We start from the raw sequence: 144,179 nt of genomic DNA on the forward strand, positions 1-144,179 counted from the left end.
ATCTACTGAAATCATCTATATGAGGCTGTTAAGTGTTTCAGACTATATAATCATGTCTTCTTGGAATTTACAACCTATGTCAAGGAGCAGAAAAATATCTCTTCTTCATGATGAGTCTTAACAACAGTATGTGTGTCCCTTAATTACTGTTATTTTTTTTTTTTGCTTTTTTTTTCCTCAAAAGGCTACCAAAATAAGTTACACAAAATACAGAATTCAGTGGACTGTCTTTTAATCTGTTTAATTTAGAAAGTTTCAAACATCTCTAGTTGTTCATCAATAGAGACAAGATTACTCTAAAAAGCTCAACATCTTTCTATAGTGCCCTGTATAAAATAGAAATGTGAATCATTTTTACAGTAACTAACACAAATTAACTTTGATGAAACTGTTATCAACTCTCATTTTTTTAATAGGGTCATTAGGTAGACTTGGAAAACCCCCAAATATTCTCCTGGTGCTTAAAAATGTCTAGATCTCTATATATTTTAGCCTTCTTATGAAGACAACTTGCTTAGGTGGGGACTTAGGAAATTCAAGATGGTAAATATATGGTTTCTTCCATGACCAGAAGAGAGAAGAGCATATCAGAAGACTGTTTTTCCTAAGAAGAACTTCCTCCTGCCTCACCTTTTGGGACAATGGGGAGAAGTACTTTCACCTCCCGTTCTCCATGAGCAAAGATTCGGTCTTCTTTCCTAACTCCCATCCCCAGTGTAAGCCTTGCCTCTTTTATCAGTATAGACAGTCCTGAGGGCCCCCAAGCTCTCTGAATGATGAGGTTAGGAATAAAGTCACAGGAGGCTGGTTCACTGAAGGGCACTTTGAATTGATTGTTAACATGCATTGGGTATGCAGGTCAGTGAATACTGGGAGTGGGCTCAGGTGGCTCACTGAAGAAGGTTACTTCCTTGGGCTACCTTTGACCTCAATTTAAGCAATTTATTTATAGTTGGGATAATGTAGTGATAACATGACCTTAAAGTAAATTGAACAAGCCCATTAACAATGCAATGATCTCCCATTATGAAGCCCATCTTTTACAGGAAATATACATTTAGGTCTTGGGTAGAACTTGATAGGGACCAAGATGGTAGAGGCAGGGGAAGAAATTGCAGAAACAAGGTTTGTTTTCTGAGGAATAAATGAGTCAGTGTTCCCAACACTCCATTTCATTAATCAAGTTGGCAGGAGCACCAACAAGCTTAATCACGAACAAACAATTAAAATGGAAAAAATAATATATCCAAATTGGTGGGAAGTATGGTCTAAATTTTGTAAGATTTTAACATATTCTTAATGGATTCTTTTCTGACTGTGCCAATAATATGTTAGGTAACACTTCTTTGGACAGAAAAAAAAAAGTCTCAAGGATTTACTTCTTCATTACAGACTGTATAGCCCTTATTCTTCTTGAGAATCTTACTCCACTTCTCAGGTTTCCTGAACTACACTGATGCACTTATGAAACTAAGCTCATTTCAATTATTCTTGTTCATGATGCTAAAAATGAATTCCTTAAGGTCATATTGTGTTCTATTGTCTACACGTTTTGTTGTGCCATTCCCAAAAATCTCTAGGTAACTAAAAATGATAAGGGTAAACAATGAAATCACTAAATGAAAATCATATGTAATATATCAAAAATTCAGAGAATCAAGGAGTGTTCTTTTTATTTTACCCATAGAATATGAAAATGATAAAGAAAGTCAATGACTAATCCCAAACTCTTGCTCCAATAACAGGCAAGCTATATTTTAGATGGGTACAGATGGGTATCTAGAACATTTAATCTCTAATCCCTAAGCCTTCAACACCTCTGTCTCCTACATTGGATGACTCAGTGCTACAGTCTGGTTTACCTAGTCTCCACTTACCTGGAACTCTTGCTTAATTAATCTATTATGTATGTCTAACAAGAGGACTTTCCCAGAAATGCTACAGCCATCTCCTTCTTGTGAAATACTTTACAAGAAAGCTCTCCCTCTGACACCTTATTCAGCATAATAGTGTATCCTGTGTAGACTAATATTACATTTTTCTGAGGATTGGTTATCTGGAAAACTCGACTATCCGGAACACAACCATGAGTAAACAGGAAGCTAAAAGGTCAGGTGAGCCACAAAAAGAATCTAACAGAATATGCTCACAAAATCTTATGTCTTTTACCCACAGAAAAATTTCTCTGGCCGTCACTCAGGGCTTATTTAGTTTGATTTTAGATGGAATTCTTCCATGTTAATCACCCGGCTTCTTATTCACATCAGAAGGAAAACAACAGATATACCAAGGGAAAAGAGAGCCGCCTGGGTGGTTCAGTGGGTTAAAGCCTCTGCTTTTGGCTCAGGTCATGATCTCAGGGTCCTGGGATCGAGTCCCGCATCCGGCTCTCTGCTCGGCAGGGAGCCGGCTTCCTCCTCTCTCTCTCTCTCTCTCTCTCTCTCTCTCTCTCTCTCTCTGCCTGCCTCTCTGCCTATTTGTGATATCTGTCTGTCAAATAAATAAATAAAATCTTTGAAAAAAAAAAAAAAGGAGAGAAGGCTAAGAGAAACAGATGTAGTGGCAATAACCAAAAATAAACCCAATAACTGCTTTGGATGCAGAAGTGAGAACTTCAAAACATCTGTCAGAGTAAAAGCCATGCCATTGTGAAGCAGATTACAGAGGGAGGGCACAGGCAGGCTTCTGCCTCTCAACCTCTCCTGAGGCCTTCGGGGATGTTCATGACAGTGGAACAGAATCATCGAGAATAGGTGATATTATATTTTGAATTCACCAAATAAGAAGGCAAAAATGTGTACTGCCCATTCCGTCATGTTTTCCAATAAAAATAGCTTCAATAGAGAATTTCATTCATTCATTTCTTAAATAGATTGAGAGTGTTTATCATGTGCCAAGCTCCCCTCCCACCACCCCCTCTGCCTTTTGGTTTTAATTTTAGATAACTGAGCGCTGGAAGATCAGCTATCATCCTAAGGATATTCTCCAAGTTAATCCTACACTAAGCCAGGCCATAAAATAGTAGGTCACTGAGCCAACCCACAGCGTTCTCCTTTCTGCAAGTCTGCAGCAGCCCCAGGCTACTCTCAATGGACTGTTAATGATGTGACAGAAAAGGATGATGAGACACAACCCAATAAAACCTATTGCTTCAGCTACTGTGAGAAATGACAGATATTAGGACCTGGGGATGTACTTCTCTCTGTTCTTAACATAAGGAACAATACTCTCTCTCGTTTTTAAGTTATGGGCTCTACAAATCTCATAACTGATTGCCTTTCTTATTTTGTCTTGGTACCACAAAGCTCAAAACTAAAACTAGTGATTCCACTTCTTTTTTTTTTTTTAGAAATTTATTTATTTAAGTAATCTCTATACCAGTGTGGGGCTTGAACTTATGACCCCAAGATCAAGAGTCGCACGCTCCTCCAACTGAGCCAGCCAGGTGCCCTTCCACTTCTTAGTAATCTAGGGGATTTCATGGGCATGTTTTTGTGGACTGCATTTTGTTTCCAAATCTCTTTTTGCTATGTTGTTTATTTTTAAAAACTTTTATAGAATGTAGCGTGTGCTAGACATCGTTCTAAGCACTTTACAAATATTAACTCAATTATTTCTCATAATTATGCTACTCAGTAGATACTATTATATCCACTTAGAGGTGATTAAAAACTCTGGCACTGAAAGATTAGTTATCACATAGGTTTTTAATCTACATAAAATATTTTTGGAAAATAAGAAAATACATAGTAATCCATAAATAATAAAATTAACGGGAAAATACACTTATAGATACATATCTTTATTTCCCATCAAGGTCAAATATACTAGAGATATAAATGCAATGCTTAAATTCAAGTGATTTTAAAGTGCTTATTGGATTCTTGAGGCCCTTAAAATACACATTGATCTAATCGAAGACCCTGGGGTGGGAAATCAGTGATCTGATGCTTCAGAGCATACTTCGTCCTGGCCTTCTGAGGGATGTGCTTCCCACTTCTTTATGAGGAATCTACAGTGCCTAGACCCCTGGGTGGCTCAGTTGGTTAAGGTTAAGCATCCACCTTGGGCTCAAGTCATGATCCCAGAATCTCAAGATAGTGTCCTGCTTTGGGGTCCCCACTGAGCAAGGCATCTGCTTCTCCCTTTGACCCTTCCCCCTCTGGTGTGCTCTTTCTCAAATAAATAAAATTTAAAAAGAAATCCATGGTTCCTGTACATGCCCTGGTGAATGGCCTCAGTCACTCATTGCTTAATAGTGCTATTTGTGCCTGAGATTAAGTATTCTAAGTTTTCAAAAATCCTGAGAACTCCAGAACAGAATTTTCCTGAGTATTCTAAGGATTCTTTTTGAGGTTTTTAAGTGCAGCATACTGTGAATACTTCCTTGAATTATTAAAAATCATGGGACATCTGGGTTAATTAGCAAAGAAATCTGAATGAATCTTTTACTCCCCAAACACTTTTTCTCCTGGGTTGATATTATGCCCTTGAGTTTAACTCTGGACAATTCAGCAGAGGCATTATGGGCTCAGATAAGACTAATCCCACTACAAGAACAAACTGGTAAAAAAGATACCTTTTGACTCTTTATTCCCTTTGAAATCAACCCAGGAATGAATACAAAACAGTCAATTTTTGATGACACTAAAATAAATTCACATTCCCTAAACCATATTTAAATGAGAAGTGAATAGTGAAATGGTCATGCATTTACAGATAAAGAAAAATCCAACGTAGATACAGTGGAAAGCAAGTCAACTTGCCTTGAAGCATTTCTGAAAGCCTCAGGAATGGGAGTAACAAGGTATCAAGAAAAGCCTGGGTGATTCTGGCAACTAAGAACCCAAGTCTCCAGTCAAAAACTGGCCTAGAGAAACAACCTATAGATAAATACTTCTGGAGAAAACCAAGAAAGAGTGACAACTGGGCACCCTACTGACCTACAGTGAAGCTTGTCCACTGGGTCAATAAGACCTACCAAGCATGTCAAGTTTTCAGTGAGTCTGAGTCTTCATGCCTAAACATGAATGAGAGACCTAGGGTCACCAACAGGTCAAGGGACAACCCTTCATGAATGAGACCAACCCCCCACTTCCATCTTACCCTCCCCCCAATCCTACCCTGAGCTTAAAAGGTGCTGGGGAAGGGGAGGGGAGGATGGAAAAGCAAAATACAGGGAAAATATTTTCATAATCACAGCCAAAGAACTGAGATCCATTTTTTTGTAGATCCTGAGAACAAATGAGGAACTCTGGAAAACTAAAAATCTAAGAGCAGGATTAAAGATACTAATAGGAGAACTGGAAAGTAAATCTAGGAAATCACCAAGAAGACCGAACAGAAAAACTAAGTAATGAAAATAGGAGAGAAAAGGTTTATTTTATTTGGTTTGATTTTATTTAGAGTCTCAAACCTGGATGTGAACACTGACTCTCAGCAGTTGCAGAAAGACTAAACAAAAAATAATTTGGAAAAGTCAAAGAGGATTGCAGAATGACAAGCAAATGAAAACATGAAACCACTCCTGGTGGGGAAGTTGGGCAAAGTCATACAAAAAATGTCACAGTGCACTACTTGTCCATTTAAGAGAAATATTTGAGAATACTAACGGAAACTCTCCCTGAATTTAACTAAAACTTGTGCTTGCACCATATTGGAAAGAAGAGGTGGATGAAAGAAAAAAGAGGGCAAAATTATAATCTGCTATAAAAATAGAAAATGCTTAAAATTGATGAATTACGAGAAAGCAATAAATATATAAAAATATACTGGTAAGGGGCGCCTGGGTGGCTCAGTAGGTTAAAGCCTCTGCCTTTGGCTCAGGTCATGATCTCAGGGTTGGGATCGAGCCCCACATCTGGCTCTCTGCTCAGCAGCAAGCCTGCTTCCCTCTCTCTCTCTACCTGCTTCTCTGCTTATTTGTGATCTCTGTCAAAAAAATAAATAAAATTTAAAAAAAAAAAAAAAATATATATATATATATATATATATATACACTGGTAAATGCCAGGACAAAATCTTACCATTTAAGGTGGTTGCTTTTGAAGAGTGGGATCTGAGTGTGAGGGTCATAGGAACTGTGTGGAGTTTTTTGAAGACTTTCCTAATAAAATTTTTAAAACAGGAACATGATTATGATAAAAACTGAAAAATTCAATTACTACATCTACATAAATTTCTTAGATCACAAAAATGACTATCCTTTGATAAATGGCTACCCTTCACAGAACACATATGGATAGTATGATGATACATCATAGGGTAGTATCAAAGTGAAATTTAAGGTAGTACTGGTCAAAACCTAGATCTGGCTACATTTGAGGCTGTTGGCACACTTCTTCTGTCAACTTACATGTCTTTGGATTGTTTGAGTTCTACTTTTCTGAAACACAATACGGAACTTTTAATCTCTGAAGTAAATGCTTTAGGACAGTGTGTTTCAAAGTTTTTCCTCAGACCCTGGACGGTTTCTCAGTCCACGAAGTATCCTCAGTCTGATTGGCAATTAAGATATTTTTTAATGCTTACAGTTGTTTGCATGTATTTCACGAATTTGAAATTTATGGTGAATTTTAATTTTTGCTCAAACTTCTTTATGTTCTAACAGTTTCTAAACTTTTAAAGTTGCACAAGCACTATTTGGACTGATCCCAAAATCTTGCTTAACATTCAACTACATTGAAATATTGTCTGTTCAAGGTGTTTTCAAGTCCACTGAGTATTGTCATTTAAATTTGTTAAATTTGAATATTTCATAATTACCATCCTAATTCAAAGAAAATATATCCATAGCATGAAGTAGTTCATTAAAGATTAAAAGGAGGGATGAAAGTAGTTAAGTACTGGGACTCATAAAAAAGGTAGAAATATAAAAAGGAATATAATATAAATATAAATCAGAAAATTGATCCACGGCACCAGTCCCAATGCATTCTCTGTTAAAACACTTGTCTATGGGGGCATATAGCCCTAGAGGGTTTCATGCATAGTGACTGTTCTTGTAAACTTCACCACAGGTTTGTAAAACTATGCAAAATGATGCTATCTAATACACAGTTCCTTAAATTTTTTTTTTTCCTGAGGGCAGATGAATGACCAAACTACATACTGGTATTTTATACCTGCCACCTTTTACAGCTGTGAAGCCTTTAAAAACAGAAAAGAGGGGCGCCTGGGTGGCCTAGTGGGTTAAAGCCTCTACCTTTGGCTTTGTGACCCCGGGGTCCTGGGATGGAGCCCCGCATTGGGCTCTCTGCTCAGTGGGGAGCCTGCTTCCTCCTCTCTCTCTGCCTGCCTGCCTACTTGTGATCTCTCTCTCTCTCTGCAAAATAAATAAAATCTTTATTAAAAAATAAATAAATAAATAAAACCAGAGAAGATCAATGTCATATGTTATATTGGAAAGAATTATTTAAAAAAAAAGTTCAAACATGTCTTACCAGGTATCAATAACTTATATAACATTATGAAAATAAAAACAATGTGATACTGCCTCAGAATGAGATATATAAGCTAGTGAACAGAATAAAGCAAGAAACTGACCCAAGTATATGTAGGAACTTGGGGATCTGTTGAAAAACTTTCTAAGGATGAAAGCACTAGTAGTCCTGGCTCTTATGGAGATGTTTCAGACACTATCTATTTACTTGCCCCACAATTCCCATGGACTCACTGGCCCATCCCACCCATCCCAAACAGCTAACCACACTGCCACACCTGACAGGCACCCATAGCCATTGCCAGAGCCCTTTTAAAGTGCCTTATCTTCCTACATCTCCCAGAAGGTGGCCTCAGCCAGCCCCAGAACACTTCCTAAACATCCCTGTCACTGGGGTCTAGCCCAGCACATTAAAACACCTACACAAGTTGTAGGCAGACCTCATAGCAAGCCCCACTGGAGGCCTGTCTTGCTCAGCAGTATGCTATAGCAGTCACAGCCAGGCCTGTAGTGAGCTATCCCAAGGGTTAACACCACACCCAAGTGGGTCCACAACAGTTGCAGCCAGGCCTCTCAGAGGGAGAAGCCAGGGTCCAGCCCCAATTACTAGTGCCCAATAGCTGTCACAGCCAAACAGAGAGCTGCACCAGAGAACAGTCCTACGCAGTAGTGAGTCTGCAGCAATCACAGCCCAGCCACAGCAGGAAGGTGCATTCAGCCCACAGAGGGGGTCCTGGGGCAGCTGGCTCAGGCTACAAGAAGGGTTTGTGTTACTGAACCCCAGGTGGGTTACTGAACCCCTTCATGTTTCTGCACAAGGCCACTCCTTTAAGATAGAGAGATATAACTGATCTATCAAATACATAGAAACAAAAAGTTGGGCAAAGTGAGAGGACAGAGGGATATGTTCCAAATAAAAGAACAGGAAAAAAAAAAAAAACTTCAGAAAAAGAATTAAAACCAAGATAAGTTACTGATCACATAAAGAGTTCAAAGTAATGGTCATAAGGATACTCACTGACCTCAACAAAAGAATTAAGGAACACAGTGAGAACAGTGATAGGAACTATAAAAAAGAACCAATCAGAGTTGAAGAATATGAAAACTACACTAGAGGCGATCAACGCAGATTAGATGACACAGAAGGACCAGTCAGTGAACTGAAAGACAGTGTGATGGAAATCACCCAATCAAAACAGACAAAGAAAAATAGGAGAGAAAAAAAAAAAAAAAAAAAAGGAAGATAGCTTAAGGGAACTCTGGAAGATCATCCAATGTACTAACATTCACAAAATAAGGGTCCCAGAAGAAGAGAGAAAAAGGGTGAGGAAAAACTATATGAAGAAATATTGGATGAAAGTTTCCATAATCTGGTGAAAGAAACAGACATCCAGGGGTGCCTGGGTAGGTCAGTCAGTGGAACATGCAACTCTTGATCTTAGGATTCTAAGTTCAAGTCCCACATTGGATGTAGGGATTACTTTAAAAATCCAAAAAAAGAAAAAAGAAATAAACATCTGAATCCAGAAAGCAGTAAGAACCCCAAATAAGTTAAACTCAAAGAGACCCACATTAAAACACATTATAATCAAAGAATCAACAGTTAAAGAGAGAATCTTAAAAGCACCAAGAGAAAAACAACTGCTTACATACAAAGGAACTTAAAGAATATTGGCTGATTTTTCAGCAGAAAATTCATAGACCAGGAGTGCAATATATAAAAAGTACTGAAAAAAAAAATTATCACCAAGAATACTCTACCTGGCAAGATTATGACACAGAATTCAAAGAGAGAGAAGGAGTTTCCCAGACAAGCAAAAGCTAAAGAAGTTCATCAACACCAAGAAATTTTCCTTACAAGGAACATCTTGTAAGACCTTACAAGAGATGTTCAAGAGACCTCTTAAAATGAAAAAAGAAAAGGTCCTAACTAGAAAGTAGAAATTTATGAAAGAAAAAAATTTCACTTGTAAAGCTAAACATACAGTAAGGGTAATGGATCAACCAGCTATATAACTACTATGGAGATTAAAACAATAAAGTAACAAAATAATCTAGACCTATAATAATTAGCCAAGGGATACACAAAATAGTGAGATGCAAAATAGGACATCAAAAACTTAAAATGTGTTGAGGGAGAGTAAAAATGTAGTGCTTTTAGAATGCACTTGAACTTAAGCGACCATCAAAATAGACTGCCCCACATATAGGACATTATATATGAACCTGATGCTAACCACACATCAAATACCTATTACAGAAACACAAAAAATAAAGAGAAAAGAATCCAGGATGGCTCAGTCAGTTAAGCCTTCTGCCTTTGGCTCGGGTCATGATCCCAGCGTCCTGGAATTGAGCCCCAAATGGGACTCGGCTCACAGGAAAGTCTGCTTCTCCTTCTCCCTCTGCCTGACACTCTGCCTACTTGTGCACACACTCTCTCTCTCTCTCTCCCTCTCTCTCAAATAAATAAAGTCTTTAAAAAAGAGAGGGAGAGAGAGAAAGGAATCCAAGCATAACACTAAAGAAACTCACCAAATCACAAGGGAAGAGAAGGACAAAAAAAAAAAAAAAAGAAGAAGAAAACAATCAACAAAATGGCAATAAGTACATATCTATCAATAATTACTTTAATTTTAAGTGGACCAAATGTTCCAATCAAAATACATAGGGTGGCTGAATGGATTAAAAAACAAAACAAAACAGACCCACATATGTGTTTCTACAAGAGATTCACTTTAGATCTAAAGACACACACAAACTAAAAGTGAAGGGACAGCAGTTTTCCCATTCAAATATAATAAAAAAACAAAGCTGGGATACTAATACTTACATCAGGTGAAATAAATTTTTTAAAATAAAGACTGTAACAAAAGACAGAAAGAGGATGTACCACTTGTGAATATCCATGCACCCAACACAGGGACAACTAATTGTATACATTTGATCTTAGCCAAAAAGCAGAGAAGCAATGGGGGGCAACTAAATGTATAAAGCAAGTACTGACAGACATAAGAGAAAAACGGACAGTAATACAAGAGTAGAGGACTTTAGTACCCTACTTGTATCAATGGATCATACAGATAGAATGTCAATAAGAAAACATTGGTCTTCTATGACATTAGGCCAGATATCTGGCCCAATGTAATATTATATAATGTTATATATTATATATAAATATAATATGTAATATTTATATAATAAAAATAATACATATTATATACTATAAATAAAATTTATTAATACATTTATCAAGATGAACTTAATAGATGTATATAAAACATTCATCTAAAACCAGAAGAATTTACATTCTTTTAGATGCACAGAGGGCATTCTCTAGGACAGAGCAGATGTAAGGCCACGAAACAAGTCTCAATAAATTTAATAAGGATGAAATCTGAGGGGCGTCTGGGTGGTTCAGTGGGTTAAAGCCTCTGCCTTCAGCTCAGGTCATGATCCCAGGGTCCTGGCATCGAGCCCTGCATCAGGATCGGGCTCTCTGCTCAGTGGGGAGCCTACTTTCCCCTCTCTTGCTGCCTGCCTCTCTGCCTACTTGTGATCTCTGTCAAATAAATAAATAAAATCTTTAAAAAAAAAATGAAATCTGATTAAGCATCTTTTCAACCACAGTGGTATGAAACTAGAAATCTATTCTAAGAAAACTAGAAAAACACAAACATTCAGAGGCTAAATAACATGCTACTAACTAAATAACCAATAAGTCAATGAAGAAATCAAAGAGGAAATAAGAAACCACCTTGAGGCAAATGAAAATGGAAACACAACTTTCCAAAATCTATGGAACTTAGCAAAAGTAGTTATAAGAGGCAAGTTTATAGCAATATAAACTCAAGAAACGAAAAAAATCTCAATCTTAACCTTGCACCTAAAGGAACTAGAAAAAGAACACAGGTTGGTAGAAGGAGTGACATAATAAGGATCATAGCAAAAATTATGAAATAGAGACTAAAAACAACAGAAAAGATCAGTGAAACTAAGATGGCTCTTTGAGAGGATAAGCAAAATTGGAAAAACCTTCAGTCCGACTCATCAAGAAAAAGGAGAAAGGGCCCAGAAATACAAAAGATCATACGAGAATACTATAAACAAACCTATGCCAAAAATGGGACAGCCTAGAAGAAATGGATAAATTACTAAAACACAATATTCCAACACTGAGTCAGAAAAAAATGCAAAATCTAAACAGATTATTAATAATGAATAGAATCAGTAATCAAAACACTCTCAACAAAAGCCAATGACCAGACAGATTCTAAAGTGAAATCAACCAAACATTTAAAGATGAGTTACTACCTCTTCTTCTCCAACTTTTTCAAAAAAAAAATAGAAAATGAGGGGCTGCCTGGGTGGCTCAGTTGGTTGAGAGACTTCCTTCGGCTCAGGTCATGATCCTGGAGTCCCCGGATCGAGTCCTGCACCAGGCTCCCTGCTTGATAAGGAGTCTGCTTCACCCGCTGACCTCTCTCCTCTCATGCTCTCTCTCTCTCTCTCAAACAAATAAAATCTTTTTTAAAAAATAGAAAAGGAAGAAAACTTTCCAAGTTCATTCTATGAAACCAGCATTACTTTGACACCAAAACCAGAAAAAGATACTGAATAGAAAATTACAAGCCAATATCCTTGATGAACACCACTGTAAATATCCTTAACAATTAGTAAACTGAACTTAATAATACATTAAAAGGCTCAAACACCATGATTAAGTGGTATTTATTCTAGGGAGTGCAAGGATGCTTCAATAATCAAGTCCCATTAACAACAAGAAGGATTAAAATTTTATGGGGGTGGTCTCCGACCCAGGAAGCAAGTCAACAGAACCCCAAAATGAGGTGAAGGAAGATCCCAGGTCCATACCTGTGCAGCAAGCTAGTGGCACCCCCACCCCAAACCATCTGTAGGCTTGGAAGAGACCCTTTAAAGAAGGTGAAATTGGAACCTAATGGGTTTGTACCTAATGTGTTTGAACATATTAATTGAAGAGTCACACAATTCAGGAAGAGTTTGGGACTGAAGTGAGTATATAAAACCATGTAAATGATAAACAAGACACTTAAAAACTCCGAGGAAGAGAAGACGTGTCGATGAGACAGAATAACCACGATGTCCCGCATGATGGAACACGGTTTCTGTTAAAGTGATATCTGTAGAGGAAAGACCAGCATAGGAACTCAAGGTGGGGCTTAGATGGAGGGGAAATTGAACTAAATCCTCTTCTTTCCAAAGGAAAAGTTCATAATTAATGCCTGAAACTTTAAGATTGAGAAGAAGCCATACACACATTGTAGAGGTAAGTGTGGACTACAGACATAAAATCAGGTAGGAGAATTTAAAAAAAAAAAAAAAAAAAAAAAAAAAGAGGCCAGTAACCAATGTGAGGGGTGAATGAGTCAGACAGAGGACTACTCTTTTTCATAATAGATTTGTGGAGGTATTTAGGTCTTTATAGTATGTGTACTTTTCATTTCAATTGAAATTAAGAAGCATATTTCAAACAGTTGAAATGCAGACTACAAAATCGTATCTATTGTAATATAACAAAAAATTTTAAAAAGGTATGAATTAAAGACATTGATTTGGAGCAAGGAATTTCTTCCTTGAGCCTTAAACAATGAGTTTATTTAGATAGAAATGAAATTTGGGCCTTGCATACTTTTCAGTGTTCATCACATATGCTTAACTCGATTGATTTCAAAGTCCAGAGGGGAGAAAAGCCCTGTGTTTTAAAGTAGTTTGGACAACAATCTTCCAACTAGCTTACGTTAAGACTTTTCACAGTGCACGTGATTTCCAGATTGTCTTATTTCATATGTAGTATTTCCTCAAATAGTTCTACCTGAACACATCCTCGGAGCTGAAGACAATGCTCGTTTTCCTTGCCCACTCCCTGTACATAACCACCTTTTGCCCAATTTATAAATGAAATGTGTGTCCCTCACTCAGCCCTACTCTTACCATGGGACAATGCCATGATTTGAAAAAACCTCTGGAGCATCAAGCCACGGGACAAGTCAAAATACTGCTTAAGCAAGTGAACAACTCTAATGAATGGGTAACACTCAACTTTACAAATCAAGTAGCTTTCAATTCTTTCTTACCGCCATATAGGAGTATGTAAACCAGTGGTCAACTACCAGACCATTAAAACATTTCTGATGATCATCATTGTGACTGTCTGCATATGACAGGGGACGAGTTTAGGGAGTTCTGTTACTGCCTCAACAAAACACCTTCCATTTCTATCTACATATTTATGTGACTGTGTGTCAGAGTAGAAGAAATAAAATTGATGCTGAATCCTGTATCATTCTACAATAAATATATCCTCATCTATCTCATCAATATCTACATTTTGAGTACAATTTACTTCTTAGGTTTAATCATAATCAACACTTATATTTATGCTATCACACTTAATTATGTATTAATAATAACTAATAATTATGCTTACTTGAAATTTTTCTAGACTCTTCCAATTTATATTTGTTGCAGGAAAAGTTTGAGAAGTCAATCCAGAAAACCCTACAGATACATACGTTGTGATGGGAGTGGAATTTACATAGAAGAAAGTAGAAAAAAATTTTCTAATTGCTAAAGAAAGTTTTTCCTTATAATCTTTTTAAGGATTACAAAGGTGCTTTGTTTTTTAATTAGTTAAATTAACTGGGTGGCTCAGTCTGTTAAGCATCTGTCTTCGGCTCTGTTCATGATCTCAGGGTCCTGGGATGGAGCCCTGCCTCAGGTTCTCCACTCAGCGGGGAATCTGTTTCTCCGTCTCCCTCTACCCTCACTTGTTCTCCCTCTCTCTTTCTCTCTCTCTCTCAAGTAAATAAATCTTAAAAAAAATAAATAAATAAATACAAGGATGAGGCCAGGCAGGGCAGGAGTACCATCCATAGAAAGCACAAGTTCCTTGGGTCTGCCCTCCTTTGCTCACCACCATCTAACTTTTAAATGGATGGTGATGGCTACCAAATTGCCATGTATTTAGATTTCTTTGCTATATGGAAAAAGTTATACACATTTTATTTTAAAAGGTCAGTATATAAAATAGAAATGATCTTTTGTTACATAAAAATTATGTCCATATCTGGAAAATTTTAGATACTAACTTAAATAAAGATATTTAATTTTAAAGACCTTTTTTAAAAAAATATTTTATTTATTCACTTGTCAGAGAGAGAGAGAGAGAGAGAGAGAGAGAGAGTGAGCACAGGCAGACAGAGTGGCAGGCAGAGGGAGAAGCAGGCTCCCTGCTGAGCAAGGAGCCTCTATGCAGGACTCTATCCCAGGACACTGAGATCATGACCTGAGCCGAAGGCAGCCACTTAACCGACTGAGAGACCCAGGCATCCCAATTTTAAGGATCTTAAATTTAATTACCAATTCTCTGAGGGGATTCACAATTTTTGAAATTATTTTTACAGGTCTGAGAGCATAAATTTTGCAGAACACCTGCTAAGGTTAATGGGTAGAGTCACACCGCCCTCTTGTGGTTATGATGATGGAACACATAATTTGGACATGAGGTGTTTTGGAAACAGAGGAATTCCATTTCCTTCTTGTTGCATTGAATAAATAGCAACTTGTAGAGATAACTACATCTCACATATTCTTACTAGTTTTATGAAATGTGAATACACTGAAAGGATTTTGAAAGTTAGGATATGACAACCCAAATGGATCCAAAAAATCAGCTTACTTGCCTTCAATAATTGTCATTCGGTATTGACTAAGTAACAAGATTTCTCCTTTCCACAGACATCCAGACCATACATAAGAGTCCAGAGACACAACACGGACAGTCCATCAACTGAATGCAACATCAGCCTATAGTTTCAGGTTGTTGTCAGGGCAAATGTGGAGCTTTACCTTCATTCAAGCCTCTGCTCAGCTCCTTCCCTTCTCATCCCCTTCCTCCTACCTCTTCCCCAAGAGAACCAATGCGCTGGTGCTGTCAGCAACTAGGATATCCATTATAGAGAACGTGTGGCATAGTAGATGGGGATAATGAAACTTCCAACAACAGTACCTGAATTTTTATCCCACCCATCACTATCTGTGATCTTGGTAAAATTCATAGGATTCTCCTGGTCCATTTCTCCAATAGTAAAATACCAGCCTCACAGAAGCCATGTAAAACAGTTTACAACCGTAAAAACACATAGGTAACGTGCTCAATAATAACAATAAACTATAATTATTGCTCTTTTACACCTGAGGAAGATTAGGCGGTCTGCCCATAAGGAGGATACAGATTATAGTCCCAGGGGGGTCACCTAGGGTATCTTACTCATTTTTATTTAGTCACAGCAATGCCATCACATGTATCTTCCTAAGTGTTTTCTCTCCTACTCTGAAATATTTCACCCTTGTTTATCTTTATTAAACTTGCTCCTCTTCTCCCTTCCTCAGGTGATTGATCCTGGTTTATGATGAAGAAACAAATGCCGCCTCCACGAATACTGACCTGTCAGCAGTCACAGCCTGGCGGCAACGCCACACTCACTTCTTTTGCTACGGAGAGGACCAGTTTCTCCCCCATGTGCTCTCAGACTCTAGCACTCTCATGTTCATGGAGGCTTGATCAGCGCAATTACCCCTCTCCTCAGCAGCCTGTTGTCTCCCTTTCTAATGAGATATATCCTCAGGTATTTGCTTCTTTTTCAATCAAACAACCTCCACCCACAAAATAAAAACTGCCTTTGTATTCCACATAACCCTGTAGATAATGATTTCTTTCTCTGTTCCCCTTCATCATTAAACATCTTGGAAGAGTTGTTCATAGTCATAGTTTCTATTTCCTCACCTCACATGCTTTCTTCAGTCTACTCCTTATGGAATAATGTCCTTCCCCTTGACTGAAATTTTCCAAGGTCAGAAATTCAATTCTGATACCAATTCCAGTACAACTTTCTCTGTTCTTAACAGATTCCTTAGCAGCTTCTGACAGTTGACAATGCAAAATGAGAAAAAAAAAAAAAAGTAGGGTATGTGTAAATGGTATCTTAGGGATGACTTGGTGGTAAAGAATAAGAATTCACTCAAAGTAACTCAAATAGGCAAAGATTCATTCTTTTAAAAAAAAGAAAAAACTATTATCTCACAAACTTTTGGTACATGAAATACAGCCAAGCCCTATAATGTAATTCATTAGGCCACTCTGGGGATGCATAGTCTCTTGTTCCTCCTGCTCTCCCCATGTCTTCATTCTTATGTTCCTTTGAAGATTTCTGATACAGAACTTTCTAGGTCAAGAGTCTCTAAGTCTCTCACAGTAAATTTCCATGAGAAAAACCTGATTAGTGCAAGTTTGAAGTGTACATCTTTTCTCAATTAGCACCAGCCAAGAAGTGGCAGGCTCACCATGATGGTTAATTTTTACATCAACCTGCCGAGGCTATGGTGCCCAGTTGTTTGATCAAATAATAGTACAGATGCTGATATGAAGGCATTTTTAGATGTGATTAATATTTAAATGAGTAGACTTTGAATAATGCAGATTAACTCCCTCCCCCAAAATTTGAGTGAGCTTCATTCAGTCAGTTATAAGCCTTGAGAGCAAAGATGCGTTTCTCAAAGAAGAAGAAATTTCTCAAGTCTGCAACCCTAACTTTCCAGCCTTCTGACTTGTCATAAGGATTTTGGAATCACCAGCCCCCATAATCATGTGACCCAAGACCTTAAATTAATCTCTTCCTCTCTCCCCTCCTTTTCTGTATTCTTCCTTCTCTTTGTATAAATACAGGTAAGGTGACAGGTAGGAAAGGAAGTAGGTATGGATAGAGATAGACATTGATTCTCTGGAAAACACTGACTAATACAGTCACAAACAGCAAGCTTTACCACAGCAGTCTCTGTTGTTGGAGATGAGCAGAGTGGCCCCAACTGTATTACGCATATGATTACCAGAGAATCTCAAACTTATTTATATTTATAGCCCATTGTGCATGCTCAAGTAGAAATTTGCCTATGTATTAACATCTGTTCATTACTGCTTAATATAACATCACCAATTCAAATATTATTACCTAATAAATATTTTAATCTCTTCTTTAAAGAACTGCCTATATGTTGATATTTTATAGCTTCAAAGACTAGAATTAAAATTAAAATTAAACTAGAATTCTTTGGAACCCTCTGCATTCTTGGAGGGAGAGAGAGGTGAAGGTTTAAAATATCCTATACATTGGAAGATAAGATGGCGGAGGAGTAGGAAACTGAAATAACATTAGGTCCCAGGAGTTCAGCTAGATAGTTATCAAACCTTTCCAAAAACCTACAAATTCAACACAAGATCAAAGAGAAGAGGAGCAGCAATTCCAGGAACAGAAAATCAACCACTTTTGGGAAGGCAGGACATGTGGAGAAGTGAATCCAAAGCAATGGGAAGATAAACCGGGGCGGGGGGGTGGGGTGGCTGGCTCCCGGCAAGCAGTAGAGCAGTGGAGCACAAAGTCAGAACTTTTAGAAGTCTGCTCCACTGAGGGATGTCACTCCAGAGGCTAAGCAGGGGTGGAGCCCTCATGGGGACCATGTGGTCTCAGGACCTGTGGGGTCACAGAAAGACCAGGGGGGTCTGAGTATGACCAAGCTGCCAGGTATCAGAGAGGGGAAGCTGGGTACAGAGACAGAGCTGAGGAGTGAGCTTTCAGCTCAGGGTTACCTTAAACCATGATCCAAGGCATAGTTGGGCCACTGTTCTTTGATGAGGGACCCTACAAATAGCAGATCCAGGGAGACTTTCTCCTTTCTCCTCGGGGAGGAGCAGTGAGGGAGCACTTGACAGGAATCTGTTGGGTTTGGGGACTCCAAATGGGACCGTGTGTCAGTGATGGAAACTCGGTCACAGGCTGGGTGAGCACAGAGCATGGCCAGAGACCAGGGAGATGGGAGGGATTGAGCACTCTTCTCTGAAGGCGCACTGAAGAGTGTGGCCCCGAGCTCTCGGATCCTCTGGGTGGGAGATTGGGAGGCTGCCATTTTCATTCCCATCCTCCAGAGCTCTACAGAAAGCACTCAGGGAACAAAAGCTCCCTAGAGCGAACATGAGTAATTTACTTAGGCCGGCCCCTGGCTGGGGTGGTGTAATTCAGCCTCCAGCAAAGACATTTGAGAGTCACTACAACAGACCCCTCCCTCAGAAGATCAGCAAGAACATCCAGCCAAGACCATGCTCACTGATCAAGGAGAACAACAGAATTCCAGAGGAGGGGAAAGCAAAGCATGGAATTCTTGGCTTTCTCCCCATGATTCTTTAGTCTTGTAAATTTTTTTTTAATTTTTTTTTAAAGATTTTATTTATTTATTTGACAGACAGAGGTTACAAGTAGGCAAGAGAGACAGGCAGGGAGAGAGAGGAGGAAGCAGGCTCTCTGCAGAGCAGAGAGTCCAATGTGGGGCTCAATCCCAGGACCCTGGGATCATGACCTGAACCAAAAGCAGAGGCTTTAACCAATTGAGCCACCCAGGTGCCCCTATCTTTTTTCTTATTCTATTTTTTAACCTTTCCTCTTTCCTCTTTTAATGTTTTATCTTATCAATATCTTTTCAAAAAATCTTAAATTTTCATTGTTGTAGTCATATTTTATCCCTTCATTGTATTTAACCTTATTTTTTAAATAAATACAGGTTTTTTTTAAAACTTTGGGATACAATTTCTTCTAATAGATCAAAATATACCCTAAATCTAGCACGACTGTTCTAGTCTCCAGTATGATCACTTTCTCTTTTTTTTTTCTAACCAACTTATCAATTCCTTTTTTAGAATCCTTTTTATTGTCATCTTTATAACCATATTCCATCCCTTCATCATATTTACCCTTATTTTTGTATATACATAAGTTTTCTTTCTTTAAAATTTTGGGAGGTAGTTTCTTCTAAAAGACCACAATACACCCAAAATCAAGTGGGTGGCTCTGTTTTATTCACCAATCTAATATATATATTTGTTTGTTTGTTTGTTTCCCCCCCTTTTCTTCTCCCCTGTTTTGGGTCTCTTCTGATTTGGTTAGCATATATTTTTCTGGAGTCTTTGCCACCCTTTTAGTATTTTGTTCTCTCATTCATCTATTCTTATCTGGATAAAATGACAAGACAGAAAAACTCACCACAAAAAAACAAAAGAACAAGAGGCATCACCAACAGCTAGGGACCTAATCAATATGGATATTGGTAGTATGTCAGAACTAGAGTTCAGAATGGTGATTATCAAGGTGCTAGCTGGGCTCAAAAAAAGCATGGATGATACTAAAGAATCCCTTTCTGGAGAAATAAAATCTCTTTCTGGAGAAATAAAAGAACTAAAATCTAACCAAGTTGAAATTAAAAAAGCTATTAATGAGGTGTAATAAAAAATGGAGGCTCTTACTGCTAGAATAAATGAGGCAGAAGAGAGAATTAGTGATATAGAAGACCAAATGGTGGAGAATAAAGAAGCTGAGCAAAAGAGAGACAAAAAACTACTGGACAATGAGGGGAGAATTCTAGAGATAAGTGATACCATAAGACAAAACAATATTAGAATAATTAAGATCCCAGAAGAAGAGAGGGCAGATGGTATATGGAGCAAATTATAATAGAGAATTTCCCTATATGGCAAAAGGAATAAGCATCAAAATCCAGGGGGCACAGAGAACCCCCCTAAAAATCATTAAGAATAGGTCCACATGCCCATCATCTAATAGTAAAAACTACAAATCTCAGTGACAAAGAGAAAATCCTGAAAGTAGCTGGGACTAGAGGTCTGTAACATACAATGGTAAAAATATTAGATTGGCAGCAGACCTATCCACAGAGACTGGCAGGCCAGAAAGGACTGGCACCATACATTCAGAGCACTAAATGAGGAAAAAATATGCAACCAAGAATACTACATCCAGCTAGGCTGTCACTGAAAATAGAAGGAGAAATAAAAATCTTCCAGGACAAATAAAAATTAAAAGAATTTGCAAGCACCAACCAGCCCTATAGGAAATATTGAAAGCGGTCCTCTAAGCAAAGAGAGAGCATAAAAGTAATAAACCAGAAAGGAACAGAGACAATATACAGTAACAGTCACCTTAGAGGCAATACAATGGTACTAAACTCATATCTTTCAATAGTTACCCTGAATGGAAATGGGCTAAATGCCCCAATCAAAGACGCAGGGTATCAGAATGGATAAATAAACAAGATCCATTGATATGCTATTTACAAGAAACTCACTTTAGACCCAAAGACACCTCCAGATTTAAAGTGAAGGGGTAGAAAAAATTTACCATGCTAATGGACATCAAAAGAAAGTTGGGGTGACAATCCCTATATCAGATAATTAGATTTTAAGCCAAAGACTATAATCAAGAGATGAGGAAGGACACTATATCATACTTAAAGGGTCTGTCCAACAAGATCTAATAATTTTAAATATCTATGCCCCTAACATGGGAGCAGCCAATTATATAAACCAATCAATCAAAAAATTAAAGAAACACACTAACAATAATACAATAATATTAGGGGACTTTAACACCCCTCCTCACTGAAATGGATGGATCATCCAAGCAAAAGATCAACAAGGAAATAAAGGACTTAAATGACACACTGGACCAGATGGACATCACAGATATATTCAGAACATTCCACCCCAGAGCAACAGAATACACATTCTTCTTTAGTGCACATGGAACACTCTCAAGAATAGATTGCATCCTGGGTCACAAATCAGGTCTCAACTGGTACCAAAAGACTAGGATCATTTCTTGCATATTTTCAGACCACAATGCTCTGAAGCTAGAAGCCAATCACAAGAGGAAATTTGGAAAGAACTCAAATACATGGAGGCAAAAGAGGATCCTACTGAATAATGAATGGGTCACCAGGAAATTAAAGAAGAATGGAAAAATTCATAGAAACAAATGAAAATGAAAACACAATTGTTCAAAATCTTTGGGACACAGCAAAGGCGGTCCTTAGAGGAAAGTATATAGCAATATAAGCATTTCTCAAGTAACAAAAAAGGTCTCAAGTACACAACCCAACTCTCTACCTAAAGGAGTTAAAGAAAGAATAGCAAAGAAAGCCTAAGCTGGGTAAGAGAAGAGAAATCATAAAGATCAGAGCAGAAATCAATGAAATAGAAACCAAAAGAACAGTAGAACAAAGCGAAGAAACCAGGAGCTGGTTCTTTGAAAGAATTAATAAGATTGATAAACCCCAGGACAGACTTACAAAAAAAAAAAAAAAAAAGGACCCAAATTAATAAAATAATGAATGAAAGAGGAGAGATCACAATCAACACCAAAGAAATACAAATAATTATAAGAACATATTATGAGCAACTCTACACCAACAAATTTGAAAATCTGGAAGAAATGGATGCATTCCTAGAGACATATAAACTACCACAACTGAACCAGGAAGAAATAGAAAACCTGAACAGATCCATAACCAGTAAGGAGATTGAAGCAGTCATCAAAAATCTCCCAAGAAACAACCAGGGCCAGACGGCTTCCCAGCAGAATTCTACCAAACATTTAAAGAAGAATTAATACCTATTCTCCTGAAACTATTCCAAAAAATAGAAACGAAAGGAAAACTCCCAAACTAATTTTATGAGGCCAGCATTACCTTGACCCCAAAACCAGACAAAGACCCCATCAAAAAGGAGAATTACAGGGGTGCCTGGGTGGCTCAGTGGATTAAGCCTCTGCCTTCGGCTTAGGTCGTGGTCTCAGGGTCCTGGGATCGAGCCCCGCATCGGGCTCTCTGCTCAGCAGTGAGCCTGCTTCCCCCTCTCTCTGCCTGCCTCTCTGCCTACTTGTGATCTCTCTCTGTCAAATAAATAAATAAAATCTTTTTTAAAAAAAGGGAGAATTACAAACCAATATCGTTAATGAACGCAGATGCAAAAATTCTCACCAAAATACTAGCCAATAGGATCCAACAGTACATTAAAAGGATTATTCAGCATGACCAAGTGGGATTTATTCCTGGGATTCAAGGTTGGTTCAACATCTGCAAATCAATGTGATACAATACATTAATAAAAGAACTAGAACCATATGATACTCTCAACAGATGCTGAAAAAAACATTTGACAAAGTACAGCATCCTTTCTTGATCAAAACTCTTCACAGTGTAGGCATAGAAGATACATACCTCAATATCAGCAAAGCCATCTATGGAAAACCCACAGTGAATTTCATTCACAATGGGGAAAAACTGAGAGCTTTTCCCCTAAGGTCAGGAACATGGCAGGGATGTCCACTTTCACCACTGCTATTCAACATAGTACTAGAAGTCCTAGCTTCAGCAGTCAGATAACAAAAAGAAATAAAAGGCATTCAAATCGGCAAGAAGAAGTCAAACTCTCACTCTTTGCAGATGATAGAATACTTTATGTAGAAAACCCAAAAGACTCCACTCCAAAACTGCTAGAACTCATACAAGAATTCAGTAAAGTGCCAGGACATAAAATCAATGCACAGAAATCAATTGCATTCTTATACACCAACAACAAGACAAGAAAGAGAAATTAAGGAGTCAATCCCATTTACGATTGCACCCAAAACCATAAGATACCTAGGAATAAACATAACTAAAGAATCAAATAATCTGGGGTACCTGGGTGGCTCAGTGGGTTAAGCAGCTGCCTTCGGCTCAGGTCATGATCCTAGCGTCCTGGGATCGAGTCCCACATCAGGCTCCTTGCTCATCAGGGAGCCTGCTTCTCCCTCTGCCTCTGCCTGCCATTCTGTCTGCCTGTGCTTGCTCTCTCTCCCTCTCTCTCTCTCTGACAAATAAATAAAATAAAATCTTTAAAAAAAAAAAAAAAAGAAGACAACCAGATGGCCAACAGACACATGAAAAATTGCTCAACATCACTCAGCATCAAGAAAATAGAAATCAAAACCACAATGAGATACCACCTCACACTAGTCAGAATGACTAAAATTAACGAGTCAGGAAATGACAGATATTGGTGAGAATGCGGAGAAAGGGAAACCCTCTTACACTGTTGGTGGGAATGCAAGCTGGTGCAGTCACTCTGGAAAACAGCATGGAATTTCCTCAAAAAGTGGAAAATAGAGCTACCCTATGACCCAGCAATCGCACTACTGGGTATTTACCCCAAAGATACAAATGTAGTGATCCAATGGGGTATGTGTACCCGAATGTTTATAGCAGCAATGTCCACAATAGCCAAACTATGGGAAGAGCCTAGATGTCCATCAAGAGATGAATGGATAAAGAAGATGTAATACACACACACACACACACACACACACACACACACACACACAAAATGGGATACTATGCAGTCATCAAAGAAATGAAATCTTGCCATTTGCAATGACATGGGTAGAACTAGAGGGTATTATACTGAGTGAAATAAGTCAATCAGAGAAAGACAATTATTATATGATCTCTCTGATATGAGGAATTTGAGAGGCAGGATGGGTGGTTGTGGGGGGTAGGAAAAGAAAAAATGAAACCAGATGGGATCAGGAGGGAGAGAAACCAGAAGAGACTCTTAATCTCACAAAACAAACTGAGGGTTGCTGAGGGGTGGGGGAATAGGGATAGGGTGATTAGGTTATGGACATTGGGGACGGTATGTGCTATTGTAAGTGCTGTGGAATGTGTAAACCTGATGATTCACAGACCTGTACCCCTTGGGCAAATAATACGTTATATGTTAATAAAAATAATTTTTAAAAAAAGATTTAAAAATATCCTATACATAAGAAAAGTTCATTTGAAGGGGGAAAGAGGTGGGAAACCCAAGGACAAAAGTGAGAAGGATTCCAACCCCCTTTATGACATCAGGTGGTCACCACTAAACCTTTACTCTTGCCCCCTTCTTTCTAGAATAGCAAAAACAACCTTGAATTCCATCCTAAGTATTCATCTAAATGCTAAAATTACTGAAGAAATATAGATGAGGTGCTTTGTTTTGTGTCTTTTTTTTCCAAATCATTTATAATTAGAGTAAAACCATAACTAATCGGAATCCTACTGACCAGAAAATGATACAAAATATGAGGTGAGGAGAGATGATCTGAGGGGTTGATTAAAAAAAAGCAGAGATCAAGGTGCTAGCAGACAACTGGCCTCTGAAAGCAACATTTGGGAGAGGTCACCGTTCGGGGACAATGAGGTGAAAACCATCCACAGAAACAATGTACTTCAAGGGGCAAAGGTCTGTGGGATTGCTAAGGGTGAACATGTAAAGAAAACAAGTAGAGCTGGTACATTTTTACATTTACATTTCTAACGGGGAGAGAGAGAGATGTGACATGAGGGAGATAAAACATCTGCTACTGTTTGCCTGTCCATGACATTTTTCCTCTCTCATTCTTGCTGTCTAAGTCTTAGCTTAGTTTGCCTCACTTCACTGGGGAAAGGGGGAGCTACTGCTGGCTCCAGGGTATATCCCAGTTGAGCTAAACCAATGACTTGTCCTCCTTTCCTTGTGCCACAGACTGGGTTAGGCATACGCACATGCACATACAGGCATACAGTGTTGGCTGATGAATTATTAGGGGAAACCCAGTGTGGAGACTTCTGAGAAAGGTACCTGTGCAGATAATAAAAAAACACAGGAAGAGAAGCCCTGGTTTTGCTACATGATGCTTCTCTTAGAACAGCAAAAGCAGCAATGCAGTGATGAAGGACACTGTCTCAAAGAAGGCAGAGTAACAGAGGAAGTAATCTGGGTTCTCGATTATATCACTCAATTGTTGGTAATTACCCTCGACAAAGTACTTTGGAACTATGGGAGGTCAATTCCCCTCAGTGTTTAGAACAGTTGAGAAAGATTTTGTTACTTTACTTGCTGCCCCAAGTGGAAATTAATCCTAAAATACAGTCAGTCTTAAAATCAAGGCAAATGAGAATCAACAGTGTCAAACGCTCTCAATAATTCAAGAAGAAAAATCACTGGCCTAGATGCAAACTGAAAGGGAAAAAAAATTAAAATCTTAAATTTTGTTTAAGGTACATGTGCTAATTTAATGCATGCAGCTGAGAGGGGAATTCTATGCATACTAGTATTACGGTATAATCAGAGAAAAAAGAATGACAGAGTATGGGATTTGGTACAAGGATTTGAACTTATCGATTGTGGGGCATGCTTAAGGAGTCTCTGAAAGGCAGCTGACCTTGCATATGATGCTCCAGTTTGACGAGCACATGTCAGACAGAATGGGAAGGGAAGACAGACCTAAAGTGAGGAAGAGGGGAAGAATCCCAAACTCACAAGCAAGAGCTGGAGCCCACAAAACAGACTGAATAAAATGGGTCCATTTTTATTGGCCCTTACATTCATTGAGGGAGTATCCTGCAGGAAATAGGGCCTTTGATCAATCCAAGGGGTCAGAAACAGGTGCAGTGCTGGTCACTGCCCATGCTAGGAGGTGAGCCAGCAGATAAGTGACAAGCTGCATAATGCACAAAGGGTGCCTCTTCATTCTACTCTCCACATCCCCTCAAAAATTTCCCTTGTGGTCCAGCCTTACTGGCAACATGGAGAAAAGGGAATTCTCAGGAATGTAAGGTAGACTAACCAAGTTGACACATAACAGAGTTACCCACATTTGCCAGTCTCATGAAAGAAAGTAAGTCTGTATTATCGTGCTTTGCTTTTTCCTAATCTCATAGGATGGCCTTTGGAAAGACCATTTGATATTTACATGTCAGTAGCAGACTACTAGAGTCTTTTCAGACCACCTCTTTTGCAAAATACTTGCACCTGCTCGGGCCCCTTCCTATTTCAGTTAGAAGTTACAAATAAGGGACTATTTATCACCACTGGACTATACCCTGAACTTGCTGAGTACACAGCTAGTGAGAAGGTAAATTCTGAAGAGTTGCTTTTAGAGACACACATTTCTTGCTATGATGTCAAGAGACTTCTACCAAACTGGGATCCTTTACTCCCAATTTTGCTCAGATATATCAAAAATACTGTTGTCTCAAACCAGAAAATTTAACCCAATAATGAGGGTCATCTAGAAACAAAATAAGGTGAAAGAAAATGCCTAACACCTGAAAAACTTATTTTGCCAAAAATGTTTTCCCATGTTATAACTAAATGAAAGACTAAGCAGCAAATAAACCATAGATATATTCAGAACTATACAATAAAGGGCCAAGTCAAGAAATATGTATTTGCTATTGACTTCACCAGTAATTAACCTGTATCCACTATTTTCTTCTTTAACCTGTATCTATTTTCTTATTATACTAAGTGAAATAAAGGAAATGAATTTTAATTTCTGACTCTTACTATTTACAAGTCAAAACATCTAAATGTATCCATATATTTAAGTCCAAAATATTTAAGAAGTATGGAATAGAACAATTTTAAATAAAAAATATTTTCTGATTCTGACACTGGTATAAATACATACTGTAAACATATCATTATAATGGAGTCATTAACTCTTTTATAATGATATACATAGACCAAAAACCAAAACCAACCAGAGAAATTTTGCATTAAATGTATCATACCTTTCCCTTGTGCCTTAATTCATACAAATTAATTAGAAAACTTAAAGCCCATATAAATAATATACAAAGAAAAAATACATTTGCCTAAAGACACATACTTTTGAAAACAATAAAGAGAGTACCTTTGCCCTCCCATGTAGTAACGCTCTTGTAATGCAGTAATAAAGTGGTCAGACAACTGGATGACTGAAACAAAATAGCACAAAATCCCACTACATATACATAATAACTTGATATAGGTCAAAAGTTACATTAGGAATCAATGGGAATAGGAAAGACTATTATCATACAGTGTTACAGAAAATAGTTCACAATACAGAGAAAAATGAAACTATATCTTACCTAAAACCTTGAATGAAGTAGTTTCCAAAATTAATTAAAAACTTCAAAGTAAAATCTAAAATCATAAAAAAAAATGAAAAGATAATTTGAAGAGTATTTTGTGACTAATGTACAGAAAAAGGACATAGCCAAAGTTCAAAAGTACAAACCCCACAAGGCAGGGAAAAGACAATGGATTTGATTATCATTAAGAATTTTTGTCCAGGGGTGCCTGGTGGCTCAGTGGGTTAAGAATCTTCCTTCAGCTCAGGTCATGATTCTGGAGTCGAAGGATCAGATGGAGCCCCACGTCTGGCTCCCTGCTCAGCGGGGAATCTTACTTCCTCCCTCTCCTTTTGGCCCTCCCCGTGGCTCATGTTCTCTTGCTTCCTCACTCTCTAAGTAAAATCTTTAAAAAATAATTTGGGTTCAATTAAAGATACCACGTAGAAGTTAATGATAGATAATAAATTGGGAGGAGATATTTATAATATTTTAAACCAGCGAAAGACTTATTTTCCAGCATCCCAAAGGAATGATAATAATCAATAAGAAATCAACAATAAAATGAGAAAGGCAATAGGAAAATGAGCAAACTAAACAGGCAATTCACAGAAGAAACTCAAAGGAATATGAAATACAGGAAAAGATGCTCAAACTCATTAATCCAGATGTGCAAGTAAAAATGAAAAACTTAAAAGGACATATGAAAAGATGCTCAAGACCCTATATTATTAGGGATATAGTTGTCAATCAAAGTAACAAGAAGATGTCCCTACACACCTATCAGAAAGGCCAAAATCCAAAACACTGACACCACCAAATGCTGGAAAGGACGTAGAGTAACGGAAACTCTCATACACTGCTGGTGAGAATGTACAACAGGACAGTCTCTTTGAAAGACAATTTGACAGTTTCTTACAAAACCAAACATACTCTTACCATATGATCTCTTTGATATTTACCCAAATGAGTTGAAAACTTAGGTCCATACAAAAACCTGCACATAAACATGCACATGAATATTTGAAAGCTTCATTTGTAATTGCCCAAACTTCGAAGCAACCAAGACGTCCTTCATTCAGTATGTGAAGGATAACTGAACTGTTACATCTAGACAATAGACTATTCTATAGCACTAGAGAGAAATTAGCTATCAAGCCATGAAAAGATAGGAATAAACTAAGTTGCATGTTACAGAATGAAATAAGCCAATCAGAAAATGCTACATATTGTATGATTCCAGCCCTAGGACAGTCTAGAAACAGCGAAACTATGGAGACAGTAAAAGGATCAATGTTGCCAGAATCAAGGGAAAGGAGGGACAAAAAGACAGAGCATGGAGACTTTTTAGGTCAGTGAAAATTGTTGTGTATCACACTATAATGGTGGGTACACGTCATGCATCTGTCCTAACCCACAGAATATGAACCTCTAAGATTGGGAACAAGACAAGGATGTCCACTCTCATCACTTTCATTCACCACAGTACTGGAAGGCCTAGCAGCAATTAGACAAGAAATAAAAGGCATCTCAATCAGTAGAGAAGTAAAACTGTCACTATTTGTAGATGACATGACACCATATACAGAAAACACTAAGTACTCCATCCCAAAGCTATCAGAACTGATAAATGAATCCAGTACATTTGTAGGATATAAAGCTAATACATAATAATTACTTGCTTTTCTGTACACTAATAATGAGCTATCAGAGAAATTAAGAAGCCAGTCAACTGCAGAAAGAATAAATATCTGGGAATAAATTTAATCCAGGAAATGAAAGACCTGTACTCCAAAAACTGTAAGACAGTGATGAAAGAAACTGACAAAGATACAAATAAATGGAAAGATATATCGTGTTCATGCATTAGAATACTGTTAAAATGTCCACACTACTCAAAGCAATCAACAGATCCAATGTAATCACTATCAAAATAACAACAGTATCTTCCACAGAACTAAAACAACCTTAAAATTTGTATGAAATTTTAAAAGACCATGTATAGCCAAACAATACTGACAAAGATGAAGAAGCTGGAAGCATCACAATCCCAGATTTCAAACTATACAAAAAATGGTCAATTATTCTATGACAAAGCAAGCAAGAATATACAGTGAGGGAAAGGCAGTTTCTTCAAAAAATGGTGCTGGGAAAACTGTACAGCTACATACAAAGGAATTTGACTGGATCACTTTCTTGTACCATACACAGATATAAACTCAAAATATATTAAAAACCTAAATGTAAGACCTTAAAACTTAGGCAGTTAACTCTTAGACATTGGCCTTAGCAACATTTTTCTGAATCTGTCTCCCCAGGCAAAGGAAACAAAAGAAAGAAAAAAAAAAAAAAAGGAATTGGGACTATGTCAAACTAAAAAGCTTTTTAACAGTGAGGAAACCAACAAAACTGAAGGGCAACCTACTGAATGGGAGAGGGTATTTGCAAGGGATATATTTGATAAGGGATTAATATCCAAAATATACGTTGAATTCATACAACTCAACACCAAGACAACAAATCAGTCAATGAAAAAATGGGCAGAGGACCTTAAGAGACATTTTTCCAAAGAAGACATTCAGATGTCCAATAGATACATGAAAAGATCCTAAGCATCCCTAATTATCAGGGAAATGCAGATCAAATCCACAATGAGCTATCACTTCACGCTACGCAGAATGGCTAGTATCAAAAAAGACAATCCTCTTCCAGTGTTGGTGGGAATGTAAACTGATGCAGCTACTATGGAAAGAGTACATGGGTCCTCAAAAATTAAAAACAGAAATACTATATGACCTAGTAATTCCACTATTGGATATTTACCCAAAGAAAATGAAAACACTCTTTTGAAAAGATAGGTGCACGCCTATGTTAATTGTAGCCTCATTTATGATAGCCAAGATATGGAAACAATTTAAGTGTCCATCAAGGGATAAGTAGATAAAGAAGAGGTGTATGTGTATATATCTATACACACACGTGTGTATACACAAACACACACACACAATGGAATATTTCTCAGCCATAAAAAAATGAAATCTTTTTTTGTGACAACATGGATGGACTTAGAGGTTATTATGCTAACTGAAATAAGTCAGAGAAAGACCAATACCATATGATTTCACTTATATCTAGAATCTAAAAAATGACACAAATAAAAGAAAGTAATGGATTCATAAATACAGAGAAAAAACTGGTGGTTCCCAGAGGGGAGGGAGGGTGGTAGAGTAATGGGCAAAATAGGTGAAGGGGATTAAAAGGTACGAACTTCCAGTTATAAATAAATAAGTCAAAAAAGTAACAAAAAAATAACATATTAAGTCATGGGGATGAAAAATACAGTACAGAGAATATAGTTGACGAACTTATAACAGCACTGTATGGCGACAGAGGGTAACTACACTCAGGGTGGTGAGCAGTGAGCGATGCATGTACTTGTCAGATCAATGTATTGTGTTCTTGACGGGAATACAATTGTGTCAACTATACTTCAATGAAAACAAGCATAAAAAAGAGTGTAGTGAGGAAAGAAAAGGAAAGAAGGAAGGGAGGGGAGGAAGGAAAGAAAGAAGGCCTGACCCAGGGAAATAAACTGCTGAAAAAAGGGAAAAAGCCATCAGAGGCCTCTTCATTTCCTCCACCCGCACACGATTGCTCTTCCACTCTGCACATTCCCTGGTACCCTTCATGTCTTCGTTCTAGCTCTCTTGCTGAACTCTTTTTCTCAGAACCTCTCCCTGTCCTCCTCCTCAGAACTCATTAGAACCTGCCCCTTTAAACTTAGACCCTATGGGGACGCCTGGGTGGCTCAGTTGGTTAAGCAGCTGCCTTCGGCTCAGGTCATGAACCCAGTGTCCTGGGATCGAGTCCCACATCGGGCTCCTTGCTCGTCAGGGAGCCTGCTTCTCCCTCTGCCTCTGCCTGCCATTCTGTCTGCCTGTGCTTGCTCTCTCTCCCTCTCTCTCTCTGACAAATAAATAAATCTTTAAAAAAAAAAAAATTAGACCCTATGAAGACCCTAATGTTAAATCCTTAATTTCGCATATCCCCTGGACTAAAATTTTCCCAAAGTAAGCAAGGTTCCCCACAAATTTGCTGAGGAGGGGTGCCTGGGGGTGCTCAAATAGTTAAGCGTCGGTGCAGGTCATGATCCCAGGGTCCTGGAATCGAGCCCCCCGGCGTCTCCCTGCTCAGCGGGGAGTCTGCTTCTCCCTCTCCCTCTGCCGCTTTGCCTGATTGTGCTGTCTCTCTCTCTGTCAAATAAATAAATAATTTTTTTCTTTTTTTAATTGCTGAGGAACTTAACATAGTTGTTTGGACTTACCAACTTGGCTTCTCAGACTTCGCCGGCTAGTTTGCAGGCTCCTTGGCCAAGGCCAAGCCCAGCCCTGGAGGAAAACAGCTAAGCAGGACCATTCTGAAAACTCTCTAGAGCTGCAAATGAGAGACCAATCCCCTGCCTTCTTACATGGTCAGGTTTGCAATCACTAAGCGACTTCACCTGGCAATTTCTAGGGCTTTCCCGAAACCTGTTGACTGGATTAAGATTCAGGTTTGCACTCAGAAACCCAGTGAGCCTGTGCACAACTCTTACATTTGACTCCAAATTGTTTCTAAGGAAAATTCTAGCCTTCTACCAGTACTGACTCCATTTGGATCGACTTCATCTCTGTGTTCATTAACAGGCTGAACTGAGATCTTTACTTTCTAGTTAAAATGACCAGGATAAAATGGGAAACCACGTCCACTCTAGCTTCGGTTAAGTGAATACATCTGCTCACCCTCAACCTAGGCAGTTCAACTAAAAAGAAATCCACTAAAATCCTTAATTTTCAACTCCAACAAATGGAGGCCCCTAACAAAGCCAAACTTCGTCTGGTCTTTGTCTTACTGCAAAAGCTAGGACACTGGGAGAAAGATTGTTACCCATTTAAGCTCTCCAGGAGCCTTCAGCCCTCCAACCAACCTTTTCCTGATTACAAGACTCTGAGGAACTATAGGAGCATTTCTCCATCTTTCTCCAGGTTGGAAATGAATCTCTCTGTTTCCTGACCCCAGAGTTGCACTGTTGGAGTTCAACCTCACTGTTGTTATCAAACAGTCCCTGCCTCGATGGTTTCAAACAGTTCAAATACCAGGGGTTTCTAATAAACGTCAGCGCATTCCTGTCCCTAAACCTATTCCCTTTTATTTACACCCTCTGAGAGATGCTCAACCTTTTCTCCAGACTTCTCTCAGCCCTATCCCTTTATTGGGCCAAGATTTCTTAGAGAAGTAACACTCTAAAATTTCTTTCTCCCAAAAGGGGGAAATACTTCTAGAATTTGATAGTAGCAACCAAAATAAGGCAACCAGATGAATCAAATAACCCTTCAATATCTTTAAGTGCTCCATCTGAAACAACACGAGACCCAATAGTAAGGATTCTAACTGTGGCTCCCTACTGAATAGGCTGTAGGGCATCCAGCCCATAATAAAAGATTATAAGATTCAGGGCCTCCTTACTTCTGCCCTGGGGATAGGATTTGCCAATATCTCCTTACCTTTATTTAGGAAGGAAGACATTACAAATAGACTCTAGGGCCCCAAGGAATGACCAAAAGTCCTTCCTACTTCTCCCAATATTTAAAAGCAGTTTTAGATGATACAGAGTTACCTGGAGGCTCTGGTTTATGACAAAATGCTGAGGACTTGTTTTCTCTGATCTCTTCTCAGGCCTCTTCTCATGGAAGATAGCAACCACCTGTTAAACTTTTAGCCTTCATGGGACACAAAGTCTTCAAGGAGGAACTGCAGTTTTCTCAAACTAAACTTTGCTATTTGGGGTACCTAATTTCAGAACAAGGACTACATTTAGATCCAAATATACACCTTGAACTTACTCAAACCCAAAACCAAGTGCCATTTACAAGGTTTTCTTGGTTAACAGGCTACTGTATTAAAAAATGAAAACAAACAAAAAACAAACAAAAAAACAAGAACCTGATCCTATCATTTGGGAAGATCAGGATGATTTAGTCTTTAAAACCTTGAAGGAGGAATGCTTAGATGGCTCAGTTGGTTAAGCACTTGGCTTCAGTTCAGGTCATGATCCCAGGGTCCTGGGATCAAGTTCCACATCCCATTCCCTCCTCAGCAGGAAGTCTGCTTCTCCCTGACTGCAGCTCCCCCCGCTTGTGCTCTCTCTTTCGCTCTCTGACAAATAAATAAATGAATAAAATCTTTAGAAATAAAACCCTAAAGGAAAGCTTTAAAAATCCCCTGCCTTTGGACATCCGAATGACCAATTTCCTCCTTCCCTCTCCTTCCTGAACTCTCATTACACGTACCCACTCCTCACATCACTCATCTTAACCTTGCCACCCTCCTTCCCACTTCTGTGGATGGTACTCCTCAGGACTGTTTGTCTCTGACAGCTCACCTCCTGCTGCTGCCTGATGACTTAGAGGAAATTCTTTTGGTTAACACCAACTCTTTTGTACTGACATTTTGTACTGTGTTTAAAAGGACCAAAATGGTAAATACTATGCTGAGTATGCTGTTCCAACGTCTTTGGAAGTCATCAAATCTTTGGAAGTCCCTTCTGCCCTTGGTTACCTCGGCCCAACGGTCTGAACTGTCTTACGTGAGCTTGCGTTTTAGCTGACAGCAAAACTGCATATACCTGTATGACAACAGTGATGCCTCTAGAATGCCACCAAGTACACGGCTCTTAAAGGAACCCACAACCAAACTGCTGTCATGGTCCATGGAGATGTTCCTTCAAATGATAATCTAGAAAAGTTGACTAGAGATGCCCAGCAATTGGCCCTAGAAAAGGAAAAACAGTATAGGAATTCTAATAATTGTTAGTTTGGTTAAAACAAGAAAACTCTGACTTAGGCCAAATGGTAATCCAGTCCTGCCAGAGACTCCAAATTTCTCATTACTGATTACTATCCATGCATTGAATCACTGGCATTCTGAAAAAATGATAATCTTTCTGAACAGCAGCGGAGGGGATATATTAATAAGGCTGCAAGGAGTGCCTGCTCTGCTTTTTTTTTTTTTTTTTTTGCCCTCTTGCTGAAATACAATTTAAGAACACCTGTTCACACTGCTCCCAAGCACTTTAAATTCCTGAATGGAGGTTTGATATTTGGGGCACCTCATTTCAGAGCAAGAAAAGCTCTTGATCTACTAGAAAAGATCATCCCAACCTGAAGAACTCTCTCTGGAACTTCATCGTGCTGGGCCCAGGAACTCCCTACGCTGGGCAGGTTTTCAACAGGTCCGTGCTGTTTGGCTGGCCAGTTTTACAACACTTCACTGTGTTTACAGCCCTCAATCCTCCAACATGAAAAGAGTAAATAAGACCCAATTAGCAAAATTTGCAGAAACCCTTCAAATATCCTGCCAAAGTCACTGCCATTAATCCCTAATCTCTGGTCTACTCCTTTTGATGATATCGTGAACATCTGATTGTTAAACGTGCTTTAGCAGAACGATCTTTACACACCGTGCCCGAGGGGACAAAGACTTTAAACATCTCACCTTGCAGCTCAGATTTTGTCTTTTGGAAAAGATCTCTCCAGAAAGACTTCATAGTGCAACTCTGTTGGAAAGGCCCCTTTCAAGTACTGTTAACCAACCCTTATGCAGCCAAACTCCCAGGAATCGACTCTTGGGTACATGTGTTGGATCTAAAAAAAAAAAAAAAAAAGAAAAGCACCAAACCCTGACTGGTCCTGCACACCAACTGGTGGCCTGAAAAGTAGATTTCCAGTGAAGTCACTTCCAGTGAAGTGAAGGAGAGAACTTTCCCCAAAATGACAGAAGCCTGGTTCTGTTTACCTTCTCCTCGTTGTTGCTTCTTACCTTATTTTCTTCGTTCCTTTCTTGACCCAGTCTGTTGCAAAAAAGATGAAGCCTCTCTGACCCGAGGTTCTGTTACCAGAAACTCCAATCTACTCATAATGTCAGGAATCCCTTGGTTTTATCTGTAAGCAATTTCTGTTTGATCCCAAGACCTATCAGTTTAGGCAGTTAGAGCCAGACGCTCTCATCCCTGTTTTAACCTTCCTCTAACCATAACCTTGCATGCTCTTTAGCTGGTTGGCTTCAAGTCTGGCTCATGGTTTAGAACTATTATATACATACAAACTGGGGTCATTATTCTGCTATATAATCATTTTTTAAATTTTGCACCTGTTGCCTGTCAAGTCTCTACAGAAGTGATAAACCCAGTAGGGTGCTTTTAGCTCGGCATTTACAGATGTTCTCCAATGCTTCCAACTTTTTAAGGTACAGACTTCAAATGGGAAATGCCTGAGAGTTCTCCCTCATTACCTTCCTTGTTACTCAAATGTGGCCTCACAGATTTGAAACTTGTGCATTTTTCCCTCTGATGTAGAACAGGACAACCAGTAAATATCCTTCCTGGCACCAAGGGACAAAACCACTAAATATCAAAAATCTAATCTTGAGCAGCAATGTTTTGAGGAAAGATCTTAATCAGAAGTAGGAAATGTGAAAATAAATAAAAGAAACCTCATGTAAGATGGAATCGGGAAACCCTGAAGCATGAGCTTTCATGTAATGCTAGTCACCATAAAAAGCATACCTTGCATTTCCAACAAGAAACTTACTTTACATAACCCAGCCGTGGGAAAGAAGAATTTCTCCTTATTTAGCAATAGCCCAGCCAATGAGAACTCTGAAACAGCCCTCTCAGCTTTCTCCTTCCTTCTGTAAAAGCAAGCCCCTCTCCTCTGTTCTCCAGACATGCCTCTGGTCCATCATAATTTGCTTGTCCTGAAATGCAATTCCTCTGCTATTCCTGAATAAACTCATTTTGCTAATAAAATAGCTGGCTCTTTTGTTTAAGGTCAACAAATATGAACGACTTAGAGCAGCTACAATTTGGAAAATGTACAAAGTTCAAGCACCTAACTTCAAGAGTTAGAAAGAAATAGTAATCAAGACTATTTTATTTTAGCATAGGGATAGATAGTAGAATATACAAAAATAGATGCACACATGTGGTCAACCGATATATATATATACATATGGAGTCAAATAACTCAGTGAGGAAAATTGCTCCTCTTTGGAAATGATGCCAGAGAAACTGGATATCCACACAGCGGGAAAAACGAGCCCCAACTCTTAGCTCTCATCCTACAGAAAAATTAACTGGAAATGGAACAATGATCTAAATAACTCTCCAAAAAAAAAGTACAAGAAAATATTTTTGACTGTGGGGTAGACAAATGCTTATATGGATGGGATACAAAATGTATGAAATATTAAGGGAAAAAATTGGAAAATGGACTTCATTAAAATTTAAAACTTTTGTTCTTTGAAAATTACTGTTAAGAAAAAAATGGCAAGTTATAGCTTTGGAAAAAGTACTTACAATACATACATCTAATAAAAGACTGGTATTTAAAATGCTTACAGAGTATGTTGATAATGTGAGAGGCTAACGAGAGCAGCGAACATATGCAAAATCTCTAGCTTCTGCTTCATTTTGTTGTGAACTTAAAACTGCTTTAAAAAATATAACCTATCAAAAAAAATCCCATAATCTATTTAAAAATAGCACAGAAAAAATGCTTACAGCTCAGTAACAAGAAAGCAAATAATCCAACTACAAAATGGGCAAAAGATTTGCTAAGTATTTCACTTCAGACATATAAATACCCAAAGGCACATGAAGAGATCAGTATCAAATTAGTTATCAATAACATGCAAATTAAAACCATGTGACTGCATAACTATTATAATAACTTAAATAAAACCCACCATAACTAGTGCTGGCAAAGATGCAAAACAAGTGCAACTTTCATGTATTGTAAAATGGTACAGCTATGTTGGACAAGTCTGACAGCTTCTTTAAGAGTTCAGTGTTTACCATATGATTTAGCAATTATTTTCCAAGGTATTTATCCAAGAAATGAAAACATATGCACAAAACAACTTGTAAAGGAATGGTCATAGAAGTTTTATTCATATGAGCTAAAAGCTGGAAACCCATTAAGTGAGCAGTAGATCCATACAATGGAGTATTATACAGCAATAAAAAGGAAAGAACTAGGGGCGCCTGGGTGGCTCAGTGGGTTAAAGCCTCTGCCTTCGGCTCAGGTCATGATCCCAGGGTCCTGGGATCGAGCCCCGCATCGGGCTCTCTGCTTACCAGGGAGCCTGCTTCCTCCTCTCTCTCTCTCTGCCTGCCTCTCTGTCTACTTGTGATCTCTGTCTGCCAAAAAAATAAATAAAATCTTAAAAAAAAAAAAAAGGAAAGAACTACAGATACATGCAATAACAGGAACTAATCTCAAGAACACTTTGTTGAACTGAAAGAAGTCAGGCAAAAAGTGTGTGATTTCACTAATTTACTTATTAAACTACATATATATCTAATCTGTAGTCATATAAAGCCAATCAGTAAGTGGTTTCCTGGGCACAGTTTAAGTATGGAGACTGACTGGGAAGAGTGCAGTAAAAACTTCAGGGGTGTTGGAAATATTCTGTATCATGATTATGTTAATGTATATGTTTCTCAAACCTCACCAAATTGCATACATAGGGTGCATGCAATTTACTGTAGGATGTATATTATGCCCAATAAACTTGACTTTAAAAAATCCATTTTAGAGTGCCTCTTCTTAGGATACAGTTATAAACATTCCTCCTAATTCTAACAAGAAAAAATAGTTAATCTAAAAAATCATAGTTTTATTTGAACCTATTAGAGAGTAGAGACCACCAGGCAACAAAGTGAACTGAATTCTAAAAAAAAATGACAAGATTCTCCAAGGGAAGCTGATCTACATGAACCATATATTAGACAAGACAAGAAGAAAGAGTACATAAAGCAGTAAGAATGGATCAGTTAGAGGCACCTGGTTGGCTCAGTTTGAATATATGACTCTTGATCTTGGGGTCATGAGTTTGAATCCCATGTTTGGTGTAGAGATTACTTAAAAATAAACTTAAGCAAAAAAGAAAGAAAAGAGTAAGAAACCAGTTAATATTTAATGCATTTTTAAAGGATGACTGTGCACTAGACTGGTGCTGTACTTTGCAAAAGCAGCAGAAACCGAGGTGCTACAAGAAATGTTAAATTTTTGAAAGAAACACATTGATAATGTCCATCTGTCCAAAATATTAACCAGCAGCTTGAGATAGTTCAATTTCATTATTAAATCCCACTACATTAAAAAAAAATCCCACTACAAGTTGTTTTTTGATGGTTTCTCTGATTAAAAAGTACTATATGAGGAAGTAAAAGTAGAATAGGTAATGAAGGTGGCAGTCTCCAATCTGATTCCATGATTTAAGAAGTTGTACAACAGGTTCACATATCCCAAGAATAAGTACTTGTGGTTATTTTAAGAATATTTAAAAAATGTCATTTTTTTAAATACTCAGAAATCTAAGATTAGAAGGGAACTTCCTTGACAAGATAAAGGTCATATACAAAAAGCTGTGGCTACTACCATAATCAGTGTTTATAAATTTAAACAAATTTATCCCAGATGGAAATAAGGCAATAAGATGTCCATTCTTACCAACATTATAAAAAAGATCCTAGGAAGTACATTAAGGCAAGGAAAAAAAAGGCATAGAAGATTGCAAAGATACAAATAAAACTTTTTTCACAGAAGATATGATAATCTATGTAGAAAATCTCAAAAGAATCTGGAAGAAGCTGTTAGAACTAATTATTGAGTACAGCAAGGTCACAGGAAAAAAGTTAATTCCAAAAATCAATAAATACTTAAAAATTCAAATTAAACAGGCACAAGGATGGTTCATTCAACTCAGCATTGGACTCCTGGTTTCAGCTCAGGTTATGATCACAGGGTTATGGGATTGAGTCCCCCCATCAGGCTCTATGCTTGGCTAAAAGTCTGCTTGGGATTCCCTTCTTTTTCTTCCCCTTCTTCTGCCCTCCTCATGCTCTCTCTCAAATAAAATCTTTAAAAAAAATTGTAATAAAAAAAGCATTTATAAAAGGGATGGTTCTAACAATTTATGTAGCAAGATTTGTATAGTGAAAAAATCACAATGAGAGAAATTAAAGACATAAATAATGGAATACATACTGTACTCCTAAGTAAAAAACTGTCAGTATTTTCCAAATTGATTATACGCTCAATATAATCTCAATCAAAATCCTAGCAGACTTTGGTAGAACGTTACAACTGGACTCTAAAATGTATGTGGAAAAGCAAAGGAATTTAGAAGGCCCTAACAATACTGAAGAACAAAATTTAGAACTCACATCACCTGATTTCATAATTTATTGTTTATTTAAAGATTGTATTTATTACTGAGAGAGAGAACATTGAGAGCACAAGGGGGGTTGCGGGGGGGGGGGGCATTGGCAGAAGGAGAGGAAGAGAGATAATCTCAAGGAGACTCTATGCTGAGCACAGAGCCTGACATGGGACTCACTCCCACAACCCCGAAATCATGACCTGAGTGGAAACCAAGAGTTGGTTGCTTAACTGAGCCACCCCGGTGCTCCCATAATTTACTATTTAAAGTGCAGTAATCAAGACAGTGGTAAGATAGTCTTTTCAACAAATAATATCCAAAAAACAAAACCAAAAACTGAAAACAACCCCACATATACCTTTTGTTCATACCATACATTATATACAAAAATAAACTCGAGATGGATCACAGACTTAAATACAATTCCTAAAAGTATAATCCTTTTAAAAGAAAACATATGAGAAAAATCATTGTGATCTTGAGTTAGGCAAAGATTTCTAAACACAAAAAAGGAACCACAGAAGAAAAAAGGGAAAAACTGGATTTTATAAAAAAAAAATTTTGAACTCAACCTTTTAAAAGATACTGTTAAGAAAATTAAAAGACAAGCTATAGGGGCACCTGGGTGGCTCAGTGGATTGGGCCTCTGCCTCCGACTCAGGTCATGATCTCGGGGTCTTGGGATAGGACCCCGCATCAGGCTCTCTGCTCGGCGGGGAGCCTGCTTCCCCCTCTCTCTCTGCCTACCTCTCTGCCTACTTGTGATCTCTCTCTCTCTCTGTGTCAAATAAATAAATATAATCTTTAAAAAAAAGAAGACAAGCCATAGACTAGAAAAAAAATTTTGCATTTATCTGATATGTGAATTCTATAAACAATACTATTTATAAAATTGGAAAAAATTTTGAAGACTAGAAAGAAGAATGACAAACACATTAAAAGATGTTGAATACTATTAGTCACTAGAGAAATGCAAATTACTTGTTACCACTAGACACCTACCAGAATGGCTACATGAAAACAAAAACAACAAAAACAACAAACAAACCCTACAGAACAAAATGCTCACATGGTTAAAGGGTAACAAGAACTTTCATCTATAGCTGTTGGGAACACAAGATGGCATATCTGCTTTGGAAAATAGTTTGGTAGTTTTCTTATAAAATAAAACACGTACTTTACCATACAACCTAGAAGTCCTACTCCAAAGTACTTCCAAAGTTTAGAATACGTCTACCCAGAGACTTGCACGTGATAGTTTATTGCATCTTTAATCATAATGGCCAAATGACTGGAAGTCCAGTTGGTGAATGGATAAACAAACTGTAGAACATTCAATATGAAGAACAGCACTTAAAAATAAAAAGTAATGAGCTACTCTCAATGCAAAAACACAGATGAATCTCAAAAACATACTAAGTGAAAGCCTGGCTCAAAACCTATATTTTGTATGACTCCTTTAAATAACATTATGGAAAATGTAAAACTGTAGGGACAAATCAGTGGTTGCCAAGGACTAGGTATTGGGAAATTAGTATGGAATAACTTTTTTGAGGTACTGAAAATGTTTTTGTATCTTAAATATGTTGGTGGTTGAACAACTGTGTAATATGTCAAAGCTTATTACAAGTATACCTAAAAAGGATGCATTTACCTTATATAAACATGATCTAAATTTTTAATGGGAAAATATAAAAAACCAGCCAGAGAGGGAATTTTTTTGGCTATTTCACCTTAAAGACATTGCAAATGTAGCATGTTTCTCTTGCATTATGGTGTTTTTACAAGTTGTACTCTTTCCTTATGAGTAGAATAGGACAGTCTATCATGCCACCAAAAAATATATTTCCTATCAAAAGATAAAGGAACAGACAAATCAAAATGTTTTATATTTTTCTATTACATACCACATCTCTGAATATCTCTTCACAAAGTATCATTATCTTTCTAAGCAGTCATAAGTTACAAAAACAAGTTTTTCATTTATATAGAAGCAGTGTTTTAAGAGAGGAATTAACCTCTGTTATTGGTTATTATATTATTATTATACTATGTTATTATAGTCAATAAAATAAATATTAAAATCCCTAAAATCCTATTACTTGAGACCTTTAATTTCTAGATGAGACTTAGGTATTTCTCTATGTTTCAGGTGATTTTTATTAGTTGAGTTAAAAAGCAAGAGATAGTAAAAAGACTCTAGTAATAGAAATACTGATAGGCATATAAATGTTTCCAAATATACCAACAGATCAGGTAATAATGGAAAGACAAAAGTTTAATAATTCTTGCCACTTATGGGACATGGCATTTCTGGGAAAGAACCAAAATAATGAAAAAAAAAATGCAATTGATACATGAGGCATTGTTTTAGGTACTTGGGTTACCTCAGTGAATATGAAGTCATGAAGTCCTTCCCCTAAGGAACATACATGTTCACGAGGAAGCAGCCAGTGACAAATGAAAAAAAAAACAAAGTCAAGTAATGACAAGTGCTAGAAGGAAAAGAAAAGGGATTAAAAAATGATTGATAGGGGCACAGCACCAGTTTAGAGTCTTGATGTGACATGTGAGCAGACTTAACTTGAATTATTTAAGTGAGGGAACAAGTTTTGTACAAATCAGGGAGGGATAAAGGCTTTCTTGACTGAATGACCAACAATGCAAAGTCCCAGAAGTATTCTTTGGGGTTTTCTAAACAATAGGAGTAATGTGAGACAGAAAGAATAGAAATAGCTAGGGGTAAAGTGCCACATATTATAAAGTTATGATTGCCACGCCCATTCATTTATCAAAAATTATGGAAGATTGGCAGTTGTTTTGTTATTGTTTTTGTTGTTGTTGTTTTTTGATGTTACTGGTGGAGAAGGGCTGAGTCTGGTTTTACATATTTTAAGATTAGATACCTATTAGATATCTAAGTGGAGATGAGTTCAGGGGAGTAGTTGAAGCTGAAGATATTCAGAACAGAAATGGAAAGAAAAGGAAAAACAGTAAAACTGGTGAGACAGAGGACAGAAATTTAAAAAAAAATTATAATAGTAATACCACAGGTTTCCAGAAAGTAGCAAGAACTGCTTGAGGCAAGACCTGATCTAAAAAAAAAAAAATAAAACCACACCTAAACTCAGCATAGTGAAATAGAAGAACACCAGAGACAAAGCAAGTTTTGAAAGGTAAAAAGAGGAAAAAAACAATGTGTCAGGTCAATTCCACAGCTCATCGACAGACTGGAAACCTAACAGTAGTCTAAAATAATAAAACTACAATTCAATCCACATTTCTGGCAGATAATATAGATCACCAATGCAATCAATATTTTAGCTCATTTAAGAGAAGCATTATGAACTCAGGTTTTGTTTGGAGACAATTTATACCATTTCAATTTAATATTTAGATCAAGACTCAAATGCAGATTGGGACATAGAATTAAAAGCATCTTATTCATTTGGGAATTTGAACTACCAGTCTTGTTTCAAAATAAAGGTGGGTTAAGTTTGGTGGTTTTTTGTTTTATTTTGATTAAAGGACAAGGTGACTAATGGCCTTTTAGGATAGAAAATATGGCACATGAAGTCCCACTGAAGAATTTATATAGATATTTGGAAAAAACCTGGAAGTATATTTTAATCCTACTTTACCAAATAATCTTATCTTTGATTCTTTAATGTAGTTAGTATCTCCTATCCTTAGGTCTTTCTTTATAAAGAATCTAAAGATATCCTATAATAAAATCAATCTATTTGGTTCTTTAAAAAAGAAGAAAAAGTTAGCATAAAGCATCTATCAAATCAATTACTTTAGCCATTGCCAGGAGAAAATATAATTTCAATTGTTTTGTTTTAAACTTTTAACAAGAAGTTTTTTTGACATTATTTTGCCTCAGGATATTTTTGTTGTACTGTGCCTAGTTGCCTGTCCTTAAACATGTTCATCACAAATCTTGCATCAAGTGCTACAATATATGTAATAGATTTCTGTATTTTTAAATTGAGTCTTGAACTTCAGTAATGGGGTCTGATAGTTGTTTATATTAATACCCTTAAATATCAACTTAGAAACATTTAAAATATTTTTTGCATTACTTGCTAAGTAACAAACTACTTAAAATTTTAACAAGCCACATTTAGGAGTTCGTATTACAATTTCAAATGAAGCTGGGTAAGTCCAAAAGAATCCCATATTTAAAAATTAGCTGCTTTTCCCTGCCTACCCTTACTCCCAAATCACTGTACTTCTTGCAAAACAATTACAACTATAAAACTCTATTATTATTTAGTCAGAAAGAGTAATGAAGATAGGAATTATGCTAATTACCCCAGTGCGTATTCTTTAAATCCCACAGAAATGAAATCAGTGTCAATCAGTGTATCTATACAATCCTTTCATTATTTAACTAGAAAAATGGATTACAGAAATTATCATATATGTAACCTACCATATTTCATGCAACTATAAATGTGTTTTATTAAGCCACTTATTCTGAAATTAATGAATCATTCACACTCGTTTGACAGCTTTCCAGTCTAAAATTATTTTCTAAAATATCCTGAACAAAGAATATTTTCTTTATAAGCAAAGAGGCCATTGCTTTTAATAAGAATCATTTATTGTATATTATTAAAGTGGAGGTTAACTGGTACAGTACTATGCATAATCTCTCACCCTTGAAAATTTAAACACAAATGAATAAAAATAGCAAAGCAGAATGAGCATGTAAAAGACAAAATTTAAGCATATTTTATAGAGAATGTTCCCTGTTATATCTATGCACTAATGTTCTTCTCCATTGTGTCTTAATAAGTTTATGGCTTATTCCTCTTCTACAGGATTGATGATTTCTTACAAATAATGAACATATTTTCCATCAATTAATGTTACAAACAGTTTTAGATTTTTCATTCAACTCAACTAATTAAGTGACTGAAATATTCAACTAGATATGTCATTAAGAAATTAAAGCCATTCCATTGCCTCAAAATATGTTAATATTGTTCTTCTATGAAATCTGTACAATAGGATATAACACAAATATCCCAGCTACAAAATGAATTAAAAATGCCAACCCTGATCTGTGTACTGTGTTAATATTACAATTTCATTAAGTATTGTATTTCCTTGTTAAATGATATTTTATGGAATAATCATTTATACTAAATATGGAAAAAAGTGGAAAAGCTTAAAAAGTGAACTGGCACTAAACTGTTTTATCACTTTTATATTTAATTATAAATTAATGTTTAAAAATTGAGTTATTTTTGCTATGTTATCTGATATGCCAGGAAAAAATAGATTATTATTCTTCAGGGTAACTAAAAGAGGTTATCACTACTCCCAAAAAGCGGGGGCGGGGAAGCTTTGTTTTGTACACATAAAATCTTAAACAGATAAAAAAAAAATGTCTAAAAAAATACACCCATCTATGGATAAATTTCTGTAGACTGTTCCCACAGTTAATCAACAGGGACACATTTAAGAATATTATAAACATATATCAACATACTTATATTTGTCGAAGTTAAGATTCAAATTCGCTACAGCATAGCACACATCCAAGAATGTATGCCACATTGATTCAAAAATTCCCACTGAATATAACAAAATAAAAATCTGTGAATAAATATAAGGCATTCTAAAATAAAATCTGCAGGAAACCAACAAGAGTCTAACAAAGATTTCTATGATCTCAATTTTACTTCATAGATTGTTCATACAGTCTTCAAAATAGGTTTAGTTGTAGTGCCACACATTGACAATAGTTAACTGCTTACCAAAATACCTTTTTCCTGGTAGCTAAACATTATCACTTAAAAAAAAAAAAAAAAAAGTTAAGTGCTTGAGGGAATAAGAATGCAGCAGAAAATTACAGGAGCCCACATATCCTTTTTCTTAAATTTAATTTGTCATATATAAGGTTTTTATATACAATCAGTGTGCATTGTAACAGTTTATATTAAAAGTCAATCAAGTTTATCTAAAATGTTACCTGGCTGCATAGCACATTTGACATTATTGCCCACATGAAAAGGGAAAACAAATGGATTTACAATAACTTTTGGCCATTTTGGATTCTGAAAAGTGTTTATACACCTACCCTTTTAAACCAAATGCATCTGAAAAAAATGTTTCCAGAGCATGCAGTTTAGATTTTACATATTATCTCACCATTTTGTTACTACAAACACAATATTTACTAAAAAAGAAAAAAAAAAGAAATAACATGTATCTAATAAAATAGTCAATATAAAAAGAGGACTATGGAATTAAGTGGCCCCTTTCCCCATTTTTTACATTCTAAACAATGATTCCATCAGACAAATCATTAAAAAGTGTTATTACACTGATATTTTTAAATGATAAGAAGGCCTGAGTTGGTAGGGAAAGGAACAGTCAAAAAAAGCCTGAGAAGGGAAAGGAAGTAAGGAAAGCTCATTTAATCCATTTACAATAATTTACAGCCATTTGTGTGTATGTGTGTGTGTAAAAAGGCATAATAATAGATCACAAACAGGAAATTCCTGGCTATTTTACAGATATAAGTACAGAATTTAAATATTCAAGCTTGTGATGAAAAGCGGCAAGGTGGTCGCAGTGTACAATGTAAACAAGTAGCTTTGGAAAGTGAACAAAGTCCTTGAGTGTTTTTTCTTTATTAAGAAAAGAACTCTCTTTCATTCCTTCCTGAAACATGATCACAGGTCAGAGTAAAGTTCATATACAAACATAATTTAAATGGAGGTCAGTCTAAAATCACTGACTTAAAAACAGTTTTATCCAGCCTATATGGAAGGGCAGTGTTGAGGTCCCTGTAATAGTAAACATTTTCCATTTCTTTAAAAAAGAAAAAAAAAAAGTACTACAGTATTTGTAGTACAGTGCAGCATAATCCTTAAATATAAAAATATTTTCTCTTCTGTTGGGATAATAGACCTTGCATCCTGGAAAGAAGTAACAATACTGCTACTGATAGAAGATCTGTTTATATCTTTCAAGTCATGTAAGGCAATTATTGTGTTGGTTTATGATATATGGCTAAAAGAAAAGTCCGGAAAGACAAAGTATCAGTTTTTGTTATGTTTTCCGACTACTCCAGGTATGCTCGGGTGTACTTTTGTGTTCAACTGAGTGTTCAAATGGAGATCTGGAGCCATAAGGAGATCTCTGATCTAAAGGTGATCTGGGGCCACTACTGGAAGCTCTGTGGTCCATTTGCCAATCTGAATGATACCTATAATCCCTGGAAGATTTATGGTGTGTATATTCAGAACTTGCCCGATGATCTGAATGTAACCGATGATCTGAATGAGAACGATGATCAGAATGAGATCTATCCTTTAAACTTCCTTCCAAATTTGACCTGTGATCTCTACTCCTATGATCATCCAGTTTTCTGTGTTTCTCTCTATCACTGTAATACCTAATAAAAGATAAATGAGGGATTAAATTAATAATGTGAATTAAAATTTTCCAAATAAAACAATTAAAAAATAAAACAGAAAAATACTTTAAGGCATCTTCTTAATTGTATATAAGCTCTGTGTTTCATTACAAAAACTTCCTAAATGAGCTTCAGTCATTGGCTCTATCTCTGCATGCCTTGCTGGAAAAATGATTCAATCACAAAACTGAAGTGAATCATACAGGATACCTCAGGCAGCAGCTTATTTTATATGCCCATTTTATTTTTTTAGTTATTTTTTAAATATTAAATACAATTTTATTTTTAGTTAAAGCATAACTGATACATAATATCACATTAGCTTCAGGTGTACAACATAAAGAGATTTCAAATTATACACAATATGGAATGTTCACCATGGTTCAGTGTAGTTACCATCTGTCACCATACAAAGTTATTACAATATTGACTATTCCCAAGCTGCACTTTATATCCCGATATAAATTTATATTTACATAAATTCATAAATTTATATAATTATATATTATAATTATCTGAATTTATATAAATTTATAACTGCAAGTCTATACCTATTAATCCCCTTCACTTAATTCACCTATACCCCCAACTCCCACCTCCCTTCTGGCAATCATCGCTTTATTCTCTGTATTTACGAGTTTTGTTTGTTTTTCTGTTTTTTTTTTTTTAAGATTCCAGACATAAGTGAAATCATACGGTATTTGTCTTTCTCTGTCTGAATTATTTCATTTAGTTCAAATGCCCATTTTTCAACTGGTTGCTACTATCCTATGCAAAAGTTATACTAATGCATCTTAGTTATCTGGAAGTGGGGATTAAGATAATGATACAGAATACACTTGAAATCAGAGCCTTTTATGAACTTTTAACCAGAAAAAAAATAAAGACCTCTAAAATGCAGTCTGTGAACTAATTTGCCAGAAGGGAATTTTCATTAGTTGGGGAAAGGTTGTTGTTATAAACAACATAAATTATGTTCTATAAACCTGTGAAATTATAAAAATTTACTACTACAAATAGATCCTTTTGTTTTGTGTGCCTTTTCTAATTCTAAGAGCAATTCCAGAATTGATGTATTTATGACAGTGCTTCTATGACAGAAGAAATTATTGCAGTGAGCCTAACTAAAATGAAAAGAAAATCTACTAATTTCTCTATTTCTGATCTTTTACTTATTCTTGTTTTATCTTTTGCTCTTCATAATTATAATTAACTGATGAAAGTATTCCTTTATCAAATAATGTATTTGTGATATTAGGTTTTCTACTACTTAGTTTTCAAATAACAACAATAAACAGAGAAAACTTCTGATTTTAAGACTTCCCAGATTGTTGTGATTAAATATAAACTCAGTATAAGTGTTTTCACATCAGTTAATTTTTCCCGTTTTTTTTTAATGGAATACAAAACTCCCCTCATCAAATTTCAGTCATATTCCACTGAGCTTTTATTTTACTCTATTATTGTATTTTGAAGAGTATTTGAGCCAATAATCTCCTAATCAACCAATAAAAATGAATACTATGATTTATTATAGCACTCTGATCTTAAATTAAGAATTTAAAAAAATTTTATAGAAATTCAGTTCTCATTAACAAAAATTACTTTGTATCAATTTTTTATTTGTAAATAAACACCTTTATTTCACTTATGATTTGTAATGATTACCTGAATACTGAACTGACTGATAAAGTCGAGTATTGCAAACTTAAAAAAAAAAAAAAAGATATGAATAAGCAAAATTTCAAAACTAATTGTCCAGTTTACCTGCTTTCTTGCTTGTAATGATCCCAGTCACGATGATCTTTACCATTACTAAAAGAAGAATAGGGTCTTTTCCTAGAGTCAGTCTTTTTATAAGAATCTCCCTGATGTCGGTCTTTATGATGATCATGATACTGAGATAAGTGTCTATCAGATGAATAACTGTCCCTGCTGCTATCATCGTGATTTGTATTCTCTTTTAATCTTTCCACATCTGTTAGATAAAAGAGTACAGCTTTGGTTAATGATGTGTAAAAACAAACAAACAAACAGAAAACAGACCAAAAAAAACCATGGTAAACAAAAGTAACTTTGCTGCTAGATTATAAGAACACCTATTTCAACTCCAGAAAAAAAAAAAAAAATCAGTTGTTCAACAGACAGTTAAAAGACTTTAGAAATGGTCTCTAAAGGCAGTATATTAAGGCCTACAAAAGAGTTACTGTATTCTGAAATGTGTAAAAATACAACTGAAAAATTTAAGGCCCATTTTCCTCTCAGACTATACTTTCGTTGCTCTTGCACCAGTAGAACACATTATTATTAGATTTATTTAAGATCTTATTTACTTGACACACAGAGAGAGAGAGAGAGAGAGAGAGAAGGAGAGAGCACACGCAGAGGGAGCAGGAGAGGGAAAAGGAGAAGCAGGCGCCTTGCCAAACAGGGAGCCCAATGTAGGGCTTGATCCCAGGACTCTGGAATCATTACCTGAGCTAAAGGCAGATGCTTAACCAACTGAGCCACCCATGCATGCCCGAAATAACATTTTAAAAAAATACATTCACTTTAACAATTATTCTATAAGTTCTAGAAACTGACAAGAGGTTGATTTATGGGAAGGTTAATAAGCTAAAAGGATTACTGTTTAAGATAACAAGATTTGATATAAAAATGTGGGTATTACGTAAAACAAACCTGAAAGAGGAAAACAATTTTTAAATTTAATCTCTAAAATAATTAGTAACACTTACCTGGATTTCTAATCACTTGAGCATTCGAGTTGCTGTTCTGGTCATTATTTTGCTAAAATAAATGCAGATATGTAAAAATCTTTAAAGTGGTTTCAAATACCCTTACAAAATTGGAAAAAGAAAAAAAAAAATAACCACCCTAAAAAGAAAATCCTGATGTTAAAAGAAGTCCTCGTATATTAGAATGTATACATGTATCACTTCCAGATACACTTCCAGATTTTTTAAAACATAGACTATCTGTCCCATGACTTTCTTTAAAATGAAAGAATTTTATTTAAAATTGAAAGAATTTTAGAGTTACAGAAAAGGTGCAAAAAAAGTACCTAGAGTTCCCATATGCCTTTTACCCAGCTTCTCCTAATGTTAATATCTTACAAAAGAGCACAGCATAATCAAAACTGAGTAATTAACATTGGGACAATACTATGTACTGAACTAGAAACTTTATTCAAATTTTACATTTTTCCAGTAAAATCTTTTTTCTGCTCCAAGACCCAATCTGGTATTCATATGAAAAATGAGTTTTCATGTTATCTTAATTTCCTCCAATTTCAGACAGCTTTTTAGTTTTTTTTTTCTTTTGTCTTCGATGACCTTGACACTTCTGTAGAGTACTAGACAGTTATTCTATAGAACATCTTTCAGTTGGGGTTTGTCTGATATTTTTCTCATGATCAAACTAAGGTATGCATTTTTGCCAAGAATTCCACAAAAGTGATGTACCTTTTTCTTAGTGCATGTACTGAGGGTTTATGCTATTAACCCTGATCAAATGTTTAAGGTGGTTTTTAAACACTTTGGAGGAGATACCCTTAGACTATGCCAATATCTTGTTTTCATGACCACTTATTTTAGCTTCCTTCAGAAGATCCTACCTGTAACAACTTTTATTGTGCTCTAACACTGATTTTGCATTTCCTTCATTCCTTCTACATTTATTAACTGAATTCTTCTATATGGAAGAATGTCTCAGTTTTAGTAACATAAACTAATGGAAAAAATATGATGCATTAATTTACCTGAGATTCCTGTCGTTTTTTAATAGCATGTTTATATAATTTATGTAATTTTCTTGCGTCAAACTCCGTAAACTTAGATACAAAAATCCACAGGTTTCTAGAAGAAGAACAGGTAAATCAGTCTGGTGGAAAAATTAAGCCTTTTTATGGAACCCCTAACCTCTAGACAGAAACACACATACACACATACTTGGCCTTCTATGGAACAAAGCCCAAGGACATTATTTCTAGTATTTTTAAAAACTTTACATGGTTAAGACTCCAATCTTTTTAAGTAATCTCTACATCCAACACCAAACTCACAACCTTAAGATCAAGAGTTCCATGATCCAAAGACTGAGCCAGGCTGGTGCTCCCATATGAATAAGACTCCAAATGAAATTAAACATTAACTTTTACTTCTCTTCCAAATCCTTTCATTTTATAATCTTTTAGAATGAAAAGTAGTAATCCATCCTCATTTGAAACCAAAAAGCTATAAACTTACAAATCAGGAAGGGACTCATATCATGGTTCCTATTACTATAAAAGAAATAACCTATGCTAGTAGTCTGACTAAAGATACCATCAGATAGTGTGGATTAAGCTTGTTTAAGAAGGGTCCTAAAGAATGTGTTAAAGAGGGGTGCCTGGGTGGCTCAATGGGTTAAAGCCTCTGTCTTCGGCTCAGGTCATAATCTCAGAGTCCTAGGATCAAGCCCCGTATCAGGCTCTCTGCTCGGCGGAGAGCCTGCTTCCCCCTCTCTGCCTACTTGGGATCTCTGTCTATCAAATCAATAAAATCTAAAAAAAAAAAAAAAATGTGTTAAAGAGCAACTGTATGGGACCCATTAACAGAGAAACTTTAAATTTGGATCTTGAATATAAAAAGATAATGTGGCTATATTTCCATTTAAGCCTAATAAATATATATAATTGAACTTCACTGTATCCCTGTTCTATAGTTCTGTGGTTTGGGAGTCATCATGTGAGTTGAAAGAGCTTGAGATGTATAGAATTCTGTCTTATGGTATTTAAGGAAAGCATTAAAACTCTAGTATATATATTCCAACTATAAATAAAAGATTAAGCCAGACAAAATAACATAGTACTTTATGATTATTTCCTCTCCTTCCTCATAATCTTTTTTTTTTTTTTTCAGATTATTTATTTCAGACAGAGAAGAGAGTGTGAACAGGGAAAGGGGCAGAGGGAGAGTTCTTGATCTCAGAACCCTGAGATCACAACGTGAACCAAAATCCAGAATCAGATGCTTAATGGACAGAGCCACCCAGGTGCCCCTCCTCATAATATATCTTATCACTCAGTTGAAAAATATACAGTGCCTTATATATAGTTTATAAAGGGTTGCAAGTACAGATGATGTTATTTTACAGATGATTACTAGTGGGCTCAGAGATATTCTGTAACTGTTCAAGATCACAAAGCCAATAATTAGCCAAAATGGGGACCAAGCATGTCTTCTGATACCAACTCCAGGAATCACTGCATGGCATTATAGGCACATGTCTTTATGCTTTTATTGTCCACGCATGGCTTCAGTGTCTTTAGTCATGATAGCTCAGTTTCATTTGTTTTCAAAAGCTTAGTGATCATAATCAACTTCGTCTCCTCTAACATGGGTCCTGGTGGAGTTTAAGGAGAAAGTGGACAAGGATAAAATCTCTCATGTAATCATCAGTCCTTCAGAAATGTCATTATTACAGTTTTCTGCTTTAATGTATAGCTGTACTGCATAAAGCAAGGAAATCCACAAACTAATAAACTGATATGACTGGGTTGTGGTCATTTTGGAGTATTCCTAACTTGTCCAGTAGCTTGGCTTAACACTGATCTGGATCTGGTAGTCATTAAGTGATTTGTATAATATTATAGCAGCTCAGATTTATAAATTTTAAGATCAATTGTGTTGCTGCTGCTTCTAAAATAAAGGGGAAAGTAAAAGTCTGCATTTTACACTGCTTGAGAAAATTAATTTTTACAAGGCTGTATACTTAGACCTAGAAGATGAATTGCTAAATTTATATAACAATAAATTTATTTATTTGGTACTGCAAAATTCTAAAGTTATTACTAAGAAAAATTTGGCGAACTGTAGAAATTTCTAAAAATAAAATGTAGCCTGAATTTTAATAGAAGTTTCCACTACTTTTTTTTTTTTTTTTTAAGATTTTAATTATTTGAGAGAGAGAGAGAATACACATGAACACAGGCAGGTAAAGGGGCACAGGGAAAGGGACAAGCAGACTCCCCACTGAGCATGGAGCCCAATGCAGGGCTCAATCCCAGGATTTGGGGATCATGACCTGAGCTGAAGTCTGGTGCTTTACTGACTGTGTCACCCAGCCAACCCTTCACTATTTTGTGTTTAAAGGAAGAGGTGCCACCTGTGGCTTATCATGACATATAATTAAGCAATCTTTCACAAATACAAAGCTTTGAAGTTAAAGGGAAAAAATGAAAACAATCGCCCTCAGACTACCTCTTTAAACATTATTTTGTTACCTAAACTTCAGAATAAGAAACTGAAATAATAAGACACAAATAGATGGTTACGTAATTACAAATTTCATGTTTCCTGAAAAGCACATCACTTACTTTCTCCACTGCTTGATTTGTTCAGGATTTGCATACTCTTTCAGACATTCTGTGATATGGTCTCCAATTTTTATTAAACACTGTCTAGTATGCTCCAATTGTTCTCTTTCTGAAAGGCCTTTTTCAGGCCTATCAAGTTGTTTCAAAGCTGCTTTGACAGGCCTCATCCTTTCTTTACACTTTAAATATGGGAAAATAAGAACATGTATTAAAAATAAGAATTCAACAAAGATCTTTTTCCTTCAATACATCTATATGAGTAAATATAACACAATTTGATGCTAAAATAAGCATTAAAGCATGCATCGCAGCTCTTAAATATCAGGGTTTTTTCTCTCAGATTTTCTTCAGAAAGTAAGGTTTTCCACTATCAATTAAATTCAATCTTTATGTATGTTAAAGCTTTGGGTTTACTTACCTTCTATAAAAATGGTTACTTTATACCTTGTAACACATTATTAAGCAGTCTTAAACACAGAATGTTAAAAAATAATGTATCTCAAAACACAACTTAGTATCTTAGATTCACTCTAATATAGAATAAAATGTAAAAAATAAGGATCTTCATAAAATAAAAATGCTGGCAAAGCTATTAAAATCAATGCAGCTATAAGTATAAACTGTCTATGCTTCTAAACCTTTGGGACAAAAGAAAGTAGCTAAAGAATTTTGCTCTTATATTTTGGCTGGTCAGGGAACTGGGAATGCTTAATAGGAACCAACCTTTTCCATTGCCTACATATCACTGGCATGCCAATAAAAGGATGATATATCAAAAACTGTATGATTTAGTTAAAAGTCCAACATGTGCAATAAAAGCTATAACCTTAAGCCAAAACTAAATAAGAGTATTACTAAAAAACCAAACTATACAAATTTTATTTATGCATACAAATGCAAAACAAATGTAAAATGAATAATGATATCCTCAAGTAGCAAAGCTGGGTTAGTTCCCAGAATGTTAAGGATGGATCAACTATAGAAAATATATTTAGCTGAACCAACATCATTTAAAGAAGAAATCCTCATATCACTGCCATGGAAGGGCCAGTCTTATTAAGTGTCTGTATATGTGTGGAATCGTTTCTGAGTATTTTATTCTGTTTTATTGACTTACTTATCCAAATCGCTTGGAAGTTATCCATCTTCTGTCAGAAATAATTTAAATAATATTAGAATTACATGCTTTTTAGTTAAAATCAGAATTCTGCCAGGCCTGTTGTCTTTTTTTTTATTAAGGGAAAATCTTTTCCTTTCTAATTTCCAGCATTACTCCTCTCTGTTCTCCACATTTCCTGTTTCTTGCTCGATTTTGGTAGTTTATATTCTGCTAGAAAATGATTCATTCAACATATATAATTTGAGTACATACCATGTTCTAAGCATTATCTCAGACCCAGGAAATAGAGCAATAAATAAAAGAGATCTTGCTTTTGTGGAACCTGTACTCTAGTAGGAGAAAACAGCCAATAAATAAATAAGATGCAGTGTGCTGGATGGTGACAAAGAAAAATAAATCAAGAAAAATAGAGAGATTTCTACTTCAAGTAAGACTTCAGAGAACAGTGATGTTTGAGCATCTATTTAAAGAAAATGACAGAGTAAGCGATTTTGAGCAGAGGGAAGAACAAGTACATATGTTCTAAAAATTGAAAGTTCAAAGAAATAGTATAAATACCAGCATGGCCAGAACCTAGAAGTAGCAAGAGATGATGGGAATAATAAACCAGATGCAGTATCTTTTAGCCTATTATAAATCTTTCATCCTGAGTGAGGGCAAGCCACTCTTCGAAGGATTTGAAGCAAAAAAATAAGCAGGGGTGACTCTACCCTCTCTGTAACAGTCATTATCACTCTGGCTGCTGTGTGTGGAGTATGCACTGAGGAATGAAAAGGGTATGAGCAAAAGATGAATGGGAGCAGTGAAAAACAGCTAAGAAGCTTTTGAAATAATTGAAGGCAGAGATGGATATAGCTTGAAATAGTATGGAAGAGCCAATATGATTTGCTCATTGACTGATAGCGGAAAAGAAAAAAAGAATTCCTGACCAAAATCTATGCTAAGGCCAAGGCCTGAAGTTGGGAATTGGAGCAATGATAACCAATATTTACAAAGCACTTGCTAAGTATTAGAAGCTATGTGTTGTGTAAAGTCACCTCATTTAATTCTGCTAGTAGACCTTTGCAACACTATTTATTTTATTGAAGAAACTGAAGCTTAGAGTGAAATGACATCTATCAAACCCAGGTCTGACCTCAAAGGCTGTACTCTTTCTTAACTGTTAAATTACATAGGATATTTAGGAGACAAATCAATAAGACACAAAGAAAATCAAGAGGTGTCAAATTAAGCAAAGATGTAAAGGAAAATGAAGACCAAGAAAAGACCGCCGAATTTAATAATCAGAGCTACTTCCAAATAAAATTTATATAGCAGTAAAATCCTAATCATGTGAGCTCAGAAAGTTTGGCTACAGAGTCCATGTTGAAAACTATTCCATTCTCTCCATAATACAAGCGATTTTAAGATCAATCATAAAAGTTGATGGAGAAGAAACTCGTGCATTGGGCACAACAGGAAGTTTTCCATTTCAGCAGTTATATGAACCAGTCAGAAGGCTAAGGAGGAAATGTAGGCAAAGAAAGGTGGCAAGAGGTACTATCTCACCTAACTCAGTAATGAATAGGCAGAGTAAGGGCAGCAGTTCAAAAGAGTTCAGTCTTCACTTCAGAAAAGCAAAAGCACACCACCACCTCCCTATTCCCACCCAATAGAGAGGCTTTAAAAAAAAAAAAAATCAACAGAAAATAGAGAGAGGCTAGATTAAGAACCAGGTCACAAACAGAAAGGTTAACCTTAAAAAGATGCTGAGGGATCCCAGCATGTAAGAGATAAAAATGAAAGTCCAGAGATATGTTCAAATAAGTACGATGGAAATCAGGAATAAGAGTAGCTTATTCTGACTGTCTCCAACATTCTTAGGGATTGGAGGGATGTAAACAGCCTAAAATAAGAAGGAGAAAAAAACTGAGGTAGAAACTACTATACTTAAAGAGCATGAAAAATATCTGAAGGTGTATTAGGGCATGCCATGGAATTAGCAGGAATGAATAAATAAATGGGTTCAATGATCAACATTCTCTAGTTAGGGTACAAAGTAGAAGAAAATGGGAAAAGAAGGTAACCTGGGCATCTAAAACAGTGTAGGAGGTAAAACAAAAACATGTTTTTAGAAGTGAAAATTTCCACCTTTCAAGTATAGCATTTGATTAATACTAGCAATAAAACTGACTTAAGATTATACCAAAACAGCAAAAAGATTCAGATTCTAGAGATCCTAAAGAGGAAATAGTCTTTTTTTTAAGATTTCATTTATCTTTTTAGAGAGAGAGAGGAGAGAGAGCATGTGCAAGTGCGTAAGAGGGAGAGGCAGAGGGGAAGGGAGAGAATCTTAAGGAGGCTCCAACACGGGGCTCAATCTCATGACCCTGAGATCATGACCTGAGCCAAATCAAGAGTCAGAAGCTTAATCAACCAAGCCACCCAGGCACCCCAAAGATGAAATATTCCCATATGAATACATATTTACATGTATTTGTGTATACTGTAACCATATATAAATAAGATACATTTATATCAGACTACAGATTTTCCCTTTAGGTGCTACCAATAATAATTTACCTCTTATTGAAGAATAATTTGTACCTTTCTCATATCATTCAGTCTTCTTTCTCTAGTAACATTACTACTCCTCCTGATTTTGCTCTGTATCTGGAATTTTTTAGTCCTTTAACAATCTGCTGGCATGTCTATATTCAACAACAATATCCACCACAACCACTACCAATTTTTTTGAGCAAAGCACTAGCTGAAAACTTTCTATGTATCAACTCTTCTGATCGTGATACTTACTTTTCTAATAGCAGCACTCTGGCTCCAGAGCCAGTACATTCAATTGCTGCACATAACTGCTTTCCCACACTGCAACCTCACTATTAAGTTTTCCTCAAAATTTATATCACAATTAATTTCACAGTAGAGACTATTTTGGGTTCTTGATTATATCAAGAACTTGATTATATAAAGAACTCATTTGGAAAAAGGCCAAGATTGAGCCTCCCTGACTTTGATGAATATAAAAGCATGACAACATGTAAACCCAGTATTTATTAGCCAAGTTGTTAGCTAAAGTAGCCTATGAAACTGTACTAGTTCACAAGAGGGAATAGGCAGAAATTTTAGAAACCCTTCTATCAATTTGACAATGTAATTTTAGGTCTACTGAATCTGGTAATACAATGGGGCTTACGTTTTGCATTTTCCCCTTATTTTCACTTTTCTAATGAAATAATTTCACTATTTGTTTTTATTGTACTTTCTAAGAATATTGGTCTATAAAAGATTGGGAAAAAAAGCTAGTCCTATTCTATAGATAAGAAGCAATGTTACAAAGATAAAAGGTACAGGAACAGAGAAGTTTACAATTCTAAAGCTGAAGGGAAAAAAGTTTGCTCCAAGCATTCCCTAAATGCCTCTCCTTAAAGTCTTTATTAAAGAGCTTTTCCAAGTTAATTCTAAATTTAAGAAAACTTTCAAAATTTAAATCTATTGCCTTTATCAATCTGAACTGTAGTACTACCCAATTCAAAAACACTTCTAAATTAAAAGCTCCAGAAGATAAAATTGCCAATTAAAATACTGTATGAATTCTTACTAATAACCAGCAAGTCTACTACTTACAATGCTGAATGTCTTCTGATCTAGCTCTTCAGATTCTTCAGATATGGGAACTGGTTCACCACCTGCGGTGATATGAACTGGAGCATCTGACACTGAAGATTTCTTGGATCTTTCCTTGCTATCAGACTTGGATTCACTCAACTAAAGAAAAAGAGAAAATAAAAACAAAAGTCCAACAAAAACAAAGGTAAAATGATTAACACTTCCAGAAAACAATTACTGTCTTACTTTATTCTACAGTGATTTGTTCACATTCCACACTCTATTTTATCTGTCTGGGAAACCAAAAATGGATCCACTCTGCAATGTTACCATATAGGTAAAGCTTTAAAAACAAACAAACAAAAAAGTTTTTCTCCTTTTCTAGATACCCATATGTATTTTTAAAGAACTTGGTTATTCAGGCTAATTTGGGATGATAGGCAATTTATTTTCCTAAAATGTAAATATGCTGATTATGTCACTTTCTAAGTTTATATTATGATTTGCATACCTTTTCTTCCTTTATGTCTTTTTCTTTCTGTATAGCTTCTTTTACTTTGTTTTCTCTTTTCTCTTTAAAATCTTTTTCCTTTATATCTTTCTTATCCTCTTTTTCTTTTAGCTCCCTTTTAAGTTCTCTTTTATTCTCTTTTTCTTTTGCTTCCCTCTTTTCTTCTGATTCCTTCTTTATAAAAACATCTGGCTCAGGTCTTTCTTCACTGTCTCTTTCTGTTTTAATTTTTTTATTTGGATGTTTCACAGAAGTGATCTCATCCTGAAAAGGGCAAGTATGGCCAATGTATTACTAACCAAATCTTGACAAAGACTAATTTCTTTTCTTTGCATGACTATGGATTGCATGTACATGGATTCAGAAAGAAATAACCCAGAATCCCGTTAATAATGATACATGCAAAGTTCACCTTCCTATAAAAACTAAAGTAAGCCAGTCCCATTCAAAATTCAAAATAAAATGAAAGGAAACAGAACCTCATTTAAACGGCAAATGTTTGAAAAGGACAGACCTCTGCTCTATCCCTCTTAGTGATGGGTAGAATTCTGTTTCATACATGAGACTATGTAATGAACTACAAAAAAGGAACTTTAGTACCTTAAAGTAAAATTTGTCTTAGTTCAAATTTTAAATGTTAAGTATACTAAAGCATGCTATGTGCCTTTCTAATATAAAAATCTTTCTAAAAACACATTCTCACCTTTTCATCATCTTCATCAGACTTCTCTGAAGGCAAGGGTGAAGAATCACTCTTTATTTCTTCTTTCACTTTTATAGACTTCATTGCTTTATTCTTCTTAGCTCTTGCTTTTCTCCTCTTTGATCCTCCCTAAAAATAATTATTTTTATTCTAACCAACTCCACAGATTCAGTAAAAAAAAAAAAAAAAAAAATTCTTGAATTCTAAATCTAAAAAGCTAAAAAAGAGATATTCCTACCCAATCCTTAGTCTAATCACAATCTGCTACACCAGTCTTAGAAAATCAACAAAAGTGATTTTGTACATATTATCAAGTACATATTTGTACAAATCAAGTACATATTATGAATAACAGGAACTAACGACAATTAATTATTCCCTTAAAAAAGGATTAGAGAAAAGCAAAAGTTGAAAGAAACAGAAGGAAGGTTTTTCACCTTCCTAAATTACTATTATCTTAAACTAAATTTGATCCTACCAGAGACAGCATTATAAATATTTTTATTGGTACATAGGTAGCTACTAACATTGTGGTTATAATGCAAATGGTTAAAGGCTGTTAGTTTCCAATCACCTCTTCTTCAGTGTATTTTTCCTACTATTTTGGACCCCCTGCCCCTAATAAATAAGCTCAGTGTTCTTTACGCTGTACCTTCAGCTCTCCAATACCACCAAATAAAAGAGTAATAGAGGCTTGATCTCTTAAAAAGTACACCACTTTAAACAGGTTGCCCCTAGTACCTATCCAAACATTAGGAAAAAAACCTGGATCCCACTTCTGAAAAAAGGACATACCAGTTTTAACAGGAATGCAGAGATAACTTAGGGCAAAATGTCATCAAATGCAATTAAAGTTATCAAATTACAGAAAAATACACTTATAAGGTCATATTAGCCTCAGATATCTAGGGCTTTCAGTAAACTAAATTTATCATACTGAAAAGTAAACTGCTCTTTAAGCATCTAAATTTTAACTTACTGCACCAGAAAGCCTCTGAGCTTCTTTTTTGGCAAGATCTCTACTAAGTAATTTGATGAGGTAGTCCGCACGTGTCTGCAATTGCTTTGCTTGTGGTTTTTTATCAGGATCATCTGGAAGGATCTTGAAAGAAATTAATTTTTTCAGGTTGTATTTAATAAGTAATATGAGAAATTTACTGCCTATATATAAGGCTTACACATTTAAAGAAACACATAATTTACTGCAAGTTCTAACTGTTAAAATTTGAATGCAGTAAGAATGCAAAATACATTTTTTTATTTATACCTACACCACAGCAAAGATTTCATTTGCCTGGGAATGAGTTCTAAATAAATACATGAAAAAAAAAAAATCACTCCATTCAAAATAATATAAAGTGTGAGGTTAGAAATTTCCTTCAAATGTACAAGTATATGTAGCATCCAGTGTTATTAAACATTATTTTTAGATATCTTCCCTCTCTTAGTAACAGTATATTTAACTATAAAGTATACAAAAATTCGTCAAATACAATGTATCAGCTATGTATGTGACCCAAAGCATGGACTCTGAAGAAATTTTTACAGTGGGAATTTAAGCTATTCAAGTTTGGCTTCACAGATAGCAAATGATGCAACACCAATATTAAAAGTGACTGTGAAGAAGTAAAATATAAAAAGATATATGATAATAAGGCAATGCTTCCAGTGTTTTCTAGTCTAGGCAAAAAAATGATTTTAGTTGTGGTAGTATCAAATCACTAAAACCCCTAAACATTAATAATTTAAAAAAAATTATTTTGCTCTTGAATAATGTGACAGAATGAGAATTTTACTTTAAACCTAGTAATATGAAGAAAAATAAACCTATGCCTTAATAAAAAAATATAATTTCAGAGGTAAAGCAAAATCTAAGAGACATTCAAATTCAACCCCTTCATGAAAATCAAGATGCCAAGGTCATACAGCTAGTTGCAACCTTGGTTTCCTATCAATTGAGTTTATTTCTAACATAATTTAAAAGCAAAAATATAATTCAGTACCAGTAGTCTACAGAAACAAGAAATATATAAGTACCTTGTGTGTTAAACTGAGGTCAGGATCCATTTTAATCATTTCCCAGCTTCCATATCCATATTCATAGATACCAATTAACAAATTGGAATCATCTTCTTTGCCCCAGTCTATATCAAAATGAGCTGCCTTTGTGTGGCATGGGATAGTATACCTGTATCAAAGTTAATAACCACTTTCAAGTTTATAACTGCCATATTTTTTTTTAAAGATTTTATTTATTTATTTGACAGAGAGAGATCACAAGTAGGCAGAGAGGCAGGCAGAGAGGGAGGGAGGAAGCAGGCTCCCTGCTGAGCAGAGAGCCTGATGCGGGGCTGGATCCCAGGACCCTGGGATCATGACCTGAGCCGAAGGCAGAAGCTTAACCCACTGAGCCACCCAGGTGTCCCTATAACTGCCATATTAAAAATTAATTTTGAAGGACATATTTCAGTTATTGGAACTTCAAAATACTATGCCTTATTTATTTTTAAAAACATTTCATTCAAACTAGCCAATGACATAAGACTTTTATAACATACATACAAATTCGAATTATTGAATAACAACAAATAGTTTACAATGGATAAAGTAAACAACTCACTGCTTTCTTTCTTCTGGATCTGAAGGAATGGATTTGTGCAATGGTATTAATTCTTCTTCGTGGGAGATGACGAGCTTGGCATTCACCTGTACACCTGATATTCGGAATGTTGGACCCTTCACTTTTCCAAGTCTACCACCTTAAATTTAAGACATAAAAAAAATGAAATATCAATTCTACAAAATATAAAGATATGCTATTACTTATATTAATAATCATTACTATTTAACTGTATTTATAAGTATTACTTATTTATATTACTGAGTGGTGGCACTTGCTGCAAACCTTAAATTTGACAAGATTTTTCAGTACATACTATAGAGATTACAATAAAGCAGATGTGGATTCACAGAAAGCATTTCATAGAAAGTATTTCCATAAATGTTTTATCAATTGCACAAGATACATCTATTAATACTCTTACCTTCTAAATAAGTGTTCTAGCATAATTTTTCTCAGTATACCTTATTACTAAATATTAGCTAAATATTTTAAGTAAATTACAAAATAAGCATAATGAAATAACTATGCCCAAAGCCATTACCACACAGGCACACTATCTTTTCCCAGCCATCTATACTAAAAATACAGAAACTTCTGATGTTACCAATTAGTTAGAATACATCAGACAGATAGACAGAATCTACTGCTTTCAAGAATACAATTCTGTTACCCATTTCCTATTACCCAGTATGGTCCTGCTTTGTTTTTCAAAGCATCTTTTAAGAGTGGTGAAAAGGTAAATACCCTCCTAACTCAGTAAAAGCGTTATCTGAAACTTCCAGTTACTCTCTTTTTAAATCACTCTCACTTTAATATTACCTGTTCGTTCTGTTCCTGAAGAATTATCCTTTAAAGCTTTAATGCAACCATTATGCACCAATTCTCCTAATCGTCGGAGGTCTGTCTCTGACTTATCAACTAATTCAGCATCCCGAGCAATTGCATCTAATCTGTTAATGAAATAACAAAATTTTCAGGTAAATATGGAGAATAAAGTGGTAGCATTTAAGAGACAGTAGTTCCACTCTACCTCAACCTCTACATGTCACTCTACATGCCCTAAAAAGTCTAGTTCACATAAATGGCACAAGATACATAAAAAAGGAGTTCAAAAAATGTTTAAAAATTTGGCAGGGAAACAATTTATTTATGCATTTATTCAAGAATAATAAAGTTAACCAATTCATTATAAAAAAATGGTATGCTTCCGGGGCGCCTGGGTGGCTCAGTGGGTTAAGGCCACTGCCTTCGGCTCAGGTCATGGTCCCAGGGTCCTGGGATGGAGCCCCGCGTCGGGCTCTCTGCTCAGCGGGGAGCCTGCTTCCCTTCCTCTCTCTCTCTCTGCCTGCCTCTCTGCCTACTTGTGATTTCTGTCAAATAAATAAATAAAATCTTAAAAAAAAAATGGTATGCTTCCAACTTGAAGATTATGTAATAATTCTATAAAAGCTCTTCATAACCAATCATATCTTAAATTCTAAAGTGGCTAAACATTGTAATAAAGATGATCCTTGAACACAGGCTTGATCTGGACAGGTCTAATTATATGTGGACTTTTTTTTTGGTAAATATAGTAACTCTAAATATCCAAAATAAAACAGAAAATATCTTTAAGAGGGAGTTCTGGAGAGAAAAAATAGAATTGAGCCAATCTGAGTCTTTGCTACTGTATATGCAGACATTGGGCCTTCCACAACAAAGGACAAAGAATATTAAAATCACCAACAATTATTGAAATTAACCATTAACTTAAACACACACACACACACACACACACACACACACACCCCTCCGTCCTGATAAACTAAATTTTAAACATGAACTATAATTAGGGAAACTTTGTAAATGATTTTTAAGCAAATTTAATGAAGTAGTTAAAGCCAATAGTAATATATGTAAATAAAGCTGAAAGCACATAACACACGTCCTGTGATTCTAAGAATGAAATATTTACCTTTCCAGAGGGCCACCAAATTTCTTGTAACTCTTGATAAACCTAACAGAAAATAAATGTTTGGTTTAAATGTGTTATCCATTAAAAAATGATACATAAATATACAGAAATAAGAAAACAGCTGTTAGTGCAAGAATTAATTCAAGGCACTGTTACTACTAACACAAATGAAGAAACCATGCTAAAGACAAAAATGTTAAAACATTAATATATACCAAGTAAGACAAGACATATTTTAACATCCAGCATGATGTTTAGAAACCAATATAAATAAAACAATAGAAGCTAAATTTTATTTTAGAAATTATTTTATTATTTTCACAAGACAAGTTCAAGGCTACCACAGGAAGTATGTCCAGAATTATCAACCATACTACACCTCCTTCAAATTCCAAGTATTGATAAAAGTTTACTAAATAATAGCTTTATTTCAGATGTATGGTATAATACCAACAATGGAAAATAAAAATTTTACTTAAGAACAAAGCTACCAAGTGGTTGATGGATGAGGGAAAATATCCAGGAAAAGTAGAAGTTGAAATGTTCTTCAACTAAAGACAGAAAGTCCAGCAAATCAGGTGGTCATAAAAGTACCCTTAATAAAATCTAACAACATATTTAGTTTTCTGGTAGAAAGAATGAGGAAGAACTTTATCGGTCAGGTCTATGATTTAAAAGAAAAGAGTTAAAATGGCTTGAAAGAAATAACAAACTCTCAAAATATAACAGTAAGCAAACCTTCTTACAAATTTCATAAGCAAAAATATTACATAAACAAACGCAGGCTGATATCCCATTCCCCTTATATAAATGTATATAAAGAAAAACATATTTTCAAAGAAAACTGTAACTTATCCTACATGACTATCTTACCTCAATTCTTACTTGGACATATCAGAAATGCTTTTAACATTGCTACTTTCAAAAAGCAAACCTCCTCAGTGTTAAAAAAATAGAAAAATATCGAACTAAAGTAGTCCCACATAAAAATAGTAATGTTGGGAGTCATAAATGCAGGAAAAAATTTTAATAAATAAATCCAATGTACTAAAATGTACACTCATTATTCAAAAAGGTCACTATTCCAAACCACATTAATAAAACCAAAAAAATTTAGCAGTCTAAGTAGACTAACAATAAATAACATGCAGAGATTAGATACCAAACTTTATTTTCCATAGCTATAATGAAGACCCAAAAGCAGAACCATCCAATTCCTACACAATTATCATATATTTGCCTCCTCTAAAACCTTCATTTTAATTTTGAAAATTATGGAAATTTGTACATTTAAATTTCACCTTCTAACAAAAGCAAGTTGAAGTAAAATAGTCTTATGTCATCTTACCGCCTAATTTCTGCATCACTAAATCCTTTGATATTCTCTCGAGGAATAGTCCGTGGTCTTCCACGTTTCTTTGGCCTTTTCCTTTCTGAGATTGAGTCACTATCAGATCCAGAATATCTCCTACTTCTACTGCGCCTCCCTTCACTTCCATTAAAACTAATCTGGAATTGGAAAACAAAAATTTATCCAACCTTAGACTAAAGAAGCCTTCTAACTCTAAGAGCAAAGAAAACATTAAGAGAATTAACAAATTCAAATGTTGTCTGTATATCAAAATTTTTTCTATAAATAAAACCAAAAAAGCCAACAAAACAGAGAAAAACATGGCAGGTTAATGACAAAGAGTTATTAACAGCCCCAAACATTTTTTAAAACATTCTTATAAATTAGAAAGAAAATACAAAATTGTCTTTTTTTTTTTTAATACTGATTAGAGAGAGAATGCTCACATGTGAGAAGGGGAGGGGCAGAGAAGAGGGAGAAAGAATCTCCAGCAGACTCCCTGCTGAGAATGAGGCCCTGATGCTGGATCTCACAACCCCTGACATCATGACCTCAGAAGAAACCGAGAGTCAGATGCTTAACCAACTGAGCCACCCAGGTGCCCCCAAAATTGTTCTTTTGTAAAAATGAGAAAAATTATTAATAAGTGATTAATCAAATAGCATAAACATAGAATTAAACAATCTCAATGGTAATTTTTTTAAAATAAGAATTGAAGTAACAGTATTTATAAGACCAATTATTTAACAGAAACATCAAAACATATCTTTATAACTCTCTGGAATTTTTCTAAGGTCACAGTGCATTTTCTGAACCCCTAATATGCTGAAAGCTAACTGAAAGTCAAAGACAGTAGTCAGTTCTTCCTCATTCTAACCTCCTTTCACAAGAAGTAATATAATGCTGTGCTTCCTGTGTACTATAAAAGGAAATCATCATGGGGTTGGCAGAAATAAACACTAACAAGAAACTACATACATGTCACTTTCAGACCACATTTTTTTTTGGCTTCTGCCTATTGATAGGATGCACCGATCCTAACAACAAATCTCAATTACAAAATCCTAACTCCTCTTACACAATCACAAGGCAATCTAATAGTCTCAAATATAAGGAAATACAGCAGAGTTGGTAAGAAAAGATGAAACTTGAACATTGGTTCACCTGTGAAAAGCATGAGTTATAAGCAGGCAAAAGGAAGTTAGCTAAAATTTGCTACAGGCTTTGTTTGGGTGACTATGAGAGTACAGGATCCCTGGAAATGAAAGGCAAGGAGAATACAACTTGCACCCCATCTCACACATTCCTCTGCAAAACTCCCAACAGGTGCTCATGAGTAACATTGGGCAGGAGATAAGAAAAAACTTTCACTGAGGGCACTGAGGGCACCTCACTGGGCACCTCACCAAAAGACACAATACAGTTGCAGGAAAAGAAAAAGAAAACAAAACACTCTACCCCTGGGTGAAGGATAGCAGAACAATGACTAAGCAATTCTCTCATTTGCCTCAGACTAAAAATTTAAGGAGGCACCAAAAAAGCTCAGTAATCAAGACAAATAATCTTGTAATTGAATATTCTAAAAAACAAAAGTTAATTCAAACAAAAAAAAAATCTAGTATTAAAGTTTCTTTCCTTTTGTTGCAGGATCTCATGTAACCTGGAATGACCCTGTTACCATTATTTAAAATCTCCTATTTTCTTCACTTGGGTCATAAAATAAACAGCAATAAACTTAAAAATTCACATCACACAAGGTATGCTGATAATGACAGAATTAAACTAGAAATCATTAACAAAGATAATAAGAGTATCTCCCAAATATTTGGAAATTAAACTAAACTCTGTAATAACAAAAAAGAACAAAAGTAAACCAACAAAAAAATACCTACGGGTCAGAGTACTTCCATAAGGCAAATTAGAAAATACTCTGAAATGAATGAAAATGAAAACACAACAGGTATCAAAATTTACAAGATTAAAAAAAACGCAGTGCTTACAGGGAAACTTGTAGCATTAAACACTGATAATATTATAAAAGGAAGGTCTTGATTAAATTCTTAAGAATACATCTTAAGACACTAAAAACAGTAGATCAATTAAAGCAAAGCCAAAAAGAGTAAAAAAGAGCAGAAATCAATTGAAACAGAAAAAATAAATGAAACGAAGGATGATTTTTGGGAGGGATATTATGAATAACTTCATGTCCATAAATTCAATAATCTAGATAAAATGGACAAATTCCTTGAAAGAAACCAACTGCCAAACTCACAAGAAAGAAATATTGTGAATAGTTCTGTATTTATAAAAGAGCTTAGAGTTAAAAATTCTAACAAAGAAAACTCCAAGCCTAGATGGTTTTCCTGACAAATAATGCCAAACATTTAATGAAGAATACCAATTCTATACAGACTCTTCCCAAAAGCAGAGGAGGGGTGAACACTTTCCAACTTTTTTTATGAGACAAGAATTATTAAATCAGATGAAATACTACAAAAGAAACAATGGACCAGCATGCTTTATAAACAAAACCAGATCAGTCCAGGTATGAATACCCTTACAACGACAGACATGATCTTTTAAATTAAAAGATCACCTGTTTTGCACAGTTTCTCATTCTTGGAAGCATATAAATTTCTTCAAGTTCCTTTTGTCTTTCTTCCTCTTCTAATCGTCTTCTTTGATCTTCTGGAATTATTTCTTCCCAATTCTTTGAATTTCTTTCTGGTTCCAACTCAATGTCATCCTCATCCATATTTGAAAAGTTGGCAACCTTAAATTCCAGAATTTTAACAGAATAAGCATTAAAGAAAAACTCATCCTTAAATTATATTTTGCATTTTAGGGGAGAGGAAGTGATATCCCAGAATAAGGCAATAAAACCTAAATATCCTCAGGATAATGAATATCACTATGGATTAAACCAAAAATGACTGCTAAGCTATCTATATTCTTTATTAGTTCTTTATTATTTGTTATTTTTTATTAGGTCAAAGTAGAATTAACCAAAAGCCTTATAGAATGATCTATTTTGTCCTGCTGCTCAACAAAATCAGTTGACAGACCAACAATATAATTTATAGTAACATGCTAAATCATCTTTTGCAGAAAGTAGCACACCAGTCCATTAAGTACAAAGTGCTATAGAACAAACCAATAATCTTGTTTTTATGATCATAAAAAGTAGTACAAAGAGTTACTGACAAGACACAAAGAACTCTGGGTCCATAGATAACCTTAGGTTATCTTGGGTTCCTGGTTTCTTCAATGTTAAAAAAAAAGGGGATAGAAAGAGCTCAATAACTTTTGTGAAGATTAAATAATATACTGAAGGAACTATGAAGACTGGTACACAGAAGGGATTCATTAAAGCTAACTGCCAATAGTGGCATATAAAACTTACAAAAACTGGATGAAAAAAACCCATGCTTATCCTGTGTTAAGAAATGATACTACAAATAGTGTTCATCCTTTCATGTCTTTATTTATTTTAAAGACTTATTTGAGAGACAGAGAATGTAATAAATATTTGTTGAATGAACAAATGACACAAACTGAACTGCCCTTCTTAGAACCCTCAGTTCCTGGAAAATGGCTATCAAGGAACTTGCTTCTTTACACTAAACAGCTTACTCTAGGAGGTTGGCTGACTTATTCTGCTTTAGGACTCCTTGCAACCTTTTAGCCCTTACCAGACCAGGGGTATTTATAAGTACTAATAGGAGTTCATTGCTTACATGGACTGATTAACTTGAGTTTTCTTAGGTATGACAATGCTTAACTTAATCTAACATCAAAAACTGCTCCAACAAACATTAGCTAAAAGCCTTCTGTCATAGAAATCTCCATTAGAGACCATGTTCACTCATTTACCCAAATATTTGAGGATGTGCTATTTGCCAAGCACTTTTTTAGAAGCTAATTAGAATAACAGCCCTCCTCATTCCATTAAATGTACCTATTTATAAATGATTTGGTCCTTTTCAAAACAAGTTGCTACTGGTTTGTCAAAATAAGGGAGAAAAATTTTCAAACACATAGCAAATTTTAAGACAAAAATCTTAAGAAATTATGTTGACTGTGATTAAAGAGATTAATAAAACATGAAATGACAAAAAAAAAAATCACTCCCTCTCAATTTAGATAATTTGAAGGAAAAATTAAAAAGAAAGAAAATCTACCTTGAACTGGGAAAGCAACTCATCTCCTACAGTTAAAGGGCCTGGTTCGTTTTCATGAGTTTCAGCCCTCTTCAAGATTTCATCTATATCCATTTCCTATAATTAGAAAGAAATCTTTAAGTATACATTAATATATTTTGAAGTAAATATACCTCATAAGTTTAAAGAAATGGCACATTTTGAGGAAAGTTTTTTTTTACCTGGGGCTCTTGCTCTTCTCCTTCAGGTTCCTTAAAAAGTTCCTCAGCGCCAAACTTTAAAATGGCTGATAATTCTTCTTTATTGAAAGGAGTAGAACTAAATAAAGACAGACAAATAAAAATGCTTAATATTAACAGTTAACAATTTAATACTTACACTGCACTTTCATTCATTATTGACACAGTCAACTTTATATAAGTTATATGACAGAGTTAGGTGAAGTACTATAAGTTCATTCATTTTAAAAGATAAGAACTTGAAACCTGGAAATTAAAGGAATTTCTCCCAAGATTTATAAAACTTGAGTGTGAAATCAGTACTGAATGTATGCTTTTGATTAAAAATTACTCCAGTGCTTTAAAAAATTGAAGAATTACAATACTAAATATAATACATCAAAGATCAGCTTGTAGTATGTAACTACCAGGGCACCTGGGTGGCTCAGTTGGTTAAGCATCTGCCTTTCGCTCAGGTCATGAACTAAGGGTTCTGGGATACAACCCCGTGTCATCAGGCTCTCTGCTCAGGGGGAAGTCTGCTTCTCCCTCTGACTCTCTTCTCTCCTGCCCCGGATTCATGTTCTCTCTAACCAGAAAATCTTTAAAAAAAAAAAAAAAAAAAAAAAAAAAAAAAATTAAAGTAACTAACTACCTTGAGGGGGCAGAACCCGTATGTAGTACTGTCTTCCCAGTTGTGTCCATTCTCTGAATTACAAGGTGATCTAAAACCATCTTCTTTTTGGCCCTTTCAAGTATATCCTCTTCAACTGATCCCTTCGTAACTAGACGATAAATATTCACCTGTAAAGATACGCATGATGAGACATAAAATGCAGTAAAAAGGATTCACTTGCTAACGAACATCCAAATACTCTACATAGAAGGAAGCTCATCCTACGTGAAATTTTCACTGGTCAAAATAAAAATTAAAAAAAAAAAACCAATATATATAAAAGCTAAACTTCTTCAATTTAAAGATTATTTTGAGGCTGTGTCCTTCTTATATTTTGGTCAGGAGATTTTATTTGCTTATTTTTATTTTTTAAAAGCAATGACGGGGCGCCTGGGTGTCTCAGTGGGTTAAAGCCTCTGCCTTCGGCTCAGGTAATGATCTCAGGGTCCTGGGATTGAGTCCCCCATTGGGCTCTCTGCTCACCGGGAGCCTGCTTCCTGCCCCACTCTCTGCCTGCCTCTACAGCTACTTGTGATCTCTCTCTCTCTCAAATAACTAAATAAAATCTTTAAGAAATATATTAAAAAAATAAAAAATAAATAAAAGCAATGACAGTAATTTTTAAGTTATTTTTTAGCTAAAAAAAAAGTGGGAAAAAGTGGTAAACATATGACAATTTACATCAGTTATGTTAATTCTGATTGTTTCATATTTCATATAATCCAAAATTCTGTGAACCATTACCCATGTTAATGATGAAACCCTGCCATAAGACAAAGCTTTCCAAAACAAAAAAAATGATATGTAGATATTTTGCCCTATTTCTCAAGACCAGCAGTTCTATATAAACAGTAGGACCATATAGGGATATTCTGAAAATTTATGGGGACATTTTCATAGTTTTTGAAATCATCAGGTGGGTTTACCAGTACTTAAGAGCACAGGGACCTGGGACATTAGACATTCTGCATTAAACTGGACATTCAGGCACAAAGAAAAAGTATCTTGAGTCTTTCAAGTCTTATAAATGATTTTTTTAAAACTTTTAAATTATTTTGAGTCTAAATTCGATTCCATTTTAAAGTAAATAATAAGAGTTTTAATGAAGTTCTAATACATACACTTTTTTCCCAGCATTTTTACTGCATAAATCAGTAGATAACAGGATATCATTTTATTTAGATCTCTGTCAAAAATTATTTCCAAATGTGTACAGTATTGGTGTCACCAATAAAACGCATCTGTATGACTCATCTATACTCATTTTATAGTTGTTGCATATAAATATTTAATAAGAGATATGAAATACCTTGTGTCAGATTTAGAACCAAATACTAGTAAAACCATAGGCACGTGCATGATTTCACATATATGTGGAATTTGAAAAAACTAAACAAATGCTCATAGGGGAAAAGAGAAGCAAACCAAAAAAACAGACTCTTAACAACAGAAAACAAATTGATGGTTACCACCTTGGGGATGTGGGTGGGGCATTAAACAGGTGATGGGGATTACGGAGGGCCCCTGTTGTAAGGCGTACCATGTGTTGTATGGAAGAGTTCAAGCACTATAATGTACACTTGAAACTAATAATATACTGCATGTTAACTGGAATTTAAATAAAAATTTAAAAAATAAAAAACACCCAGGAACAGGAAGCAATCTTATTATAATACACCAATAATCAAATAATAAAGAATACAACTCAATAATCATTAATAAAAATATGTATCCACATTTATATATTTTAAATGTGTTAAGTGATAATTAAATTACATTTAAAAATATAGTTATGTTTATATCACATTTATTTTTTAAAAGTTTTGTAACATAAATGTAAGAAATCTGTGTTACCATCATTTTATGATCCTATTCAGATATTCTTCCCAGAGGTCTACCATGCAACTTTCTATAGTATTTTTATCTAACTGGTTCTTCTAATGTACCCTTTATTTTCTATCACCTATTGGAAAATGTGGTGGCCTTTAATTAGTATCTAAGTAGTATAAATGGAATGAGTCCAGCCATATGTTAAGGATTTCAATACAGGCAGGTTTAGTGCAATTAACCACTATGCCCCATCTCATTCATAATAACAGGCCTAATTTGACTATTCACAAGGTCCAGCTCACTTATAAGATTACCTTACTTCTTCACCATCTCCTCTCTGGCAGTCTGTAATTTATCTTGGCATGCTATTATCCCTACTTCAAGTGCACCTCTCTTTATTATATGCAAGTAAGTGTTATGACCAATTTTAATATTAATTGCTATTCTCTTATGCACCAACATACCCCTGGATCTTTCCTTCCTTGGTACTTCCAATGGAGAATGAGTTCTGCTCTTATTTTCCTATATATGTAGCTCTATATATTAAAATACGTATTTTTTAAAAGGGTTTTGGGTTGTTGTTTTTGTTATTTTTTTTTTCTACCTAAATTGCTATTAGGGCACTCAAATTATTTTCAAATTCATGCATTCAATTCAAGGAAAAGGAGGTGCTAAAAACAGATGATGTAAAAGTAGTCACTGGGTCTGATGATGTTAAGAACCACTACTGTAAATACAAGCTTTCAGTTAGGAGTATGCAATATTGTTCCAGAGTATAAAAAATGACAGAGAGAAGCATAATGTATTTCTGATCAGAGTTTTATGAGAATTATTTGGGCAAAATATTTTTTCAATTTAAAATTATGGACAAATTTTTCAGTAGAAAACATGAAATCTTAAAAAAGTAGTATAAATGTGCCCATAAGTCTTTCTGTTGTTTCTTATCTTCTGCTTTGGAGAAGTTTGAGAAGCACTACTCTAGATGTAGGTAAATGAATTAAAATACAAAGACCAAGGCATCAGAATGATGACAGGTGGTTTTTCTCAAGGCCTACTCTAACAGTATCAGAAAGCTATATAAAAACTATAAAATCAGAATGGCTTTTTTGCAATCTTATAGGCAAATGGATAAAATACAGGTTAAGAAAGAGGTAGCAATATACTAAAGAAAATCTCTTTCAGTAGTTAAGATAAAAACATTTTAAAGTTTAGGTTTTGAATGAAAAACGTTGGTACTCTAGAGCTGTAAACAAAACTTATGATTAAAAGAGAGGGAATAATCCTATTTTGGCAGTTACTTCAATTCTGCCAGACCTTCTTTCGGTAAATCTGAGTTCCTTAATATTTTACATGTTAAAGAGCAACATGACTGTGTTCCGATGACTTGACCAGGAAGATAAACCAAAATCACTTCCAAACACTGATGATCATAAAAAAAGAATACAAAAGTAAAATTAAAGAAAAAAAAAATACCTGTTTCTTCTGCCCAATTCGATGAGCTCTAGCCTGTGCCTGAAGATCATTTTGTGGATTCCAATCAGAATCAAATATAACAACAGTGTCAGCGGAGGCTAAATTAATTCCCAAGCCTCCAGCTCTTGTGGAAAGTAAAAAGCAGAAATCCTGTAAGGAATTATAAATAGGCTCGATTTTAAATTCTTCTAAACTGTGAGTGTGAATAATTAGAGAATTTAATAATTTATTTTTTTGAATTTAGAAGTATTTCACCAATAAAACTAAAAAGTAGTTTTAAAAAATACTAAAATACAAAACCTCTAGCAAAACCAGTCAACAAGACTCCTAAATACAAATATACATGGGAATAATATACACCAAATTTAAAGAATTCTAAATGAAAGTGGGCTAATTTATTCTGAATCAAATTAACTGTCCTATACTGAAACAGTATTAAAAAGAAAGGGTAAAATTCTTCAGATTTAACACAGAATATTGATTTCTAAAAACCTCACAAAGCAAAACTGGGTAACAACAATATGATTTAAAAAAAAAAAAAGCACATACAACTAAAATAGTGATTAAAATAATTCACAATTTTAAAAGCATTCATACCTCTGATCCTTCAGCATTAAAATGATCTAGAGCTTGTTTTCTCAGCTCCCCTTTTATTGATCCATCTAATCTCTAGAAAGAACACAGTAAAATACTGCATATAATCAAATCAAATATTTAAAAATAATATTAAAATCAACAAGATTAAAATCACTGATACTTAATCAATGAAATTAAGTATGAAAAGGCTGTACTGCTTTTGCTAAGACTGTAACAGAGTATAAGGTACCTAAGAGGCAAGAAGACAATGTCCAGGCATTTTGTCTCTCAAGTTTGTGCTCTTAACCACTAAAACTATTTCCCCAGATTATAACAGTAAGTAATGGCAATGGCTACCATTTCACCTGAGTCTCAGTGTAAGAAATACATTTTACATATGAATGAGTACACAGCTGTGTACCCAAAGCAAGTTACATGAAAACAATGTACCATGATATACTCACATATATTAAAATCTATTTCATTTTTTCAAAATATTGGTACAACTCATTAAATTGATTCCCAGATCCATTAACTGGTTACAGACCACAGTTTTATAAATGCTGATTAAGTCCAGCGTGGTTACTGGACCAACAGCCATCAATGTCACCTGAGAACTTAGAAATGCAAACTTTTGAGCCCCATCCCAGATCTACTGAATCAAAAACTCTGAGAACGGGATCCAGGGACATCTGGGTGGCTCAGTCGGTTAAGTGTCTGCCTTTGGCTCAGGTCATGATCTCAGGGTAATGGGATGGAGCCCCACATTGAGCTCTGCACTCAATAGGAAGTCTGCTTCTCACTCTCCCTCTGCCCCTCCTCCCTGCTCATGTAGGCTCTCTAATAAATAAAAACTTTAAAAATTAAAAAAAAAAAAGAGATAGAGAAAGAGAGAAAGGAAGGAAGGAAAGGAAGAAGGGAGGGAAAGAAAGAGGGAGGTAGATCCACCAAAACCCCCTGATTAAGTATGAAAGTCACTGATTTGGGGCACCACGGGTTCTAGTCAAATAGCCTGCATTTGAGTGTCTTCAGTATTCATGGGTGCCTGGACAAGTGATCTTGACTTTTTACCTTGTTCATTTCTTTCTCAGGGAATAATCATAATAGTAGTATTTCCCTCACAAAATTCAGAGCATTCAGTGAGAGAAAACAGTAAAAATACTTAGCTCAGTATTGGATATATACTGAGTGCTTACCAAACACTTGCTGAAAATATATATTTTAAATAGTGCTATTTGTTTCCTTTTCATTAACAATTACAATTAGTAAACTTTTAAAATACAGTGGCTATATCATTTATTGAGATATAACTAGACCAAAAGAATGGTAAAAATAGTCTTCTCTGGGAATTAATCTGGGAATGAGAAGGCATTAGGGGCACAGAACTGCTGAAAACAAGCACTTCTTTACTCTATTGTTTTGTTTGACCATGTACATATACTAGTTTGACTATAAACAACCAAGAGAGAGTTGAGGTGGGCACAGAGGGGTGATAGGGAGAAATACAATGGTAGCTGAAGGGTAATTCCTTTTTGAGGGAATAAAACATTCTAAGATTGTGCTGTTGGCTACCCAACTCTGTGCATATATTTAAAATCACTTAGTTGTACACTTTAAATGCATGAATTGCATGGGAAGGAAATTACATCTCAATCAAGCTGTTACAAAAAACAATGATACTTTTTCCATACTTTTCCCCTAGCCTGAACGACTATATATTTCTCAACCATGTTCATATCACCAAAAACCTGTCCTTCAAAGCAGACATTACCAAAGTTATGTTATTTTTATGTATAATTACCTGCTTAATATCTATCTCCCACATTATGATTTAAATTCTAACAGAGCAGGAATTATGTCTGTTGAGATTCATCCTTATAATTCTGCTTCTGTTTTATTTCCTGCACTAAATATATGTCATTAACTAGTTATAGGATTGAAGTTCACTAGGTTCTAGGCACTGTTTATAAAGGATTACATAAGGATTAAACAAATTATTAGAAAAGTACTGAGATTAGCACCTGTCTCTTAACATTAAACATTCAATGTTAGCCTCAATTATACTGAATAGATTTCAAAATAAATAATGAATAAATGGAATATAAGACCATTTGGCCTTTAGTACCTTCCTTAGAGTCATCTGTAGTTTTATTCAGCAAGCTATGTATCAGAGTAACTATGAGAACATTATTCTTCAGAATCTGTAACAGTCCAGCCATTTCGATTTGAGCACAGAAGTACAGAATTAAAATAAAAATTAGAGAAAAGAAAAACTGCTTTGCTGCTAAATATAAGGTCAAAAAGGAAAAAAAGAAATAACGACAAATAGAAATTTTTCCCCCCCTAGGGAGGGAGAGAGAGAGAGGAGAGGGCAAAGGCAGAGGCAGACAAGGAGAGACAATCTTAAGCAGGCTCCACAGCCAGTGCAGAGCCAGACTTCAGGCTCAATCTCATGACCATGAGAGGACCTGAGCCAAAATTAAGATGCAGGAGCTTAACTGACTGAGCCACCAGGCACCCCACAAATAGAAATTTTTAAAATAGACCCAGTATCTTAGAAGTACAGTTTATATAAAAATCTATACAGAAGAATTTCAAAGGTAATTGTGTAGAATACACTCAAGAATCAGATAAAATTTTTTAAAAAATCAGATAAAATTTAAGTCAACAAAAAAGAAAAAATGAAATCCTTACTTGAAAGGGGAATTGACGATATTTCAAATATTCTGCAAGAATATCTAACATCCGCACCATTTGAGAAAAAATAAGAACTCTATTGCCTCGTTCTCTTAGACGAATTAACAGTTTGTCAAGAAGAATCAATTTTCCGCTACTACGGATTAAGTGCTAGGAAACAATAAATTACAAATGTTACAGCATGTGAAAAAAAAATCAATCCAATTAAATAAACACTCCACTTAATACTTCATCTTCTTTAATTATTTAAAATCAAAATGTTATGTTTTTATAATGGTGGAATATAGTTTATTTCAGTTTTCAAACTTTTCTAGGACCTTTCTAGGATCACTCTGATCTATGCCAGCTAGGATTTTCCTTGTAATTTAGCACCTAGGTTTTTGTCATGTTTTGGAGGTAAGGGGATGGGGGGAGTAGTTTCACTTCACTGGCTAGTCATTACAACTACTTCCCTAAAAAATCTTTGAAAAACAATATACTGAAAGAAGCAGCTACTAAGCAACTAAAGGTTTTAAAACAATAACAAAACATATTTGAATTTATACATATCAGTCATTGAACCTAGGACTTTAAAGCACTACTGGAGTAGGATGGTAGTTGTGCCTTCTGCATACTTCTCATCCGTCTTCCAGAATTGACAGGAATGGTAAAACCTGAGGTTAAGATGTCTTTCTCAAGACTACCATTTGCCATATCACAAATTCAGCACATTCACTGATGTGAATTTCTGTCAATTAAGAATATATTAAGGGATTTCTGCTGGATAGACCTTGTTAGTCCATACAAATCCATTTTTAGAAAATGATCAAAATAATAAATTGAATAAATTATCATTTTAAAGGCTTTTTTTATAAAGACTAAAAAAAATTATTTAATTATACCATAACCAAAGAGAAATTTTAACTAACACATTAAAGTCTTGTGCCATTTTCAGTTATAACTGCAATAAGCATTTCTAGAATTTTGTTTTACCATAGAGTAACAATATTTTAAAATCCTTACTTGTAAGGCCTCCTGTTTATTATAGAATTCATTATTATCTGGTGGTTTAATGAGGTAGCAATGGTTACAACATTTCTTTAGCTCCATCATAATGTTCAAAAAGCCTGAGGTACTGCCCTTGGAACCTTTGCTGAGGGCTTTGTAATTCCTAGTTAATATCCATCTGTTTAAAGGGAAAAAATAACACAAAAATGAGGTTCAGCACAATACTTACCAGGATGAATTCTAAAATCATGAAAAAACAATCAAGCACCAAAGCAAAACTGCACCATTACAAAGTTCACAAAACTGGATATACAATGGACCAAACCCCATTCACAAGACTAACGAACTTCATTCATAAAATTAATGAGAAAACAACACATAACTTGTTATCTGAGCAATATACAGTAAAGGCTTAATGTAACATAGTGAGTATACCGTATTAATCCTTTTTCCCCTGAAGTTACTTCAAAAATGGATCAACTATGATCTATATTAACCTTCCTACAAATTTTATTACACTAGGCAACCAAAACATAGATATGTAAGAAACCTCATGAGCATACCTGGTTTACCCACACTGCCTTCTCTAAATTGCAATTAAACAATATATATGCAACTTGTAGAAAAATTATGGGTGGTTATTTTTATCAGTCCAAACTATTTATGTAACTATATAACATTTCCTCTCACCACAATGTACTTTGTCTTCTACCATCTTTTATTTTCTTCCTTTCTATAAGGTTAGTCTGGGAAAGGACCTGAAACAATTTTATCACTGATATGCCTCAGAATGATATGGGGGGGCAGGGAGTGGGAATAGCTAGAGATAAAATAAGACTGGCTGTGAGTTGAAAACAAACCCGAGGGTTGGAATTTTTTTTTTTTTAATAATGTTTGAAATTTTTGTCTATGTTTAAAATTTTCCACAACACAAACAAAATTCATGCAAAAAATGTATTCCTTTTCATGTATGGTACTTACAGCTTTTACCATGAAATAAGTTTTTCAGAATCCAAATGCATGTATACAACAGTGCATTTTATGCAATTAAATGTTTAAATAGCTTTTAGGACAAATATTACCTTTTGATTCTTTGAAGCAGAATTAGTATTATATAGATCTTACATACAAATTTATCTTAAGTATGATTAATATTCCTCAACAGGGGGCCTAAAATTTTAAGTTTCTTGTTCTGGCTTCTACCTTTGTCAATTATGTAATCATCATAAGTACAAAATAATGCCTTAGTATCACTAACAGTTAAGTATTATTAACACTTAACAGAACCCTCTATATGGTAACAGAGCACAAAATAGAGAAACACAATTAATCATGATTAGTATTAGGTTACCCATGGTCTTGAACATGCCATTTAATCTCTTCGCTTCAAGAGCCTATAGAATAAACCTATTCTAAAATTCAACAATTGTTACTACTCTAAGAACATACTGCAGGGTGGAGGGACACCTCAATGAGACAAGGTTACAGGGGGTTATTTAGAATTAAATGTCCAACATGTGGTCTGTTTACGGCTTACTTGTAATACTGTTTCTGTAAAGCACTCATTTCCATTCTTAAAATCTGCTCAACCTTGGCAGGAAGAGATTTTTCCACATCTTTTTTAACTCTGCGTAACAGAAATGGCTCAAGCTCCTTGTGGAGGCTTGCATAACCATATTCTCTGCCTTTTCCATGTTCTTCTTCAAAATCTTCCCAGGAAGAAAACCTTAAAAATGTAAGAAATGGAAGAACTAATGAAAAAAAGTCATTGAATATGAGATTTTTGAGAGTAGTCATATATAAACAAAATACAGACTTTCAAGAAAAGAGATTTGCTAATATTAGTCACTTCCAAGAACCATCCTTTCCAAGAAATCTGTCATGTATCCAAAGGTGAAACAAAGTTGTTTTACATAATTATGATTCTCTTTGAGTTAAAGATGTTAAATAAAATTAAAGTATTTTCAAATACAGGATTTTCACTACAATATTTCTCAAAGAATTTTAAAATTCTGAAAAAAGAATTTGTCATCTTGAACAAGTTATCTGACCTTTATCTACTCTAGTTTTCCTCATTTAGAAAAAGGGATTGCCAGTACATTATTATTGTTATTACTGCTCCTATTAAATACTAAGAAGGATACTGTTTCAGTTTTCCAAATGAATTTTATTTTGAACAAGGGCAAAATGAACTGTTACAATTTATTACACATGACTTAAACTTGTTTATTAAAAAACTGAAAAAATATTAGAAATATGAACTGTTGCATGTCACTTCCTTTTTTAATTTTCCTTCCTAAAAATCTGTGGTCCAATGTTCCAGGGCAATAAAACTTCTTATGGACCTTATTACCTACATTAATTATTTTACTGTGAAGCGTAACATATAAAACTAATATTAAAACTATATATCCCAACTTATCTTACTTTTCTGGCATAATGAAATGTAGCAAAGACCAGAGCTCTTTGAGGGAGTTTTGTAGAGGAGTTCCAGTAATAAGGAGACGATGATTGGACTTAAAGTCTATTAAAGTTTTATACAGAAGAGAGTCATCATTCTTTAATCGATGTGCTTCATCTACACCTATAAACGCCCAATTTAGACCTCCAAGGAATGCCTTAAAATGAACAGAACACAGTTAACATTTTAAGAGAAAAATTAAATTCAAATTACTAAACTGAAGCAAACTGAAATTAAAAGCAAACTTTTTTCAAATAAAAATTATATATTTCAAGATTTATTGAAATCCTCAAATAAAGTAACTCAACATGCAAAACAAAGTTCCTTTGATGACGAATTCACTCATTGGAAAACAGAGAAAGGCAAATGCAAGTTTTTACTAGCTTACACATCCAAAAAGGAAAAAGAAACATAATAGTACCATTAAAATAGTATCATTTAAAATTTTTCACAAAGAGTTTTAGCTTTAGGCCAGCAGAAGTCCCTATTAATGTCAATTTAGAGAAAGAAAATAGGATATAAATTTGGACATGTCTTATTCCAATTGTAGAAATAATTTACTGTATGATTTTTATGAGCTGTGGATCTCCAATATATAAATGTGGGTCTCTGACTTAAAACAGAGGCAGGCCTCATTCTGCTCTTTAATGGCTGCATAAACTAGGAGACAAGTTCATTAACCTCTTTTGAGACGGAATTTTTTCAATAAAATAGAAAGAGCAGTATCTTATAAAATAGATGGGAATTACTTGAGATATGAACTATAAAGAACTAAATAAACAACATCTATAAAGCATTTAGAATAGTGCTTCACCCAGAGGTAGCTTAATTCTTTCAGGTATTTTCCTTCTCTTTAAAGATCTTACAAATCAACACACTATACCAAACTAGTTTTATATAAGTCAATAGTTGGTAAACTTTTCTTGTAAAGACCCAGATGGTAAATATTTAAGCTTCTTGCAGACAAATGTGTATTGGTCTCTGTCACATATTCTTTGTTTTTACACCATCTAAAAATGTAAAAACCATTCTTCGTTCAAAAGTTACGAAATATAAGCCAGATTTGACCCAGAGGATGTGGTCTTCTGACCCATAATTTATCTTCTCATCCTATCCACAATATATGGTAAAGCAAAAATTAATATACTCCAAACAGAAAAGCATAAGTAATACACACCTTATCCTTCAATAAAATTTCGTAAGTTGTTAAAAGTATATTAAATTTTAACCGTTTGGTCTGGGGATGCATCCATTCATGAGTTCTTATCTATCAAGAAATTTTGAAGATAATTTTAAGACAAACATTAAGAAAAGTACACTTTATTTGAATACCTAAAAAAAAAATCCCTCCAAAATACAGAAAAAACTATGTTTGTTTACGTAATAAAATCATTTTAATTCTTAACACAGTCCAACACGCTACAATCATCTTACTTATAAATAAAAATATAAACAGCACAGCATTTCAAAGCCTATAAAAGTAAAGCAGACACGTTTTTAATACAAACTTCCCACTGAAGGAAGTTCTCATTTAATAAAACATAAGTGATTAATTCATTTTATAACATAGCATTTATGGATGAGATATAATATCCAGGTCTGCTTCACAATATTTAGAAGGAAAGTACTCTGTAGAGGTACAGATCAAACAAAACCGGCAAAGCATTAAAACTGTGAAGCTGGAGATGGACACGCAGATTTATTATACTCTTCTGCCTGCTTTCATGTATATTTGAAACTTTCTATAAGAAATTAGAAAAAAATATATATTACATAAAGTAACACTCAGCTAAAAATTGTCTTTTGTTACAGCCAATTGTACTAAATACTTTGTGGCAAGTTTTACACTAGAAATTAGGACTATAAAGATAAGTATGTCTAGATTTCTAAATTTGTGAAGAAACAACTTACCATATTTCTGCTGTTAATGTCACCTAAATAAACCACAGCATTCATTTGAGAAGCCCATGTCTGAATTTCCCTTTGCCAAGAAGTAAGAGTGGAAAGTGGTACCACTAACAGAAAAGGTCCATATAATTGATGTTCATGAAACAAATAGTTCAGAAATGAGATCGTCTGTATTGTTTTTCCAAGGCCCATTTCATCAGCAAGGATGCAACTATTTCCTCTACAAAATTAAGAACAAAAATTATGTATATAATAGATTCAAATTTATAAAGAAACTTTTTCACATAACCCATGTACAAATTTAAACAGTTAAAATTAATCTGAAAGGTATACAAATATACCACTTTTATTAGCTATCAATAGTAAGTAAAGGCTTCTGCAATAGTATGAGAGAAGTACACAAAGTTTACCATTTTAGTCCAAAGGAAGCTTAAAGAATAACAATAATATGAAGTAGTGCAGCACTTAAACAAGTTAAACTCAAACTCCACTGGATTTTCTTCTTAGTATTATTAAGTATTACTTACATACTAAGGAAATTCAAAAGCCTGCATATAAATACCAAATGGTCTTTATCCTTGATATTGGTGTAAATCTTTTCCAAATCCTGTATTTGTAAAATTCGTATGCCCTCATATTAAACAGACAATTCAAAATATACTTACTTGCACCAAGAGTGAGCAAGCCAATTTAAACCATTCAGTTGATAATCTCTTAATTCTAAACTCTCATGTCCTCCAATATAGGATGGTTGCTTTTTTAGGGCTACAAATCTTGGCCTTTGTTTTAATACCTTTAGTAGAAATAAATGAATAAGAAGAACTATCAAATGAGAGAATTTTTAAAGATCAAAATCTTAGCTTTTACCATAAATTCTCAAATTTTATCTAAAATTTCAGGCTCAGAAATTCCATGACTCAAAATCTCAAGATTCATTCAAATAAGACTGTATTCTCTTACTGTAACAACAATGTACAGTGAAATATTTTGCCCTTTTTGGACAAAAAAATGACAGAAATAAATAAGTTCCTACTGAAATACTTCAGTCTTACACAGTTCACAAGATAGAGCTATCTTAAATTCATTCATTTAACTGCTGGTGCAGCCCTGACCTAGAAATAAACCATATAACTGGCTTAACAGAAATCTCTGATTTCTAAATTACCATTATCAGTTTAATTCAATCTTATAGTAAGAAAACAAATTCTAGTAGTATACAGACCCTCAAAACTATGGTTAATAATGTCTCTAAGTATAAAGATCTTATATTAGGCAAGGTAGTCCTGGGTACTACTTCTTTTCTTATTGGTATGTCCCTTTTTTCTTTCCCACCTTCAGAGAAAATATTCACTACGTTTTAAAGCAAGGATATATATCTATTTTCTAGGGAATTTCCCTTATTTGGTCTCCCAAGACACTCCTCAGAACTACGGCCACCAATTTATCACCTTCCTGACCGTTTCACTCACCAAGACTAAAAGACAGCACCACATCTAAGACCACAGAGCAATCACCAGAACACTCTTTCCTTTAAGATCTATCAACCAAGCAGTTCCTTCTCTTAGCTTCTCTGAAATCAGGATCTAACTCTCCATTTGGGCTTGTAATATTTATGATGTGTAAATACTATTTTCAATTAGTTAAAAATTCCAAACAATACTCACTTTGCAATCTTTAAAAGGAGTGGTTTTTGATTGATTCCTGCTAAAATACTCATCTATGCATGCTTGAAACTTTTTGGAAATTAGAGCTCCATCCTCCCAGCTGCACTCTGAGTATGGAAGGCCCTGCCATTTACAGTAATAATCGGGATAACCAGCTGCTGACTTCTGATTGGAATGAGCTGTGAGATAAATCAATGAAAATATTTATTTATTTTCACAATGAATCTTATCCAAGGACTAATCTTTGGTAAAAACTACATAAGCAAAATCAGTCATCTGGTTTACATTACTCTATTACAGTAAGACTAAACTATTGTATTTGATGTGTAAGCAATAAATCTAAATTTTTTTCAGATCAAGCATGGAAAAATAAAAGTTCAGTGAGAATCATTTATTACTAACCAATTATTCGTTCCACAATTTGATACTGTTTGTGTAGATCATCTGTAAGTTCTTGCTGGCAATTATAATATTCCACATCTTCTGGAGAAGCATTTTTCAACCTGAAAGATTATTAATCCACAAATAGACTTCAAAATCTCCCCTAAATAACCATTCCCCCATACTATCTGTAGCACAAAATCTCCCATTTGCCACTTATCATGTGAGTCAGCTGAATAATGAAGAAACTGAAATAGAAATAAAGTGAAGCATCATTAATTTTTAATTTTAAAAATGTATAATTTATAATATATATGAGACACGATTATCTACATGATTATCATTAACAAGAAGTTCAGACAGGGCTATTCCCAAAAGTTTACCTTCAAATACAATTTAAATCTATAAATAGTTATTTTAGGTTATTGCATTTTTTTTTTAAAGATTTTATTTATTTATTTGACAGAGTGAGCACAAGCAGGAGGAGTGGGAGAGGGAAAAGCAGGCCTCCCTCTGAGCAAGGAGCCTGATGCAGGGCTGTATCCCAGGACCCTGAGATTATGTCCTGAGCTGAAGGCAGACTTAAGTGACTGAGCCACTCAGGCATCCTTTGGGTTATTGGACTCTTGACTATGTACTCCTTATTTAAAAAAACCTTAGTAATCATCTTTGAACTGTTAAAAAATTAAGTAAAATATAAAACATATTTACCATCTTTTTGTTTCCTGATCTTTTTTCTTATAGTTATCCAATTTTTTCATTCCTCTAACATTCTGCTGCTTAAGGGTTTCTTCTGTCTCCCAAGTATTGTGAATATGGGACCATCCTTTCCATTTAATCAAATATTGGATCTCGCCTGGTTCCTTGTTTTTTTCAAATCCTGCATTTGGGTCACCATCTGCTTCAACTGCATAGATGGTTGTAGTAGCACCAGTAGCTGAAAAAGAAAACACAATACATTCCATGTAATTCTGTTATAAGATCGTTTCCTTCAACTCAAAAATTCAAGAATATGAATAAAAATATATGTTTTTAAATAAGTAAAGAATCAGTGTAGAGAATGTAAGGATAATTGTATTACACATACATAAAAGAAACTCCAAATTTTAGAATGGAAAGATTATCTAATTTAATCCCCTCAGTTTTAAAATTAGAAAAAACAAGGTCAAAAAACAGTGGCACACCTAAAGTCATACAGCAATTTATAATAACCAATGACTGGCTGCCTGATAACTGGAAATAAAATATGAAAAATCATCTTTAAAAACTCCAAAATCATTATGTTGGAGATATCTGTACCCTCATGTTCAATGCAGCATTATTTACAACAGCCAAGACATGGAAACAACCTAAGTATCCCCTCAACAGATAAAGAAAATGTGGTACACATATATAATGGAATACTATTTAGCCACAAAAAGAAGGAAATTCTGCCATTTGCAACAATGTGGATGAATTTGAGGATATTACACTAAATGAAATAAGTGAGAGTAAGACAAATACCATATGATCTCACTTACATATGGAATCTAAAACAAACAAAAACCTCATAGGAAAAGAGATCATCAGATCTGTAGTTACCTGGGGCAGCCAGTAGATGCGTGTGGGGGTTAGTAATGTAGATGTATACAAACTTCCAGTTTTAAGATAAGTAAGTACTGGGGATGTAATGTACAACATAATGACCACAGTTAACACTGTTCTACAGTTTATTTGAAACCTACTCTAAGGGTAGGTTTTAAAAGTTATCACAAAGAAAAAAAAATTTTCTCTCTTTCTTCCTCTTATTCTATCTATACGAGATGATGGATAAATATAAACTAAACTATTTGTGGTAACAATTTTGCAATGTATGCAAGTCATGCTGTCAATCTTAAATTTATACATTGTATGTCGTATCTCGATAAAACAAAAAAAAAAGCATGTCAAGATAACTAAAAATAACCTACAGATTAGAGATGAAAGAAAAAACATTTAAAAATAACCAAACTATTTGTGAAACTGAAAGTACCTAAATAACAACCATTATTTAGGTATGACAACAAAGAAAACTGAAATACATAGTTTATAAGAATTTTTCTAATTATTTGCAATGAACAAAGTCAGGTTAAGTGGATTATGTGGGAAGAAAATATTCAGGCTAAGCAAAGTGTATTTTTCCACCCTCTTTGCTTTCAAAACTGAAATAACTTCAAGAAATACTTTATTTACTTTAGTAAATATTACTGAAACAACCAAACAATAAATGTTTTTTAAGAAAATACCTCCTTTTCTCCCAATCCGACAATCCATAAAACGTTCTATTGTTTCAAATTCTTCTTCCTCAGGTTGAGGAACATCCTCTCCACACACCTCCAGTAGATCATCAGAATCTGTTTTCATTTCTTCATCTTCTTTATAGCTAACATTGACAGTTGCCTGGCGACGAGAACTTCTTTTATCATTATCATAATCTTCTTCATCATCTTCCTCCTCAGATGAATCAATCTGTCTCTTTTTTTGTCCAAGAATTTTCTTCCCATTTTTTGCCTTAGATCTAAGTAGGGAAGACCAGGGGATAGAGGTGTTTTACAGAAACACTAGCATATAAAACAAGATGCAAGACACTATATACAGAAAGAGTACCTTCTGTAACCAACAATTTTCAGGATCAAATTGAAAACATACTATACTTACCTATTTTGAGGTTTTCTGCTTTTAACTTTGCTTTTTGGCTCATAATCAGATTCTGTTTCATCACAACTGCTTTTATCTCTTTCTTCTTCAGATTCTGAATCTGAACCAGATTGAGATGGAGATCCTGACCCAGACATTTGCCAATCTTCACTGTATATAGAATATATAAAGTATGTTTGTTTATCCTTACATCGTATAGCAAATTTTATCTCTGATAAAAGTACAAAAAAAAAATCAAACTGAACTACATTTCAGTTACTATTAAAAAAACTGTTGCTTTTACCCACACCAACATATTAACATGTGAGTAGAGTAAAAAAAATGCTGGAAATTATTCTTCACAGATTTCTCCCATAACTGTAGAGCTTTGTTAATCATTTAGTTACACTTAAATGAATGGCAAATAAGGAAATGTTATTCTGATTATCTCTGTGGATGAAAACATAGTATGCTATTTAAAGAATCACGGGGTTTAATTTTGAAAATCTTGTATAATTATATTTGCCCTCTCTAAAAAAAAGATTCTAATCCCTTTCATTTTAATTTTCTGGAGACTGTTTTTTAAAAATATACACTCTGAAACTGATTTTTAAAGTAGTACATGTTCATTAAGAAGCCCAAAATACAGTATAGAAAAATGTATATAAAAAAAAAAATCAGTCCACTTTAACCAACAGTCAATGAGCAACTTACCTTTATTGCTATTTTTCGTCTACTCAGTCTATTTAATTCTAATACACATGTAGAGAAAAATTACTGGCTGCATATGTTAATATTCTACTATAATATAAACTTCAAATGGAAGATACGTATTAAATTCTTATATATACACCATATCCTTTTCTCACAGCTACTGCTTCTACTCCATTCCTCTGTATCTCTCATGTCAATTACAACTTTGTCAAGAGTTACAAAAGCAAGCGCATATGCTAAAATCTGGTTTATGATAAAAACATGAGAAGCAATTTTTTTTATCTTGAGCTCTTTTTAGAGCTTGCAAATTAGAAGTAGCAATACTTGGAATATATGAAAGTATCTCCAATTCACTATTTTTTAGAACACAAATTACAATGATTTTTATATTTAACCAAGCCTACCCATCATCCCAAATCACTAGATTTTTAAAAATTATTTGGCTGTACCTCTGCTAAGTTTACAAATTACTAACTCAGTGGAAGAGTTTAGAGAGCTGATGAGACACAGTAGCTGAAAATGTACTACATAAACTAAAAGATCTGAGGAAATTAGCCAGAATGTAGCTCAGAAATAAAGGGATAAAAAAACATGATACAGTAAGATTAATGAAGATGGATGATCCAGCAGATATATAAAATAGATATAATCCAATATGACTGATATATATTAATAACAGTACCAGAGAGATTTACAGGATAAGAAAATGTCCAAAAAACAGGAATCTTCACATTAAAGATATATGAGTGAATAAAGTAGAATAAATAAATAACAAATCCAGAGCCAGACACACCAAAGTGAAACTACAGAATATTCAAGACAAATAGAAAAATGAGACCTAAGACAATGGAATAATATTTTTGACAAAATGAAAGAGAAAAAAAATCAGACCATCTAAGTAACTGAACTTAGAATCTGAAGTACTCTTAAACACCTTCTGAGTCAGGATGTTTAGGAAATTACAGTGAGTTTCTAAATGAGTTCTACAGAGAAAGTAAATTTCACATGCAGATGAACAGTAAGATAGCTATTAACATAAATTAACAGAATTACCCAAATTTCCTCTGGTCCCTACACTTCTACATAGTTTTCCCAAGTTATTAAAATTTTCTGATTTTATGACCAAGTAGAACTCTGGAATTTAAAAATACAAAGGAGAGAGGGGTTATAGAAGATAAACAAGTGGCACAAAAACCTCAAGTTCCTCAGAGAAAAATGGATATTAAAAATTAATAGTTTAAATTAATCTAATTAGATGCCATGAGTCAAGAATTTACATAAGTCTACTTTTGACAATTTTTCATAAAGATAAGAAACACAATATCAAAAGGTCTTCCTGATACGACAATGATTGGCTAAACAAAATGACATACTCTTTATGTTTTTTCCTTTTGACCTCATTCGATGAGTCATCAGAATCTTCACTGCTGGAGGAATCCTACAAAGAAAAAACAAAGCTAATGTTATTAATGATTAGAATTTGACCGTGGTATCAAATTTTTGCTTGTCATACTATTTAGCATTCACTTTGCTAATAACGCTATATATATACGTATATATATATATATATATATAAAATGTATAATATATATACAATGCTATATATAATATATTATATATGATAACTATATATACATATAACTATATATATAACCATATTGTTATATTTGTACCATTAGCACATAAAGTAATAGCATCTTTATTACAAATTTATAACACAGCCATTGAAATTAGGTAAATAATCACAATGTCAGCATTTTATGTAACACCTTAAAATCTACCACCTCTAGAAACCATTATTCTTGCCTAGTATGGCCTCAAAAAGGAATTGTAATTGTTGGTATATTCAAATTTGGATTTAATATATTAATATTAAATAGGAAATATACATTTTATATTTATAAATATATGTGTGTTATATATGGTAAAAATACATAAACATACATTTAATAAAATATATTAAAATAAAAATATTTTTAAAATTTAATATTTTCCTGCCCCATTAGACAGTTTTTGATAGAGTTCTGAATGTTTCTGCACAAACACACATGCTGGTGTACTTACATGTGCACAGGAACTATACTGTTTGTATCTACAGCCTATTCTTTTAAAAAGATGTTGTGACTTATTCATATTCTATACAAATGATTTAACAGACACGTTTGTCTGTATATTTTCACAGTATTCACATTTAGTTTATTTCTAGTTTTGCTGTGATAAGCAAATGTACACACGTCTGTTTGGATTAATTCCTAAAAGTGGAATTACTGGATAATAACATATGTATATTTCAAGGCTCTTGATACACATACTTATTTCCTCATCCTTTCAGAACACTGTAATAACTTCATAAACACCTACACCTAGTTAAATGATTGGGCATAATATCTACTTTTAAAATAATGGTTTCCTTTTATTTACTTACTTGACAGAGACACGGTGAGAGCGGAAAACAAACAGGAAGAGTGGGAGAAGGAGAACCAGGGCTCCTGCTGAGCAGGGAGCCTGATGCAGGGCTCGATCCCATGGCCCTAGGATCATGCCCTGAGCCACCCAGGCATCCCTAAAATAATAGCTTTCATGATGAAAACTCACCTCCTCTGATCCACTATTAGATGAAGCCTGATGCTGCTGCTGCTGCTGCTGCTGCTGCTGCTTCTTGAGCATTGCAGATCTCTGAACGGCCAGAATACTAGGGCTAGATTTCCAAAACTGTAACAGAAATATAACCAGTGAAGGATGAAATTTTGAAAAAAACAAAAAAAGGTTAATTTATTGAACAGTAGTACCAGCATTATCACTGCCTCCAAATAATAAGTTAAGACTCTTTTCTGTACTCACATTATGTGTAATACAATATTATGGCAATTAAAATAAAATTCTGAGCTTTAGTTGCATATAAAAAATTTATGGTGTGCTGAGTTCATAAACAAATATTAATCAATATATTCTTTGGTGCTCCATATTATTTTCAAAAAACAAAGTGACAATCTATGACACTTTTGCTACTGGAAAAGTGGCTGCCTGGTTTTTTAATTAATGTGAGGTGAAGATGAAGAGCTTGAGTCAGAATGCAAATCAACTATGTCACTAAGTATATAGTTTCAGTTCAACTGACTTTTATTTTCGTTTATTTATTAGACAGTAAGATTTTCTCCATGGAAGAAGATATGTGTTGATGTACATTCTGGCCCAAAAATCTTATCATGACTGGTACTCTAAGTAACACTACTGTATTCTATTATGAGGAGTAGATAGGTTTTAGTAAATCTTGTATTAGCCTTTTTCAAACAGAATGACCCTTAGCCTACTCTACCAAGTAGAAGCAAGTTCTCTTAGATTCCCTTATCAGCAATAAAGTATCTCCTTTGAAGATCTTGAAAATACAGATCAGACACTCTAAGATTAACAGAAAGATCTCACAAAACCTTTAATTTTAATCCATGAGACAATGAATATTTATGAAACTCAGTTTCTGCCTTAGAAAGTGTTTATTTTGTACTTGCTTGACCACTTCTCTTCCAGCCAATCAAGTCCACAGATACTTTACGTTTGAGAAAGTAAATTTTAATGTTTAAAATTAATGTTTTCTAAAAGCTAGACTAGAATGTTATAAATTTTCCCAAAGTAGTAGAAGAAATCAATCTTTCAGGATACTTTATTACCTCAGCTCCATCAACTTTCGGTGGTTTTGCTTGGACTTTGTTTTCTCGGGAAGTGTCTGATTCAGACTCTGACTGACTGCCTGATTCAGATCCGGACTCAGAGTCACTGCTACCTGACTGGCTACTGCTTCCATCACTACTGCTTCCAGAACTTGAACCCGATGCTGAGCCCGAAGCTGACCCAGAATCATCATCCGACTGGCTACAATTTGAAAATAAACAGATTTCAAACAAAATTTATTAGGAATTTAATTTTCCTTGAAAGTCAGCAGAAAGCCTCAAATCTTTAAGCCTCATTTATTTCATATTTCAACATTCCATAGACAGAAAAAAGAATATTAATCTATAATAAATGACTTACTTTGTAGATTTAGTACAGTTTTGACAAAAACATAAGCCATCAGATCACAATCTTCCTCCAAGATAATAAGTAAAATCTATCAAACACAGAATCCTAAGCTAGAAACTTGGGAAAACAAGAAATTGAAGCCATATAGTCCCTATCCTTAAAAGGCAATTTAACCATAGGAACTCTAACGAAGAAATTGTGTGAAGAAAACAATTAATGTACTGAAAATTTTCACAGTCGTAAGTAGAAAAAAAACTAGTTTCTACTTGTTTTTAAATTATACCTGTACTCTACCATTCTGGGGGAAAATAATTTATTAAAATTAAGCTATGAAAAAGGGTGTCTGGGTGGCTCAGTCGGTTAAGCATCTGCCTTTAGCTTGGGTCATAATCCCGAGGTCCTAGGGATCGAGTCAACACATTGGGCCCCCTGCTCAGAGGGGAATCTGCTTCTCCCTCTCCCTCTGCTCCTCCCCCAACTCACGCTAACGCGCTCTCTCTCTCCAATAAATAAAATCTTTCAAAAAAAATTTTAAAAATTAAAAAATGAAATTAAGCTATGATAGAATATAATTTACTGAAAGAAAAAAATCAGTAATTGCTTCTCTGAGAATATCACTGAATCTCTCATGGTTCCACAGTAATAAATCTGAAATAGTAAATTCTCACAATCTTTCCTAACTGCTGTATATCACATGTGAAAGCAATTAACAGTTCATTGAGAAACCACTTTTTTTCCCATTACTAATTTTCAGTCCAAAGTAGTCTAGAAATGGTCAGGACTATACAGGTGACTGTGTAAATTACTATTATTCCCAAGGCCATTTGTTCACATAGTGTTTACATCTGAATTTTTGAAAACTAGGGCATTAAATTCTTTATATACACGTTTGATTCACCTTTTAATGTACTTTTACCTAGCTTTTTTTTTTTTTTTTAAGATTGTATTTATTTATTTGACAGAGAGAGACACAGCAAGAAAGGAAACACAAGTAGAGGGAGTGGGAGAAGGAGAGGCAGGCTTCCCACTGAGCAGGGAGCCCGATGCCGGGGCTCGATTGCAGGACCCTGGAATCATGACCTGTGCTGAAGGCAGACGCTTAACGAATGAGCCACTCAGGCGCCCCTAATTTCACCTAGCGTTATGACAAACAACAGATAATGTAGTTTATGTATACACAGCTCAACTCAAGCTTCATCATCCTCTGCTGTAATTTTCAGAAATACCACCAGATGGAGGTATTATTCTAAAGAAATAGACGGCAATATTAAAAGTAATTCCTTTATAAAAATTTCTCCTTTTCTAGAGCAAGGAGTTTAGTTTTCACATGGAAACACAGATATAAAAGTTTGAAAGAAGACTTCTGATTCCAAAAGTTAGATATAAATTAAATGCTTAAAATGCAAACATTTGCATATCTGAAAGTCTAAGAATTGAGTAGAATAAAATTTTCACAGAAACAGAAAAAATTTGCCTTTTAAAGTCTATGATATCAAGACCACTTTTTTAAAAAAAGATTTATTCATTTATTTTAAAGAGAGAGAGAAAGAGAGCATGGATGCAAGTAAGAAGAGGAGCAGAGGAAAAAGAATCTTTAAGCAGACTCCCCACTGAGTGCAGAGCCCAACAGGGGGGCTCAATCTCTTGCTCCTGAGATCATGACCTGAGCCAAAATCAAGAGTCAGAAGCATAACCAAATGAGCCACACAGGCACCCCACAATCACTTTTGCCAAAATTTTTAACCATTGGTCACATGGTCCAGAGATCCAAAATCAGCACAGTGCCTTGGGACAAACCAACCCCACTTACCATATTTTACTTGTGTCCCTTCTGAGAAATTTCAGCACGAATATTAAGATACTTTTCCTGACATATAATTTTATTTTTCCTTCAACCCACTTTCATTTACTCAGTAAACTTCACAGAGACAATATCATGTATTAGGCACTGGCAAGACCAAGAGCATACAAAATCCTTACCATTAAAAAACCTCTAACTTCAAAAACAAAACAAAAAACCTCTAACTTCATATGGAGAGAAAGTCATGTTAACCAATAAGTGTCGTTCTGTGCTATTTTAAGGTAAGTGATCTAGGTGTATAGGGAGCACTACATATACAACCAAGTCTAACATATTAATTAGGAAACACTGAGAAAAAAAGTGTGATTGATAGAAAAGGAGAATTGCTTATAAGCTTCTTGAAGACACCATTTTATTTTTTTCCAGAGTACTTAACCACAGAACTTTACACAGGTAAAGGTGCCCAATAGATACTCAAAAAATAGGTGGACAGGAATGACTGAATTTGGGGGGCTATCATGGGCGATATTCTTGATTATGTCTTGATTAGTCATTCCAGATGAGTGGCTAGTCAACATTCTTTGTTAATAAATCAAAATTCTAGGGGTGCCTGGGTGGCTCAGTGGGTTAAAGCCTCTGCCTTCGGCTCAGGTCATGATTTCAGGGTCCTGGGATCGAGCCCCGCATCAGGCTCTCTGCTCAGCAGGGAGCCTGCTTCCCTTCCCCTCTCTCTGCCTGCTTCTCTGCCTACTTGTGATCTCTGTCTGTCAAATAAATAAATAAAATCTTTAAAAAATAAAAATAAATCAAAATTCTAAGTGAAAGGAGGAATCTTTCCCTTCATATTCTTTAGGTTATAGTAGTTCTGGCTGGAGATAAAAACAAACAGCCTGAATCCAGGTTACTCTAATGGCACAAACCTATTACAGAATGTATTTTACCTTACATTTTAGAAATATAAAGTACTTATTTTATCTAGTTGTTCTTAGTAGGATTAAGAGTATACAAAGATTACGGGGCACCTGGGTGGCTCAGTGGGTTAAAGCCTCTGCCTTCAGCTCAGGTCATGATCTCAGGGTCCTGGGATCGAGCCCCGCATCAGGCTCTCTGCACAGCAGGGAGCCTGCTTCCTCCTCTCTCTCTGCCTGCCTCTCTGCCTACTTGTGATCTCTCTTTCTGTGTCGAATGAATAAATAAAATCTTTAAAAAAAAAAAAAAAGAGTATACAAAGATTAAGTAAGAAATATTTTATACTGCCACAGAACAATCTCCAGAATATAGTTAAGTAAAACACAAACAAAAAAAACCAAGATATAAAACAATGTTTATAGTATGCTTCCTTTGTATGAGGGAAAAATACATATTATTTGCTCATATTTTTAAAATAGCAATAATGGCAGTATATGCCAACAATTAAAGTTAAAAATGGTTATCTACAGGGGTGACTGGGTGGCTCAGTTGGCTGAGCAACTGCCTTCGGCTCAGATCATGATCCTGGGGTCCTGGGTTTGAGCCCCGCATCAGGCTCCCTGCTTGGTGGGAAGCCTGCTCCTCTCTCTCCCTCTGCTGCTCCCCATTTGCGCTCTCCCTCAACCAAAAAATAAAATCTTAAAAAAAAAAAAAATGGTTATCTACAGAGGGAGGGACAGAGGAAGAATAGCAGGACAAGGTTTGAAATGGGAGTCCTCAGATTAAAAACATGTCAATGTTTTACATAACTTTTTAAAAAAGAAAATCCTAAAAATTTTAGGAAAAACAGACACAGGTTCAGGAAAAAAAAAATCTATATTCGGACAAAAAATTTTGAGCTGAAATTGTTGAAAAACTCCTCCCTATTAAAGTAATTGTTTCAGCCCACTCCTGTAAATGCTCTTTCCAGAATAAAAATCTGGGCGTGGCCAGTGTTTCTATAACAAAATGCAAACACCTATGAGGGCTTTCAGGAATTTGTCTTTGCCAACCTATTTCCAGCCAGTTTCCCGCTTAAATCCTTAGTTCTAGCAATGGCAAACTACTGGTAATTCTGAGAGCCAGTTTCTCTTCCACTTCCTGCTTTTGCTCAAGTACTTCTTTTTTTTCCTCATTATAGAATTCCTACTTGAGCCTCATCTCAGAGGATTTCTCCAACATTTTTCCTGACTCCATTATTCTCAATTCAACCTTAAATTAGGTATCCTTCCTCAACACTTCCAAAACGTTATGTACATACCACAATCTTGGCTGTGCGTCCATTTTGTAATGAACGCTGTAGTACTGTTTTCTTTGGTATTTTTGGTATCCTATCTTTCATATTCTACTATATGTTTCAAGAGTGTTGGGATTTTTACTTGTTGTCCTTTGTATACTGAACACCAAATGAAGAGCTCAGTATCTTTGATGGGTGGTTGGATGTACATATATACAAACAGATCAAAGATAATATATGGGTTCAAATGCTTGTATAATTCACAAATATAATTGGTCTACAAGAAATATTGCTAAGCTCCAACTAATGTTTTATTTATTTAAGTAACAACCAATATCAATAATCTATACAACATAAGTCACATAAGAGTTTACTTAAGCGTTATCCTTATTATATTAAATCCCGCTACCACATTACAATTAAGTGGTGGATTAAAAGAAACACTGTATTCCTCACCTTTCTCAATTTACAAAACAAAACCCACCATAAATTTATGGGCACTCTGATAAAATTGTTTTCTGAGGGTAAATTAAATAGGAATACAACATTTAAATAATAAAACAGCAATTCAAATTAAAGTCTCTTTGCAGGCTTGTTTTTATATTCAACTTCAAATACAAACAAGAGAGCAATGTAATGAACTACCATATATCTAAACACCAGCTTCACAATTATCAATATTCCAATCTTGATTCAAATAATCCAGCTTCCAAAACACATACAATCTCAGGCATTTTAAAATTTTATCCATAAATATTTAGGTAATACAAATAAAAAGTTTAACACTATTTTTAAATATCCACAATACCAGTACCATATCTTTAAAATACCACTTACTTCTGAATTTCAATATAAAATTAAACATTAAATAATATTAAATATCTAGTTCAGTTTACCTCTTTAGTCACAATTTTGTTTCTTCAACTGACTGAATAGGAATCCAAGTGAGATTCACAAATTGTACTTGAATCATGTTTTTTTAAGTCTCTTTCATTTTTTTAAGTTTTTATTTAAATTCCAGTTACTTATTATACAGTGTAATATTAGTTTCAGGTATACAGTATAGTGATTCAATACTTCCAAACATCACCAGGTACTCACCACAAGTGCACTCCTAAACCCCATCACCTAGTTAACTAATCCTACCCCCCTCAATCCACCCCACTTCTGGAAACCATCAGTTTGTTCTCTGGTTAAAAATCTGTTTCCTGGTTTGCCTTTTTTCCTTTGCTCATTCATTTTCTTAAATTCCACATATCAGTGAAATCATATGGTATTTCTTTTTCTCTGACTCTTTAAGTTTCCTTCATTAATTTGACAGTTCCCTCTTCCTCTTTGTTTTCTCTTGCAATTTCTTTTGCAGAAGAAATTAGGTAGTTTTTCTTGCTTTTTCAGATTTTGCTAACTTCAACCCTGTGGTATTAACATATTTTTCTGGCCCTTATAGTTCTTGTAAACTCTTAGATCAAGAGACTCAGATTCAAATTCAGCTTTCCTAGCAAGAATAATTTTTGAGTTGTTATGGACTTCTATCAAAAGAAACAAGTTTGGTTGTCCTTTTTGAGTGAGGTTAAGTTTCAGCTGTGGCATTTTCAGCCTTATCTATTCATTACACAGTTTCCTATAAGCTCTGTATCTAACGTTTTTAGCAGCCATTGGTCATGATTGCTTTATCACCAATTTATTTAGAGGCAGTAAAATGGTGATCTATCTTTATTTACCCATTATATAATTTCATTAATAGGTGGAATACTTCTATAATGAGAAACTTCCGTAATTGTTAATCTTAAGGTACAGTTCATACATGAAAGCCATTTTCATTTCTCTCCCTTGTCAGTTTTGAAAGTTAAATTGCTGGCATCCTTTCCAAGTCAATCAATAATTTATCTGTCTCATTAACTCATGGATTTGAATTATCTGATGAATTTTAATCCACTGTATCATTGTTGATGTCCAAATTGCCCCATCTTTAGCCAACAGGAAACCCTTTATTAGTTCTGAAGTCCTTTTGACAAGAACTCAAGTACTCTTTGATAGCTTCCTCACTTTCTGGTCTGACAAGAAGAACCAGGCTCATCTTGCATATTTCAGAATCTAATTCAGGTATTTCATCAAAAGCCCGGCTTCTGTTTAGCTTAGAACTTACATTTCAATCTGAGTACTAAGTGAGCCTATAACTAGGGATTGGTCACTGTTTTTAATTTTGTTTTCAGGGGCTCCTGGGTGGCTCAGTCAGCAAAGCGTCTGCCCTCAGCTCAGATCTTGATCCCAGGGTCCTGGGATGCAGACTCCCAAAGGGCTCCTCCCTCAGCAGGGAGACTGCATCTCCCTCTGCCTGCTGCTCCCCCTGCTGTGCACTCTTTCTCTCACAAACAAAATCTTTAAAAAGTTTTGTTTTTAATGGAATGACCTAGAATAAATACTTTAAGAGACAATGAATTAAGAATTTATACTAGCATTTCCAATTTTAATTTGCAGGGTTTTTATTTCTTTAGTTTAATATTTATAATATCACTTGGGTTGATTTTTTGGTTCCAAATAACATTAACAAAATTACTGTCTATCTTAGATTATATATAATAGTTCCAAAATAATACTGATATTATTTTTTTAAAAGATTTTATTTATTTATTTGACAGACAAGAGATCACAAGTAGGCAAAGAGGCAGGCAGAGAGAGAGAGAGAGAGAGAGGAGGAAGCAGGCTCCCTGCTGAGCAGAGAACCCGACATGGGGCTCGATCCCAGGACCCTGGGATCATGACCTGAGCCGAAGGCAGAGGCTTTAACCTACTGAGCCACCCAGGCACCCCAATAATACCGATATTATTAACAACATGATTACTAAATATCAAGATTTCTTTACAATTCTTTTTGTCCTTCAGGAATACACACTCCTAGAATCAAATTATTGTTTTAAAGTCACCTGAAATAGTTTATTTCTATATAGCCACCAATTTGGCTTACCTACAGTCATTTGCTTTTTTTTTTTTTTTTTTCATTTTAGAGACTACTTTTTTTTTCATCTCGTTTTTTTTTTTTTTTTTTTTTTTTTTTCATTTTAGAGACTACTTTTTTATTCATCTCGATTTAATCTTGCTTTATTATTTACTTGGGTCCAACTTGAGTTTACAGAAGTTAATTAAAATCTACCATCCATCCTTGTCTCCTCTATACTATGTCCTCTTCTCTCCCCTATGGTTCTTTTTTAAAATTTTAAATTTATTTTCCCTTTTTTCAATGTAAGCAAATCATGCTTAAGAAATGTATGTTTCTATCTCCTCCTTCATAAGTAATCATTAACATATTAACACTATTAAATAAATGATATATTATATACATATATATTGTATTCTAGAGATCATTCCACAGCAGTAGATATGTTCCGCCTTCCTTCATACAACTGCACATACTCCCTTTCGTAGACTCATCACCGTTCCAACTTGACCCTCAATGATGAACATGCTTTGTTTCCATTCCTGTGATATCACATTGATACAAAAAGATGGCTCTTTGCATATATCTTTTTGTATTTATGACAGTATATCTTCTGATTTGCTATTTATTAGCCAATATAAAAACATCCACTTTGAAGTGTTAAATTTGTAATCACATAGCACCCAGATCCTGATAGCTAAGTACTATTATACACTTATATGAACTGAGAGACCTTTCAGAAATGACAGATTCCAGGGGTGCCCAGGTGGCTCAGTCAGTTAGGTGTCTGCCTTTGGCTCAGGGAATGATCCCAGAGTCCTAGGATGGCACTCCACATCAGGTGCTTAGTAGGGAGCATGCTTCTCCCTCTCCCTCTGCTCCTCCCCAATGTTCATGCTCTTACTCCCTCTGAAATAAATAAAATCTTAAAAAAAAAAAAAATAGCAGATTCTTGGGACAGGAAAATAAAAGATGAATCTAAACTATCTTCCTATGCCAAAAAGCAAAATACTTGGAAAGGAAGGAAAAGAAAAAATGGGGACATGTTAAAAGAATAGGAAAAAAAACAAGACAGGACACAGGAACCACCCTGAAGAAGCTTTCATTGGCCAAATTGACCTGAGTATCAAAAGAGATCATTAAAAAGTTATTCCCCGTTAAACAGGAATCCTTGAGTCCGTTCTGATGATAAGTAGGTAGGTAGGTAGTTAGACAGGAAGAAAGACAGGGGAGGGTTCTGATAGGGCTCTGAATGCCAACTGATTAATGTGACCAGGAGAGCAGAGTTAGAAAATTACCATTTTGCAATTATTATAGAAAATAGGTTTAGGCAAGAATCGTCAATACAAGCTAAATCTAAGGAAAGAGTCTGATGAGTAGATATTTGTAGTCTTAAGTTAATTTCTCAGAAACTGCTTTTTAGTATAACAGATAAATTTGAAACTAGTTGAAAAACCAGGTACCACCTTGTCCTGATGATCAAAACTAACATCATCAATAGGGACAGGCAGAAAACATGAGCCTCTAGATATACTTTTGAGAGAGATGTATCATCACTTACACAGTACTCCAGCCAGGGATGCATATGGTAGGCGATGCATAACTTAGATCTAATCATAAGTGAACATAAGACAAGCACAAATTGAGAAATACATTCTGTAAAATAACTAGCCTATCATCTTCAAAATGCTAATGTCATGAAAAACAAAGAAAAGTGTTACAGATTAAAGAGACGTGACAGCCAAATGCAATATGTGATCTTAGACTGGACCTGTACTGAAAAATGATAAGGATGATTGACCATAATGGAATAATGACTAAAGATTAAAGTATTATATCAATGTAAACTTTTCTTAATTTAATAACTATACATAATTTCTGTAAAGGGGTACCTTTGTTCTTAGAAAATATATACTGAAGTATCAATGCCTAAAGGGGCATGATTTTTGCAACACTGTTCTTAAAAAATTCAGGAAAAATAAATATGTATTATATATGTATCAAGTATTCAGATATGTATGTATAAAGGCAAAAAATTAAAAAGTAATGAATCTGGGCAAAAGATATACAAAGAATTTCTTGGTACTATTTTTGCAACTCTTCTGCAGTCTTCACTAGTACTCCTTCTCTATTCATCCTTCACTTCTCCAATAAAGTTTTTCTACATCTCCACTGATTACATAAGATACCTAGGCAGGATGTCTGGCACTTAGTACAATGCTTAATATAAGCCAGTTCTATCATAGGAGTGTTACTACTTAAATCTATCTCTACTCTCTAGAACTCTATTTGACAGACTCAAAAAACATGTGACTCAATAAACAGTTAATATTACTACCTCTCTGCTTTTTATTCAAAAACATCATAAGCCTAAATCTTTTATAATTTTCTTGTTCTTTCCTCCTGGTTTCTCTGCTTCTTTTTGGGTTTTTTTCTTTCTTAAGTTATCTAATTTAAAATTGTTATGGGGAAAATAATTTTGAAGAATCAGAATATCTAGAACACCAAACTAGGTCCATTGTCCACATGCTCACAATTGTCTATATCCAAGTAGCATTGGTTCCTTACAATGATGCCTATAATCACCAAATCTCTATATGATCTTCACTAGTCACCTCTCCCAAATAAGTATCTTATACCCAGACACCTTCATTCATTTACGTTATCTGCCTGGCCCTTATGGCCCTTTCTCTCATTTTACTCTAGACAAAATTTAATAGCACTTCATAGATTTCAAAATATCTTCATAACTATATTCTAATTTATCTTTACAACAACAAGAAAAAGTGTCCTTGAAGGTACACATAGAAGTTTTTCTAGATTCTTTCCAGAGGAGGCAAGCCTTCCAGGGTCCCAACTTTAAAGAGACTTAATTCCCTAATCAAATACTTAATTTCAACTCCAACCTCAGCCTCCTATTCAGAGACCATGTATATTTCCATCTTTTTTACATCTGCCCTGTACTGCCTTGTTTGCTCAGAGCTTACTGTTCCTTACTGCTGAGTTCAAGGTCCCTTTTGTTCCTGGCACATGAAGGTTTTCTCTGAAGTTCAGCAGTGCACTTACTTTTCACCCATTTTCCCAATTTTATTTAGGATTTTCATGTGTTTGTGGGTAGGATATACTTTACTTTAGGAGAGTCTATGTTAGCTCAGCCTCGCATATGACAGAATAGCAACACCACCTCCTTGTTCCACACTTTACTCTCCACTCAAATCAATCCTTTAAAGAAAATACCAAGGCCTATAATGGGTAGATGAGAAGAACATATTCTCAAGTGAATAAACAAAGATTCTTCTATATCACAAGAAAAAAAAATGTTCAAGTATTTTTTTGCTTTTTTTATCACAGAAATTGGAAACTATGTCTGCAATGGCACATAAAGGAATAAAGAATAAAATGTGAAAGATCTTCTAAGAAAATGGTAACAATGAGCAGCTACTTTCCTTACCATCAGATAAAAGAAGAAACTGGCCCTGATAAACGAACAGGAATAGACTGAAAAAGCCAAGAAAGTGGTATAGGACTGGGGTGGAGGGGGGAGAAGAAATAAAGAAAGAGTTATTGGATGGGTGTAGAAATACCAAGGAGCAATAAAAAGAACGTCTCAAAACAATAGCAGGGAAGGGGAGAAAAAAAAAAAAAAAAAGGCTGTGTATTCAAACATATATGTCAACTGCCTGTATCAAAGGCTTACATCAATGATTTCTCATTTTAATTCCATTAAATAATATATTCTTTTATTTTCTTCTTTTGTCCCTAGGACATCAAGATTTTCCTCCTCGTATATGCCATTTCCCCACTTTATCATTTTCAAAATTTTTTAAACTGGTCATAGTATTTAGATGGAGTAGACTCTGAGGAGGTAGGGCAGGAAAGCTATAGAATACACTAAAAAAAGGTAAACTGATTTCCCACAGAAATATTAATAGAAAGTTGTATGCCTGACAAACACAGTAATACATAAACAAAGAAATGTATTAACTATTTTAAGGAATAAACATATTGCACTAAATTCTTACTTCATGCCTTATTCCCTCCCCTGATTATTGTTTAAGAGTCAAAACCATTCAAAAGGACTTCTTTGGGGGAATTCTGAAAGAATTTTTGAAAGACACTTACGGGGAAAATTCAGAGCTAACCTGATGAGTGCTCTGAAGTTCAACTTTTTTTTTCCTAGCTTTCTAGCTCCTTCTTCTCATTGTTATTATATTTATATATGTACACCCATTAGACAAGCCTCAAGTTTCTGTCACATGGGAATAATAAGCATACTTAAGGATTACTGTGAAGATTAAAAGAGATGTAAAGCATACAGTCTGACATATTATAGGAACTCAACACTGACAACTATTAGGAAAAAAAAAAGTTCTTTTTCCTGAGTTCAAGATCAATTATTACTCCAAGGACTACTTTAGCTGTTCTTTGGAATGCCATAACTGTCAATGTAGATATATAAAATGCCTGTGAGTTAAACCTACAGATACACTAAAATTTTCAATACAAATTGCTTAATAAAAAAAGGAAACAGATCATAATTACTACTTGGTGCTCTGTGCCAGATCCTGGGTTCTAATTTAATCCTTTCACTTTCATATAATAAACAACTGAGGCTCAGAGAAGAGTAAATGACAAAGCCAAATACCAATACTATGATAACAAAAGTGTACAAATGATAAATACATATAAAGAAAGAAAATTAAGAAAAATGAAAGCCACTGATTTCTTAGTATGACAGGAGTGATTTATTTTGAAATAACATTTCTTTCTATTTGTGCCATATGTTTATATTGTCTACTTGCTCCACCTCACTCACCCAGTATCCATTTTGTCTAACGTTTAGTAGTACATAACTGTCCTGAAGTTTTCATTGCTATATGCCCAGCTTTCAGCTAGATGTGGCCATGTAAACAGGTTCCATCCAACCAAAGGGATATGGCTAGAAGTGATATAGGATTTTTACATCACAGCCTTAACAAAGTGACTTGCTTAAATCCTACCACTCCCTCCCCATTTTCTTCCTGCTGGCTGAAAATGACAGCTCACAGAGGAAGAGAAGCCATGTATTAAGATTAGGAATAGCAAAGCTGTCCCACGAGCCACAGTACCTTAAAAACCTCAAGGGGTAAAGATCACTGAGAATGAAAAAGAAGTAACTATTTTGAGCCCCTGTGTTTTGAGGATCAGTTCTTACTGAAAGAGAATAGTGTAAATTTCTGGCATAGAGAACACCTTAACTGGTTCTCTGATATACTATAATAATGTTAATGTCATAAACATTTTTTGAAAGAATAAGTTCTGTACATAGATAATGTGAATTCATTGGCTCATCTCTTCGACAAACAAATACTGAGTAAGAATTTCTAGTAGAGACAAAATACCACGGGAAAAAGTGAAACTTTTGAGAATTAAAGATATAAAGATGGACTGATTGCTCATTAAAGAACTAGAGATGAGGGAAATGGAATCAGGGGCAAGGCTTTATGGAGGGAGTAATTTAGAGCTCAGTATAGATAGTATTCTCCCTACTTTTCACTCTAGAGAATGATTCCTCTCTGAAGCAAGAGATAAAACTTTCGGCTCTAAATTTACTCAAAATTATCATATTCTTTATGTAACCTTCTCCAGTTTCTCCAGGCACATCACTGTTCCAACCCACATATTCACAATATTTTGCTCATATGTTTTTAGTAATGCCTTCACAATATTATAATTATTTGTATACATGTATCTTTTTTAAAAAAAGATTTTATTTATTTATTTGACAGAAGAAAAAAAGAGCACAAGGAGCAGGGAGCCAGCGGAGCAGGGCCCAATCCCAAGACGCAGGGATCATGACCTAAGCTGCAGGCAAACGCTTAACCAAGTGAGCCATCCAGGTGCCTTGTGTATCTTTCTTCTAACTATATCCTGGAATTCATTAAGTCAGGGACTTCATTTTAGTTGTTTTTATAGACCATTATTGACTTCAACAGGACTAGAGGAAAAAAATACAGAAATTTGTATGTACTGAGGAAATACTTAAAACTAAAAAAAAAAAAAAAAAAAGTATTAGTGGCCAAAGGCAATGGCTTTCAAACTTCTTGGACTATTTCTTATATATACATTTCATATCATGATGCAGTATACACATGCACGTGCATGCACACATAGGCATAAAAGTTTGATGAACTAGTACTCTAAAAAAGGTACACTGTATTTTCTATTCTATTTTACACTATTCTCTTTCAGTAAGAATGGATCCTAATCCTTTAACGTACTACGACCTACTATTTAAAATGTATTACCCTAGAGTAGTCATTTAAAAAATGAGGAGAGTTCAGCTGGATGGTAACTGAGACCATACCACCTTTATTTTAAAATCTGTATTCACCTCATTTATAAGCCATCAAATAAATACCAAAGGTTTGAGAAAACTTGGAATATATCCATCCATCTGTATGGTTCTGAAAACTAACTAATGCCACTGCTATGGCTAAGGAAGCCAACGGTTCCTTTTAGCATTCTACATTACCAATCCAAGTCAAAATGCTACTATAAACTCTACAGTATGCTTCTACCACCTTAAAGCCTCCAACTGAATGAGAATAAAACTGCTAGAATTAGATGCTAGAAAGGGTCACAATTAGCATGACTAATTTAAAAAATGACTGGGTTTAGTCATGTTGAATATGAGTTAGACAGTAGACTCAAAATTTCTCTACTAAACATTCAGAGAATCAGATGAGAAATAAAGGCTATATATATACATTTGCAAGTCGCTAAATGTTAGTTTCATAAAATACATACAAAATTTGTTATAATATTAATAACAATACAAATCTCTAATTCTGTAATTTTTTTTTTTTTTTTAATGGGGAGGAGAGAGAAGGAGAGAGAGAGAGAAATGGGGAGAGGGGTAGAGGGAGAGAGAGAATCCTAAGCAGGCTCCGGGCCCAGAGAGGAGCCCGACACTGGGCTCGTTGTCACAAACCCTGAGATTATGACCTGAGACAAAATCAAGAGTCAGACGTTTAAAAAGTCTGAGCTACCCAGGTGCTCCTCAATTCTAATATTTGTAATTATAGCAAGGAGATGAACCTTAACTGTAATGTTTGTTTTCCCCATTACTATTACCTATCATGCAGAACATACGTAGAAATCGTAGAAATTGTATTTCAAGGACACCTGAGTAGCTCAGTCAGTTAAGCGTCTGCCTTCAGCCCAGGTCATGATCACAGGATCCTGGGATGGAGTCCCACATCAGGCTCCTTGCTCAGCAGAGAGCCTGTTTCTCCCTCTGTCTGCTGTGCCTGCCGCTCCCCAGCTTAGTGCTCACTTGCTCTCTGATAGATAAATAAATAAAAACCTTAAAAAAAATTGTATTTCAAAATAATCCAAAATAATTGAGCAGGTGGGAGGATTTTGAGATTAAACTAGATTGGCCATGAGATAAAATGTGAAGCTATATGATGTACACATGAGGGTTCATTTTACTACTGTCACTATTTACGCATATGCTTAAAATTACCATCCACAACTTTTAAGTCAACACTAATAACAAAATAAATGTCTATATTTAAAAGTTCATTTTTAAAGAGATTATCCATTTGAGTAATTTGTTTTAAAAAAGATTTTTGGAATTATATATATGCTTTTTATTATGTCAATGAATACTACAGCAAAACAACTAAATTCTCAGGAGTATATGCTTTACTTTCCAACAAAGTTATTTGTAATTTGGTATTTCATCAGTCTGCAGATACACAGGAGTGTGCTGCACATAACAACTACCTCCATTTACTGTAAGCTGTTCAATTAAGAAAAAAAGTGAAATCATCAATGTAGTATAATATGACTGACATAAGCTACTGAACACTAGTTCAATCCTTTGGTATAAAATATAGGGTAAAACTGGAATAAAGAAATTATTTACATTTTTTGTACTCATATACAACTGTAATTCTTTTCTTATAAAATTTCCTTTCAGATCAAACTTCCTCCTTTTATTAATGCAAGATTTACTCAATTAGAAATGGGAATACTGTAGTAGTTGCATCAAATGGCAATAATCATACTATAATCTACTTCAAGCACAAAAAGAATAGTCTCCTTTCGGGATATTCAGACTAACTCCACTCTTGTCCTATGGCCCCATTCCGTCACATAATAGCTCTTCAGCACAGTATTTACTGCCATCTAACATTATTTTCCTGAGTATAAAAGTTATTCTGCTTTTTCCCTAAGCCTGTCAAAATGCCTCACCATCATAAAAGCCACATTATCAGAACTTTAAACATGCAGAAAATCTAAGATCACCACAGTTTTACACATCTCTTTAAAAAAACCAAACTTCATTCTAACACTGGGCTTGATAGAGAAACTAACAACTTGTGGGCACATGGTGGCTCAGTTGGTTAAGCAACTGCCTTTGGCTCAAGTCATGATCCAGGAGTTTCAGGATCAAGTCCCACATCGGGCTCCCTGCTCACTGGGGAGTCTGCTTCTCCCACTGACCTCTACCCTCTCACGCTCTCTCTCTCTCAAATAAATAAAATCATTAAAAAATAATTAATCATGTGCCTTATGATCAAACTTCTCTGACTCCCACCTTTGAACTGCTGCACACTATTACCTCTTTGAATTAACTACAACCACTTGATACTGCAAATATTTAAATCTGGTTTCTTTCTTCACTATAAACTTCACAGGAGAATCTCCAATTCTAACATCTCATGTAATCTACCACAAAGTTGATGCTTAATCATCTAAATTAAGCATATGAAGACAGAGAACTATACTTCTGAAAGCAGCAATGAGAGATGTGAAATAGCTAACATGAATGGTTTTCATTAGAAAAGCGCTTCTCACTATTTTTGTGCCTTATGTCTCATCTCTGAGAGATAGGTACTGTAGACACTAGATGCCAGAAGCCAGTACTGTTTAGCCAGAACTTACCATCTTTGTACTTTATTCTCAATGATAACTTAGATCTCAATCTATCCACACCAAAGAACTCTGAAGTGCAGTTTAACATTTAAAGTTGACTTTTGACTAAGCAGTCACCTCATATCACAGAGACAGATAAGATACCTTTAACGATAAACAGCAATTTTTTCAGTCTTCATATGTAAGAAATTGATTCTGGTACAATAAATTTTTGGAGTACCTCTTTAAAACCAGTGGTTCTAACAACCCGTTTAGATGGGTATTATTCTCTCAACACATGTTACATTTGTTCAGCTATCCTTCTCTTTTTCTCTTTCCTTCGCTTGGGACTAAACCATTCAATAACTTCAGCGTAACACTGAATAAACATCAGACTGGAGAACTGCAAAGCCAGCATGTCCAACACATTATTAGGGAACTTACACTTATTTATTGGAGGGACTATGACTCTATAAAAACTTTCCTCTCCATCCCACTTCTGAATATATACTATTTGTTCTTGCTTCTTTCCACACTACATCATTTCTTACCATTAAGGTTACAAAAATTAAAGAGTTCCATGAAAACTTCCCATATAGCCCATTACATTACTCTAGTACTTTGCTCAATTCCATTTTCTTTCACCTCATTTGTTTACCTATATGGTTCCAAGAATCTGAACATACTTACCTGATTGTGTGTTAAAACCTAGCTACTGCATAATCACCTCTAAATCATAATAATCTTTCTTCACTAACATGGCATGATACTGAAGGATCCCAGGTGAATAGCTTCTCCCATATGCACATGAATTGAATACGCATATACAACTCCTGGGAATCTTGTTAAAATGAAAATTCTGATTCAGCAGATCTGGGTCAAAGAGGGGAACTTTTAGGGTGAAGGAACTATTCTGCCCATAATGGAGTAGAGGATAAATGATTCTGTGCATTTGTCAAAAACACATGAAACTGCACATCAGAGAGTAAATGTAATATATGCAACTTTAAAAGATCAACCCATGTGACCGAAGAACACAGAATGGAATGCAAACTGTGCCAAATGAATCTAACTTCATTACAAATTTATGACAACCACACTGAAGAGGGTGGGAGGAAGAAACTAACATTAGTAACTTTAGAAAACAGTGTTTTGACTAGAAACTGTAAGGCTAAATATAATATAAACTGTATACTGTACATAAATACTGTATTATAGTTGATAAATTTATTTCTTCTGGGACTGTGGCCTAAAAATTCTAAAATTGCTTTACCTGCATCTGACCTTGGAGTACATGATGGGATGGTGGATGATAAGAGCCAAGTTTCTCCCTGAAGGAGACTGCAGTTACAAAGAAGCAAGAAAGGGGGGCACCTGGGTGGCTCAGTGGGTTAAAGCCTCAGCCTTCGGCTCAGGTCATGATCTCAGGGTCCTGGGATCGAGCCCCGCATCGGGCTCTCTGCTCAGCAGCAACCTTACCCCCAACCATTTAAGAGAGGGCTAGACATAGTCACTTGCTTCCAAAGCATACAGTGTGAGAAGAAAAAAAGCATCAACTTAAAATAGAGAACCCCGGCAAATATTATGTTTGCTATGTGATGATGGTTAATATCATGTGGATACTACCCTTCCCATGTATGTGACTAGAAGAGCACTTCATCTCCGTGATATTCTTTCCAAAAACTGATAACCCCAGTTTATCCTAATAAAAACATCAGATAAATCCCAACTAGGGGATATTCCATAGGATACCTGGCCAGCACTTTAAGACTTAAGGAAATCAAGAAAAGACAGAAACACTCACAGACCAGAGGATACTGCGGAGAGTTGACAACTAAATGCAACATGGTACCCTGGATTGAATCCTGGAACAGAAGTGGCATTAATGGAAAAACCAATGAAATCCAAGTAAAGTGTGGAATTTAGTTAGTAGTTTTTTAAAAAAGATTTTTAAAAATGGCTATAAATCTGGTTTCCCCTTCTGGAGAGCAGGAATCATAATACTGCATACATCACAGGAGTTTTATGAGGATGAACTATGATAAATTCATGTAATAATCTGTACACTACGTGTACCATGCCTGGTTCAGTCAGAGTAAGAGTTCAATAATCATTGCATGCCACATTATCATGGATTCAAAAGAAACAAAATGTACTCAACCCCTTGCTGGCATGGGCCATGACACCATCTTTTGGGGGTTCCCAGGGAAAAAAATAACATCATCAGTAACAAAAGTAAGTGGCTAGGTGATGAATGACTCCAAACAGTTCCCTGTGTGTGTGTGTGTGTGTGTGTGTGTGTGTGTGTGTAGCTACACACACACACACACACACAGGAATTTAACATGAACAAAAATCACTTGGAAATCTTGTTAAAATGAAGATTCTGATTCAGGGGGACAGGGTTGGGGCCCAAGGTTGTACATTTCCAACAAATTCACAGTTGATGCCAATGTTATTGATCCAAGGACCATAACTGGTACTTTAACTTTTCTATTTATGCACTTTTTTAAAATTTTCTGTAAAAAAGATAGTTTTTCTATTTATTCTTGACCTCTTCCCTGCAAAGAAATACTCTTATTTTTATTTTTTTATTTTTAAAAATATTTTATTTATTCATTTGACAGAGAGAGAGAGAGATAACAGGCAGAGCAGTAGGCAGAGAGAGAGGGGGAAGCAGGCTCCCCGCTGAGCAGAGAGCCTGATGCGGGGCTTGATCCCAGGACCCTGAGATCATGACCTGCGCTGAAGGCAGAGGCTCAACCCACTGAGCCACTCAGGCACCCCAATACTCTTATTTTTAAAAACAGAACCATACCAAATGTAACCCATCACCATGATCTTAAATGAGCAACTACCTTAGTAGTATAAAAAAGGGACAATTACACATTAACATTTGCCTCCACATTACCTCATGCCTATGCAGATAAAAGGAATATATTTGAACCTCAAATCATACACAATTCTCTTATCCTTACCAGTTGAAAGTCTCAAAACTTTACAGTAACCTAGATTTATTACAATCCTAGAAAATACTATGAAAATTCTAATTCAGTAAACTGTATTTGGAGAGAGAGTAACCTATTACTAAAGTTCCTGCTTAACAGTTTATTCAATTTTCAAAATGTTAAGAAATGGTACTTAATGTCAGATCATCTAGGACCATTGTATAGGATATTTGAGGAAAGAAAAAAACTAATAGGAAAAAATGAAGAAATTACATAGAGCTGAAAAACTGGGATTAACAGAAAATGGTGTAAAAGAGCCATACTTCCCTGCAAATAATGACATCATGGGAAAATTTAAAAAAACAGTTTCCTTAACTGAATGATTTCTAGCCATTCTGGTTTTGTGATTTCATGTTTTCCTGCCTTTCTTAAAATATTTCTTAGCACAAACATTTGAAATTTAAGAATGAACTGACTTTTTTTAAAACTCTGAGATAACTGCAAAGTAAGCTCAGAAAATACCATTTAACTGGTATAGCCTTTAAAAATCATTCAAGTTTACTTAGTGAAAAAAAACTGATTTTGATGACAACAAATCTTTCTGGTATGAATGTACATAAATGCAACACATCAAAAATGGTGTACCATAGTAGTTTTCAACAAGACACTAACAAATAAATACATGGTAAAGAAACATGGCCTGTGTTCAAATTAACTTTGACTTGGTGTTATTAAATTTAACAGGTCCTTTATATTTTTTTTAATTCTTTTTTTTTAAAGATTTTATTTATTTATGACAGAGAGAGAGATCACAAGTAGGCAGAGAGGCTGGCAGAGAGAAGAGGGGGGAAGCAGGCTCCCTGCTGAACAGAGAGCCCGATGCAAATGCCGGGCTCGATCCCAGGACCCGGAGATCATGACCTGAGCCGAGGGCAGAAGCTTAACCCACTGAGCCACCCAGGTGCCCCTTAACAGGTCCTTTAAACTAGGGGGCTTCTCAAAGCCTTTTAAAGAAGCTGAATTTCTATAAAAGGAGATTTTCATTTAGAACATTTCCACTGATCATATTTCCTACTCACTGTTTATAAGAAACACTTTCAAAGTTCAGATCCAAAGATTTTTGAACTATAAAACATTAACAAAAATATTTTCTATAAGCCAAGGAAATTTGTATGACAGAGTTCTTCAAAATAAATATAAAATTTACACACATATATATTTAAAACATACATAAATAGTAAATCAAGCATTGTTAATGCTATGAAAAGCTATAATGAAACAAAAGAATTCTAAGAATCAGGTTACTAAAGCTCAACTGCCAGCCACAGATTCACCATAACAATGGTTAAGACCATTGTAGCACATCACTAACAGTCTCCCTCACTCTATAAAAATTTTTCAAGAGCATCATATGTAGATGCTAATTAAAGTGATTCAAATAAATTATCAAATTTACATGTACAATTTTAGATTATTAAAAATTAATCTGCAGGCAAGGAGAGAAATTGTTCTGAGTAGCAAAATGTGACTCTATATTTACATGTACAATTTTAGATTATTAAAAATTAATCTGCAGGCAAGGACAGAAATTGTTCTGAGTAGCAAAATGTGACTATGTATTTCTGGTCTTCATCCACAAATTATTCCAGGATTAAATCATTCAAGAGAACTTTAAAATAAAAAGTATAACCAGGATTTGGAAAACTTGATTTTTTTGTTTGTTTTTTTTTTCCCTCAAATCTACATAGCCAAGAATCAGTACTTTGAAATCTTCCAAAAACATCTTTAGAAAGCTTAACTTCAGTTATATAATAAACTTTGTGCTGAGTTTAAACTGATGTGCAGGTGCATCCTGACCCACATTTCTTTGTAAATAAGTTTCAAAATTGTCAGTTATAGCATAGCTAAAGAGACATCTTCCTGTGTATTCTTCTTCCTTTCAGTCAGTGGTCATAGACAGCTTTCCACATGGAAATAATCAAAAACCCATTTTTTAGTAGAAAGCTAATTATAACATCTAAAAATGTCAAATGACTTCTTAATTTTATTTCATTTCATAATGGAATTTCCACAAAGGAAAAAAGAAAATCTAAAGCAAAAATCCATTTAAAAATTCTACCCAATAAAAATCAAGTTTTACTTTAAAAACTATTTACAATATGTATCAAGTTTAAAAGCAGAGCATATTTCTCCTCTCTTCACTCTAACAATATTCATAGTTACTAGAAGTGTTTTGTTTTTTGCAGGCAGGAGGTGGCTGGGGAGAATGGTGGCTGAGGGTTGTTAACAATGACAGTGGAGCAAAGGAAAAGGACAGCACAACAGCAGTAAGGAAGAAAATGAAAGCAGATGAGAAGCAGGTCTCCCTCCTGATAAACACCAAGGCAGTTGCAAGAACAAGATAACTTGACAACCACACTTCTCAGAAACATGTAAAACCTGTATACTAGAAATAGTAACTCAGAATAATTAGGGAATATGATTTGCAGTTATTTTAAATAAGTATGCGTTGCAAAAGATTCCTTTAAGTACATCTGTTTTCACAGGGTTTAACTTTTTTCACTTATACTACCAAATCTATCTTACTACTCCCTTTTAGATATGGCAGCAAAATACTTAAAACATTATTAGAACAAATAAGGGCTCAGAATGTAACAGCACATGACCTCTCTGAATACTCAACTAGAGGATTTATTTTCAAGAGTCTTATTTCATAGTTTGTGAGTAGTTTAGTTCCTGTGTTTCCTCTAGAAATTTCTACCTATTAACCATTTCATTGTTCACTAACAAATAAAAGAATGTGTACAATCACTTACTATAGTCAATTTACCTGTAGAGATTTGAATCAAACATGAGATTCAAAACTCTTCCAATTTAGCCTCTCAACTCTGTTGATTCTTCAACTCTTATTGTCTAAAACCTTATTATACTTTGTAAATTAAGTAGTGAGATGAAACTTCAAAATCATTTAGTTCAATTCTTTTTTAAAGTTGAGTTCAGAGAACTAGTTAATGCAGCGTCAGCTCAGGTTTTATAATGTTTAGACCAATACCTGTTCAACTAAACAATGCTGCTTTCCATAATTGCTCCTTTCTCTCTATGATGTTTTTGTTATACAAACAGTCCGCCTGTGAAAGCTGATAAAGTACACCTAGCATGACCAGAAAATACCAAGTTTCAAGTCAAATACTATTAACACTGCTTTCTTTTCTATCCAGTATTATTTCTGCAACCCTCCCAACACCAAAACTTTCCTGTTTCTTGTCCATCACATTTCTCTACCACCATAATTAAAGTTCCAGTTATGTAGTATTCTATGGTACCTAAAACATGATGCTAATCATAGTAAGCAAATACTGAGTGCTCATTATATCAGAACTATTTTAAGCCCCTTCCACATAACACTTCACTATTCTCAACTTTAAGATAAATAATACTGTAATTCATATTCTATAAGTGAAAAAGACAAAACCTCAGAGGTAATCTGCCCCAATTTATACAACTAATAAAAAGTAGAACTGGGAAAAAGTAATCAAGGGGTCTGACTCTGATGTTCACACCTGATCTCTACTGATAAGTGTATATAACTACATGGATTCTATCAATGTGCAGGTAACTCAAATTTGGGGGCTACAGAAGAATTTAAAGAGTCTTTGTATTTGAAGAGGTTTCTTACACATTAAAATAGCTTAATATGGCTTATTCCCATTAACTATATCTTCTTTGCAAAGACATGGCTCAAGTAACTCATTCATACATAATTAAAACTGAAATTTAAAAAGAAAAGCAGAGGGGAAAAAAGGGTTGCAGCAATATTCTAACAAACGTCCCAATCGGCATTGGCTGAAAGAACTTTTGCAGTGATAGAAATGTTTTCTATCTGTGCTACAGATCATGGTAGCCATTAATCACATGTGGCTTTCAGCATTTGAAATGCGTCCAGTATGACTGAATAATTGCATCTTGAATATTCTGTAATTTTAAATAGTTCAAATTTAAATAGCCACATGTGGCTAGTAGCTACTATACTGTACAGGAAATGTATAGATGACAAAATGCCAGAAAAAAGGTGAGTAAAGAACTTCTTATTGCCTTTATTTGGAGAGTGCACCAACAGTCAAAGCTATTTAAGGGTCTCTTTTTATTTGGTCTAGTTTCAATAATTGACCCACACAATATAAACTTCCAAAGAGATTTAAGTCACCTAAACTTTCCATATTTAAATTCATCTTTGTATATCCCAACAGAAAAAATAAAACCTGTATTATCAATAAAACTTCATGTATCAGAAATTTTTTTTTTTACTGTTTGGATAACTCAGAGGAAGAATCTGATCTGGAAACTCTGCCACCTACTAGGAAAACTAAAGAGTCATGCAAGTTTTACATTCTCTTCATAATAAATACTTGTAATAAAGTGCTTACCTTGATTCTCCACTACTGTTTCTAACACTTTCTTCATCACTGTGTCCATTCATTGTAAATACCAAGAAGTTTTAAAATAAAATATGAAATCTTCCCAGTTTAAAAGATGAATACAAATACAAAAAACTCCTTAAACATCAAAAATTCACAGATGAATTTTCTCCAACATTCATAGGCTTCCTGGGCCCTTTTTGATTCACCTAAAGAAAATATATTGAGAAAGTAAGAAAATTACCTATAGAGGAAAAGATGAGTAAGTCTATCTAGAACTTATACAAATCTACCTAGGACAATTAGAAATGGTAGGGGAGGAGTAGGGGTCTTTCACTCAAAATACTTAGGCTTCTATTAAATACATTCCTGACTACTTACTAGAATTTAGTACCATTGTTTATTTTTGACAGAAGAAATTAAAATACATGTGGAGTGATAAAACTTTTAGACTGACTGCAACTGTGTATCAATACACATATATAAACATTATAAACAGATAACTAAAACAAAGTGCTAGTATGTAACATATACAAATCCCAAGAACAGAAAATGAAGTCTTATCAGATACTTGGTCAAACAAATGAAGGGGGGAAATTACCTTTAATCAAGCACTAATTCCTATTACCCAGAACTTCATATACCTGAGTGGGGGAAAGTTTGAAAATGCTCACATGAGAACAGAATATAAGTGTATCATATAATTTCAGGGGAAAATGTATAGGTCAAAACAAATGTGTTCCTTTCACAGGTAAACCAAGAATGGAGAGATAAAATTTAAATAGTAGTTATCCAGTGTGGACTTGCAGCGGTTCCATTAAAAAAAAAAAAAAAAAAGGTAATAGAATATACACTAGGATTAATTAAAAAATGGGCTTGGGGTAGAAATCATGAGCCAAGACACAGCATTTCCACCTTTCAAGATTTCAGTCCAACACTGGAGAGTCACCTACAAGCCATCCACGAATAAACAAAGGAGATCTCTGGCAGGGGAGGGAGAGGAAGAAGCGGGGGAAGGAGACGTCAGATCCTTCCCCAGCCAGAAAGTACCGAGACAGGCGCCTGAGAGCAGAGCTGTCCGCCGACCTCAGCAAAGAGAATTTACTCCTACGATTATTTCCACTCCACAAAAAGAGGGGGAAAATACGCTGTTGCCAACCCAATTATAGTAAACTCTGCATCTTGATCGGAATTTTATTTCTCCAGAGACTACAGTCCAGTAGACTGCAAGAAACGGTCATCCAAAAAGTAACTATTCCACGCAACATTTATTCTTAACGTTAAATATTAATTCCAACTAGTCAAAGAGCTTTACTATTAAACAATTATGTCCTAAAAATCTCGGTACCCTAACAAACTGCCGCTTACCCAAAGTCTCTCTTCAACGAGAAAGTTCACAACTCTTTTCGTTCTTTCCTTTTCACTCCTTTCGCCCCTCAAAATGGCTTTCTCCGTACAGTGAAACTTCCTTTTCCCCCTCATCTTCCTTCTCCGACTAAGTCCTTTTTCTGAGACTCTTCTCACACCCTTAAGTTCTGAAGCTCCAGGCGCAAGCAGCTCGTCCTGCCTTTCTCGCGTCCTAACAATGACTCTTCCCTAAGACGCTAAACCTCTTTGAATCTTCCTTCTCTGCGCCCGTCTTTTAACAGTTGCTTCGCTCCTGCTAAGTTTTCAAAGCGGTACTCGAAAGGAGGCTGGAAACCTTCCTCCTCCCTCATCCGTACTTTGCAGCTGCGCTCCAATCAGCCTCCCAACCAGATGCACACCACCCCCCTCCAACCCTGTCCCCCTCCGGGCCTTCATCCCGGTCCCGGGGTCTCTCTTCCCGCCTCAAACTTCCCGCAGACCCGCCCCGCGCCCTCCCGGGCTCGCCCGGGCCGCCGCCCCCTCCCCCTCCCCGCCGCTCCCCACGTGCTGGGAGTCCCGGTCGCGGCGGGACTAAAGCACCCGGCAAGTGCTCGCCGTTCTCCCCTCGCCGCTCTCCCCTCGCGGCCCGGCCAGCCCCAAGCCGAGGAGGCCCAGGCTCGGCTGCCCCGCTGCCCGACCGTCCGGCGCGAGGATGCGCTCTTTGGCGCCGGCCTGCGCTCGCCACTCACACGCCCCCTGTACTCCGAACCCGTCAGCCACTGCCGGCCCTCACGGAGCCGCCCCGGCCTTCGCCCGGCGCTCGGCCTCTGGGCCGCCGCCCGGGAACCGCGCCGCCCCCGCCCTCCGCCTGGCCGGCTCCTGTCCTCCCAGCCACATCCTGACCCGCCCGCCACCCCTTTTCTTACCGGCGGGCGTGCAGGCTTCGCGGGGCGGAGGGAGCCGACTCGATCGGCGGCCTCCCCCGCGCCCGGGCCCGCGGTCTCTGCCGCTAGTGAGTCCTCGGGCTGCGGGCGTCTCGGGGTAAGCAGGAGTCCGTGAGAAGGAGGGGGAAGGGGAAGGACGCGGAGGGGAAGGGGAAGCCCCGGGCCGCGGCACCAACGCGCGATCCCCTGCGGAGCGGATCCAACAATCAATTCATTATTGAAGCACCAACGGCGAAGGCAGCAAAAGCGAGAAGTAACGAGCCGTCGTCGTCGCCGCGGCCACGCGCGCGCTCCCGCTCCCGCCGCTTATCGGCTCCCGGCAGCCGCCATGACGCCGAGAGAGCGAGCGCAACCGTCTCCGTCGTAGCCGCCTCCGCCGCCGCCAGCCACCACCGAGGTCGCCGTCGCCTCCGCCTCCCGCGCGACGTAAGCACCTCTGCTCACTCCCCTTCCCCACTGGGCGCGAGGCGGGCCGGCGGGCGAACGGGCGCGCGCACGCCAAACACCTCCGGCTGGCGCGCGGGCGGTGGGAGGGGCTACGTTGTGGAGTCGTGGGGTGTAGAAGGAAAGCTATTGGTGCTGAGACGGGCCAAGCGTGAGTGCGCGCACGCGTATGAATGGGAGCGCGCACGCTGGCCGCGCGGAGGCCGCCGGACTCTGGCCACGACCGTGGGTTGCTGATCCTTGCTCGGGCGCCCTCTCTTAGAGGCCGGGTACTGAATTCCGGGAAGTGGGAGCTGCAGGCTCGCTCCGTGCGGGTATGGACGCTACTGTCACTCGGAACGATTACGCAAGGACATCCCGGCTGAGAGACTGAGAAGCTACGGGGGAAGCCGGGGGGTGGGGAAACGCTAAAAACTACGTTGGGCTGGGGTGCCGCGGGAGGGCCAAGTTGGATAAGCCGAGGGAGCAGGGTCTTGCGTGGAACCTGGTTGCCCAGGCCCCAAACCATAACTCCCTCCGACCAGTCCGAGTGCCTGTCCAGAGGGGTGGGGAGGGGGCTGTGCGTCACACCAGGCAGCCTGGGGAACCCAACTGTTGGGCAACTGTGGTCACCTCTGGCCGCCTCCTACGCTTAGGCGGCCTGTGACACGGGCTCCCTCCGGGGTCTGATACCCGGAACGGGCGGGGCTCTTGAGGAGATGTGGAAAAATAGAGACCGAGTTGTTGACCTCCTGTGACACTTCATTTGTGGATAGCCTTTGCCTGGTTCAGTAAAAAACTTTTACGACCTTTTCCAGGTCTCTTCCTGGAGGGCGGGGTGGAGGGTGCGGTGCGGACTCTCAACAGAAAAGCAACTCCGGGATGTTAGTAACTGTGTCAGTTTAACCTGCTGCAATTTAGTTGACGGTTTCTTTCATAACTGTAACTGCGGGCCTCAGTTACAACCCTTTATAAGTGTGGAAGGAAACACCTTTCAAGCATGGTGGTGTCTGGCTTCAATCTTCTTGAAAGCATTTTTAAAATCAAAATTCTTTTATATTTTTTTCCCCCGGTCCATTGATCAGTCTTGACTCACTGGAGGTTAATGATAAAACTCTCTAATCATATTCGCCAGTGATTGGATTTGGTGCAAAGGCCCAGCTTCCAAGCCAAACGAGTTTGAATGCGGTAGCTGCATTCCCAAAATAATTCTTTTCGTTTGTAGAAAATTGTCATGTTAGTCCGCCAGCTGTTGAAACAGTTTGATTTAAAGCCTTCGAAAAGATCTCAAAACATAATTCCAAATATGTATTCATTGTATGGAAGTGTATTCACCCGTGGGAAGTAGGGAAAGGCAAACAAGTATACATGGTCTACTCGGAAAAAAATGTTTATTATGAAGTGGTAAAATGTAACACTACCATAATTTGTAAAATGATGTGTGCTCAGCCTCCCCCCTTTACTTTTTTCCTAGTTATTAAAGAGCTGTAGTGCTGGGTTGTGAAGAATAAGATTATAACAAATAGCCATTTCTGAATTCCCTGAAAGTAGGAACTAACTGCTAGTTTTTAATGTTATGCTTTGAAAATAGGGTAAAGGTGCTTTAACAATAGGGTCTTCCTGTGCCTCAGACTAATTTCTTTATTGGATTACTAGAGTGGTAAGTAAAAGGAAAAAGCCCCAGAAAAACAGTAACCATTGTAGATAAAGAATTTTGTAATCAGAAGAATGATTCTGATAATAAAAGACTTGAATTATATCTGTACTACATTGTATCATTATCTTACAAAAAAGAATTGTATGATTTATATATATATACATATATATATTTTCTGAAAGCACATCATAAACCTTTTTAAACTGCCATTTGGATGTGATATACTACACATAAAGTCTATAGACCCTTTTTTTTTTGCAAAATAAGTCTTAATAAATTTGTAACAAAATACTGAACCTTGGAGGTTTATATTTCTGGTAATATCCTAATATACTTTATGACTCCACAGAATTTTAGAATTACTGTTGAGAATGTGGGGAAATACAGGGTAAGTGGAAAATGGGAACAATCTTGCCAGTTAAATTTTTTAAAAGTTATTTGATGAATAAGGCAAGATATATAATATATAAGATATATAATAAGGCAAATAGTTTGACCATTTGTTGCCTGCACAGTTAAATTTTTAGTTTACCTTTGTTTGGACAAACTCTGTCTTTATTTCTTCCTGTTGGTACTAAAAACAGTAGTTGATAATCTCAGCACATGACTAGCAAAAATCCTTGAAAATTAATGTCAACCAGGAAGTCTTCATTATTTCCCATTTGAGAAATTTCATATTCTTTGGAAAGCATGTTATTTTTACAAAATTTAGGGCAGTACTTTGTGGGTTCTTGATTCTGATTTGCTCTGTTAGGACTAGTTACTGATGGGTACCCATAGGTGAAGATAGATTGAAAACCACTTATCTGGAATTGTGGGGTGTTCAACATAAACACAATGGTAACTCTTGCTTTTCTCATGAACGTTTTGGATGCCCAGATAGGATTTTAATTCCATAATTATGTTCTTATTGCCTGGAGGATTTGTGTATGAGAAGCTGCTAAAACAATCAGAACAGTATTAAAATAGCCTAGAGGGGCACCTGGGTGGCTCAGTGAGTTAAGCCTCTGCCTTTGGCTCAGGTCATGATCCCAGGGTCCTGGGATAGAGCCCTGCATCAGGCTCTCTGCTCCGCAGGGAGCCTGCTTCCCCCTCTCTCTCTGCCTGCCTCTCTGCCTACTTGTGATCTCTGTCAAATAAACAAATAAAATCTTAAAAAAAAAAAAAAAATAGCCTAGAAACTAAACATATGTCCTCATACCCCAGATCCTTTCTGAACAGAGGAATGGGTTTCCAAATATACTTAAATTTACCAAGTCCTTTATAAATAGGACCCATGAAATTCTAAATCACCTTATATGAAAATATACATTTTCTATTTTTTTAATCATTAAAATTATATGACAGGATCTGTGGTTCCCAATGTTGGACAGGGGACAGGAGTCAGTAACTGAGGAAATTTTTTCCTAACTATACATGCTGGACACTCCAATTCCTTTCCTCTTCTGATATGCAGAATTTCTAGGTTCTAGATAGTGTTAAGAAATTTTTTTCTGGATTTTTCAGAAATCCACCAATGGTTTATTCACCTTGCTTATAGCCATTTTATATGGGCTTTTTGCTGATAAATTCTTGAATCAAGTTAAACTTCAAGTGGAAAGTTCTTAGAGGTGATACTAAGAGGCAACTATATATAAGTGTGTGTGTATATATATATACACACACACACACATATATATGTATATATATAGAAAACTATATATAAAGATTCTTCTTCCTCTAATTTCAAAGTTAAGTGTGCCCAGAGAGTAAGAAAAGTAAGTTTACTAACTAGTATCAAATTGGTGCGTTGATGCTGTGTTATTCCTCTCCTGCAGATCCTTTAGTTACTGTTTATTTTACCTCTTGGATGTCATCTTCACCCTTTCTTTGTCTCCACTACTTTATTTTTATAAGCCCCACTTTCTCTGTTTTTCCCTCTAGCTCACCCTGTAGCTTCCTGCAGACTTGAAATTAATGAAATCACTCCCTTGCTTTAGGGGTGATTGCCTGGGGATTATAATAGAGGAAAAAACAGATACTTTGAAGAGTTAGAGTCTAATAGAGGAAACCATCATACTACAAAATCATAACTGAGAAAAATGGTGTGAAGAATCAATCATGTGAGAATTCATAACGGAGAGTCCTAGTCAGAATAGTCTCCAGGGGCCTGGGTGGCTAAGTTCGTTGAGTTTAACTCTTGGTTTTGGCTCAGGTCATGATCTCATGGGTCCTGGGTTAGAGTCCTCTGCCGGCCTCCATGCTCAGTGCAGAGTCTGCTTGAGATTCTCTCTCTCCCTCTCCCCCTCGCACTCATGTGCTCTCTCATTCTCTGTCTCTCTGAATCTTTAAAAAGTCTCCAAAGAAAGCGACATCCTTGGAGAACTGAAGAATTAATATGGAGAAGATAAGCAAAAGAGAAAAAAGGAGCTTATCAGGTAAAAGAAATAATATGGGCAAAAATTCTGGGCCAGAGAGATTAGGTCAATTTACAATCCAGTTTGCCAAGGATAGGCATTTTTTACTTTCAGAAGTGCTCTGGTTTGGACTGCAAGGAGCACAGTACTACTAGAGCAGACAGAACTGAGAAAGATGAAGCTGCACAGGAGCCAGGCTCTTCAGGGCCCAAAGCCAGGTAAAGAAGTGGGTTTGATCTTGGTGGCTCAGTTAAGCGTCCAAGTCTTGATTTCAGCTCAGTTCATGATTTCAGGGTTGTAAGATGGATGCTGGGCATCAAGCCTGCTTGGGATTCTCTCTCTCCCTCTGCCCCTCCCCACTCTCCCTCTCTGAAAAAGTAAGTAATAAAAATTAAGTGTGTTCTTTTCTTGGAACAAAGGGAGCCTTTGAAGGATTTTTTAAACTGGTAATGGAGGATTTGCAAATGGGAAAATTTACTCCAGCCTTAAAAAATTGGTGGCATGTCAAAGAAAAAGCAATATTCTTAAGTGAATTAGGCTAAAGATAAATAATTTGATGGAACAGGGTAGTGTCATAGAAGAGAGAGTAGTTTTGGAAGGAAACGTCCACAGGATTTGTCGATGCAATTAGATTCAGGATTAGGAGGAGGAGGAAAGCTGCGCATATAATGGAATGGCATGGAACTGAATGATAATAGCATTCCCTTCAATGGTAATGTATTTGGAGTCGGGTAGTTGTGAAGATCATAAATTTGGGACTTACTGAGTTTCTCATACCTTGTCAGAGTCTTTGGTATAGAAGTCTGGAGCTAAGAAGGGAGATTTGGACTGAATAAAAACTGTTAGGTGTGTGGGGAGAAATTAAACTCTTGAGTATATGTGAGATAAACTTGGAAGACAGCCTAGGAGTATGCATTCAAGAACTTCAATTTTTGGCTAGGTGAAGGAAGATGAGCTGGATAAGGAGTTGCAGATGTCAAGGGTGTTGTGCAATGGATAACAAAGACATAAGTACTTCAAGGAAGGAGTGGTGAATAGAGTATAATGCTGTTGAGAATCACTGAAATAAGGTCAGCATATCCATTGGATTTAGTAACATGATGAGCATCTGTTACCTTAGAACTGTTTTGTTGGAATAATAGAGCCAGAAGTCAGATTGGAGTGGAATGTGATAATTGAAGTGGATCATTTAGTTTAAAATCATTGACTTTGACTTGGGAGGGAATATTGTGGGGGAGGGTTGTGGATTTTTATTTGTTTAGGTGAAAGGCTTCAGATATTTCAAAAGCAATGGGAAATGTCCTTTTGAGAGGTTGAATAGAGAAGAGTTAGTGATAATTAGCTGGAAGGATTAACAATTATTCAGAAAAGGAAATACATTAAAAGTCTGATTTGGGAAAAACAATTTTTTCAATCAGGAACTAAACATTAGATACCACTGTTTATTGTTTTAAAGATTTTATTTTATTTATTTGAGAGAGAGAGAGAGAGAGCATGAGAGGAGAGAGGTCAGTGGGAGAAGCAGACACCCTGCCGAGCAGGGAGCCCTATGTGGGACTCAATCCTGGGACTCCAGGATCATGACCTGAGCCGAAGGCAGTTGTCCAACCAACTGAGCCACCCAGGTGCTCCATCCACTGTTTATTGTTATGGGCTCCAGGTGGTCATCTGGTGTGATTTGAGAGTTTCTGTGAGCCTTCTAGTCTCCACATTTATGTATGCCTCATATTCTAATTAAAAAATTGTTCGTAGAAATCTATTTTAAAGCATATACTTCTGGGAAGACAAATATGTTAAGTTTTCAACTGTGCCAAAATTTAGAATTAAATATTGAGTAGCTTTATAATAAAAATGTTCAAGCCCTACCTCAAGAGATTGCATTCCATTGTTTTAAGGTAGGGCCTTGGCCTATGCATTCTTTAAAAGCTCACCTTTTTTTAAAGATGATTCTGTGCTGTGGCACTGGAAAACTATGGACATCGTTTTATTAATGCTGCTCTGACTAAAAGTAGTTTAAATGAAGTATAGAGAGTCCAGGACATTCTTTTTTTTTTTAAGATTTTATTTATTTATTTGACAGAGGGAGATCACAAGTAGGCAGAGAGAAGGAAACAGGCTCCCTGCCAAGCAGAGAGCCCAATGCAGGACTCAATCCCAGGACCCTGAGGTCATGACCTGAGCTGAAGGCAGAGGCTTAACCCACTGAGCCACCCAGGCACCCAGGACATTTATTTTTTATAATAGTGGTTAGTAATAGGCCAAGGGAAGATTTTGCTCCACAGGTGACATTTGGCAACATCTGGAAACATTTTTGGTTGTCACAATAGAATGGCAGGTGCTACTGACATTTAGTGGGTAGGGGTCAGGGGTACTGCTAAAGATCCTTTAATGCACCAGACAGACCCAACAACAGAATTATCTAGCCCCAGATGACAGTGGTGCCATTGTTGAGAAACCCTGCTATAAAAGATGTCAAGCTAAGTAGTTACTTTTTAGTGAAATCTTAATGGGTAGGGTTGTGGTTTGGTTAAGGGTGTAAGCGAAGGACGATCTACCCTACCCATCAACTTAGCCTGAACTCAGCCTTGCTCATATTAGCAACAAAAAAACCTCAAACAAAACACATGTGCAGAACAAAGAAATGTAATAGCACAATAGACTGATTATGTTATTTTCCTTGTTTAAAAGAAAATATAGTGTAACTGAAACTCTTATTGCTGGTGAAGTGTAAATTGGATTGAAAAATCAGTGGCAGTATCCATTATAGCTGAACTTATGTGTACCCTATGTCAGCAGTTTCTGTCCGGATAAAGTCTCATCTATGACAGTTCATCACAGTTTGATTCATTACGGCCTCAAACTGAATAAAGTGGAGTATATCCATACAGTGAAATACTACCCATCAATTCAAAAGAATAGATCGCTACACACGATAGCATGGATAGATCTCACAGGTATTGTGTCGAGTGAAATAGACACAGAAGAATTCATATTATGTAATTCCATTTATATAAAATTTAAAAACAAAGCTAATTTGTGGCGATAAAAGGATAGTAACCTCTCTGGGCACAGGTATTAGATGGGGCATAAATGATGAAATGATGGAAATGTCCTTCCAGATCTTCATCTGGCTGGTTATATGAGTGTATACATATGAAAAAGTTTGAACTGAACATTTCAATTTTGTTGACTTTACTGTGTATATGCCACATCCCCATTTCTTAAAATTAGGGAAAGAAACTGGGAAACCTAATTTTGAACTACTTGAAGTCTTGTGTTTCAAGTGCTTGGTTAAATGCAGGGTTAACTATCTAATAGATTCACATTGTGAACAACTCCAGTGCATTGTTTAGTGAAAATAAATTTTGATTTTGGAGTCAGATCTGGTTTTGAACCATTGCTTCATCCATTATTATGACATTGGTAACGTCACTTATATTGGTATTTTTTGTGACTATGGAAGAACAGAAGATCAGTGAGTTAAGAGAAGTATAGAAAAAAATCCACCGTAGGGGTGCCTGAGTGCTCATATGGTTAAGCATCTGCCTTCTGCTCCTGGGATCCAGCCCCATGTTGAGGGCCATGTCAGACTCCTGGCTCAGCTGGAAGTCTGCTTCTCCTTCTGCCTCTTCCCGCTGCTCCTGCTCACACTCGCTCTCTCTTTCTCTCTTCCTTTTTCTGTAGCTCTCCTTCTCAAATGAATAAATAAAAATCTTTGAAAGAAAAAAAAAAAAGAAAAATCCACTGTCTGTTTTATTTTGATTTTAGCCTTATTTCATGATTCTCCCCACCACTGAGAAAAATTCACAGATGTTCCGGGTGGGCCTCAGCAGCTGTATGTGTATTAGGTACATATGTGTATTAATATGTTACATAATACATATGTGTATTAATATGTTACATAATACACATATGTACCTAATATTAATTAGGTACATATGTGTATTAGGTACATATGTGTATTAATGCTTCTGTCTTTAGCTAGGGTGAACAATTACACCCTATCGGGACCAATCAAATTATCTTGAGTAATTAAAACTGGGATCGAGAATGTTTATCAGATAGTTAATCTGTTCTGAGAAAGGAAGTTGGGTCAAGGCTGCCTTATTTGGGAGCAGCACGTGGAGAATCCCAGTTGTGGTGCAGAGTAAGAATGATTTCACGTTACTATGTCACTCAGTGTTCTAAGTGTTTTAATTTTGTGAGGTTGGTCCTATTATCCCTTTACAGGTAAGGAAGCTCAGAAGCTTGACTAAAGTGAACATGTATTGAAGCTAAAATAAAACTCGGGCTGTCTGACTCCAGTCTGTGCTTTCATGAAGTCTCAGTGTTCTAAGTGTTTTAATTTTGTGAGGTTGGTCCTATTATCCCTTTACAGGTAAGGAAGCTCAGAAGCTTGACTAAAGTAAACATGTATTGAAGCTAAAATAAAACTCGGGCTGTCTGACTCCAGTCTGTGCTTTCATGAAGTAGTGCTGACCTGTTAGACACAGCTGTAAGAGCTGCCTTGGTTCCTGACAGGTTTCCATTTCTTGATCTCAGTCTCTTGAAAGGGTTGGGTTTGCTTCCTATCTTTGAATTACTTATCGTGATTTATCCTTATAATAAAATGTCATGTCTTTGCTTAAGCTAGCTTAAGTGGGTTTCTGCCAGTTGCAACTGGAAAAATATTTCTCCAGTTCGACTGTGAATGGAACAGAAAATAAACCTCAGATAAACGGAAGCTGGCTGAGTCAAGGTGGAATAGCAGGCAATGAAGACTTTCTTGCCCTGAAATGGGAACTTGTTAGCTTGTGTTAATACAATTGTGAATCCTTTACCCAGGCTTTCTCCAGTAGTATCTTAGAACTCAGAGTATGTATACACTGAGATAAGGCATTAGAGAATTTTCTAGCTACATAAAAAAAAAAAAAAAAGTCACATGCCTTGGTTACTATATGTAGAGTTTTTTAAAAACTATATTAGAAAAGAGAGATGTTCTAGGGGCGCCTGCGTGGCTCAGTAGGTTAAGCACCTGCCTTCAGCTCAGGTCATTATCCCAGAGTTCTGGGATCAAGTTCCACATCTCCCTGTCTCTCATGAATAAATAAAATCTCTTAATAAAAACATAAAAAATAAAAAAATTTAAAAATAAATAAATAAATAAATGAAATCTTTAAAAAAAAAAAAAGAAAAAGAAAAAAGACATTCTAAACAAAGTTCCTAGATGAAAGTTAGTTGTACCAAATTTGGCCATTTATAGCCAAATTTAGCAGATTTGACAATTACTGGAAGCCAATTTGCCTTTGGTCTGAGAATATAGAAACAGACCAAGAAATTAGTCAATGGAGGGGCATCTGGGTGACTCAGTTAAACCTCCCATTCTTTTTTCTTTTTCTTTTTCTTTTTTTTTTTAAGATTTTATTTATTTATTTGACAGAGACACAGGGAAAGAGGAAACACAAGCAGGGGGAGTGGGAGAGGGACAAGCAGGCTTTCCGCTGAGCATGGAGCCCAATGTGGGGCTCGATCCCAGAACCCTGAGATCATGACCTAAGCCAAAGCCAGGTGCTTAACAATTGAGCCACCCAGGCGTCTCAGCATCCCACTCTTGATTTCGGCACAAGTCATGATCTCAGGGTTGTAAGATCAAGCCCCGCTGGGCATGGAATCTGCTTAAGATTCTCTCTCTCCCTCGGCCCCACTCTCCCACCCTCCCCCCACAAAAAAGAAATTAATTAGGTGGTTTATTGAATTGCAACATTTTTTTTTTTTTTGGCCACCTGATTTCTAACACTGAAGTTTACATTTACATTTACACTGAAGTTTTACATTTCCAGGAAGCGAAACTTTGGTAATAGCAATAAGACTCTCAAGAAGGAGCAAATGATATTAAGGTATTCCAATTTCTCAGTTCCCACCAAAGCATTTTTCACTGCCATCCCCTTCACAAAAGTGTGATGATCCTTTACAAGGTCTATCAATAGCTACTAAGATCGGAATGCACTGTATGTCTGGGAATATTACTAAATGGCAAACTGCAAGCTTTTTCTCTTGTTTGCTTTGAGGCTAAAGCAGCCAACAATGAAGATGGACAGAGTCCCAGCTATTGCTAAGAAACAGAAATCCAGAAGAACTGACAACTTATGGTGAAACCTGACCCACTAAGTTCTTCAGCTTTAGCTAAATACAAAACAAATCTCCCTAAAAGAAAATTGGCAGGCAGTTCTCCACAGTAAAGCAGTTGCATGTCATAAACCCCAAAGTGGACTCAGACCACAGACTATCTCAAACCGCCAAGCACCTCTCATTCTCCAGTACAAAACAGTCTGCACCAGCCAGAAGTAGGTACCCTTGCCCCAAGTGAAGAACCTTAGTGTCCTTTGTCAGGAGTGGCTCTGGAAGATTGTAAAAGGGAATCCAAATTAGGTGCAGCCAGATATCCTAATTGACTAGGAAGTGGGTCCATTAGCTCATGCCTTATAAGATCTCAAGGCCTATTATTTACCATCCCACTCCTGCTGAATATAATATATAATTTAGTTGAACTTGTTGAATTTATATTTAATCCACAAAATACAGCATTAATCCAAGTATTTCTTGGGTGCTTTTTATACCTACCCTTGGGGTAGGGGCATGGAAATACGTGCTAAAATGGACAATGGGTTTTTGCACTTGAAGTTACCATTCTATTTGGGGGGAGGGAAATAAATATCATTAAGGAAATAAAGTTACAAATTGGGATGGGTTCTGCAGGGGAAAGGTGAGGTAATGTCAGAGAAATTTAAAAAGGAGGCAAATGGAAAGAGCAGTGGGGTGGTCAGAAAAGTCTTCTTCAAGCCGTAGGTGGTAGAATGAGGTTGCACTTTTTGTAGGAAGAACCATGGGAAGAGCAAGAAGAAGAACAAATGCAAAGACCCTAGAGTAAGAAGGGGTTTGTTACATGTGAAGAACCAAAGGAGGCAAGTATAGCTGAAGCATAGTGTATGAGAAGTTGATACTGGACTCAAAAACACATTCAAGGAACCTCCTTTTATCCAAGGCTTTGTGGCCTATGGAAAGCATTGCAGTTTAATTCCAAACACAAGCAGATACATTGAAAGGTTTTACACTAAAGAGTAGCATAATCTGATTTACTTTCTAAAAGACTGTTGTAGCTTCTATGTAGAAAATAGATAATAGTAGCAAAAGTGAAAGCGGCTCTAACTCTCCACTTAAAAAGCTAGTCTAATGTATAATAGCTGTTAGGTTTAGAGGAGTAGCTTTGAAATGTAGAGAAGATGGAATTAAGATTAATTTGGGTTTTAAGAATGACAACATTTGAGTTGAGGTCCTCATTTATGATACATTAGTATCTAAATATATTGATAAATAGCTAACAAGAATATTGTTTGGGAATGTGGAGATAAATATCAAAGAGCTAGGCATGTTGAAGGTATTTGAGAGTAGAGAGAGCTGAGAGGGAAATGCTGGGGTTTTTTTATTTTTTCATAAACTTCAATATAATTTTTAAATAAAAATTAGTGTGTGTGTGTGTTTGTGTGTGTGTGTGTACACAAAATCTTAGCTGTGAAAAGGTTAGAGAACACTGTGGTAATAGATGAAGTACGTCAACAAAGTGTTTCTTTTTAGTTGAAAATACTGATGTATGTTGGTAGACTGGCATCAATAATAAGCAGAGAATGAAAATTTGGTGATGTGTAGTAGACAAATGGAATAACTGAAGGAGCTAAACCGAGAAGAGAAAACATAGGTGTCAAGAGTTACAATTGCTCATGATAGGGAAAATGATACTGTTTCAATTTGAACAGAAAAGAAGGCTGAGAAGGTGAGTACAGATGCAGAGAGGTTTGGATGTCTGTTGGAATGAAAATGAAGTAAATCCTCTCTGTTGGTTTCTGTATTCACAATCAATTATGTATGGAGTAGGATCATCAGCTGAAAATGAGGAGGGTGAAGGAGTCTGAGGTAACAGGAAAAAAATATGACATTTCTACCATAGAAAATGTGAAGATGAACTTCCTAGGGAAGCATAGTAAGACTGCCAGTTTGGCTTGGGTGTTCATTTGTGGTCTGTGGTCATGAATTTAGAGAGAAATGAGTCCGCTAATTGTTTCTTTATTAAGTAGCTTGGGTCTCTGCACAAAGAACCAGATTGAATTCAAGCAGGTTGGAGATTTTGTGAAATGAGTTCAACAGAGAGAGATGGGAGCCAAAGGCCCTTGATTGTGCTTCAGAAGGAATGATTATATGATGAAACATGAATTCCATGCTGGGTAAATGTGGGAGTGAATACAGGTAATTAAAAAGTAGTGGGAGTGGAGGAGGGTATCAATGAACTAGAGGTCTGTAAGAAGCTAAAGATTTACTGCCAAGCTAAAGTGAGCTGGATTAGGAGGTGGTGGGTGGACCAAATAAGATGTTCAAAATTGATATTTCACAGGTAGTACAGTCATTAGTGCTTACGTGGTCCAGGGTTGGTCTAAGATATGAATTGAGGTTGGTGATGGTCTTTGGAGATGATGAAGGCTAAAGAACCTTTTCCAGTTCCCAGTAAAGATCTTAGAAGTGTCTACTCTATGCTAGCAGACTATAAAATCAGAAACTCTTCTTGGATCAGTAAGAGAAGGGACAACACAGGACAGACCTCTGCCCCCAAGATTGTGAGACAAGCAAATACACAGAGTCATGGTTTACCTGAGCAGAGCCAAGCAGAAAACACTGGGAACAAGACCAGACTAGGAAAATCTGAACCTAATTGATGAATATCTAGAGGCTTTGTGTAAACAACTCTGAATTAAAAACTTCGGGGGACCCAGTCATAGAGGAGTCCCCCAAATATTATGAGATTTACCTCCAAGAGATTGACTAGGTTCCCACAATAAATATCTAACATGAATTCCCGTATGCTTTCTGCAGGGAGAGAGGAAAAGAGCCATTCAGAAATATTCCAGACCATTCTGTTCTTCTAAACAAAGCCTGCCCTCAGGAGAAACTAGTTAGACAGTGCCTAACCTGTTGGGCTATTTTCAAAGCCTAACTGAGCTAAGGGAAGGGAAATACTCAACTCCTATCCACTCTAGTTATCCTGCCCCACCACAAGGGAATAGAAAAAACAGAAACACTTGTAAGGTTCACAGTTTAGAGACATAGGCACACTAAATGACTGAAATCTTGGAATGCTTGTCCTCCACCAACACCTCAACACCACATCACTAAAGGCCTATTTACAGCAATTCCTTTTATCCAGTACATTATGTCCAACTATCAAGAAAAAAAATTCCAGGTATATCAAGAAGCAAAAAACAAACAAAACAAAACCAAACCAAAAACCAAAAACAAACAACAACAACAAAAAACAAAACCAAACCAAAACAAAAAACACCATAATTTGAAGAGAGAGGACAAAGTAAGCATCAGACCGGACATGGCAGAGTTGTTGGGAATTATTAATCAAAGAGTTTAAAACAACAATGATTGATATATTCCGAACAATAGATAAAGTAGGCATCATGCAAGAATAGGTAGGCAATGTAAGCTGAGAGATGGAAATCCTAAGAAAGAAACAGAAATGCTACAGATTTAAAAACAAAAACAAAAACACTGCTATTGGGTGGGTCAGCTACATATACTTTGAAAGTCACTGAGAATGATCATATATAGTGTTGGAAAGGGGAAATATGAGCGTAAACCAGAAAAAAAAAGTTGTCAATAAATAGAAGAATGACTAGAAGTGGACAGCTGTACAGGACTTGACCAGTGATCAAGGTCATCACTTCAGCTTCAAAGGAGCTTATATTCTCGGAGACAAAAAGGACATGCCCTGGATCCTGACCCAGAGATCCACTATTTAGGGGCAAAGAAAGTCTACAGTTGAAAAGAATATAGTTGAGTCATTATTAATTTAAGACAGCCTACACTCGTTTAATGCTAAGAACGTAGGTCCTAATTTGATAAGGACACTTCCTATTCAACAAGCATATGTGAAACATCTAGGTGTTGTGCTATTTGTTTTAGATGTTTGAGATGCAACAATCAATAAGAAAGCCAAGTCTGTGCTTTTTTTTTTTTTTTTTTTTTTTTTTTTTTTAGTGCTGACCTGTTAGACACAGCTGTAAGAGCTGCCTTGGTTCCTGACAGGTTTCCATTTCTTGATCTCAGTCTCTTGAAAGGGTTGGGTTTGCTTCCTATCTTTGAATTACTTATCGTGATTTATCCTTATAATAAAATGTCATGTCTTTGCTTAAGCTAGCTTAAGTGGGTTTCTGCCAGTTGCAACTGGAAAAATATTTCTCCAGTTCGACTGTGAATGGAACAGAAAATAAACCTCAGATAAACGGAAGCTGGCTGAGTCAAGGTGGAATAGCAGGCAATGAAGACTTTCTTGCCCTGAAATGGGAACTTGTTAGCTTGTGTTAATACAATTGTGAATCCTTTACCCAGGCTTTCTCCAGTAGTATCTTAGAACTCAGAGTATGTATACACTGAGATAAGGCATTAGAGAATTTTCTAGCTACATAAAAAAAAAAAAAAAAGTCACATGCCTTGGTTACTATATGTAGAGTTTTTTAAAAACTATATTAGAAAAGAGAGATGTTCTAGGGGCGCCTGCGTGGCTCAGTAGGTTAAGCACCTGCCTTCAGCTCAGGTCATTATCCCAGAGTTCTGGGATCAAGTTCCACATCTCCCTGTCTCTCATGAATAAATAAAATCTCTTAATAAAAACATAAAAAATAAAAAAATTTAAAAATAAATAAATAAATAAATGAAATCTTTAAAAAAAAAAAAAAGAAAAAGAAAAAAGACATTCTAAACAAAGTTCCTAGATGAAAGTTAGTTGTACCAAATTTGGCCATTTATAGCCAAATTTAGCAGATTTGACAATTACTGGAAGCCAATTTGCCTTTGGTCTGAGAATATAGAAACAGACCAAGAAATTAGTCAATGGAGGGGCATCTGGGTGACTCAGTTAAACCTCCCATTCTTTTTTCTTTTTCTTTTTCTTTTTTTTTTTAAGATTTTATTTATTTATTTGACAGAGACACAGGGAAAGAGGAAACACAAGCAGGGGGAGTGGGAGAGGGACAAGCAGGCTTTCCGCTGAGCATGGAGCCCAATGTGGGGCTCGATCCCAGAACCCTGAGATCATGACCTAAGCCAAAGCCAGGTGCTTAACAATTGAGCCACCCAGGCGTCTCAGCATCCCACTCTTGATTTCGGCACAAGTCATGATCTCAGGGTTGTAAGATCAAGCCCCGCTGGGCATGGAATCTGCTTAAGATTCTCTCTCTCCCTCGGCCCCACTCTCCCACCCTCCCCCCACAAAAAAGAAATTAATTAGGTGGTTTATTGAATTGCAACATTTTTTTTTTTTTTGGCCACCTGATTTCTAACACTGAAGTTTACATTTACATTTACACTGAAGTTTTACATTTCCAGGAAGCGAAACTTTGGTAATAGCAATAAGACTCTCAAGAAGGAGCAAATGATATTAAGGTATTCCAATTTCTCAGTTCCCACCAAAGCATTTTTCACTGCCATCCCCTTCACAAAAGTGTGATGATCCTTTACAAGGTCTATCAATAGCTACTAAGATCGGAATGCACTGTATGTCTGGGAATATTACTAAATGGCAAACTGCAAGCTTTTTCTCTTGTTTGCTTTGAGGCTAAAGCAGCCAACAATGAAGATGGACAGAGTCCCAGCTATTGCTAAGAAACAGAAATCCAGAAGAACTGACAACTTATGGTGAAACCTGACCCACTAAGTTCTTCAGCTTTAGCTAAATACAAAACAAATCTCCCTAAAAGAAAATTGGCAGGCAGTTCTCCACAGTAAAGCAGTTGCATGTCATAAACCCCAAAGTGGACTCAGACCACAGACTATCTCAAACCGCCAAGCACCTCTCATTCTCCAGTACAAAACAGTCTGCACCAGCCAGAAGTAGGTACCCTTGCCCCAAGTGAAGAACCTTAGTGTCCTTTGTCAGGAGTGGCTCTGGAAGATTGTAAAAGGGAATCCAAATTAGGTGCAGCCAGATATCCTAATTGACTAGGAAGTGGGTCCATTAGCTCATGCCTTATAAGATCTCAAGGCCTATTATTTACCATCCCACTCCTGCTGAATATAATATATAATTTAGTTGAACTTGTTGAATTTATATTTAATCCACAAAATACAGCATTAATCCAAGTATTTCTTGGGTGCTTTTTATACCTACCCTTGGGGTAGGGGCATGGAAATACGTGCTAAAATGGACAATGGGTTTTTGCACTTGAAGTTACCATTCTATTTGGGGGGAGGGAAATAAATATCATTAAGGAAATAAAGTTACAAATTGGGATGGGTTCTGCAGGGGAAAGGTGAGGTAATGTCAGAGAAATTTAAAAAGGAGGCAAATGGAAAGAGCAGTGGGGTGGTCAGAAAAGTCTTCTTCAAGCCGTAGGTGGTAGAATGAGGTTGCACTTTTTGTAGGAAGAACCATGGGAAGAGCAAGAAGAAGAACAAATGCAAAGACCCTAGAGTAAGAAGGGGTTTGTTACATGTGAAGAACCAAAGGAGGCAAGTATAGCTGAAGCATAGTGTATGAGAAGTTGATACTGGACTCAAAAACACATTCAAGGAACCTCCTTTTATCCAAGGCTTTGTGGCCTATGGAAAGCATTGCAGTTTAATTCCAAACACAAGCAGATACATTGAAAGGTTTTACACTAAAGAGTAGCATAATCTGATTTACTTTCTAAAAGACTGTTGTAGCTTCTATGTAGAAAATAGATAATAGTAGCAAAAGTGAAAGCGGCTCTAACTCTCCACTTAAAAAGCTAGTCTAATGTATAATAGCTGTTAGGTTTAGAGGAGTAGCTTTGAAATGTAGAGAAGATGGAATTAAGATTAATTTGGGTTTTAAGAATGACAACATTTGAGTTGAGGTCCTCATTTATGATACATTAGTATCTAAATATATTGATAAATAGCTAACAAGAATATTGTTTGGGAATGTGGAGATAAATATCAAAGAGCTAGGCATGTTGAAGGTATTTGAGAGTAGAGAGAGCTGAGAGGGAAATGCTGGGGTTTTTTTATTTTTTCATAAACTTCAATATAATTTTTAAATAAAAATTAGTGTGTGTGTGTGTTTGTGTGTGTGTGTGTACACAAAATCTTAGCTGTGAAAAGGTTAGAGAACACTGTGGTAATAGATGAAGTACGTCAACAAAGTGTTTCTTTTTAGTTGAAAATACTGATGTATGTTGGTAGACTGGCATCAATAATAAGCAGAGAATGAAAATTTGGTGATGTGTAGTAGACAAATGGAATAACTGAAGGAGCTAAACCGAGAAGAGAAAACATAGGTGTCAAGAGTTACAATTGCTCATGATAGGGAAAATGATACTGTTTCAATTTGAACAGAAAAGAAGGCTGAGAAGGTGAGTACAGATGCAGAGAGGTTTGGATGTCTGTTGGAATGAAAATGAAGTAAATCCTCTCTGTTGGTTTCTGTATTCACAATCAATTATGTATGGAGTAGGATCATCAGCTGAAAATGAGGAGGGTGAAGGAGTCTGAGGTAACAGGAAAAAAATATGACATTTCTACCATAGAAAATGTGAAGATGAACTTCCTAGGGAAGCATAGTAAGACTGCCAGTTTGGCTTGGGTGTTCATTTGTGGTCTGTGGTCATGAATTTAGAGAGAAATGAGTCCGCTAATTGTTTCTTTATTAAGTAGCTTGGGTCTCTGCACAAAGAACCAGATTGAATTCAAGCAGGTTGGAGATTTTGTGAAATGAGTTCAACAGAGAGAGATGGGAGCCAAAGGCCCTTGATTGTGCTTCAGAAGGAATGATTATATGATGAAACATGAATTCCATGCTGGGTAAATGTGGGAGTGAATACAGGTAATTAAAAAGTAGTGGGAGTGGAGGAGGGTATCAATGAACTAGAGGTCTGTAAGAAGCTAAAGATTTACTGCCAAGCTAAAGTGAGCTGGATTAGGAGGTGGTGGGTGGACCAAATAAGATGTTCAAAATTGATATTTCACAGGTAGTACAGTCATTAGTGCTTACGTGGTCCAGGGTTGGTCTAAGATATGAATTGAGGTTGGTGATGGTCTTTGGAGATGATGAAGGCTAAAGAACCTTTTCCAGTTCCCAGTAAAGATCTTAGAAGTGTCTACTCTATGCTAGCAGACTATAAAATCAGAAACTCTTCTTGGATCAGTAAGAGAAGGGACAACACAGGACAGACCTCTGCCCCCAAGATTGTGAGACAAGCAAATACACAGAGTCATGGTTTACCTGAGCAGAGCCAAGCAGAAAACACTGGGAACAAGACCAGACTAGGAAAATCTGAACCTAATTGATGAATATCTAGAGGCTTTGTGTAAACAACTCTGAATTAAAAACTTCGGGGGACCCAGTCATAGAGGAGTCCCCCAAATATTATGAGATTTACCTCCAAGAGATTGACTAGGTTCCCACAATAAATATCTAACATGAATTCCCGTATGCTTTCTGCAGGGAGAGAGGAAAAGAGCCATTCAGAAATATTCCAGACCATTCTGTTCTTCTAAACAAAGCCTGCCCTCAGGAGAAACTAGTTAGACAGTGCCTAACCTGTTGGGCTATTTTCAAAGCCTAACTGAGCTAAGGGAAGGGAAATACTCAACTCCTATCCACTCTAGTTATCCTGCCCCACCACAAGGGAATAGAAAAAACAGAAACACTTGTAAGGTTCACAGTTTAGAGACATAGGCACACTAAATGACTGAAATCTTGGAATGCTTGTCCTCCACCAACACCTCAACACCACATCACTAAAGGCCTATTTACAGCAATTCCTTTTATCCAGTACATTATGTCCAACTATCAAGAAAAAAAATTCCAGGTATATCAAGAAGCAAAAAACAAACAAAACAAAACCAAACCAAAAACCAAAAACAAACAACAACAACAAAAAACAAAACCAAACCAAAACAAAAAACACCATAATTTGAAGAGAGAGGACAAAGTAAGCATCAGACCGGACATGGCAGAGTTGTTGGGAATTATTAATCAAAGAGTTTAAAACAACAATGATTGATATATTCCGAACAATAGATAAAGTAGGCATCATGCAAGAATAGGTAGGCAATGTAAGCTGAGAGATGGAAATCCTAAGAAAGAAACAGAAATGCTACAGATTTAAAAACAAAAACAAAAACACTGCTATTGGGTGGGTCAGCTACATATACTTTGAAAGTCACTGAGAATGATCATATATAGTGTTGGAAAGGGGAAATATGAGCGTAAACCAGAAAAAAAAAGTTGTCAATAAATAGAAGAATGACTAGAAGTGGACAGCTGTACAGGACTTGACCAGTGATCAAGGTCATCACTTCAGCTTCAAAGGAGCTTATATTCTCGGAGACAAAAAGGACATGCCCTGGATCCTGACCCAGAGATCCACTATTTAGGGGCAAAGAAAGTCTACAGTTGAAAAGAATATAGTTGAGTCATTATTAATTTAAGACAGCCTACACTCGTTTAATGCTAAGAACGTAGGTCCTAATTTGATAAGGACACTTCCTATTCAACAAGCATATGTGAAACATCTAGGTGTTGTGCTATTTGTTTTAGATGTTTGAGATGCAACAATCAATAAGAAAGCCAAGTCTGTGCTTTTTTTTTTTTTTTTTTTTTTTTTTTTTTTGGGAATTTATGTTCCTGTGTGGGGAGCCAGAAAGTAAACATATGTTCTATCTGGTAGTGTTAAGCGCTATGAAGAAAAAATACATATTTTGAGAGGGCTAGAGGGTGATGGGGATGGTGTTTTAAACAGGGTTACAGAGACCTTTTCTGATAAGGTCATAGACATGTGAGCCAAAAACTGAATAAAGTGAGACACTTGGAGATATTTGGCAGGGACAGGGGCATTCTGTGTAGAAGGAAGAGCAGGACAAAAGCCCTAAGGCCAGAGGGTACTTATTATGTTTATGACACAGCAAGGAATCTGATTTGAGTTCAGTGTGGGGAGCACTCACATAGTAATTATTTGTTTGTTTATACTAATTTTTGTATTAAAACTGAGGAAGTAAAAGTGCTCATTTAGCTAGAAGCTTCTCTATCTCTATTCATATTTTAAATTCTCCATAGATCTTAATTTTTCAACCTGGAAATGTGAAGTACTTAGACATTTGGCATCACGTAATAAGGCATAAATGCTTTATTTTTTAAAAAAATTAAAAATTCATTTGATTTTATGGTTTCTTAATATTAGTTATTATTGTGGTTCACCTATTTTTTATCCTGTGATGAATGAAGATCACTTTAATTAGAGGAATGTAAGCAAAAATTACATGGAATGATCATTTTATATATGTCACCAACAAAACTTCCAGAGGAGATAGTAGGTGAGCCTACATGATTCATCTGAAATAACTAAGAGAAATAAGTACAAGTACTTTGTCTAAGTTTGATGTTCTGTTGGTCTTAGTGGTTAAATGAACATCTAGTCATTAATAAATAAAGCTGATTGCACATTTTCAAAACAATTCAAGCTTCTTTAAAAAAAAAAAAAACATAGGATGAAGAATGCAGTCTAGTGGAACTGCTATGTGGAAGAGTGTGGCAGCCAGTAGCCTGGTGATTTCAGTAACTTCCATTTTGGCTCCATCCCCCACCCTCCTCCTAAATCCACTCTTAACAAAGAATCCAGGGGGTGTCTTTACAAACATAAAGCAAATCCTATTGCTCCACTGTTTCACACCCTTTCAGAGAAATCCAGCCTTCTTTCCATGGTCTTCCAAGAGCCTGGATGACCTGACTTCAGTCTTGCTCTGCAGTCTTACCCCATCAGTCTCCCCCCTACTCATTCTGTCCTGGTCACTTGGCCTCCTTTCTGTCCACAAGCCTGCCAAATGCTTTTCCCCTCACAGGCTTTTGCTCTGGTTGTTTCTGGGCCTGGAATGCTGCTCTCAGCTCTTCTCATGCAGGCTATTCGTCATCCTTTAAGTCTCAGGTCAGATGTCACTTCCTCAGAGAGGCCTCTGAACAGCATTCTCTAACGAGGCTTTCTTCAGTTACTTTTTCTAGTTCCCTTGTTTATTTTCCTCATAAAAATAGCAATTAGGATTTACATTTACCCATTTTCCTTGTCTTACCAGCCTATTGTTTTTCCCTATTAGAAGGTAAGCACCCTGGTCAATTGATAGGGTGAAACATATGAAAAAGTTTAGGAATATGTTAAAAGTAAATTTTGTAGGATTTTTAAGAGCAATTAAAAGTTACAGGTAAGGGGCACCTGGGTGGTTCAGTGGGTTAAGCCTCTGCCTTCGGCTCAGGTCATGATCTCAGGGTCCTGGGAACAAGCCCTGCCTCGCTTTCTCTGCTCAGCAGGGAGCCTGCTTCCCCCCACACACCCCCACCCCCCCGCCTGCCTCTCTGCCTACTTGTGATCTCTGTCAAAGAAATAAATAAAATCTTTTAAAAATTACAGGTAAAGTATAAACATTCTACAGAAAGATAATAAAATTATAGTACCCTATTGCCATCTTTTTCATGGTTATCATAAAGTTAAATATCATTTAACTAAATATGGTGATGTAATACCCTTGGAGTGGTAGGGGTGGACGTAGTATGTGAGTGCTGAATGCTTATAGTGGAAGTTGACACTGTTTGTCCATCATCCATTCCACCTCTTGCCTATTGCATAGTGGCCATGAAGATCACTTTAGGGGTCAGTCTGATTAAATTGATTAGTGTAATCCAATTGCCCTTGCCAATCTAATAATCTGAGGATGGGCGGTTCTGAGCCAGTAAATCCATGGCATTCCCTAGCTTATAGGGAATGGCTCAGGAACAAACATATGGCCCAATTCGTAGTAAAGATCTATAAGGAATTCGTCTAGATATTCAGAAAAAGAAATCTTCTTTATTCTGATCTGAAAAATCAGAGAATGGATCTCTCTCTTCCTTTGGATATCAGCTGTATTAGCATGAGACCAGGAAGTACTACAGTTCATTTGCCCCATGGGAGAGGCAGTCTATGGATGGGACATCATTCCAAGGATAATAGAACTGAGGGAACCACAGAGAAATGGAGCTAGTGTCACTGAATGAAGTTGACTCAGGTTCACAATAAACTCCGGACTTTGAATTGTGGAAATCAGCACAATTCTTACTTCTTAAATGAGGTGGGATTGGTATTACTAGAAGTTGAGGCATCTTACCTGAAAAAATCCCTACTTTCTCTTAACAAGTAAAGAGACATTATCTAAAATATGTAAATGAAGAAATAGCTTTCAATAAATATTGTTTTTTTTAAAGATTTTATTTATTTATTTGACAAGGAGAGAGAGGACACAAGCAGCGGGAGCAGTTGGCAGAGGGAAAAGGAGAAGTAGGCTCTCCGCGGAGCAGGGAGCCTGATGTGGGGCTCTATCCTGGCACCTGGGATCATGACCTGAGCCTAAGGCAGACACTTAACTGACTGAGTCACCCAGGAGCCCCCAAGTTAGAATTTTAATTTGAGTCCATTTTTAAAAATGATTTCTTTAATTACTATTTAATATGGGCAATTTAAAAATCAAAGTATTTGTTGTTCTGAATGTAGAGAATGGTAATCGGGAAGTGGGGTACATAGAGTGAACATAGGAAGTCAGAGTCTTAAAGGATAAGAAATTTGAAGTTTCATCTTTTTTTTTTTTAATTTGTTGGCATGAATAGGGGGAGGAGCAAAAGGGAGAGGGAGAAGCAGACTCAAGGCTTGCTCTCAGGACCCCCAAGATCACAACATGAGCAGACACTTAACCAACTGAACAACCCAAGCGCCCCTCATCTTTTTTTTTTTTTTTTTAAATTCCCAGGGGGTAATATCTAAAATGTATGTACTATGCTCAGAGGTATTGAGCAACCAAAAAAAAAAAAAAAAAAAAAAAAAAACAAAACAAAAAACTGAGTGCTTGTTTGTTAAGATAGATTTCTTAAAACAAAATGGACATTTTATACATACGGTTGTCATAGCCCGTTTCTGAGCAGTAAGAATATCGGCTTTTCTTTTTCTTAGATTGATATTGATAGTATGCTTTCTCTAAATAATATTATGGCCCCATGTTCCACTTGTCAAATCTTTTCCTGTTTCAACATGAAGCAAATTTATTGCTCCCCAATAGATTTTCACAGTGTTCTCATGGTCACTCCACATAAAATTCTGGATAAATCTTTGATACTTTCCTCCCCTTACTACAAATTCACTTTGCATCTTTTCTCATCCAGATTTCAAATATCATCTGACATATTTCAGTGGAGTGTTTCAGTATCTTCCACAACCAGTTAATTTTTATGCAGGATAAATAGTTGGAGACACATCAAGTAATTTTTTCACTACAGAAAAATGCCCACGTGCAGGGAAAGTAGTGGCTAAAATCCAGCCTGTATCTACTTGCTATGTACTCTGGAATTTGCTGCCAGCAAGAAAGGGCACATTTTATAATTCACACAAAGTTACTATACATGTTATTGGTGACCAAGGTTGGAAAGGGAAATAAAAACAGCAACAGGAGAGGGTTATTGAATATATAATCAATTTCAACCAAGGTTTTTGGATTATTCTCTGAGTGTTAAGCCCTGAGTCAGAGAAAAGAGGAAATCATTGGGCCTGTGATGAATAGGGGGATTACAGGTCTGTTGAGTACCCCAGTTTGTTTAATTTTTCCTGTTTTCTTATTTGGTTAGTGTCTCCTTTTGCTCTTAAATGTGTACCACTATGGATAGTAAATTATGTAGTCACCCTAAAAAAAGAAGGGAAAATTAATTCTAGACTGAGTGGCATGACAGGAGGATTGGTGGGGGAAGGGACACAAGGTAGAAATATGACAGAAAACATAGTGACTCTGAGCTGGTGAAGGGACACACCACTTTTAAGGAGTTTTTTTTTTTTTTTTTTTACTTTCGTTAAAGATTTTATGTATGTATGTATGTATGTATTTATGAGAGGAAAAGAGAGCAAGCACCCACAGGGAAAGCAGCTGGTAGGAGGAGAGGGAGACGCAGGCTCCCCGCTGAGCAAGGAGTCCAATGTGGGACTCATGACCTGAGCCAAAGGCAGCCATTTAACCAACTGAGCCACCCAGGCGCCCTTAAGGAGTTTTCATTTGTCTTCAGAGCAGTGAGAACTAATGATGCTTTGGGAGCAGGGAGATGGTAAGATCAGATCTGTTTAGTATTGGTAAGATCTAAAGTACATTTCCCCTATCACTGCCTTTCCTCCCCATCACCTCCCACCATATACACATACATGGGACTAGGAAGAAGGAAAGGAAAATCATGTCCTTTCTGAGTATAAACACACTCATAACTGAGCTCCACTTAGTCTTCAATCCACTATAACTCCTTGGAATAACCCACCCTCTCCATTCCCTCTGTAAAACACATTGCTGTCATCGGCATGCTGAACTTTTAAGCGCTTATATGTGGTAAGCTACTCTAGTGCAATATACATTTCTGCTTCTGTAAGTTGAATTGCATATTTGAAATTGTGTATCTGTTCTTTTAAGCCTGTTAATGCTAGTTGTACTCATTGTTGCAGTTATATAATTGAAAAAAAAATACATAAACTGATGAACTAAGAAGGCAATCTAGATTCTTTGAAACTTTTGTGGAATGATTTTGAAAAACTGAAAGTCAACTGGCTAAGAATATTCAGATAAATGAGGTATATATGAAACAGCTGTTAAAAAAAAGTAAATAGCATAAACATCCAGAAGATTCTGCATTCAGTTTGCTTAACAGTATTGTTCAGCAAACAGTTTGCATTACGGTATTATCATATACTGTATAACTGAAGCCATATTAATATGCTCTAGTAAAGGGACAGGCCAAGTCTGGCCTGCAGTCAAAGCTACTACTTGGTTGGGCTTATAGTGGCGTATGGTCATTCTCCAGGATTCATGCAGTTTTTGCAGGGGGCAGACAAATGATAGGGACCTATGATGGGGACCATGTGTTAGGGTTCTCCAGAGAAACAGACTAATAGGATATATATAAAAAGAGATTTATTGTAAGGAATTGGTTCATGCTTTAGAGGCTAAGAAGTCCCAAGAGCTGTACAAATAAGCTGGAGACCCAGGAGAGCTAATGATACAGTTCTAGTCCTAGTCCAAAGCCCTGAGAACTAGGAGACATGATGGTGTAAGTTCCAGTCTGAGTCTGAATCCAAAGGCAGGAGAAGACTAAGAAATCAGGAAGGGAGAGAAAATTCTCCCGTTACTTAGCGTTATTTGTTCTATTCAGGCCTTCAGTAGATTGTATGAGTCCCACCCTCAGTGGGGAGGGCAATCTGTTCAGTCCACCTATTCAAATGTAAATTTGAATCTAGAAACACTCTTATGGACACACCCAGAATGTTTAACCAACTATCTGGGCACCTTGTTGCCCAGTGAAGTTGACACATAAAATTAACTCTCACAGAGCACCACCCAGGCATCCTTGTGACCTTTAAAACTAGCACCCATCTCCACCATGCATACCCAAAATATGATACATTGTTTTTTTGTTGTTGGGTCAGAAGTAGACTGGGTATTAGTTTCCAAGACTTCTAAGTCTTCCCCAATGTAACAGCTTTTACTTAAAAGCTAAAACCCAGTATGGGGATTACTCCAACGCCTACTGTGTCAATCACAATTACTACCTTTAGGGATTGAAGAAATGAGCACTAGTTGTTTCCATAGACCCAGTGTACTTAATGTGAGTCCAAATTTGTCCAGGACTACATTTATTACTTGGCTCTTATATATTCCTACTCTTAATAGGGAGGTCAAGATAATATTCTCAGTCTCTGGTATCGATGTCAACACACGTCCCGTGTCTAATTTTCCTTGAAATGTCTGGACACTTCCTTTTCCTCAGTGTTCAGTCACCTGAGAAAATGGCCTAGGTCCTTTTGTGGGAGGGACTAGAAGAATCATTACAATATATATTTGCCATAGTGTTGTGGAGTCCTTTCTACTAGAACCTGACTACCTCTAGAGTCAATAGCTTCCGGGTCTAAAAAAAATTAGCTCCAGTCTGGGAACTGGGCAAGGGGTCATGACACTTTTTACTATAGTGACCATGCTCAGTCTCCTCATTCATTCTTCCTTTCTTTGATTATATACATTAGGCAGTATTCTTGTTGCCGGCCCATTTTTTTTTTTTTTTTTTTTCTCTTAGGGGCACTGCTAGAAGACATCTCCACAACTCCTTCCAGGTTGAACTCCCTTGGCTATCATGCTGATTTCCTCAGTCATTAGGATAATTGTGACATGCTGACTTCTGGTATTAAGTTCTGTCTTCTGGATCTACTATGCGCCTGGGCCCCATCATTCCCATTGCTACTAATAAGCCAAGTTTTATGATAGTATCACCTACAATAAGCCCTGGTCTTTAGAGGTAAGCTGTCACTGAACTTCTTCATGAGGGTGATACCTCTCTTACCAGGGCATGCCCATTGGTTTTGGAGAATGGTGTACCCTCTGGCCCCTCTCATGGAATATAATCTTCCATTCTGGGCTTCTGGCCTCACATAATATATCTACTTCTCTGATCTTTTAAATCTTACCCTCCACTGTCGGGCGTGAAAATTTAGGCATTTCAGCATCTCTCAGCAT

General features: G+C 35.9%; 1 protein-coding gene across 2 annotated transcripts; it reads right to left on the reverse strand.

Annotated features, from left to right (window-relative positions):
- Positions 1 to 46,386: 46,386 nt before the first annotated feature.
- LOC111148282 (chromodomain helicase DNA binding protein 1) lies at positions 46,387 to 117,245 on the reverse strand. 2 transcript variants are annotated; one of them, XM_022504762.1, is made up of 37 exons: positions 117,084 to 117,245; positions 114,820 to 115,019; positions 91,271 to 91,472; positions 90,201 to 90,317; positions 88,979 to 89,043; positions 86,913 to 87,062; positions 86,501 to 86,772; positions 84,948 to 85,173; positions 84,258 to 84,358; positions 83,856 to 84,034; positions 82,857 to 82,984; positions 82,195 to 82,411; positions 81,461 to 81,550; positions 80,250 to 80,440; positions 79,360 to 79,548; positions 77,838 to 78,000; positions 76,833 to 76,985; positions 74,160 to 74,231; positions 73,563 to 73,712; positions 70,239 to 70,387; positions 69,587 to 69,683; positions 69,387 to 69,482; positions 67,802 to 67,978; positions 65,203 to 65,363; positions 63,855 to 63,896; positions 62,720 to 62,850; positions 61,898 to 62,036; positions 61,315 to 61,465; positions 60,257 to 60,379; positions 59,278 to 59,406; positions 58,575 to 58,838; positions 58,082 to 58,222; positions 53,341 to 53,519; positions 50,743 to 50,839; positions 49,721 to 49,772; positions 48,750 to 48,960; positions 46,387 to 46,961 (listed from the first exon to the last, which is right to left on the reverse strand). In XM_022504762.1, the coding sequence occupies exons 2-37, from the start codon at positions 114,870 to 114,872 to the stop codon at positions 46,616 to 46,618; spliced, it is 5,403 nt and encodes a 1,800-aa protein (XP_022360470.1). In that variant the 5' UTR covers positions 114,873 to 115,019; positions 117,084 to 117,245; the 3' UTR covers positions 46,387 to 46,615. The 2 variants fall into 2 exon arrangements, with proteins under 2 accessions (XP_022360470.1, XP_022360471.1); XM_022504763.1 differs by lacking the exon at positions 58,575 to 58,838.
- Positions 117,246 to 144,179: the final 26,934 nt, after the last annotated feature.

Source organism: Enhydra lutris, unplaced genomic scaffold, assembly GCF_002288905.1.
Source record: "Enhydra lutris kenyoni isolate GAN:26980312 unplaced genomic scaffold, ASM228890v2 scaffoldscaffold19, whole genome shotgun sequence".
Lineage (NCBI taxonomy): Eukaryota > Metazoa > Chordata > Mammalia > Carnivora > Mustelidae > Enhydra > Enhydra lutris.

Coding starts and splice junctions, on each gene's coding strand:
- LOC111148282 (XM_022504762.1), bottom strand. CDS start 114,872: ATGAATGGACACAGTGATGAAGAAAGTGTTAGAAACAGTAGTGGAGAA. Junction 79,549..80,249: donor CATTTCATTATGCCAGAAAA/GTAAGATAAGTT, acceptor TACATTTTTAAG/GTTTTCTTCCTGGGAAGATT. Junction 48,961..49,720: donor TCAAGTGATTAGAAATCCAG/GTAAGTGTTACT, acceptor TTTATCTAACAG/ATGTGGAAAGATTAAAAGAG.